This window comes from Pollicipes pollicipes, unplaced genomic scaffold, assembly GCF_011947565.3.
Source record: "Pollicipes pollicipes isolate AB1234 unplaced genomic scaffold, Ppol_2.1 Scaffold_3087;HRSCAF=3621_pilon_pilon_pilon, whole genome shotgun sequence".
NCBI lineage: Eukaryota > Metazoa > Arthropoda > Thecostraca > Pollicipedomorpha > Pollicipedidae > Pollicipes > Pollicipes pollicipes.
In genome coordinates this window covers 41,781,239-41,914,464 of record NW_023596225.1, presented here as the reverse complement: position 1 = coordinate 41,914,464, position 133,226 = coordinate 41,781,239, and the positions used below count along the sequence as shown (strand labels likewise).

At 51.8% G+C, this 133,226-nt stretch overlaps 5 protein-coding genes and 1 pseudogene across 5 annotated transcripts; 3 read left to right on the top strand and 3 right to left on the bottom strand.

The window, feature by feature from the left end:
• The first annotated feature begins 73,757 nt into the window (after window positions 1-73,757).
• boca (LDLR chaperone boca) lies at window positions 73,758-77,944 on the top strand. Its single transcript, XM_037212184.1, has 5 exons — window positions 73,758-74,154; window positions 75,006-75,080; window positions 75,594-75,754; window positions 76,545-76,683; window positions 77,399-77,944. Exons 1-5 carry the CDS (start codon window positions 73,993-73,995, stop codon window positions 77,432-77,434), a joined length of 573 nt encoding a protein of 190 aa, XP_037068079.1. The 5' UTR covers window positions 73,758-73,992; the 3' UTR covers window positions 77,435-77,944.
• A 506-nt stretch (window positions 77,945-78,450) lies between these two features.
• Window positions 78,451-79,553, bottom strand: LOC119090189 (uncharacterized). The gene is made up of 3 exons (XM_037212978.1): window positions 79,439-79,553; window positions 78,859-78,974; window positions 78,451-78,570 (listed from the first exon to the last, which is right to left on the bottom strand). Exons 1-3 carry the CDS (start codon window positions 79,551-79,553, stop codon window positions 78,451-78,453), a joined length of 351 nt encoding a protein of 116 aa, XP_037068873.1.
• Window positions 79,554-79,607: 54 nt separating this feature from the next.
• LOC119089471 (protein wntless-like) lies at window positions 79,608-83,897 on the bottom strand (annotated as a pseudogene).
• A 357-nt stretch (window positions 83,898-84,254) lies between these two features.
• LOC119090188 (uncharacterized) lies at window positions 84,255-90,442 on the top strand. Its single transcript, XM_037212977.1, has 8 exons — window positions 84,255-84,305; window positions 85,954-86,083; window positions 86,453-86,559; window positions 87,074-87,206; window positions 88,058-88,125; window positions 88,562-88,649; window positions 89,904-90,063; window positions 90,426-90,442. Exons 2-8 carry the CDS (start codon window positions 85,991-85,993, stop codon window positions 90,440-90,442), a joined length of 666 nt encoding a protein of 221 aa, XP_037068872.1. The 5' UTR covers window positions 84,255-84,305; window positions 85,954-85,990.
• A 9,763-nt stretch (window positions 90,443-100,205) lies between these two features.
• LOC119090186 (AN1-type zinc finger protein 5) lies at window positions 100,206-110,089 on the top strand. The gene is made up of 5 exons (XM_037212976.1): window positions 100,206-100,413; window positions 104,969-105,204; window positions 108,518-108,661; window positions 109,048-109,233; window positions 109,790-110,089. The coding sequence occupies exons 2-5, from the start codon at window positions 105,060-105,062 to the stop codon at window positions 109,936-109,938; spliced, it is 624 nt and encodes a 207-aa protein (XP_037068871.1). The 5' UTR covers window positions 100,206-100,413; window positions 104,969-105,059; the 3' UTR covers window positions 109,939-110,089.
• A 4,236-nt stretch (window positions 110,090-114,325) lies between these two features.
• LOC119090185 (uncharacterized) lies at window positions 114,326-125,915 on the bottom strand. The gene is made up of 12 exons (XM_037212975.1): window positions 125,820-125,915; window positions 122,632-123,199; window positions 122,270-122,488; window positions 119,954-120,175; window positions 118,991-119,150; window positions 117,520-117,545; window positions 117,181-117,273; window positions 116,810-116,923; window positions 116,199-116,311; window positions 115,305-115,965; window positions 114,712-114,803; window positions 114,326-114,350 (listed from the first exon to the last, which is right to left on the bottom strand). The coding sequence occupies exons 2-12, from the start codon at window positions 122,662-122,664 to the stop codon at window positions 114,326-114,328; spliced, it is 1,758 nt and encodes a 585-aa protein (XP_037068870.1). The 5' UTR covers window positions 122,665-123,199; window positions 125,820-125,915.
• Between the last annotated feature and the right edge of the window lie 7,311 nt (window positions 125,916-133,226).

The following is a 133,226-nucleotide window of genomic DNA, read 5'->3' as shown; positions in this document are numbered from 1 at the left end:
ATCTTAATTGAATCTGAGCTGACTATTTACTACGGCCGTTTTAATTAGGCAATTTAGCCGTTGCAGGGCTCATTGTCATGCTATTCAAGGCGCAGAAAACGGAACTACCATGCGAAAACAAGCATGTTATATTTTCGTGAGCTGGGCGGAACGTTCACGATGTTCTGCCTTCGAAGTATGGACGTAGGTCAAGGAAGGGGGTTTCAGGCTTTCAGTCGCGTCGCGTTTCAGCGTCTATGGTAGGCATGAAATCTATAACAATATTTCATATCTCTCCGTCTCCGGATACGCAGCAGTGTCGGCGTAATATTAATATGTCCGAGTTGAAAATGCAATGTTTTTGTGTTTTGTTATCCGATCAGATGCTAGCCTGCTATGACCGTTCTGTCATGCCCGAACCTTAAAAAGAACAAGTCCTGTTCCCATCAGGGTCAGGCAGCACAGAGTTGAAATAAAAGTCAGTGGGACCACTGGCGTCTGGGAACATATAAATATGCCGTGCATATATGGATCTGATTTGATCTGCCGGTCTGTCGAGGACACCTAGCAATCGAAATGTAGCGGAATACAGAACCGATCCAATTTGAAGTGCTTGGGTGTTTATGGGAGATTGTCAAAAGAAGATTGTTGTCTCATTTTTATGATAGCTCCCTGCTCCTCCGCGATGCTGCTCTCCCTGTCTTGTTGCGCGGCATCCCCCCCCCCCGTGCTGACCCGTGACCTGTGTGTGCCGGTAGTGATCAACCGCTACCGGGCTACGGCCCGCCTGCCAGCCTCGCCACCAGCCGCGGCGTCCCCCCCCCCCCCCTCCGTGCTGGTCCGTAACCTGTGTGTGCCGGCAGTGATCAACAGCTATCCGGGCTACGGTCCGCCTGCCAGCCCCGCCACCGGCCGCGACATCCCCCCTCCTCCGTGCTGACCCGTGACCTGTGTGTGCCGGCAGTGATCAACAGCTACCCGGGCTACGGCCCGCCTGCCAGCCCCGCCAACAGCCGCGGCTTCGGACCAGCCAACAGCCCCGGCCCGCTGGACCTCTACAACGGCGATGCTGGTATCAGCTACTTGCAGGCTGCCTCGCCGCAGCCCTCCTTGGGCGCTCTGAACCGGGGGCGTGCCCCCCCCCCCCCCTGCTTCCCTTCCACGTCTCCACCTTACTGTGCGGTGGGGGCTGATGGATGCTGTGGGAGGCTGAGGCGGGTCTGAAGGATGCTGTGGGAGGCTGAGGCGGGTCTGAAGGATGCCGTGGGAGGCTGAGGCGGGTCTGGAGAATGCTGTGGGAGGCTGAGCGGGGCTGGAGGATGCTGTGGGAGGCTAAGGTGGGGCTGATGGATGCTGTGGGAGGCTGAGGCGGTGCTGAAGGATGCTGTGGGAAGCTGAGGCGAGGCTGATGGATGCCGTGGGAGGCTGAGGCGGGGCTTAATGTTAAGACTCTCGTCATTGCGTTGGTGGCGGACTTGCTGCGTGACCCGAAGACGTTTTGTAACGGTTGGAATCTGCAATGTGTTTCACGATGGCCACGTTTTTCTGAGTTTAAACCTCACAATACTAGTTTGCTGCGTGATCTCCCAGGCCGTAAAACGTTGGATTCAAGCGGTGTGTTATTCTTTTAATCGCGTAACTGCTTTCGCAAGACGGATCGCCATGATATGGCCTCGCGGTGCGGCGCCTTACATACAGAACAAGCCCAAAAATTCATGAGTGGTATTTCACCGTGTCTAAATTCCACGTGAAATCTGACGTGAGAGCGCTGCTGCGCGTGCAGCGCGGCGGATGCTGTGCAGTGTCCGACGATCCGGTCTGATCAGCGGGCGGACTTGCGACACCGAGCTCCGGCTCCTGTCGGAGCTCTGAGCGCGGGGCTCTGAGCCTCCGAGCCTCTCGGGGGGGGGGGATGCCGCCGCCCGTCCCGCCCCGGGTCCCGTTCGGGGGGCGCCGGTGGTGTCGCCGCCCGTCCCGCTCCCGGTCCCGTTCGGAGGGCGCCGATGGTGCCGGGGTGCGAGTTGCGACTGCGCCCAGCAGTCGGCGTGTCCGTGCTGATGCCGCTCTCCTTGCAGGCTCCGCTGCTGGCTGCCTTCAACGGTTACCACTAGACGCGTAGACAGCTACCGGTGAGTGGGCGGCACAGGACGCCTGTGGCGGGCAAAACGTGCCGGCAGGCTCTAGCGCTCGGCCCGTGGTGCGGTGCGTCAATGATGAGTGATAAGACGCCCACCTGAAACTGGTTCTGTCAGCTTGCTGTGGCAAAAAATGCAGTAGTCGGCTTCCACGGTGTCGCAGTGCGTCAGCAGGTGTTCATGGTCGGGTAGCACAACGCGATGATGCCCTAGTTCTGGGCTGAACGTGGCCGATGATGAGTCGGGTCGCATTTTGCGTGGAAAATTATCCGTCCGCTTATGAGCTGGACTGTACTATGCGGATTGGTACCGGTGCGTGTGTCAACTCTCGCCGACCTAATTTTCTGCGTGCTGTCGCAACGGCACGGCCTTCCGAATCAGCTCATTAGCCGTGTGCTGCGATAGGGAACGGATACCAAACAGTCTACAGTCGGGTCATGTCAGGATCTCACGATTACCGTCAAAGCGAACCTCGTTCTACGCCGTTTAAATGTGCATCGCGTAGAGACCCATTTAAGCGTTCACTTCGCACGCCGTGGAACGGCCGCGCCCTCTGTCGGCGGACTGGGCAACGCACGGTCCGGTGCCGCTGGCAGGGACGCAGCTGTGTCGGACGAGCGGGCGAGACGTCACTCGCGCCCCGGTCCTCAAGTCGCCACTAACTTGTGCCGGCCGCCGCTGCTGTCTGGCGGCGGCCGATTGTCGGCCTCGGCGCCGTTAGCCGCAGGCGCTGCGCCGCCGTCACATAGTTCACGACAAGGCCCGAATTATCTGCTCGGATTCAATTACGCGGCTCTATTTTCAAGAGGTGCTCGACGCCAACTGTCGCCGCCGCCCGGCCCGGACAGGGCGGCTGTTTATGAGGTGGCGGCCGGGCCGGCGACGCCGGTGTCGCCCTCCCCGCACCGGCTCGGCGCCGGCCCGCCAAACCTCTGCGGGCGGGTCACGTCGCGGCGGCGAGCGCAGAGCGGCGACGGCGCGTTTGAGCGAGCGTGGTCGACGCCGCCCCGTCCGCCCGCGCCGCGTCCTGCTGCCTCAGCTGTCTTCTAACGGCGCCCGCTCCGTTTCAGAGTCGTCGCTAGATAGAAACGGAAGAGACCGAGAGAGCGAGAGCGCGCGCGAAGTGGAGCGAACGAGCGAGGGCGGCGGAACCCGACTCGTGCGCAGCGCGCAGCCGTCGGGGCCGCACCACCGCCCGGGCCCGCAGCAGCACCTCGCCGCCCCGTCGCCGAGGAACCTCCCCCACCTGTCCCACTCCCCACCCCCCCCACCCTCTGTTGGCCGGCGTGCGCCGGAGAGGCGACCGAGCGTGTATGTGACGTGTTGTACATACGCGCGGTCCTGTTAGACGTAGGCGGGGCCGCGGCGGGCCCCCTGGCCGCCGCTCAGCAGGCTCCGGTACCGGCTGTACATAGCGGCGCAGTGGACGAAGGCGAGCGAGCCGTGTGCGTGAGCTGCCTGCCTGTGGCTTTGCAGTAAATTATTTAGAGACGGCGCGAAGTGGAGGTGGCAAATCAGGACCGGCAATCAGGCTGTCTCGTGGATGTGGATTGTGTTTTGTGCGTTGGCCAGGCTCGCTGTAGTTTCGACTGTACTTAACTTTGTCTTTTTTACTTAACGATGTGTACTTAATTTGTGCTGCTCGGCGGGAGCCTGCCGGCGGGCCGACAACTGGAAAGTATTTTAAGTCTTTCACAAGAGTAGCCTAGGCTTTGTGTTCTCCCGTCTCGCTTCTGCCGACCGCCACAGCAGCCAGCCCGAGTCCCCTGTGCGCGTGGGTGCGCCGCAGGCCGCGCCACCCGGCCCGGCGAGAGCGAGCGAGGCCGGCCGGGCGGGCGGCTCGCCGCCGGCGTCCCGCGCCCCTGTACATAGGATCGGTGTGAGCCGCTGACGTCATGCCGGCACGACGTGACGTCACACGTCGCGCCCCGGCGTGTGTATTAAGTGTCCGGTGTACTCCTAGGCTAAGGCGGGGAGCCGGGTGCGCCTGGCACGCTGCCGCCCGCCCCGGCCCCGGCTCCGGCTCCGGCTCCGGTGTGCCGACTGAAAGACACGGTGGTGGCCATTCTGGAGGGGTGGCCCACTCCCCCTGCGTCGGGTCTCTGGTGGCGTCGGGCGGCGCCCCGACCCGCCCAATACTCCTGTTGGTGGACAGCTGGGCGCACCTCTGGGGCCGGCTCCGCACGCGCGGCGTCGGCCGGCCAAAACGATTTCCGATTGCTGCGACCCGGCAGTGGTCTTGATTTTACCTAGTTTCGACAGTCCAAATTAGAGGGCGCTCCTAGCCAGCGCTTCTAGCAAGACGATCGGACGTCAATTGTTTTAGCTCTAGCCCTCACAGACTCGACGTTATCTGTATATAACAAAGCAGAAATGTCTATTTTATCATGAGCAGGAACAACTACAGTACAGGTTGACAGTAGCAGACTAGCCAGGTTTTTTTTACGCATTTTCAGACGGCGACTAGAAGGGCGGCAATAACGATAAGGCAATAGAATGGCCTTCCCATCGATGCAATGAAGCATGCTATACATTACCAGCTCGCTGTTCACGTGCTGATAAGCTGGTGGTTCTGCGTGTTGCCCTGCCCCACTCCACCACCCCCGTTTACCTCTGTTTTGACCTGAGGGCGTTTGTCAGACTGCGCCGCCGCCGACGGCGACGGCCGAGTTGTTTTTTCCGAGCCGCCCTGTCGCGTGCGCGGCCCGCGCGGCGTTCGTGACGTCTGGGGCACGCGCTGACGCGGCGGGACCGGGCGGCGCGCACCGCTCGCCATTTTCGGCCGCCGGCGTCGCGGGTCAGCTGGGTGGCAGCGGCGCCGGCCGCCGCTGATTGGTCCCAGGCCCCCGGCGTTCGTGCGGCCAACGCGCGCGCCGCGGTCTGCCGACGGCTCCGGCGGCGAACTCATCGCCCCCTCACGTTTAGGTATTGAGCTGTTCCGATCATGCAATAAGAAGCGAGCAATAAAACGCTGTAAATCGATGGTTGTTCGGACTGGGCGCTGGGCGGCGACTTGGCCGTCGTTTGTACAGAGCCGACAGCGCGTGCGCGTCTGTGCTGCGAGCCTCTCGTTAACGAGAGGAGCGAACGACTTTGCGTGCATGTGTATGTGTGTTTGTGCTTGTGCGTTGCAAATGTTCGGAGCTAAAGACCGCGGCCGTTGTTGACTCCACATGAAACGCCCGCCGCTTGTTGGTGGGCGAAACCATTGGATGCATTTTGTATGCGGCGCATTGCGACTTCGGCGAGCAAGCCGGTGAGTGTGTGAACTGGTGCGTTGTCAGGGTATATTGTATAAATGATAAGGAAATGGTCTCGAATATACAACGGGAGTAAACGTGACGGCGCGTGTTCTTCTGCGCGCTCTGGGCGCGGGGGGGCACATTCGCAGACCGTTTGATTGGGAGCCAGGCTCGGCCGCCAGACCGGAGGTGGCATTTTCAGCCGAACCGTGACGCGGGTCGGCGGCTGCGGAGATGAGACGGCCGGCCTGGAGTGCATCTTGGACCGGACGGCCGGCCGACTGAAGAGCGCTCGTGCGGTCGGCGCTGTCAGCCGCCGCCGGCGCGAGGCTGAGGACATCTCCGCGAGGCTCCGGCGCTCCACCGGCTCCCGACGGAGACCGCCCCTGGCCTGCGATAGTGACGGGGATCCTCTGACTCCCTCTGGGGATGTCTCTTCCGACTCCCGATAGATTGATCCAGGCTCCCGACGGGAGATCGCTCCTGGCCTGCGGCAGTGACGGGGATCTCCCGACTCCCTCTGGGGATATCTCTTCTGACTCCCGATGATCGATCCCGGCTCTCGACAGTGACGGGGATCCTCTGACGCCAGTGAGGAAATCTCCGTCTCCCGATAGATTGATCCAGGCTCCCGACAGGAGATCGCTCCTGGCCTGCGACGGTGACAGGAGATCCCCTGACTCCTGGTGGGAAATCTCCGCCTCCCGACAGATCGATCCAGGATTCCGACAGGAGACAGCCCCGGTTGCAGGCCGACTCAGGGGAATTGATTCATGACGTCATAGTTAACCGCTGATCCCCGGAGCAGAGGCAGCACCATCTATGACGTCACCTGATAGTCTGCCTTCTGCGTGCCACCGAGACAGACTGGATGACACCACAGTCGATAAAAGCCCCATGAAAATGAATGCTCCATTCCAAACCACGCAGTCCGTCCCAGAGTAGAGGTGATAGAGTAGAGGTGCGCGAGGATAGATAGGGTAGGATAGATAGAGTAGAGGTGAGTAGAGGTGATACCTGGCATTGCCATGCGCCCGACGGCCGCAGCACCGGCTGAGGCTCCATCCGTCCGCAGCCGGCGTTGGGCTGTGTTGCATAGCACGACTGCGCCCTGCGTCGTCGTGTTGTAGTTGCTTACTTAACAACATACAAACTCTGGCGCTTTTCACCACAATTAACCGTGATAGGCATTCGCTTAGATAATGAAAGTCCTGCCAATCATCCACGCGCATTGTGCAGTCTTGTCGTCTTTTATATTATTATTGTTATTATATCGTATTATATATATATATATATATATATATATATTTCTTGCGCTGAACTGAAATGAAACGAATAGCGTGCAGACTACATTATGTGGCCCATCTGGACAATATTCAGATACGTTCGGACTGATTTTATTAAACATAATGCTCAACATCTCAGCCTATAAAATCATGATCGAATTATCTTGGAACAAGAAGGCGCAGCGGCCGGAATGATCGCAGCGTGTAGGTGAATCGGAAATTAAAACACTAGTGTTTTAGTTCCCAATTCACAAATAAATAAAATAGAAGAGAATAAAATAAAACACTGGTGCAAACATGTGGATAGCGTTTTTATCGTTAGTGTGGACACGTGACGTTAGCACTGTCTGATCATTCATCGCACTCCGTCAATTAAAGTCGAGTTCATCCATCCATTTGCCGCTCACCGACGCCAGGTGGCCAGAGCCTGGGGGCAGGGAAATGCAGCTATTGGCGGTTATCACGATGGTCAGCAGGGCGTCCAGACAGCCACGAAATCCGAGCAGACCTCAAACTGGACGAGTTAACAACTCTTACAAAACTCGCGGGCCTATTGCGGGCTACAGCTTAATTATGACAACATCAAACGTGTAGAATGAAGTCAATATTCAAAGGTCGCCATTTGCTTCATCATGGCATGCGTCTCCCAAACATTGGTGGAGCCAAGTGCGTAGGAACGACAGCAGTTCGGTTCTGGGGCTGGGCGCACCGAGGTCTCCCAAGGTGTCGCAAACACGACAGCCTGAGCGGGCGTCCAGGACATACCGGCAAGTCTAGAGATGACCCAACTGAAACGGTCAGGCGCCAGTACATGACCTCCCCGCCTCAGACGGGGAAGAGCAGAGGCATCTCTTCTCTTCGGCAGCTCGACCGGTGAGCGGAGCCTGTCTCTGCCCCGCCGAGATTTGGAGATGCGACCACCCTCGCGAGACGGCACATGAAATAAGGCATGGAAACGTCACCTGCGCACTTGGTGCACAGGCCCGCGCGCCGGCTCTGATTGGCTGCCGGCGAGCGCGAGGCTGCCGCGATTCGCTCCGCATGCGATGCATGAAACGAGCCGCGTGCGGACAGGCCACGTCCGTGCACGGGGGGGGGGGGGGCCGTCCGTCGATCACCGATCGACACAGTCAATGACCCCGTCGATAATCAAGTGGAAGTCGTCGCGGTTCTGCAGATGTCGCACAGAGGTGGCGGCATGCGGTCAGCAGGGTGTCCGCTGTCCGGACTACAGCGGTCGGCGGCCGAGTCGGGGCTCGAGCATTAGTTATTCATTGCCAGCGGCCATTTGCCACTCAGCGACGACAGGTGGCCAGAGTCTGGGGCCCGGGAAATAGAGCCATTGCCAGCCGTCATGACGGTCAGCAGCGCAAGCAGGCAGTCACGTGACCCGACCAGGTATTCAGCTGGACGACTTCCAGTGCTCAAAGTGGGACCAGCTAAAGCATGATTAAGCATGCTACGGGTATTTTTAATCCCGATATGGCCACAGTGACGTCGCCGAGGTTTTAGGGCCGCGGGACAAAAATATGCATTGGGCGCGGAAAGCGCGCGTCACCGTAAGCCCTCCTTATCCTGCTCCCATGTTCACATATGTCGGAGCAATCCACGGGCCTAGTGGGTTTCACTCGAGGTTAACAGAGGCCCGCCGCCAACCACGGCACCGACTGTGCGTGCACACAACGACCAAACTAAAACCCAGCGAGCTAAGAGGATCGTACGATGCCTTTGACGGGATCAGGGACCACGCGACCGAGGTCGGACACTGCTGTGGACGTGACGGCCACCTGGCTCACCGTAGCGCGTGGTGGTATCACTGGTCTCGCGGTTATTATGCCGTTCTGCCGGCTCGTGTTGCTCTACCGGACTCCATTGGCCACGCTCTAGATAACCACTCAGCCAAGTATCCAGGGCCAGGATGTGACCAAACTTCCCATTTATTCCATATATATATATATATATATATATATATATATATATATATATATATATATATATATATATATATATATATATATATATAGATGTACGTATATGTATATATAATGAACATGTATATGTATATGTATTCATATATGTATGATGTATATTTTATGTATAAATACAGATATATTCAAATACAAATGTAAATACAAATACAAATATCAGCCCTCGCAGGTCGCATGCGCTAATCCCTGACGCGTAGCACCAGCCGTCGGTGACAGGCGACAACATGCGGGCGCTCGGTCCTCGGCGCCCTAATGGTGGCCCTCGCGCAGGTGGAGCTTCTAACGCGCGTTTGTTTGTTCGTTGATGGGAGGCGGCACTCGTGGATGCAGACGGCTCCCATGGCATAGGCCTCCGCTTCCAACGCGCGTTTGTTTGTTCGTTGATGGGAGGCGGGCACTCGTGGATGCAGACGGCTCCCATGGCATAGGCCTCCGCTTCTGTGCTGGGGTGGCGAGTGGGTTGACGGTTGGTGTTTGTGTTGGGTTGGCGTGTGTGACGGGTCTGACGCACAATGATAATAATGATAATAATAATAATAATAATACAGTTTATTCCGCGCCATACACGGTAAGTGCGTCGCTAGGCGCACTGTTGGGTGGGAGCACATGGCCTCTTATGTTGCATATATCTTATTAAATGTCATATGTCTCATTAAATGAACATTAAATGTCATATTTCATCCCAAATCACTGTACATCATGTTATTATATCACATACGGTATGTGAAGTAGCCTGTTAACGTGGAGCAGAAGCACCCCTCTCTGGTGACACCCCCCGCCCCCTCCCCTCTCTGGTGACTCGAGTTCACAAGAAGCCGACGGCCAAGGACCAATGCTTACGTGGGCGGAGCGAGCGCCCGAAACTCTACCAGCGGGGTGGTGTCGGCGCAGACGTCCATCGGGCGTTGGAAACGTGGGTAATCTGGGCAGTGCACCATCAAGAGCTCACCAGAATTCATCTGCTCTACGACAACAACTATAACTGGGATCACGGAGAGGATGAAATCAACAGGATCATCAACAAACATCATCAACAGGGCTCACTCAGCCAACAGGAGAATGCCAACGGTGAAGATTTTAACTCCTTGCCAGAACTTTATGTCACCGGCTTCCAACAAAGATGAACGTGTCCTGTAGAAGATCACCGTAGGCAACTATTCACAGACCAATCCCGCAGGCCGCCTACATCGGAGCACATACTACAGGAACCCATGCATGAGTCAACTGGTGATGACCGCTGACTTATAGTGCATGCTCAGAACGTGTTGCGTCTCAGCACTGGCTGCTGAAGTCGGCCAATGCGGTGAGTGAGGGCACTCTACAATTACCTTGAGCAGAAGGATGGCCACGCAACTACAGGATAGAGTTACCTTACGGCACCGGGAGACATTCCACCATCAAGACCTCACCAGAGAGATAATAGCACAAAACACCGGGATCGTCACTAGATGTTCAAACAGCAGACGGCTTCACACCTTGGAAACTATCTGCATTTGATGTAAAGACATTGTCACCAAACGCCAGGTGCTGATGCGCAAGACTGGTGATTCTGTCGTGCATTGTACAGACTAGCGTGATAGCCAAAATTATACATCATTGACACTAAATGTTAAACGTCGCATGATACATTGCTGTATTTTAAGGTGATATAAATGCATATATATATATATATATATATATATATATATATATATATATAACCATAAGATACCGGCTGAATGCACTTATGCAATAGTGTAGCAGCGCTTGAACTTTGCCGAATCACTCTCAGTTCCAGACCTCTTTACCGATACTGTATCCCCTTTATCCGGTCGCAGCTTGCTTGTTGCAGCTTAAAATAGTTCATGTTCTATAATGTGTACCTGTATGCCATCTGTGAATACATTTGCGTCCCTATGCGATATGACATTAGTCAGAGGAATAAAACGTTTGAATGAATAGAGCACGTTAGCGATGTCTTTTCAAGAACTTCACCCTGAACAGCGAGACTTAGTACGGAAGATGAAAACCCGCGCAAAACGACAGATTAATACCTAGAACACTGTCACCTTCAATGTTATGTTTTCATTACTGTTAGCTTTGTTATACGCAGGGGCAAATGTACATTTAATCAGTTTCTTGTGTGCTTGTTTGCTTGCTCGAATCAAGTCCTTCGTTGTTTCTGGTACGCCATTAATAACTCGCCTATAGTCATATAAATTGGTTTAGTCTATCTAACGTTAGGACATTCGTTCTTAATGTTGAACGTTATGTAATACGGCGGACCAAAAACCTTCGAACATGGCAAAATCTGGGGAATGTTCTATGAGGCAATCATTGGTGAATCATCAGTTAATAGAATAGACACTTGACTATTTTGTCAAATTATTAAATACATACAAACAAACGCACATCACTTTACAAGCTAGTTAAACACCATGGAAAGGTGAAGACATCGAATCACCCTGCACTCATTGGATGACTGAAAAGGTCCGAACTAATGCATGACCTAAGCTGTTTGTTTAAGCCAGACATTCTTTCTCTTATGAGGATGGCTTCAAGAACTTCTAGACGGCGTTTGTTGGGACATTATTTTTAAATCAGCGTGTTTCAGTCAGGTCAGAGCGTGGAAATTTTTGGCTATGGTTTTGCATATATGTCGGTCTGACGTTCCCTCCTGCAGCTGCATAGTCATGCGTCGTGATGGGGATGTTGTGGTCATTCCAATACAAGTAGAGTTGCGGGGCCGGCAGTCTCCGTGCGGGCATATAGTATATATATATATATATATATATATATATATATATATATATATATATATATATATATAGATGCAGTTTATGCAGGATGAATGTTGGATGCGCAGACTGCGAACAGGTAGCAGGCAAATTTATTAGTAACCTTCCGGGTTTATGCGTTTCAGTTCTATTTTGAACAAGCGTCATCCTGGACAATGCGACCTTCACGCCCCCCCCCCCCCCCCAATAGAAAAAAAAACAGCGGCTACCGATCTCTTTGCCGCACTAAGGGACGACACCATGTGTCACCATGAATCATGTGTCAACGATAGGAAATGCATGTCTCCTTTCTTTTGCCAGCTATTTAAGACACAAAGATTACCAGAACACATTGCTCATGCAACACTGCTCTAGGAACTTGGGGCATTGAAAGGCATAATTTATTAGTGGCTCCCGTTAGCTTCGCTGCGCGGAGACTTGGCGCCATCGTCGTTGGCACAGCACCGCCCTCAGTCACGTGACATTGATTCGCATCTCGGTGACGCACAGTGTATCCTAATAACATTATCTAAGCTTGCCATGTTGACGTCAGTTGGCACTCCCTGCACACGGGGACGCTGCATAGTTTCCATCGCTGGCCCAGCTTTGTGGCATGTTTTCGAAGACTTGGCCCTGCACATCCCTTTTCCATATGTATATATATATATATATATATATATATATATATATATATATATATATATATATATGACTGTTCCCTGCTTAATGTCGAAATGCGTTTTCACTCCTCCTTTCCCCTCTCACACGTGCTGTGATTGGCAACGGTAACAGAGAAGTGTAAATATAAGTCATGGATCGCCACGCGGGTAGAACATGTTGCGTATTCAACTTGCAAGACAATTCGTGATCAGTACCCGTATGCAAGGCATCTGTGCTGTGCATCTGGCTACACAAACGCGTGCATACGGTTACTTAATATATAGGTTAGGTGAAACTGGCAACCGAGGGCGCACTCGCGTGGAACTAGCTTTGTTGCCAGATAAGGCGTCTCACCGACTAGATCGCTGGGGTTTTGCAACTTTTCCTAATAATATGCGTTCCTGCAAAAAGAGTGTCATGAAATCCAACAACTTAGCATGTGCTGTGATGTGTCGACTGACTTTTGCTATCGAAACATGTAACGAAGGTAAACAGGAGCGGAATAGTGGAAAATGCGGTTGCGTGCCGGACTTTCCAGTAAGGCTGACTTTGAAACCTGCACAAAACACATTTTGGCTGTTGTCGTTGTCATGGTTACGAGTATCCACAAACTCATGGCACGGAGCACGGTGACACGGCACGGTACAGAGCAAGTTCGCAGAATGGGATGGAGTGTAAAGCGTATCGAATAACTTGCGACGCGTCTCACAGCTAACAACGGCTGCATCGTCAGGCGACAAACACACAAGTGTTTACTGTGAAGGAATCTAAAAACACGCGTACGACATCAGCCAGGAAACATAAGAAGTGTAAGTGAATCAGCATATGTTGATATAAATACTAGTTTTGGTCGATCTACGTTGCTAAAAATTGGAGCGCTGTAACGCGTTTGGAATACATTGTGCTTTGAGAACACGGTGCAACTGCCTGGACTGCCTCAGCATTATTTACATAGAGCTCTATTAGACCGAATGAACAGTATTACATCAGGCCTGGACCGCCTGTTCAAGAGTTTAAGTGTCAAGGTTTGTTCGAAGCATTTTATTGCAAAAGGATTATCCCAAAGAGATTTGAAGTTTGAACTACTCCATACTGAGAAATACTCAGCTTCAATCCCTGCGCGCAAGCCCGACGTGAACAACGCAAAGTGAAATAGTTACACCGGCAGGTCCACCACCTGGGGCAGGTTAGGCACTGAAGTGGGACCAATCCATCCAGGCAGATGCATGGCTATGGCGTATACATGCGTTTACTGCCACATGCTTTCAAGGTAATTAAACCTCACAATACTGGGATGTCGATGTGGAATTCTGGTAAAGACGTCACCTGCTTTTAATGGGAGTGTTCTACATTTAGATGTGGTTTCGAACTGTAATAACCATCCTGAACACCTTTCGGTGCGGTTCACAGCCTTACTCTTTTTAAGACCTAAGCCCCTCTAGTTTCTCAGCCACACGACCGCGAAAATGGGGTAAGGTATATCGGAGGAGTATTTCAGTCGCCTTGGCATTCACGATGTCATTATAACGTCATCCAAATCCTGCCATTCTATAAACCATGCGCCAATCAAGGTAAAAAAATATATAATTGTCGATGCGCTCATACCTGGCGTTCGTGAGCGTGATTTCCTGATGTAACGGCTGTCAATTGACCCTCAATCAATGTTGTGCAAGATACGATGACGTGATCAAACCATGACACATTGAGGAGCATATTTGGAAGCAAAAAATTGTGCTGTCTAGCGGAGCATTTAGTTGTGCGAGGGCATATTTCATAGCAGCTGATGCTTGCTTCATTAGCTTAAAATGCGAAACGCATCCTTTAAAACCGAAAGGTTGTCGCACATCCTCGGGTAACTCGCGTCGAGAACCACTTGTGCCATTGGATTGTGTGTCCGAGCAAACTACCATTAAGAGTGGGTGATGTGATAGTATTAACCGTAGGAGAAACAACAAGGGTGATGATGTGCGTTCGATGTGTTGTTAGTTGAATGATATATAGTGTTGTTATACGATGTGTTGATAGTGTTGATAATGATAGTGTTGAATCATATATAATATGATATATAGATAAATAGATATATAATATAATATAATATGATATATAGATAAATAGAATGATAACGAATGATAGTGTTGTTAATGCGCTGTTGGTTGGATGTTCGTTGTGCTGCATTCTGATATGTCATGCTGTGTTGACAGTTCGTGTGCCGTAAATGTGTCGTGCCCACGATTCGCAGCCAAATGTGGCTGCAAAAGAATCAACGCTCGCCCTGGATCGTCCTGATTATGTATGAAAGTAACTTAATAAATGGGTTCAAAAGGAAGAATATGAAAACGATCATGGCAAATGTAAAAAAGAAAATGTTAAAAATATGATTTATTTAAGAGCTCGTTATTTGTCCGTGTGTATGAAACTAAAGTGTGTAATAAAACAAGAGTGCTATCATCCTATCTAATGTTATGAAATAATTTTGTAAGGAATTTTATGCGTACTCTGAAATTTGATCAGTTAGTACCTTAATGGAACGTCGCCAGTTCACAGTTCATGTAGACGCGTTTGGCCGGCAGTGACAATTTCGGGCCGCTCGAACTGGCTTCTCACCATCCTGGTGGTTGGACGGAGGGGGAGCATGGCCAGATTTCAAAGCCTCGCACGTTTCCTGGAGCTCCTATCCGAGATCCTGGGGCACCTGCTCCTGGTGCGTATACGGCAGGTAACACCTTCCGGAGCACACTATGGGACAAATAGTTGCCATGGACGCAAAGGTTCCGGGGCAGCTCTGTGTATTTTAATGCGAACGGTGCTTTTCTGGTGTGGCTCTTTATTACCTGTATTGTATGCGTAAATTTTGCATTGTATTATGTCCGTTGCATTGCAACATACGTGCCAAAGTTAGTTTTCTGCAAGGTTGCAATCTTTCGGCGCGCGATCTGCACCTCACATATGGACAGAACAGGCCGTGTCGGAAGCCAGAGGTATTTGGTCAAGGCTTTGATCAAGCAAAAAGTGTGATAGCGTGATATAGCGTGATAGCGATAGATAGTCTACGTCACGTGATCTGAAGCCGGCCAAATAATATCGCGATGCATGTTCTTTCGACGGATCGAATAGTCCGTCATAAGATCATATCATAAAAATAATATCCTTTTCAAATGCAAAACCAAGGTGGTGACACTCCCCGCCATTTATCTACAACCTGTAATGCCTGAAATTACTCTAAGAAGCTGGCCTAATATGCTGGCCCAGCAAGGGAAAATGACGACTATCCCTACCTCATTGTCAAAGAGATCATTTTAGCATCTGCACATGACACAAGAAAACTCAACATTCTAGACATCTTACGCATTCGTAGCACCACACGCCAGTACTAAACAAATTGTAATCATTAATCGTTAAAAAAACATCAAAATTAGACATTAAAAACATTGATGATAGGAATAAATAGCTGATACAAAATTAATCATTAAACTATTTACTTTTTATGTGGGGTGGCCTCGCCAATAAAAAACGCAGACAAAATGACAAGGGTAAAGCCATGGCGGGATTACATCATCGGCATGCAGCAATATGATTTCCTATGTTGATAAGGTAGGCCACAGTGTGCTATGTTAATGATACATTTTGCACGGTTAGGGGATGATCCGTTTTTGCCACGCCAAAACGGTATTGGGTGCTATCCCATAAGAACTCCATCGTTGCTCGCGTTTCATGTTTTAAATTTTTATGTGTGAGTTGTGGATATCAAATGGAAAGCCAGATATCGCTTTTGAGAATGATAGACGATATCTCCAAAACGTTAAACCAAAAATATATAAGAAGATGACACGTGTCACTTAATGAGCGGTTTTTTATCTAACAGACAATGCCAAAAGTAATGTTCTAAAGACAAAAAACTTCACCAGAGGCTATCCAAATCCAAAAGTTACCTTTTTCCTCTGCATGCTTTGCTTTCAAATGCTCTCTTAAAGCGGACAGAAGAAACGGGCATTGTGGCAATGGTTCCCATATGTGACGTTTTTTATAATTTGTGTCATACTTCCTTTGGTATATTCATTTCGTTTTCAATACCTTTACACACGGATTCAAATATGTTTCGCCCTTCCGTTGCATTGTAATTCAAACATGTTCAATCCACTGTGCGCTATTTATGACTATCGTGATCTATTCATTATCAGCACGGCGTACGTAACATGCTCATAGTAAGTCCGGCAGGTAATTGTTTTGTCCTCGAGGTGCCATATAACAGTCAGAAACCATGCGTCGGTAGGCTTATCAACAAATTTATTTCGTGTCATGACCACCTGCGCTTACGCGAGTTATTAGACAACCAGAGTTGTACAAGGATATAAAGATGTCTCGGTACTAATTTGGTCCATAGACACGTCAGAGGATATCATTAAATACGAATTAAGGCGTAGTATTAAAGTTACTCCGCAACATTGTCCATTTGGTTAGGAGATAAATGTCCATACGTCTAGTGCCAGGCACACCTTGACATAGCTATCCCATAACCGATGCTTCCAATCCCTTAAATACCATTTCAACTCGATGTTGTTGTTTTTTTTCTTCAGTACATTTTACCCAATGATTCCTAGCGGATAGCAGTCGATGTCGCGGTGTGCATTTGACGGTGTGCATTTTGACGGCGTGCATTTGACGGTGTGCATGTATGCGCTGAAGTCATGCTTGCTTATGCCTGCTGTAAGCATGCGCATTCAGGGTCGAAATATCGCATCTATCACACACGTATGAATTCCGTAACAGCTATTCTGAGTTAGGGCTTCTGAGTGAGTTGAACTCTTCTCAAACACGGGTTCCCATCAATTGATCTATTCGATAAGTCTGAAACGACCCAGATTACCAGCGCAGGTCGCATGGCAGCATGAGTTCAGTTTCAGGGGCGTTGCGCTTGTTTAGCTGTGCGCGCAACTAAAACTTTTCAGATTCAATTCAGATACAGATTGAGACGCGAAAGCTCAGGTAGTTAGAGAGCCTGCCTTCCGATCCACCCACCAGTGGCGAGATGGGTTCAATCTTCAATTTCATCGCATAAGGCGCTCGCCAATTGTCCTTGGCAGATGTGGCCTGCGGCCAGTGGTAGCGGCCGCGTTGAAGGTCAAGTGACGTCAGAGGGCAGGACGGACCGTGCAGAGTCTTGCGGCACGCTTAACTTTCGCCGTAAAATTCTGTCGTTGATCTGGAATCGCACGATCGGACGGCAGGCGTCAAGGCTCGCACAACAAACGCCGCCTTAGGTAATCTCTGGTCCCAGAAATCCATCCATTGAATAGCATTAGACCAAATATTTTTTTTTTAAAAACGGATTGATTCATCCTTTGAATTCATATTTGCATTCAGTTCAGTTGAGAAGTTTCCGTATGACATGAGTGCGATTACATCCTGCGCACACTTCATCCCGCGTCAGGTATTCACCCACCAGAGACGTCTGCCGGGATGCTGGTGCCACGCTTGTATCTCTCAGAGGGCGAGCCCTGTGTCCCGAGGCAGTGCCTCACTATGGTCAGGTCACATGCGCCGGCACGACCATTTCATCAGCATTCCATCAGACCTGCCAGGGCTCAGGACCGCGTCTGGAGGCGGACAGGTAAACACCACGACCGTCCCGCCGGACCCAGCCCCGCCCGGGCCGACAGCTCGCCGAGCGAAAACGCCACGCCAAAGTAGCGGAGCCGGGAGCGTGGGGGGGGGGGCGCTGGCACGCCGGACGTGAGTGACGCGTTATTTGCATCTCCGATGGCGCGCGGCGGCCGCGGCGGCGGAGATTGCCGGCGGCGGCGAGCCGGCGGCGGGACAGGTTTAATTTGGAGGGCGACCGGAGAGGGGCCGGCTGGCGGCCGTGTCGCGCCGCGCGTCCCTCCCGCGGGGTGGAGCCGGCGCGGCCGACTGTGGCCGCGCGCCAGCCGGCGACGAGGATCAATCCGCCACTGCGGCGGGGGGGGGGGGGGGCAGGATCAATCCCGGGGGTCGGGCCTGCCAAGTCGTCAGAGCCGGGGCACGGCGCCGATTGCCTGATGATGGGTAAGGAGACTGATCGCCGACCGGCCGCCGGACGCACTGATTCCTGTCGGCGGCGCCGTCGCCTGCGTCTGGGACGTGGCGACGGCGACGCGCGTGCTGCCGACCCCCGCTCGTGGCGTACCGGACTTGCATTGGTGGAGTCGTGGCTTCACTGTCCGAGGAAGAGTGCTGGCGACCTGGACAAGAATTGATGACTTAATCCTCACTTGATCTGCGAAGCGACAAGGCAAACAAAAAACTGATATCTGCTCACGACACGCATAACAAATAACACAGGACGTCTGATCCTCACGACGACTGCTGGTTGTTCGGGACTAATTCCCTGTCCTGTGATGGCCCAGGGGAGCCGTCGCAGCGCTGGTAGCCGATGGCTAACATGCACGTGGTGACGGTAAATGCCATTCACTCCGTCGTCGGTTGACCTCCCGGGTCGACCCGCTCTGCCAGCCAGAAGTCGTTCGCACTGATCGCACATCGTTCGCACTGGCACCTCGTGCCGACCGCGAACACGTGCGGCCCGCTCAGCAGTCGGGGACCAGAGGCCGGAGCCTGGCGCCGGGTTAGATCGACAGCGAGGCTGTCACGTGACACCTGGCGCCGGTTCTGCATGAGCCAATACACGTCACGTGCATCAGCGGTCGACTACAAACTCAGCCACGATGAAATAAGCGCCAATCAGGGCACTGATGACCACTGAGACTCACCCTTACACCCTTACATTACACACCCACACACCCTTACATTCGCTGGGAAAGTCCGCTGTCGTTTTTCTTCCTAGCGCGCTTACACCTGATGCGGTTCAGGAGATGAACGATCTCCAAAGCGTGACGTAACTTATGCATCGTTTCGTGATCCTCGGATAAACTTTGCTCGCGCTGCGACCCGGTAATGAAGCTGCGTCAGTCTCGGAACTATTTAAAATGCGACGGCCCGGGAGAAATTAACCAGTCCCACTTTTCCGAAATAACTTGCCCATCGAGTGAGTTGCCAAAAATGGAGAATCTGTCGAGTGATCGATCTGGCACATTCTGACAAAGACAACGCTCCACTTGTACGTCAGGCTGCAAAAGTACAACCACAACGGTGTCAGCTCACATGGCAATCTGTGTTTCCAGTTAAAGGAGCTACTCTAAACATTTCGTCTTGATTTGGATCCTTTCATGCAGCCTATCAACTGGTTTTATGGCGTGCCAGTGGGCTCAATAACTAACAATGGACGACGTATGGTCACCATTTCATGGCTATATCTACGGTGAATAACTGATTGTCGTTTTCAGATGACTCAGGATAATCTTGCATTCTGTAGTCATTTCAGCAGCAAAACTGATTGTCTGCTTTCTTCGAAGGCACGAATTTGGTGTTTCCGGAGACTAATAGGAGGTTTAAATCTTAGTCACTGAGTGTAGCTTTAAATAAAAGTGAGAGGCTTGTTTGCTTCATACATTATAGCTGAGGCATGAATAATCCATGCATCTGTTTGTTAGTGCGCATACCTCTCTGGCTGTTCTGTTGTATTGTCATTGGAGAGGGGATCAAGCATCACGCATCACTTTATGCCGGTAGTGAAAATTAGCCTTGCGTGTGTAAGTAATGTTTCAACGGACGTTATCTGCGATACGGGGAAAATATTTTACAATTTGGGATGTGAGGTTGGCGACTTTTTATCATCCCTAAGGATAATGATTTTCGCACTTGCGAGCCACCATTGCTGTTGCGACTGGAGAAATGCCTCGGGCACTGCCAGGCTACACAAATCACCAGTTTCTGTAATGGGCTAGGCCGGCATAAGTGATGGATGCAGACCTTGTTATTATAAAATGGCCATAATTTGTACAAAAGGTGTAAAGCACCCAATGAATTAAACAATGGATCACCGTACTCAGCTATTTGCGTTTCAGAACGTAAATAGCAGATTTCGTTTGGCACAACTGACAATCTTGCGTACAGCAGGCTATTCCCCACTTTGTTTTTGTTATGGCATGACACTCATTTTTAGAATTGAGCTCGGATCTTTTGATTCGGCGGATTTCTAGAAACAGCGATCTCGAAGGCTAAGCAGTGTTCGTTGTGCAAGCCCTGGCCCCATCATCCAATTGTGAAATTCCGGGTCAACCTCAGAATTTTGCGGCGAAATCTTGCTGCGCCGTATTGGTCGGCCTCGTCCGGCCGGCCCATCGATGTCACCCGACCTTTAACGCGGCCGCCGCCACCAGCCGCAGGCCACCCTAGCGAGGGCCAATGCTGGCGCCTAAGAGGATTCGAACCCACTCTGCCACGGGCGGGTGACTCGGAAGGCAGGCGCTCCAACTAACTGAGCTATCGTGACGGGGATGGTCGGGGAGTCATGCGGCAGTATAATAATACCTGCTGCGCTTATGCAATCATCGAGCGCTATATCCATTGCTCAAACTAATGAAAATTGTGTGCGACCCCTCTGCAAGTACGTGAACTACCCCGACGTGTACGGCGATCTATGTAACGCTTCATGCCAGAGTGCACCATCGGGTTAATTCTCTGAATTTGACCCTTTATCCTCCGATCTCATAAGCATGTGAGTACTCCAACACACTCTATGAGCCTTAAATACACAACTTGCGGGAGCTCTTATGCAAGTCAGTCGACCAGGTCGGCGCGCGCGGCTTGGTTTGCAGCGCTTGAGCCGTTCTCTAGCAACAGCTTCCAGATGCGGTCTCAAAAACGCATAATTTCCCCCTGATCTTGACGATGACTGTATGCGCGCAGATTTTTGTGCATTGCTCATTGACTCATTGAATTCATTTTATGCACGATTCAGACACAATTTGCATTGTGTGTTATGTGCATCAAAAGCAGATTGTGGGGTCTGCAGGCATGCTAACCACCCTGGAGTGCACCGTCTTGTCTGCATCGCCTTATCAGCTGGCAACGTCGCCGCCGGATTGCCGCCCGAAACGCCTCTTCTTTCGATCGTTTCTTGCCGTTTTTCACGATGCGCGCAAATGCAAGCATGAACTGTGCGCCGTATAAATACACAAATGGCACGCTGAAAGTGTAAACTCACCTGCGATGCCCTAGTGAGCCGTCGATAGCAGATTCTTTTAGGCCCTTCGATGCCTAAGACTGATTACGGATTACATCCTCCTGCATTTCCCGTTCGTGGAGGCATGCACGTATACAAGCAACGATTGCGCATTCTTTGGTTCAACAGAGAGCATGGTTTGTCAGCTGTTGGTGCGCCATTCAGGTTGACGTGGGCGACATCGAGCGCAGCCCCTGGGCCAGGTGGAAAAACTTGCTTAACAGCAGATCTCGGTGCAGTATCCAGTGTCAGCGAAACTGGTCCCTTGCCTCCGTCTGTGCTACAGCGACAGCGCGCACATACACAGGTACCAACAACGGTGCATCATACAAATGCGTAAAAACATGTGTTCGCAGCAAGCTATTCTTTTTCAAGATTCCTTGCTCTGGTATTTGTTAGAAGTCACGGTGTGCACGCATACTGCAATCGGTTGTGCGAATAAAGGCCCGCAAAACGTGTGTGGTCGATGATTGGGTCTGCGACGCCGAAGCCGACGCTGGTGCCTTCCGTCGACAGCTGACGCGGGCATTGCAGTGCTGCGCATGTCGACGTGATTCAAGCACTGGCCGTCAAAGACTCACGGTTTGCATTGATTTGTATGAGCCATAATGACTGCCTGAATATCTATCATTACTGCGCGATCAAACCAGTGGCAAAGAGTACGTTTCAGAGGGAGTGAAATCGGCGGTGAACTCTGCCAATGGCAAATGGTTCTGGCCATGTAAACAGGGTCTCCTACACCGCCGTGGGCAGCGGGCTGCCACTTTGAAGTTATAATCAGCGGCCAGTGAATAGATGCTTACATGTATGTATGCCAGCACAGGCAACAGGAAAAGATGGCAAAGAACCCGCTGCAGACAGTGAATTTGGTGGCGGAATTTGTCCACGATAGCATGAGCGGTCCCAATCAACTGAATACCAGGTCACTCACCTCGACGCGTTTCACGCAGTTGCATACGAAAACGCTATTTGTGTTGGTGTATACGGCGCGTAAAAGATGTTTACAAACAAGCATTCCAACACAAACGACAAAAACAAGACACGAAAACGGCCGATTCCAACTTCAAATCCCGTAGAATTTTGCTGACTTTCCTGTAATGAACGAAAGTATGATTTGTGTACATGAAGCAGCCTGCAGGCAACAGAAAGGATGCTACAATGTCTTGCCACTTCTAAGGTTGGCAGTGTTTAGTTGCCAATTATGCCGTCCTGAGAAGAAACACCACGCATCTTAAAACATGACTTTGTAGTTTCAGTGATCGGGGATTATGTGGGATCGGCTGTGATAAATCACGCCTTTAATCTGAGTGGCGCTTCAAGAAGAGTGAACTCACGCTAGTCGCTGCAAGGCATATTTCCTACCAAAAGACATATGATACAGACGTGCAACTCTGTAGACTGACATGCACCCAAATTATTTTGCACACCATGAACAGCATTATCAGGTATAGAGATGAACTGATATATGCATATAAATTAGGTGAGTTACTCAGCGCAGCTACGAGAAACAGCGTATGTACGAAAGAGCATCACGTATACAAAGAACGATACTATTAGCTTAAGTCGTGGTTGATGGAGAAGAAAAATAAATGACAGTGAGAAATCGAGATGTGGGGATATTTCAACGAAGGCACATGACCAAAAATAATCATAGGAAAAAGTAGAGATCTGTGGATATTCCGACAAAGGCTCATGACCGAAACATCAACATCACTATTTTCCACCTTCTCTTCATCCATCAACGGGGACGGGGTACAGAACTGATAGCAATGTTCTTATGATAAATGTACTATCCCTCGCGCGGCGGCCAAAAAATCACATCGCTCTAGCATTGTATGGTGGTGATGACAGCATTGTACTGTACTGTATTGTACATTGTATATTGTACACTGCATCACGTTTCGCTGACGGGCTGAAGTATCATGAAAACATTGATAGTGAGGGTGGATATCGGTAGCAGTGAACTATGTCTCACGCCTCCGCGGTTTCCACGGCCGGACCTCGCTCGCTTCGGCCACGACGATCGCATTCCAGATCATTTTTTGAGCGGCATCGTCCGCTTCCCGGTCCATTACTGACATCGCCACTGCTCGGATAGCGCTGAACTGGCTTGGTGACTCGTAAGCGGTACTTCAGTTGCGCCAGCAATTGGCTGCACGTTGTTATCTGCTCTGGCTGCCGACATATGGCAGCAATGCCTGACAATATCTCAAAACCTGGCGAATTGTTAGGTCGTGCTCCAGCGCTTGTCATTTCCAGTGCGCGTCGACTCCCAAGTTCGACAATACCCACTGCGGTGTTGGATCGATCACATCTGTATCCGGTTCGGCTAGTGTTTAACTTTTTCTGATGTAACAAACTGTATATATATATATATATACATATATATTTATATATATACATATATATATATATATATATATATATATATGTATTCCATTTTACTCGGATGGGGACACTACATTTTTATCACAGTTTGCGGTCGCAGCAAAAACACGCCTGGTTGGCAATATCGTATGAAAATGTCTTAAAGACTATAAAGCGCAACCAGGAAGCCTACCACTGTCCCTAATTATTCACATTAAGCTAACTGTTGAGAGCAAGCGTGATATTTAAAACCTACGTGGCAATTTTACTACAAGCTAGCTGACACATGCCAGTGAGATTTAATCTGCGTTTTAAAACGTGCAAGGCAAACAAAAATGTAATTGTGGTATCGGTGAAAACCAGGTAAGGTTCTATAAGACGATATCGGTGATGTTCGGCGTAACCTTGGGTGACTTTCGGCCAAAGATATGTATCTGCTAACAGCTCCACGCTTCCTGAGACGTTTTCAAATACATTAAAAACCAGTTATTCTGTGCGGCCATGTTACCAGACCGGACCTTCTCCACCGAGCCACTAGACGTTGCAGTTGGCTTTAAGTCTCTCAACACGGTCCGAGCCTGGAAGGCGGAGGTTCAGTGCTCTATGGGGTATTATAGACCCCGCATCGCATGCCGATTGAGAAGTATGGATAAGTACAACATTAAAAAATGTTGACTTTACCAGCAGATGCACACCTCTCTCAAGTAGGAGAGCATTTCGTGAAAAAGATGTGAGTTCGACTAGAAAATGTGGGGCGTTCGCTGAACACTTGATGTCAAAAGGACAACAAAATATGTGACGACTCAGCCCTGAAGCTGAAGCCAACCGAACGTTGGTCACTCTCCGAGTGCGGACACTGCTTTGGTGGGGAGGAAGCTCCGGATGTGAGCGTCAGCTGTACAAGTGATCCTGCCCCCCCCCCCCCCCCCGTCAACTAAGAGTATTTAGAATTGATCCTGCTTCTCTTCCTCACTAACAGAAGTTTCAACACGCCGGGTGTGCAATGCAAAACCTCCTGCAGGCTAGAATGGTAGCAGCAGGGGTGAAAAAAGCTTCTGATTTCCCAGATAAGATCGGTGACAAACACTGACACTTTTGCGAACCAACTGGCGACATAATTGCGAAAATGAAAACAAATTTCAACAGACCAGACCATATTATAATAGATTGTTCCAGCTACACGAAACTCAAAGCTTAGTATTGGCCTGTACGCGCTAACGCTTGCAGGGCGTGCAGAAAGAAAAATGGCTGAGCCTGCCTCCGAAACGCACTTAGAGCAGTTGTCTCCTCCGCGTTTAAATGAAAAATAAGAGATAAAAATTATAGCTTAAAATGGTTTACTTTATCCCTGGTTAGGACGCACAATTTCGTCTCGAACCCCCCCCCCCCCCCGCCCCCTTCCCCTCCTTCAAACTGAATATGAAACTGACGCCTTTAGGCTGATTTTGTTAAGTATGCTTTTATCTGATGATTTCTTATCATTATTATCATCTTATTTTTTATTAGTCTGGTCTCAACCATCATTCAGTATTTGGTGGCCAACAAATGACACTATAGTGCCAATTAACCCTCGAAAGGAAAGGGTTTGATGGTTATGTCACATGCCTTTAATGTGTCTGCTTTCCTGTGGTTTATCGCGTTCAGAGATATATCGCAACGGTTTCTGAAAAAAAAATTTAGGTGAGGATTTGGACTGTTCTAAATTTCGTCGTTGATAGAAAGGCACTTTTCCACGCTTGGTTAGCAGGTCCAAAGTGTCCACCTGAGTGTTTGGCGTTCAGCATGCATTTGGTTCATTTGGCGTTTGGCGTTCAGCATGCATGCAGCATGCGTTCAGCATGCATCATCAGTTCAGCATTCAGGTTTTGACACTTGCTCGGTAGTTTGTATTCCGCCTCTCAAGCTCTAGGGTGAACCGCAGCATCAGTTCATTAAACCGTTCACGAAAAAGTATATGTATATGCTGCAATAAAATCGCTGTGGCTCTTTACGTTCCATTTCTGTCATGAATCCGTACTCCCCCATATCTATGTCCAGAAAGCTAGCTTCCTATTTAGTTGGGGGTTCAGTCACTCCCCGCCCCCCAACCCCCCAACTTTGGCTTCCCCACTCGACGCCATCTCCACCTCGACTATTATGGCAAGAAAGTGCACCAAAATCTGGGGAGAAACCTGTTTGCTGGCATATTTTGGGGCAGGTTGAGTCATCTTTTACCGCTTAGACTCTCCTACACTTTTTTTAAGCTAATTCCCTGCTGATGCTTTCTTACACCAGCTCTCTGACACAAGCTCTTCTCAGAGCAGGACGGCGCCCTGCTATGAAGTCCAACATCAAAATATAATTTTCTCCCATACTATTTAATATTTTGTGGTGTGGATCTAGCAATTTTTCAGAAACAGGTGAGGGTTGAGGACCTGATATGACTTACCGCAAAGCGCAACCTCTCGTGCAAACACATACAAATACTTTTATTTGTGCCCTGGTCCTTTCTTATGGTGTTCTTGCGTATTTGGCATCGAATTTAAGGTATTCTCTTGTATTCCGATGCTTGATTGTGGCAACATTGTTGTTATTGTATATTGAATGTTAGTTTATTAAGTTATTCGAGCACAACTCTTGCTTCCGTAATAACTAGGACTCCTGTCAAACTTCTTATATTATTCAGCACAGATCGTGATTAGTGACTGAAATTTGCACAGCCTGCATAACACTGCTTGGGAGCCAATTCGCGTCTTCGATGATCATGCTCTTCTTGGCTTTGACTGCTGCATGACCAATAGGGTGGCAAGATTTCAATGACGTTTCATATGGCATCATGAACGCCTGGATGACCTTGATTTAGTCTACTCGAAATAGTCTGCACATCTTCGCGGGCCTATAGTTCAGAAACTAGTGAGGTTTAGGTCTTGAGAGGGGCAGGCCTATGAAATACGCCGAATGATCTTCAAAGTGGCTATCTCAGTTCAAAACCCCATATTCATGTAAAACACTGCCTTTAATGCTGACAGTTACCACGCCAGCTAGTGGAGAAGTGTAAACAAGCGCCCGCCAATATACAACGCCTGGCGCGCTCGCAACAGCTTCCAACGCGACGACTGCCAAACTGCTGTCATTATTGCTCTTCACACTTGCTTGGGCCGTGCACACCATTTACCAACAAACCCAAGGCGATGCATGACAAGCCAGGTCGAGATCGTCGCAGATGCGCGACATTCGCAATGTTTATAGCTACTGTATGGCAAAGCCGGTGGCTGCCAACGTTCAATTTCGACAGATCCAGATATGTTTTGGAAACCTCAAGGCCATTCATGGTCCTGGCGCAAAAGGACGCGGTTCCGCATGTGCAATGTTGTGGGCGCGTCTACTGTGAGGCCCGCTTTGGTCTTTTAACCCACAGCTGTATGTTTACTCCTTGCAAGGATTAGAAGCACGATATGCATATGCTTTTCGCAATTCAACACCATGGTGTTAAGTCCCCCAGGTTGTGCATAAATAAATGAATGTGAATAAATGTGTCTGAATGAAAACGATGTATTGCCTTTTATTATGAGCGTCATTGTGAAATAAAGCACCATTAGAGCATAGAGCGTAGATCTTGGTGCAGCCAGGTGTTCAAAATGACGTAAAATCTATAGCTCTAAAACTCAGCACGCATACGGGAACTATGACAAGATAAAAGGAAAGCTTGTGTAAGAGAGACACAGAACATCAGTAACTTAGTCATAAAAGACCAGTTAAACGGCCTCGGCGCACCGTGATAAGTCACTGCTCCTCGAAACGGTCGGAGCATCGATATCATTAATATTTAACATCGTACACAATTTCTATCTGCATGGAATCTACTAGCACGCGCTTGGGTGGAGGTTAATTCGCCACCCCCCCCCCCCCCCACCCCAGAAGATTTTTCTGGAATGGTTTCCGAACGGCGTGGCGCAGCCGCACCAAATTTTGCATAGCTGTAGGCAATTGAATAGCAGATCGTTTGGTACCAACACTTTACATGTATCTTGTAAGGTTGCTGTCTTACGGCAGGTCAAATTCAGACCATAGATTCAGCGAGGTCAGTTTCTAGAGAATCATTTAGTGTGGTGCAACGACGGAGTGTTGGACGCAGCTATACATGTCTGAGATGCTTTCTTAGGCAATACAACGATTGAATGAGCGAATCCCATTGTTCTAAGGTCAGGTGTACAGGTCAGACTAAGGTAAATTCAACATGTTTTATGGCTCGAGGGCTTGCTTCATGGGTTAGTTTGTGATAATCATTTCGAATTTATTGATAACAGAAACAGCATTACACATCTTCGATGGATTTCTTAAATGTCGGAAGAAATCACCGACTTAAAATGACCCAAGCCAGCATTTGTTTTAGGAACATACTGCTTAGCGTTGTCTTTTCGCTTATTCAAATGCAAAGCTCAAAGCATTCTTGTATGGTTTTGGCAATCGTGACCTTCTAAATGTCAAACAAGGTCACTGACCATAAATGAGCACGTGACTTTTTGCTTAATACAGGCATCAGAGTTCCACGGGCACTTCGGACACCGACCTGGAGTTTGACCTGGTCTGACTTTGTTTGACCAAAAGGTCATAATTAGAAACTCCAAGCTTTTAACCTAAATAAGTTCGCGTATTGACCAAAACACCCTGAGAATTTGGTGTCTTAAGCTCTCTTAGTTCCTCAGATCTCAGGGGGGTCAAATTGATCCCAACACGAGCGAAGGGTATCCAACAGGCCACCCAAGCGCGTGTCAAATGAACCCATCTTGAGCGGACAGAATCCAACGACCGTGAGAGAGCGCAGACATGCCTCCCATAGGAGCTCCGCGCCAGGGGCTGTAGATGACAACCTTAAGCTGTAAACCACACGTGTGATTAAAATTAGGGAAAATCACATAACTCCCAAGGGTTTTAAACACCGACAACCGGCGAAATTATCAGAATGCGCACTTGTGTTCAACTCAATTTTTTGAGTCAGCTCAGCAGTGGCTCACAGATTTTTGGATCCGTATCATCTCATGATGCATAGCCGTTCAAATTTTTTAGATCCGCCTCAGTTTAGACTCATTTGCTTGCATTGAATCATTTGACTATCACTACTGAAGCAGCTTGCAAAATCGAAGATCCAGTTCAGCTCTAACGTTATATATATATATATATATATATATATATATATATATATATACGTTTCTTCCGGTGGCTGAGTCGGTTAAGGCATCCGTTTTCCGATCCATCCACCCGTGGTGGGGTGGGTTCGAGTCGCTTCAGGCGCACGCTATTTGGCCTTGACAGATATAGCCTGTGGCCGGGGCAGCGGCCGCGCTAAAAGGTCCGTTGACCGTCAGAGGGCAGGACGCACCGTGCCGAACATTGCGGCACGTTAAGCTTTCGCCAACAAATTCTACTGTTGCCCTGTAATTGCGCGATCGGATGGTAGAGGTCAGGGCTCACACAGCAAGCCCTGCTTAGCGTGAGCTCTGATGCCTGAAATCCATCTATCCAAAAGATTCAGATGAAATATTTTAAATAATATGTATACATATAAATATTTTGAATATGATATACATGTTTATATACACACTAATATATATATATATATATATATATATATATATATATATATATATATAGATATAGATAGCTATAGATAGATAGATCTCTCGCTCGCTCGCTCGCTCTCTCGCTCGCTCGCTCGCTCGCTCGCTCGCTCGCTCGCTCCTTCTCTCTCCTCTCTCTCTCTCTCTCTCTCTCTCTCTCTCGCCTCTCTGTGTGTGTGTCTCTCTCGTGTGTGTGTGTGGTTTGTGTGTTGTGTGTGTGTGTGTGTGTGTGTGTGTGTGTGTGTGCATTGTGGTTTGGATTTTAGGTGCAAATAGCCCATTAGCAAGCTTGTGTTTTGAACTTAGCAGACGTAGCGCAGCAGACAGTCCAGTCAAGTTTGAGTCTACAATACCTTTCCTGTGACCTGCTACCAACCAGCTCTCTGAAGTCTCAGCTTGAGGCTGGCATATTCTATCTGACACCTACGACCCAAACCCATTGGTTGCATAACATGCAATGTGAACTAGACTGCACCAAACCTGACAGTTGACTGTCTGCACCTGCCAAGTGCCAGCCAAGTGCATTCACAAGTAGGTAATCACATTTCTACTAGCCATGCTAGCCATGCCTTCGGCGACGGCGTGTCAACAATAAAATATCCGAGTTCAATTTTTCAATAGCGATTAGAGATATAGACATATAGACATCAGGTCAGCAACTGGCTGCAAGTACCCATCTAGGTTGGCCTACCTCAGGTTCCGCACCCATCCTTGGCAAAACTGCCTTCTGTCAGATTCCGCCTATCATTACCACGGAGATCATACAGGGACTCCTTTGTAAAAACTGAAGAAAACTGCCTACTGAGAGCATTTACAATATCCCTGTTTTCTACTAATGGCCGCCCATCTCCCTCAAGGGGACCGACAGAGGATTCCTTAGATTTGAATTAGTGGTGGAAAAAATCACATCGCTAGAGCGAGTGCTTGCTAGCCCTATTTCTGATTGTTTTTTTCCTTTCCTGATTTCCTTCTTTAGCTTTTTTGTAGCGATTCTATGTGCTGCCTTGCTGTTTTCTGCGCCCGGCACTTTTTGCCTATCATATCCCGCCATCTTCACTGCCATCAAATTGCGCACTGTCTGCTTTAACCATGGACTTCGTTGAGCTATTTTCTCGCATTTTCCCAAAGGGAACGACCCTTTCTTGCCCTTCTTCTAAAATATCTTTGAAAACTTCCCACATTCGATGTGCCGTGATTTCAGTTCGAGAATCTCCCCACTGGGAGCTAGCCAGACAGTCTGTAAGTTCTCCAGATTTATTCCCAACAAAATTTTGAGTCAGAATATGATTGGATTTAGCTAAATAACCTGAATGAAGTGAAAATCTTACAATATTATGGTCACCTTTTCCCAGCGCCCTTTTCCCTACTGCCAACACATCTACCAGCCCTTCCTCATTAGTCATAACAAGATCGAAAACCTCATCTGCCCTAGTGGGTCGCACACCAGCTGCTGAAGAAAATGTTCTTCAAGGTATGCAAACATGTTTTGTGACCATTCGATAATTGGTCAAAATTTACGCTCCAGCCCGGGATGTTGAATATCACAGCACTACACATCTCCATTCACACCTCGGCCGATTTCTTCACATACATCTGTGTCCACATCCTGACAACTATTTGGAGACTTATAGAAAGTTCCAACAAGTCCCCAAAAAGGTGCTCACTGATCCAAGATTCACTGATAGCTACTAGGTCTACATTTTCTCCATCATGTTAGCATGGAGTCCTAAAAACTTGTTCCTGGGACTTCTTGCATTTGCAGGGAAGTGGCGAAGTTTTCCTACACTTCTTTTTGGTTCACTGTTTCGCAAATTTGAATTATCATTTCTATGTATTCTATGTTCACCCTCCCATCCCACAAGGTAGTTTCCCTGAAGAACATGTTCATGCACCCTACTCAGGACTTGCACACGCCTTTCTCAGAGAAACGGAGTTCATCCCTCTGATACAGGTATCTAGAGCTGAAAACCTGTCCCACTCATCTAAAAACGTGAGGCCAAGCTCGCCACAGAGTTTCTCTACTCTGGAGTTTCGGGACGCTGGCGGCCATCACTACTCAGGAGGTGCTCCGATCTTAGGCAAACACTACTCAGGATGTACTCCGATCTTAGGCAAAATGCCTCTTGCCCTTTTCCTGCCTTTGCTATGCTGTAGAGTGGCTAAAAGTCAGTGCTAAAATCCTTCATCACCTCCTCGCTCTTCTCCTGCCCTTTATCGTTTACCACTACTTGCACAATGACTACAATTGTCTGGTCCTCGCTGGTGACCTGCACTGCTACTGGCACTAAGTCCTTGACCTTGGCTGCAGACTTGACAGTTGCAGACAGTCAGTTGGCACCTTGGCCAACTCCCAGTCCTGCTGAAATCTGAACAATCCCGCCTACCTTTAAAAGTCTGGGTTTTTTCCTCCGAATCACATTCTTGACACACACTGCACCTGCTCTAGCTAATTTCACAAGCATTTATTGCACGGGGAAGTAATTTGTTACCGAGTCTGAAATGCACGAAAACCAGGCAAACTAAAAGCGAAACCCATTTGTTATCATCAGGTCTAGCGATAAAGTCGGTAAATTTTGGCATCGAAGCTTTGTTGTTCTGGCAACATGTCACTATCCGTCATTTTACGTCTGCGAATTCGGTCCCGTGGACCAAAGCAAACAGCGCCACAAGCGGGAAATGACGGTAAAACTCATGCTGAAGGAACCAAAACGCACCCGGAGTGCACCTTGCCGGCCATTTTGATAGAGCTGACAATATTTCACCGGCTTCGCTGCTCTATATGCCAGTTTTCCGGCATTTTAAATCTGGTACCAATCAAAACTCCTGTCTAATAATGCCAGCGTGGAAAGAAAGAGGGAAAGGACCTATTAATACGAATGATCGCCTGATAGTCGCTTAAACAATGTCTCTTGAATAGCGGAGCTCGGTTATTCTCAACCTAAGAACTCAAAATGTCATCATCATTTTCTTCACGCTCCTTGGAGTTACCCAAGCGCGGTTAAATTAGGCGCCCACCTTGGCCAGGTGCCTGGGATGTGTCACGTCGCCTCTGACATGAGATATGGTTCCGCGGTGTGACAAATGAGTGTGTGTAATGAACGAATGAAACGAAATAAATCTGAAAAGCTCAGCCGAAATGTTGGGCCAGTGCTGTTTTGTGAGCGCGCCAATAGAATTAAAGAAGATTATCTCCCGTCCAAGCACGGCTGTCAGGCGGAAGATTTGCAGTCAACAGCAGGGAGGAGTCCACTGGTACCCGCCGTATATTTGGAATATCTGATGTGCTGAGGTGACTCCATGCTGTACCATAAGCTGCCTTGACAAACTTGATAAAAACAAACTCTGTCAGTTTCACAGGGCCGGAACTCCAGAGAATGCACTGAAAATGTGTGCAAAAGTTTGTCTGCCTCCAAACGTGTAGCAACGGACAAATACAAGAGATCAAATTATTCAGCTGAATAAATTAGTATGAGCACAGAGAAAGGCGCTGAGATCAGATATAGGAACATATGAGCCTTCAAAACGTCAACAATTTATCTCAAACCACACGAACGGGAGCCAAAAGCGGATATGAGAAAATTGGACATGATGCACTTGTAAGACGCCTTGTGCAACGCGGGGCTGGCAAGAGATAAGATAAACGGAGTGTTGTCATCCGCATATAAATCAGACCGAAATTCAGGCGAAAGGAGACAAGTCTCCTCGAAATCACATGTAAGTATTTTGTATATTATATGTATATAATATTCTGCATATGCGACTCATTCACACAATCCGTCAAAGTGGATTATGCAGTTCCATGAACCTTTTCATGTGTCTCAGAACGATTAACGCTAGGGACAGAAAAAGCAGCATTTTTTGGTCCCCTATTTGTACCCGTATCCATTACCCAAATTTTCACAAAACACATCCCAAACTGGTCTGTCAGCCGTTTATTCCGGGTCACTGCAAACCATACCAGACCAGACCAGATCACACCACACCACACCACACCAGACCACACCAGACCAGACCCACAAGGGGCTCTGCCTGGCGTATGCATTAATGCATCAGTTGAAGTTGCGGATAGCTGCCTGGGGTGACCCATCGTGCCCACGCGGATTTTGTGAGGATAAGAACGGCAGGCTGCTGTGTTTAACGTTTCGTAAGCAACAGGCAAGCTCTCAAAAGAAATGATTTCAGTAACTTCAGCAACAAGCTCCCTTAAAGTATATTAAAGTTTCCCGCTGTCGCACCCGGCTTTCCTGATAATGGACGCCAGTGGTTCAACGGCAGGGCTGCTGTTATTTCAGTAAGAGATGTCGCACAAGCAAGGGCTCATATATATTTGAGTTGGCGGAGCGGTGGAAGAGTTACGTCACGGTGGAAGAGTTACGCCGCCATGTGTTCTACAGCCCAGCCAACAAGCTGGGTCATCCCATCCGGGATGTCCCGACCATTCCCCGTTATTCCGTTTGGGGAACGCTCAGGATCAGCTTCGAAAGTGGGACACTTTGGTTGCGATTTCCAACTAGTTCCGGACCGCATCCTAATATTCCTTAACAGGCCCGAGCATTCTCCGAACTTCTAATAGTGATTACCTGCAGAAAAGTAACGTCCCGTGGCAAATCCAAAATCTGGCGACTGGGGAGCCTCGGTGAAATCTCAAGTTTTCCCCAACCGATGATCAATGGTTGGAACTCAAACGGAGGATGAGCTTCGGAAACAAGAAAGACAAGAATCTAACTTGGTCCCAACTTTGAAATGGACAGAAAAGAGATAAGCAGGAGCGAAACCCACAGGTTGTTAGCAGAGATGTCAAAGTAGTCATAATTTGTACTCCGTAAACTTTTTTGGTTACCTCATCATGTGCATATCTATTCACCATTTGACTTTTTTATATTGTTCGATAGGACCGAATCCAAAAAATATAAATGGCACATTATTACATGATGAAACAAATCGCTTCCAGAGTGAAGTTGACAGATTTTGGCAGGCCTAATGACAGAACGGACTTTGCTCCTGTTTACATCATTTTCCGAACATTTCAGATTTCGTACCAAATACGGTCCTCCTGTAATAATCGTTGGGTAGAAAGGCTACCGTGGACTTGGAAGTTTTTTAGCTGTGTATATTGATTTTTATATCTGTATTCAGCCGCCCCAGCATTGGGGGGGGTCGGAATTTTCTGTCGGCTTCGCAACTTGGTGGTATTCTTGGCCCGATAGTGATAGTGTGGGTCGCACTATCAGGAGAAGATTATCGCCTGATTATTGAGTTGAAAAGGCGTGCAGTTGAACATCCGTAATTAACTACAATACACAGAAATAAAGAAAGCAGAACAAATAATTTTGCACACCTGATTTCGGCAAGAAAGTCCTTGCGTCGGGAGGTGTCGAAGCTTCACCACCCGGCCGCTCCTTGCCAGAGCTGCCCCCCCGCCCCCCCCCCCCCCGGCACCAATCGGCGGAAGGTGTCGGCGCGCTGTCCCCCGGCCGCCCCCTGCCTGAGTTGCACCTCATCAGTCGGGAAGCGGCCGGGCGCGGTTCCGGCCCTCTCGCGCACCCACCAGCCGCCAGCCATCCAATGGACCGGCAACGAGGGGAGACGGATGGCAGGGAGCGGCTGTAGACGGGACGGCGAGACCGGTAAACACGCTGACGAGAGGGTCCGGACCCAGGCCAGCAGCCGGGCCGGAGAGACCGGTAAACACGCTGACGAGAGGGTCCGGACCCAGGCCAGCAGACGGGCCGGTGAGACCGGTAAACACGCTGACGAGAGGGGTCCGGACCCAGGCCAGCAGACATCATTAATGCATGAGGGGTCCGGACCCGGGCCAGCAGCCGGGCCGGAGAGACCGGTTTACACGCTGACGAGAGGGGTCTGAACCCAGGCCAGCAGCCGGGCCGGTGGCCGACCAGAACCCAGCTGGCTGACGGGCCTGTAAGCTGGCGAGCCTGTAAGCTCTTGCGGTGCGAGCTTGTTACGGCTCACCCAAGACGGCGTGCCGCACGCGTGCGACTTTAAGATAGCTTTGGCGCCGCGTCACATGCATGGCACGGGTGACAGCTGCCAATCTCTTCGTACACCCCTGGTGGACAGAATGCTGCTGCATTGTCATGTATTTCTTTTTGCACAACTACCAAGAGGTGCATATCGAATTTCATGAGAGAAAAGTTCAAACACTTTCAACTTAGAAGAGATAACGCTCATGCCTTTTCGCATATTCAACTGGCAGAGCGGCCTCAGCGATTATGAGGCTTGATGTGAAAGAACCGTTACATGAAATATGCCATGAATATCTTGAAAGGAATAAGTCTCCACGAGGTGACCAAATATGGTCAGAATTTCTGAGATACATGCATTTGGGTGGAAAATGTATGGACACTCGTCCGGGTGGCAGGTTGGATGCCGTTCGCTTGAGCGGGGGTTAATTTCATCGCCCGAGATCTCAGAACTAAGACAGCTACAGACACCAAATCAACAGGGTATGTTGGTCTGTACGTAGCCTCACTTGTATCAAAGTTTGAGGCTACGAGGTCATGATCTCTGGGTCCAATAAGGTCAAGCAAGGTCAAATTCCAGGTTGGTGTTTGAAGTGCCCGCAGAACCTAGATACCTTTTCTAAGCAAAAGGCAACATACTCATTTAAGACCAGTGGCCTCTTCTGTGGTTTTATCACTGTATCAAAGTTAGTGACAAAATCATGCAAGACTGCTTTGAGTTGTGTTTGCACTTGAATAAGCAACAAAAATAACGCTAGGCAGTATGTTGCTAAAAACAAAGTATTGAACTTGGTCATTTTTGGTCAATAAACTATTCTGACCTTTAAGAAGTCCATGGAAGATGTAAAATGCGGCTCCTCTTATCAGTTAATTTGAAATGAGCACCAGAACTACCCCATACAGATAGTCCTAAAGAATTGAAACAGGATTGTTTTGACCTTGGTCTGACTTCATACCTGACTCTTGTTCCATGGAATTTATCTAATCAGTTGTTGCGCTGCCTGAGAAATTATTTCGGACATGTATGGCCTCATCTAGCACACCGTTGGTGCATTAGGCTGAACAATTCCCTAGAAATTGACTTCGCTGAATCCATGGCCTGACTTTGATTTGTTGTAGGTCAGTGACCTTGCAAGTTACATCTCAATTTTTGACACCGAACGACTCGCTATTCAATTGTCTACAGCTATGCAAAATTTGGTGAGGCTACGCCGCGTTGTCCGGAAACAATTCTGCAAACCTTCGGTGGGTCAGATTGACTCTCCACCCGAGCGCGTGTTTACTATACAGACTTATTATCTCAGCAGCAGAGCATGTTTCGAGAATCCGGAAGAAAATGTTGAATAGTTCTTCGAAAAAAACATTGTGACTTGTGATATGTCACATTAAATCACACGGCTGAAGGTGTTTGCTCCATTGGCCTGTTCGGCTATATCAAGAAATAAGCGAGCAACTTCAAGTGCGGGGGGGGGGGAAACAAGGTTAGAAAACATACCAATGCTGTTAAAGAAGCGCTAAATAATAAACGTTATTTTTCGCCTCGATAGACAGGTCACAGATCACGAACCGTTTTACAGAGTACCTTTAAAAGATTAAGTAAGCCCAACTACACAAAATTTCGGCACCGTGCTCACAACAGTTTACAGGTTATTTTGGAAAAACGTTGAGGCCCGTTTGGCCCATTCGTGGGGCAAAGGTTAATATGCTTAACGTAGCGTTAAGCATGACATCGTATAGACAGTCTGAAACTGACCTAAATTCCAGTACAATGATCGTTACCTTCGTTCTTCAACATAATCGAGGTGAACTCTCCCATTTCGTGCGTTAACATAGTTGTTTTTTAATTAAATTTGCCTCTGCATCATCATATATTTTGACTCTTACCCGTTCTGCACATCAAAAGCTCACAGCACACACAAGTGGTACAGGTCTTTTTGGCTTGCTTGTCTGTTACTCCGACAGCATCTCAGACCAGAGGAGTGTATGCTGCCAATTGAATTTGGATGCAGCATTCCTGGCGAACGAGTACATCGCTTTGATTGTTAGCAATTCGATCCGTGTTCAATGTTTTCATCACTTCTTGATGCATTAGTTGTAGTGCCTGCGAGCGTGTGGAGCATTTTCTATGATTTAGTATTCTGGCTTAGCTTTGTATTACCTCTCATGATAACATCGGTGCAAGAGTCTCACCAGCTCACCTTATGATGTCAAATATTTTAACAGATTCCTTCTGGTGTTGTCGCATACTAATCATCACTATCATGTGCCCTCATAACTATCCAAAAGACTATTTTTCATTCGTGAACGACATGGACATTATACCAATGACATTCTGAGACCAAATCTTCTGTGTGGTGGATGTAGCTTTCTACATGGGTCAAAGTTTTTAATGCACTGAACCCCTAAAATGTTTAAGCTATGATTTAACTAGCTCGCTTGTTTAGCTTAAATAAAGCTACGTTTATATAGGAATCTAGAAATGTTTGCTAACGGCAAGACATTTATTCGGACAATTTGAGTCTCACATAAAATTATTGAAATATGTTGACCTATGGCACGGTGCACACCTAACAATGCTAGCAAAAACTGACCCACCACAGCTCTGCAAGAAATGATCCCTTTCATACTGTTGATAAAACCATTGCTATGATAGCAGGGGAGAGTGCGCCGTCCCGTTGTTGATAATTATCTCAATCAGTGTTTTGTGGTTGATGTGAACTTTTAACCAGCAAGCCTTCAAGCATTCTTATGCGCGGCTTGGCATTTTCAACTAGGTACAATAAGAGTTCACTGAGACATGACCTTGTTCTGGAAAGTCTACCCCGCAAAGACGTGGGTAGTCGGTGGGCCACAGCGCATCCCCGTGACTGTACACCCGGTGACACCGCATGGTCTTGTCTAGCATCTCTGAAGCAGGAAACATATTGTCAGCGGCACCGCCGTCATAGCCTTTTCCAAGGTCACTCGGGGGTCACATCACGCAGGTCAATGGTCAAAATGTATGTAGATTATCAATAACCAGGATGAATGTCATGTGCCGGTGGTGATGTGCGGACAGGGTCCGGGAAACGCGCCCATCGGTAAGTTGGTGTACTCATGTTTAAAATGCTTACCAACCATCGCCATCATTATCACGCACGATAATTGCAATTGCGCCTCCATCTGTGGTCATGGTTATGATAAGCGACAGGATGCACGTTAACCTCCACCCAGCTTGAATCTCGTGGCATATGAAAGGCTGCGGGAAAGCGGGGTTAGCCTAGCTCTGATCATGTTGGCGGGAGCTGACAGCTTAATCGTACGTGTCCTGAAAAGCGATACAGAATGACATCTCGTGGATGGCTACCGCCCCGCTGTCCGACCAATGGTAAAGTAAGCCGCAGAGACGTCTTGCCAGAAATCAAGACAGACAGCCCTGTAGCGTCAGGTTCGTTGTTCTTGCCATCGGATCGGCTCTTGTTTGTGTTACCGCAAAGTTCACGAGTCCGCGCCGAGTACGGCGGCGCGCAAACAAAGCCACTCTTACTGCGCACCCTCCTAACAACCCAAACTTCCAACGTTGCTGCCACCAGTCTTAAGTCGGGGCTTGCGCGCCAGCCGCACTGCCCGCCCCCTAACGCGGACTCTTCGTCACGCGGCCGCAGAGAGCCGAAACCTGCGGCTCCAGCCGGTCCCGTGGGGGCTCGACCCGAACGCCCCCGAGCCGCGCCTCGCTCGCGCCGACCGCCGTCGCAGACCGCGCGGCCGGCGCTGACCTGGCGCGCCGCTCCGTCATGACCGGAGCGGGCCGGCCGCGTCCGACACCAGCGCCGGCCGCCGGAGCGAGCTCGCGCCGCGGCACTAATAAGACGCCGGCGCGGCGCGGCTATATTTGCCGGCCCCGATATTCCGCCGAGGTGGCAGTCAGCCCGGCCGTATCCGTGTCGCCGGCCGGCGGCGATCCCTCATAGCCGGCGCGCAAATACTCGGCCGATACGCTGGCAGGGCGGCGCCTGAGTCATCAGAGGGCGCGCGCTGCTGACGCGGCGACCGGCGTCAGCGGCCCGCCGCCTCATCCCGGCGCATTACAATAATCGGCCCTTCATAATCACCGGCCCGAAGCGACACCCGTCAACAGGGCGCGCGCGCGCGCTGCCAAACTGCTGACGCGCCGCCGCCGCCGCCGCCGCCGCCCGCTCGCCCGCTCGCCGGAAGCCGGATCACGCTCGGCTCCTCCGGTGGCGCCGTGCACCTCCCCCGCTGCCGAGGGCGGCCGTTCAGGTCCGCTGGGGCGATCCCGGCGGTGTCCGTGGTCATCGGACCGGCCGGCGCACCGGCGGGGCGAGAGGAGCCCCGGAACGGTGAACTGATGCGCAGCGCCGCTCTGCTTCCCCGAGGCCGTGGCCCGAGGCTTGGGGAGCCGGAAAGGGTTCTTCAGTCAAGACAGGCGACAGAGGGCTTCGCGTTCAAAGAGGGAGAGAGCCGCCGGAACCTCGGCGATCAAAGACCGCTGCCGCACCCCGCAAACGGCGTCTCTCTGGCCCGCCGATCTCATCCGTTTATCGCGCCATGTTGCAGTGGATTCGGCTGGAGGCTAAGCGATTTTCAATATCGCGCTGTCGCCGTTTTTGAGCGCGCGCCAGACGGCGGCCCCGCCTTTTTCGAGTCGCCGGCCGCGGCCGTCGGCTGCAGGCCATTTGGGGGATGATGAACGAATCGGTCCGGTCATACGGGGTGCCGCCGGCGAGCTCGGGAAATCCGGCAACGGGCCGTTAGCAGCGCCGCGATGGCCTCGCCATTCGTCAGCCGGCGCTGGCGCGGACGGCCAAGGGGGCTCCACCGAAAAACGGCGGCGGATGGGCGGCGCCGGCGGCGACGGCGCGCACCGCGCTCGTCCGCGCTCGCCCGCGGTCGCCGCGCGCTCGTCCGCGACGGGCGATCGGCGCAATTGGGTCGGAATCACGCCTGATGAGCTGCCGGCCGGGACAATCGGGCCGAGGTCGCCGCGGTCGCCGGCCGGGCGCCGTGCGCGGACTACGTGTCGGTTTTTGCGCGACGGATCGCGGCGTCACACGATCGTTCAAACGGCGCACGGCGCCTCTCCGCGCTCGCCAGCCGCCCGGACCTGATGAATAATTCACGACCATGCGGTGTATGCATTCATCAGATTGCGATCAGAACGCGGTGACAAATGGTGGGATAGATCGGGCAAGAGCAGTTGGACGGCGGAAGCCAGCAATGATGGCGGCGCGTCATCATTCGGAGATTATTGCCGACTGCCCCCCCCCCCCCCCCCCACCCTCCCGGAACAGCACCGGCCCTGGTCATGCGGTCTCGCACTGGCTGCTGACATGTCTCGGCCCGGGTCCAGCACGAGCCGCGGGCCTGCTGATGGCGCTGCTGGATGCTGGGGCGTACTTGCACGGGCCGTGGAGTCTACTGACGTCATCACAAAATGGGGATGGGGCGGACACACATTTGTGTCTTGTATCAAACTACTACGAACGTGAGATGCAAAGGTCCCATGTCGCGCCGTAAAAAGGAGAACGTTGAAGCGTACAATGAGGGCAGTCGCGTCTCAAGTTTGAGGCAAGTTATTGATGATCGGGGTGGACAAGCCGGCTTTATGTGATGTGTTTAATGTCAAAGATACAAAAAGTGCCTTTTACGGCATGTATGAAAGTCAGGAAAAGCCCGTTTCAGAAAAAAAAGCTATAGGGACATGCAACACATCCTATCTCGTGTCTTATGACATGTTACAACAGCCCCACATGTGTGAAGCAGCTCTTCCCGTATCCACGGCCAACACACGATCACAACCAATGTCACAACCTGTGACAGGCTCGCGCCGCTTTGCTAGAACAACTTGCTATTCAATAGTCTGTCAGTATGGCCTGCAACAAATAACGAGTCAAAATTAGCAAATCAGCGAGCAAATCAGTGTCCTCTGTAACCCATTGTAATGCATTGACAGTAAGACCGTTGCATCCGTCGAAATGCTTAGGCAACGCATGCTTTTTTCTGTGTCGCCTGGCGTCAAAACAGCAACCCTTAAGTGTCAGGTCTGATGCCATCTCTTAGTTGTAATTGGTGAAGCTGGAGCTGATGTCCATGTACTGTCATTCTGGTTCTGTTAACTCGCGCTGGTCAACCAGTGTTTTATGACCCGATGAAGAAAGGTTTTATGAGTTCAAAGTTTTTACGTTGAGTTCATGACCTAGAATGTACCAACAGATAATGGTTAAGCCAACTTGTAGAGCTAACTGACAACTATTTTGACGCTTGCACCTTACTGGCGTTGTTATCTAGCACTACAAAGTCGTTAACCAGCACCTCATTGCATGTTGAAGCTCGTTAACTCAACATAAGAACTTTTAAACTCAATTAATACTAATTTTAATCGCTGATAGCATGAGTTAAATATTACAGCAGCACTGGAATAGCAGAGCTCCGCAGTCGCTCACAACTCTCCAGCTCCAGAGCGCGAAACAAAAACAGAACTTTTAGCCGTAGGAAAAACACCGGCCCACAGCACAATAGCCTGAGCAATGATATTTTCTGGAAACCAATATCAAGGCTAGTAGAGCGTCAGGGGAACGATTGGCAGGCGGGCTGGGCGGCGAAGGAAAATAATATCCTTCAGTCGCAACAAATGTGTCAGACATTGAAATTTAGATATCTACTAAAGCGATTCGTCGATTGTTTTTGTTCCCTCCTTTTCTTGTAGTAAGCTGCGCTGCCCCACGTCCGTTGCGGCTTGCGTAATCAGTGGTAGTGCTGGCAGAATGATTTTAGGAATCACAGCACAGCTGAGAGAATTTTCAGAAGGGTGTAGCGAGTAAGGAGTACCGTCATGTTGTCTTCACACTTGTTGCAAAAGATCACATTATCACGCTTAAGTGAATAAAATAAGACATCAAAGTTTTCCGTCAAATAATGAGCAACGGGTGTCGTCACATAGAGGTTGCAATCAAACTGTATCTTTTCAGCAGCAGATTTAAAACAAACAACAGCACGCATGACTATTATATATATATATATATATATATATATATATATATATATATATATATATATACACATATGCCGTAGGTATGCCGTGTTGGTACACGCCAACCGATGCGCCCTGTCAAATATACGGATAATGATTTGGAAGTAATGTGCAGTGAAATAAGCTGCTCGTGCTGTTATTCACGGTAAATAAGCTCACAAGTATCTACAGCCTCTAGAAATACAGTACTTACTTATTCAGTGGTTCGGAATGTATATCATAGCGGGCAAGTTCTATGCCTTTGGGCAAATTTTAACTGACTAAGGCGAAGGCCGTTTTCATTTTGTGAACTCGATTTTTCCGTGCGCGAACGGCGAATTCATTCTATTGATTAAACAGGTTGCATAGGTAGCAAGTCTCTGTCATCCCTTTGCCCTTTTTGTATTGCAAAAATGGTGCAAATGAACGGAGACAAGGATGTTGCGATATTGTAACAATATATGCGGTAAGGCAACCTTGACATTGCCAAAGCTCCTGCTTTTCGCTTCATTAAAGAGGTTGGATTGGCCCGAACGGGCATTTACAATGTCTTAGAGACTCTGGAGACTGGATCGCATGTTTGGCATATCGGAAAAAGGTCGAAAGCCGGTGCAAATAACGCAATGACTCGGGCGTCGGCTGGTGAAGGCGGCTAAAAGCATAGTCGGCGTATCGCAGCGCCTGTCCGCAAAGCGTTTTCGCATATCGCGGCCATATGTCAAGAAAATGCTAACCGAAGACGGAATTACATACAGGACGCGAATAAACGGCACTAGACGTTTCCAGGAATCCACGAATGCGTCAGAAGGCCCTCATCCGTGACTTGTCCCTAGGATTGATGTCCAACAGAGAGGTCAAACACATCGCGATGAATGACGAGTCCCGCTCCAGCTATTCTGGTAATGAAATGCCGCGAAATTCGACGTTTATACACTCGCTGGAAGAGATGTCTTCGTCGATGCAAGCTTCAAGGGTGACACAAGTACCCGGGCAAGCTGCTGGTGCGGCTCGTCATCAACCCACGTGGATGATCGTGATCATGGATATCATGTGAACGATCACCCAGCTGGTGATTATGCTCGGCAGGAAGGAGGATAACCATGCCGTCAGAAGTGTATACATTAGACAATCTTTTTTTCTAACAGCTCAATACGGTGATGACCAGTAGATCTCCTTGCCGGACCTCGCCTGCACATACTACGCACATGACACGCTTCAACTGAGTGAAAGGACCAGCGTACCGTTTGCACCACAAGAGATGACGAACCCTCCACTCCGTCGCCAGCTCCAGCCAACAGCGGGCATATGGAGCCTGACCAAGCAGGCCATTTGTGCGAGAGGCTGGAAAGAACCATCGGACAAACCGACAAATGTCAGGACATGCAAAAGGATTCGCGAGCTTCACCCAGAGGTTCCGCGCGAAATCATGAGGAGGACGGCATCTAGTAGACTATTTCAGAAGCAAACTTTTGCACCATTCATCTCATCGCAATTTCCAATGAAATTCAGCTCATTTTTGATAACTTTGGTTTCTGTTAAGCACAAAAGCTGCCATTCAGAAAAATGTTGTCCAAAAGTATAGTACTCATCCACCGTTTGTTCAGCTCAGGTCATCGTGACTGGAGGTTGACGGGACTTTACGCAGTAGAACCTTTCTAGATCGTTTTTATGATTGATGTTTATAGGTAGACAGGTGTAAGAACAGGTAACCGGCCTTATGCCCCGGTCATGCAAATTTCAACTCATGCACCATCAAGCACATCAAAATCGGATGATGTTTGCGTTCAAACGCATCGTGATGATGGTGGACTTGTCTATGGTCAGTTCATACACAGCTACCGTTGTCAGGTGTCTTTTCAACGCAGCATCCGGAAAACTACCTTTCCTACCATTTCGGATGCGTTTGACCGTCAAATTTCACGTTGGGCTGAAGGTTGACCGAGCGGGTTAAATTCAGTCCGGCATAACGAGCCGAGTCTGTCGTCGTCAAACGGCGGAAATGTGGCCACGTACCCGGACTAATCGCAGAGTCCATTTTGGCCGTAACCTCCGTCCACAAAGCGCCTAGCGCGGACCTACGGATTTTCGCCCTTGCTGGCGACTGATTGAGGGCTTCTGCCACAAACTTCCAGCTAACAATACAGCATCAGCTTCGCGGCAGGCGTTCGAAATGATCATCATTGCGATGATCGGGCGCCGACGGCCTGCCTGAATTCAATGTGACACCATTTCCACCCGGTCGGCCGGCGCTCCATAATATGCCGTTTGATAAATCGGTCATCAGCGACAAAACCGCAAAAATCGCCAATGATAGCCGAGAGTTTGGCGGCGGCGAATGAGGTTCCAGTCCGACGGCGCGGAAGGGGCGATAAGGACTGATGACGGCGGCCGCCCGCTCGGCGCGAACGACTCGCGCCTGGCGCGACCTGAAAGGCCCGGCGGCGGCGGCTGCGGCGGCGCTTTTGTTCCTAATCCGGCGAATTACGTGCGCACCATCGCGCGGAGTCCGGCGCTGATCGGCCACGAAACTGATGCCGGGCGGCCGGGCGCTGATGCGGATCGACTCCGCTCCGGTGACTCCGCTCTGGCGGCGAATGACTCTTCCCGGACGCCCCCGGTGACCCGTTCCCGTGGCGCCGCTGACTCCGCTCTGGCGGTGAATGACTACCTTTCTGACGCCCCCGGCTGACTCCGCTCCGGTGACTCCGCTCTGGCGGCGAATGACTGCCTTTCTGACGCCCTCGGGTGACTCCGCTTCGGCGACTCCGCTCTGGCGGCGAATGACTCCTCCCGGACATCCCAGTGACTCCGCTCCGCTGCTGCGCAGCACCGTTCTGAGGATGAGCCACACGGCTCCGGTGCGAGGCTGCTTTACCCGGAGCCCGGATGTGTGCGGAGCCGTCCAAAGGAGGGCGGCTCGACTCTGACCCAGGTGACACCGATCCGCTGCGGAGTGACCGCCTCCGATAAAGGGGGGGAGGGCACTCACAATTTTTATGCCGAGCAACTTAACTTTGATGCTGCGATCGTGGCGTTCCGGTCCGTTGCGGGATAGATTCGAAGGATATACCCTTCGGCCGGCTAGCAGCCTTTTTTGTCCTCCAAAGAACTCGCAATGGAAGTTTGCATTTTGTTCCGTTTGGTTTTTAGTGACTCCGTATCTAGGTCTCCAACATTTAGCGTAGGGAGATGAACATGACTAATATCCATGCATTGATTCCAAAACTGTCGTGCAATAACGACCAGACTCACGATATCGTTGTGAACCATAGTGTATACCTTTACAGTACAGACACGTCGACGCAAGCCCAGCTCTATGTATGACTTACGGCGTTGGACTGCAAATAATATTTTCCCAAACTGAATTCCACTGGCGCGCAGCACGTCTTGCCCTGGAAAGCATGAGAGGCAACGCACTAGGGGCAACACAAAAGACCGGAGCAGCACAAAAGACCGGAGCAGCACAAAAGTCAGCATGGTGGAATCACGTAGCAGGTGCTGTCACACTCGCTGAAGTCTGTCCTTTTGGCTGCAGAGCTTGGGCAGCAGGTCCCAGTCGTTGCTTATGGCGGGGAGCGGACGACACGCGGTGCTTTGTACATCCGCTGTGGCAGCCACCGCCGCTGTCCAAAACGTCAGCAGCAGGTCTCAGTCATTGGTTATGAGGAGGAGCGGACGACACGCGGTGCTTTGTACATCCGCTGTGGCAGCCACCGCCGCTGTCCAGAATCTGACCAGCCAACCGTCAGCCCGCGATAAGGGCTCGGTTGAGATGAGCATGAACTGCTGTGCTGTCGCAACACGTGCTCCGGGTAAAGTTGGCTAAGGCCTCCGCTTTAAATAGTCGCATGTATTTACGTTCAAGCTTACATTTTAAAAGCAGATGTGCCATCGCTTCATCCCGTCTGCTGGTCAGTAATCGTGGAATTTCTGCAACAGAGAAAACGTGTACCGGTGTTATCTTACAAAAACATGAAGAGCATCTTGAGCATGAACTGGTGAATTCAAATTGAGCCGTGATTAACATTCACTGCTTTGGAGTTAACAAGAGATGCTGCAGTATTTAGAATGAGCGCGACATACGCCGTCCTCATTTATCACTTGAGCCTATGCCAAGCAAACACGTCGTGGCATGTCACAAAGCAGCGAGGATCCTGACATCGGCTCTTTCATCGAAGATCACATCTCAGATCAAAGTATTCAAACCATGAAAGAAGCCGTCCATCCGTTTCGCACCCGGCGCGAAAACTTGAGGGCTTTGCTCGGATGAGACCCACACCATCGCGCCGCTTCATTTCCGTCCGCGGCTGCTGCCGCACGCGGCCGAGAGTTCAGTTCTGCGGCGGGCTCTGCCGGACCATGTTCAACAGCCCACCACAGTCCATCAGGGTCTCAGTCAGCCATCTGACCAGCGCCGAGACGTGTGCCTGTCCTCGCTGCGCTTGTCAGCGCCGGGCCGACCCCATCTCGACCTACTCCAGCGCCGCCCAGCCGCTGTCAGGCCCGCCGCTCGCAAACCAAAGCCGTCCGCTTCAGGAGCACGGCCCCGGGCCGACCCGCCCGTCCCCGCCGTGAGGGCCGCCGCTCGCAAACCAAAGCCGTCCGCTTCAGGAGCACGGCCCCGGGCCGACCCGCCCGTCCCCGCCGTGAGGGCCGCCGCTCGCAAACCAAAGCCGTCCGCTTCAGGAGCACAGCCCCGGGCCGACCCGCCCGTCCCCGCCGTGAGGGCCGACGGTCGCCGGCCCCTGCCAGCGGCGGACACCTCTCGGCCGCGGCCGCCCCCCGCTCCGGCGCGCCAGGCTCACAAATCGCGGCGTCTGATGCGCCGCGGCGCGTCTATTTGCGGCCGCGTGTTTGCGGCACGCGGCGCACCGGTCGCGCGCCGGGAATGTCGCGCTTTGGAATCCAAGGCGTCAGAATGCTGGCGGTGTCATTAGAGATGTGTCCATATCGCTCAGCGGGGCGGCCCGCTGGCGCACGGGCTGCCGCCGGCCACGCTCGTCGGTCATAGACTCGAAGCGGTCTCCGGATGAAGCCGAGGATTGATAGGGTGTGGCTGGCCGGCCGGCGAGCGGCGCCCGGCTGCGACTGAGGGTCGCGACAGAGGCCGCACGCGCCACAGTGGCGCCCGAAATAGATGGAAGTGGGCCTGTGAATGACTCTGAATGTTCGCGGAAATTGATGGCGGCGAGAAAGAGGAGGAGCCAACAATCAAAAAGAATGCCGAGGGGTTTCAGTTCGCGAGTGACCAGCTCCGCTTCTGCATGACATTTTATGTTGTTTAATTTGATGCCTCTTGTGTCACTTGCTTGTCTTTGTCATAATAGCGAGTGAAATGAACTCATGGGCCACATTTTATAAATGGGAAGAATAGGGACACAACCGCAATAGGTAGCACCGTTGTGTTCTCCTTTACACAATTTTGGTTCCTGGGCTACTAAAAGCTTGAGATTTTGTGGTCGAAACTTCACCGCCACCTAGAGTACCGTGCGTTTAATCCAGGTCCTTCGCTGTTGCGCAGCATTTTATGGCTTCCTTTGATGCTTTCATTGTCTCCTCTGAATCTGCCTGCTCGCGGCTGGGTTGATGTGTAGGACACGTCGGGTGCCATTATACCCTATTCGTTATTTTCGCACGCTGCTGCTTCGAACATTTTTGCACTTGGAAGCATGCGTCATTTGTCCGTAAATAACTTCATGTGCCGGCATTATGTTGAACGCTGCCGCCATTGAAACAAAGCCTCCAGACAACGTCCCCCGCTGTCCGCGGTTGTAAGCCCAGCTCCGCGCTGCCGGGGCCTGCTCAGGCCAGGTAAGCGAGACTCGGCCCTGACCCGCCACCTGTCGGCCGCTGCCCGTCCACCGTCCCCGCTGGTGTCGCCGTCCAACCGGCGCCGGTGCCGCGGCCCCTAATAGAGAGACGGCCCCGTGCCCGCGACCGGAACCGCCTCGGGCACCTTATCGCAAGCCCCCGGGGCATAAATCCTACATCCAGTGGCGATTACCTTGCCGCGGGCATTTCTCACCGTGAGCGCACATAAGCCGGGCGGGTCGGCCGGCCGGCGGCGGCCGGCGCCCATATCTCAGCTCGGTAGATAGCGCAGGGCGAGCCGGGCCGCCGCCGCCGCCGTCTTGTGAGCCATTTGTCGCTGAGGTGTATCGGCGAGCGCGTGCAGTCCGCCTCCGGCTGACGCGGCCGGCCGCCGCCGCACTGCCGCCGCGTGGTGCTCGCTGCCGCACTCTGCTGTTCTTCCTCGCATGACATGAGAGTCTTCTCCTGTCGCACAAACTTGAAATAAACGGGAGTTTATGACGTCACTGACAGGAGGGGACAGGCCTGCACTGATCGCCGGGTAATTTTAGCGCCACTACAAGGTTCGTGTTCAAGGCTTACAGACGTGTCCGTCAAGTCAGCCGCGGCTCCCCGTGCCCACGCCTACGACTTTCAAGCCCTTCAGCTTCTGGTGAAAATAAATTATCAGAGTTTACTCCCAGAGCTTGTCGTAACTCTAAGACAAGAAATTCCCGAGCATTAGGAAAAATGTTGTGAGATATTGGCAGCGTTAAATCAAACCTATGAGAGAGAGAAATAAGATATTGTCAGTGATAGCGCCGTTGTCCGTCGGTTTGTTTCCCCGGGGGTGCGGTCTATAACTTTGAGTGTACATGCCCTTCAAACAGCAGCAGCAGTTTGGCAGTAAACCTCTTACGGCCCTCGTTGCCCAAGATCGCCGCCCTTGCCCGTTCCGCCGAGCACGCGTGTGTGGCGGCACAGTCTAACGAGCTGACGCGGCTGGCTTCAGGGAGCGGTCAGCGGCCGGCGAGCGAGGGTACTCTTTCCAAGCCGTCATTAACATACTTTAGCGGTATCAGTCCAAGGTAGAATCCCAAATTGCACAAGGAATATCGTTCAGGCTTGATGTGCATTTGGATGGAAATGGATCAGATTAACAAGATATCTTCCCTTACCAGCTATGGTAAAAGAAAAGTGGAAATTTATAACTGTCTTGAATGAACGCTAGTTGGCAAACAATCCAGGATCAACATCGGCTTAATTTATGTTTTGTGAGCTGTCTGTGACATAGTTTGGTGTCCTTTACTAGCCCACTATTCACACAAATTTGTTCTGTATAGTGTCTAATGGCCGATCCAGTGGAAACCGACGGCTATTTATTCCCTTCCAAAGACCGCAGCGCCTTGACTCGCCATGGCCCAGATTACATGATTTAACAGACCTCTGCTCTGCTGTGCAATCGTGATCAATACCTGGGGTCGCCGCATGGAATGTTCAATCCATCAACTGACCGGCAAGGGAATGGAGATGCCTTCATAATTCATAACGCGTAACTCGCCCTCCAAATGTGAAGGCTACCACGGTGACTCATGTTGTATTTGCACTGATATATGCATGGCTAGCTAGACATACACCAGCAGTTGGCACGTTTAGATTCTTACACCCATCTGGCCGATTCGCGCTTTGGAGTTTGGAGAAAGGCTGCAATGACTGACTGACTCTCAGTCAGTCAGATGACTCTCAATGACATGACTCTCAGAATGACTCTCCGACAGCGGTCATGGCACCTGGACGTTTAAGATCCTGGGTACATTGGAATGCGTGCTGGATCCTGCGACCCTTCTCAGACGTTTGTTGACCTTACCAGGAAGCACTCGGGCTGTTTCCGGCCTGCCCGACTGTCGGGACCCATTGGGTTCCGACCATTTCAGCAGTCGCTTGGTATGCTAGAGTCGCGAACAGCCTCTGGGACTCTTGGCGACTCCTGAGGCCCCGTTATGTACGAGGAGGGCATCACTGCTGAAAGTGAAAGCTCATCGGGCTTTCAGAGGCAATTTGATGCTCAAGAAAGTGGTGAGAAGTCCCTGTCAGTCAACTCTTCCCATGATTACCGTGCAGGATTACTGCTCAACTTTCAAAGGGGTGGAGGGCAATTATCTATCGGTGCTTTTGGATTCGTTACTTTTTGACCAGGTTCGTAGATCTAATATGCATACGCAAGTCATTTGGGACATTTTCTTGTCCACCACCCAGTTCAGTGCAGAAACATTACATGCTTGCTTGTAACCGAGCACTGAATCTATCTTTTGTCAACATTTTGTCAACCACTTTATGCTTGTTCATGCATACATTGCGCCAGCAGGTTGCTTTGGCCCCAAATTTAGACCTCTTCGGTCATTTTGTTATTGCTTCATACGCAATGATCGCGAGATACCGATGGGCTCAATTACGCTGTGTGTTTCTGACGACGGTAACATCAGGCCGCTCTGACCTCCTATCAGTTCATGATAGGACATGCAAATGTGAGCACATGTAAGCATATGTCAAGTATACCACGTGTTCTTCATATCACAGTGCTCGTAATATATGGATATAAATATGGTTTGTTGGGAATTTGGAGGCTCTTTTCGGCCCATAAAGCGCGTGCACGTATGACCTGGCACGTCAGGTCATCCCCGGATATCATGTGCTGTGATGGGGTCCAACTGGGATCAAAACTGTTCATGCAAGCTGTCTGTGTGTCTAGAAACTTAGTACATTACGTACTTGTCCAATGCACATAATCATGCATGATCACACACAAGTCATCGCATTTTAGTCGAATGCTGTATTTACATTTACAACTGGTGTTTAAATACGCCAGAGAAGATTCTTTCTCGCCCGTCTCCTCCCCTAAATGAAGACTTCGTCTTATGTGACCTGTGGGTGCGATACCACACATGCTGCGTCACATGCTTGAGTGCATGGGGTCATCATGAAGTCATCAGAGGTTAATAAGCCGCGTTTTTTTTTGACAATTGCCAATTTCTAAATCCAAGGTATCATATGCGTTCACGCTTCGGCTGAAGAGATACCATGTGGCTAAAACCTGGCTACCTGATGTGCTTTAGTCACGCTAAGCCATGTTTGACATAATTCAGATCATCGCAGGTCATCATTGTGATGTTTTATGAGTCGAGTCAACTGGTAAGTCGGCAATAGTAAAACAAATCGCAACAGTAAGCAAATCAATGCATTTGAAAACAAATCTAAGCAACAAAGTCTAGAAAGGTGTCAAGAATTTGAAGTGCGGCACAGCTGCACACGACTTTCGCGTGTCTTACTAATCGGCGTCCTGACCTTCTCCCTCTCCCCCGCCACCCGTCCTCACAGAAGCTGCGCTTCCTGAACGGAAGCTTAGGCATGGCTTCATTTATAACTCCGCTTTCAAAAAAGGCAAAACATAACCGTGCACTTCTACAATCGACCGCACGCCCGAACACTTGTTCATGCATCACAAGGCCCATGTAGGTCAGCCCCGTAAGTACAAGGCCGACCAGGGCAACATTCTGTCCAGCTATGCCGCCCCAGACATTTCGAAGGAGCACTCCGAACGAGCCTCTGAACGCGGCCGAAGTCTGCCGAGCCCGGCCACGGAGCACCAAGACAGGCGCTCGGACGATCAGCAGCCGACTCTGAGCGCCGCCGCCACAAGTGCCTCCTCCCCGCACTCCGACAGAGGGAAGCCGCAGCATGTCGCCTTTGTTCGCAGTCGCAAGTGCTCTTGAAATTCGCCGCGCGCTCGGCGACTCGGCATCTGCATTGTGCGCTGAAGTGTCCTCGGAATTGGCTTATTGAGGCGCTGCTGCTTTGTGGCGCGCGCTCCGGTGGCGCTGTCTACGTGCGCTACCGCGCCCATCTGGGGTCCTCTGCCTCCGCAGAGTGCCGAATATCGGCGGCCGGCGGGAGCCGCCTCACGAGCCGTCCCGACGAGAAGGCTGCCGCTGACGTGGCTGCCACGTTTCGCTGACTGAACGGCCCGGCTCGCACGCATCTCTGCGGATCTATCTGCATTGTCTGACGGCACAAAAGAATACGGGGCGACGTGGGCGAATGATAATGCTGACTTGCCGCCACTCGAAGAATGGGCGACCGGGTGGGACAGTAGCCTTTGCGTAGGGCTTTGTTTCATATGATGCTTCGGATGAGCTACGCTTTGTTGGCCGTACCCAGCGCCTTGTTCCATTTACAGTTTGCGTGGGCAAATTTGCCGAGCGTGCACGTCACGACATCGTCGTGGATGCCCGACGCACGAGATGATGTACATATTCGCATGATTTTTACGGGAAGGTGATCGTGGAGTGAAAGTGGTAGGCCCCTGGCTCAAACCCGAGGATTATTCCGAAACATATTAACCTTTTTGCCAAGCTGGAGTTTGATTCCAGACAGAGTTGGGAGGCTTCGAAATATTTAAGCCTCAAGATGCAATGTAGTTTAAGCTCAGTAAAGGTGGGATAGCTTTCATAAGCATGTCTTATATTCCCCAGCCCCTATTTGGATTCTTCCCGCAAACAGTTCACTCAGATCCTTCTAAATCTTGTCGCAAAAAACGAAAATCCCACTAAAGACTTGTGTTTCGTGTTTCGATCCAGATCTAGCTCTTGTGTCTGAGTCGGCCCAAATATTTTTCTGCGTCGTAGATCGGCGTCAGCTGCATTCCTGTCGCCAATCTACGGCACAGGAACTTCAGCATTCTAAAGCGATTGGCAGCATGCCTGAGTCTCCAACGCCAACAATCATGCTCTGTAGGAGGCCGAGTCGGAGTTCACTCTGCAGAGACGCGGTGAACCAGTCTTCTCCCTGAGACTGGGGCTTCCAGAAAAAATAACGTCCCATACGGAACTTCAGACGTAGTCTGCGACGGGACGCAGGCCTTCCTTTGTCCACATCTTGGACCCTCCGCCGACTCTGCTGAGTGACCCGGACGTGTGTCAGCACCTGCGACCGGCGTCCGCCCTGCGGCGTCGCCCGGTGGCCGGGCGCGACACCCGGCGGCCGGGCCAGCCGCCAGCCGCGCCGCCGCGCCGCCGCGCCGCCCGCCCGACGTCGATCGCTGATGCACTCTCAGCTTCCGGCGCGCTCATCCCTCAGCGCATCCGGCCGGCGCGCCCGCCCGGCCGCCCTGGCGCCCTTCCGGCAATAGAGCCGCGCCGCCGGCGCCCCGCCGGGGACGGAGTGCGAGGGGGCGCGGCCGCGCCGCGCCAGTGCCGCCGGGAAGGACGGAGAGCGCTCTGTGACGTCAGCGCGGTCGGCTCCGTCGCGGCGGATGACGCGCCGGGTATGCGGGCCGCGGCGGTCCGGTTCGCCGGGGTCCGGTACGGCCGTGTTCAGGGGAGGTGTTCCCCGGCGTCCGGCGGCCGGTGTCAGCCGCTGGGTGAGAGAGGAGCTCATCACGCCCGCGGGACGCAGCGCCACTGGTCCCGTTTGCCTTCCAGGTTACCAGGTCCGCTGAACGCAGTTACAAAATGTTTCACTGTGGGAGCAAAACCGTGGGTTTTGCATGAATTCACAGTGGAGAGGGCGCCATTCGTCTTTGCTCGCTAGAAAAGTGTGTGCAATGGGTTAATGAGGCGGGAGGGACTTCTCGTAGTTTGAGAATAACTGACACTGTTCGCACGTACGTACAACGCTTCCATGAGTAGAACCTTCCACACGCTGTTTCTGTATTGCATTGCATGAGGACCAAAACCATTCGAGTATTTACATAGAAAATCCAAGGCGAGTAACCATGCATTCGTAACTCTTATATCCCAACCGATTATTTCACTGTTCACAATTATCTCAGGCAAATATGATTCGTTCCAGAAATGAACACCGATTTCATCTAGGTTAATCCCTTAAAACAGCTGTGGGCCTGCTCATGACTTGTTCGGAAGTTACGGCGTCTGGTGATGAGGTGGTTCTGTTACGATTTCCCCGCTCAGACAGACGCAATGTGGTTAATAACGGTGTTGTGTGGTTATGACAATGTGGTCGGTGAGTTTCTGATGCCAAACCAGGTTTGAAATCCTTGAAATGTACGAACACTGTTTGTGTCTTTTCATTCGCTTATCACAGCGACCGTCACTGGCCAAGGTGAGAGCTTGTGTTTACTACCGCATTAATTCCAGTCTGCCCATGTTTTCTTCTACAAATGTTCTACTGGACCAGCCTAAACGAAAAGGCTGGTGTTTTGTTACTCTCCCATGCACGCCATGCGTCTTATGTACACATCTATATGAAAGAAGCTGAATAGATGAAGAATGAACCATAAACATACTTCAAACTCTACTCTTATCAGCATCATCCGATACCAAACCAAAGAACTAGACGGTCCTGCATGACAAACAGGATCGAATACATAATGTAGATTAATGCACCCTTATGAAGCACGACAATAATTGTATATTATTGCTGATGCTGTACTTAATAGCGCGGTGCGCTTATGTACTTAAAATCCTATACTTAATAACGTATGTGCACCTCAGTGGGTTACAGTGGCCACGGGGTCTGAAAACAAACTCGCATGTCGTGTATCGTATGTCCTATGTGTGTCGCTATTATGTTATGTAATCATTATGTCGTTAATATAATAACTTCTACTCACAATGAAATATTTCAATTTCAAAAACTTTGGGTATACCTATACCGGATGCATCCACATAACGTTCGCAGCTTTATTGGTGTGCTTCTCTTGATGAACAGGAATCATATTTCTACCGGTCATACTTTAGTTATAGAATGATTGCACATGTTTTTGATGAAATTTCAGAAAAATGTGGAAATAGCTATACGATTTTTCATTTCCTTTTCAAGTTTGCAGCATTAAATTGATGGTGGTTGTAAAGATTTGGCGGCAAAGCAGCGGTACGTGGGTAGAACTTCAACACTTAAGCATTTGCGGTGTTGTTTCTGGTTTACAGTTCACCAACTTACGTCTATTTGTCTGCTAAGCAGCGCAATAACCATTTCCACAAAATAAATGTGCCGCGCTATTTATACCTATTGGACCAAAAATTCTGGCGAAGAGCTCTTCTCATGGCCGCGTTTCAGAAGCGTGACTGAAAAATCATGCATCATTTTTTATCCTGCAACTTGAAGGGACCTTTTTTGATATAAGAAAGCTTGAGCGCGGACGCCCCAGGTGAGTACAGCCATGCCGGAGGACCATGTGGGCGAAATGGAGAAGATGGCCTGCTCTAGACCAGCCTGGGGCCCATCTCAGTCGGTGCAAGATGGCTATATTGCTTGAAGTCCCCAGATCGAGCAGTGGCTATGTCGCTGAAAGTCTCTAGATCGAGCGGTGGTTATATCGCTGCAAGTCCCCAGATCGAGGAATCAGTCGCACCTTCAGTTCCGAGAAGATTTAGGTGGCTTGCCCACCAACGTCTGGAGTCATGCACCAAAAACAGAAGTTTCGGCCCAGTGCTCTGTACTAAAAGAAGGGCAGCGAAGAGGTCAATGACGTGATATTCACCGATGAGAAGGATTCTGCGCTTGATGTACCGCGGGACGTTCGAAACTACGGCATCTGCGGGAACGGCAAGAGGAGCTCTGTCCCGTAGAGCGACTGTACCACGGAAGTCACGACTTCGAAGGAAGTCATGGCAAGCGCTGTTGTCTCTTACGATGGCAAAAACTGAGATCTCCTTTTCGCAAATTGAAAATGCGTAAGTCGCCTCGGCTGCGAACGTTCCCCTCCTGGAAAGTTAACTCGCCGCCGACCTGCGGGGAGATCCGGCCAGTCGGCCTCACCTTCCAGCGGTTCGGCGCCCCCCGCCCCCTCCCCCCGGCAAGATGAAACACTTAAGAGTTCCTCGCTGGACGCTGCCACCTCACCAAAAAGGACGAGGGACCACCTCACTCCCCTGGCCTGAGCACTCAGAGCAGTATCCCTCAGGGAAAGCGGAGGTAAGAGCGTCACTGGCTGGCCCCTCCAGGCTCGACCGCTTTAGCTACAAATTTCCGGTTAGTTGACGTTGAGATCTGCTCGGCCTGGGGCCTTGCTGAAAATAACCGCTCGCGGTTCTCAAATCAGAGCAGTCGCCTGCTGGACCTATTTCGGACCACGGCATAAGGTTTGAAGAGTAAAGTTGAGACCGTTAAGATGCATGTTTGTCGGAAAGACATCTGAAATGAGCGTATGAATCATTCAACATGAGACCGCTTTGAGGCTTCAATGTTCGACAGTGAAAACATTGGCATGGTCATGCTGCATCACTATCCCACTGGATTTGTATTGCTGTCTGATGCACTGAAGCCGATTGAGCGTGGAACGTCGTAGATGAGGGGACGTTATAAACACACACGAAAAGCTTATGTTTTGACCATTGAGTTTAATGCCTCCGTTTTAACGTGTTTGTCCGTACAACAGAAGCTTAAGTAGGAGGCATCTTTATGTCTTAATTTTGTGTTGCCGATATGTAATATTATATAAGCTTGTTATATTATGACATTTATATATATATATATATATATATATATATATATATATACGGATGCGCTACATCTCAAAACAAAGCCAAACATTTTCTTGTGCTATTCTCCTTTCTTATAATGCTATGCATTTCTATAATGCTGAACATTTTAAAATTTATCTAGTATGGCATATGTAGCATTGTTCTATGGTACATTGTCACCCTTTTCTGTTTAGGATGCCGCAATTCATGGCTGAGCCGACTTTCCGTTGCAAAGTGTTGACTCTTGTTAATACTTGCAACCTGTGTAACCCTCCTGTTGCGAGGGACTTAGCTGAGAAAAGTGATTTATTGAACTTTTTCCAACTGTACCCATCCCACCAGCATAGTGCTCCGGGGTGTAGTATCCTATTCAGTTCAGGGGATCTAGCCCTTCCCACGAACTTTGAGAATAAAATGGGTCAATTTCGCGCAGAAACACTGCGGTATGTTTGGGAGTAGGTTCAACCATTTTTCCTGCTCACCCCCCCCCCCCCCCCCCCAACTTACTTGACGAAACTACACCCCTGATGGTGCTCACTGTTCAGTCGTAAATCTGGCAGCAGCACTTATATCTGGCAGCAGCCGAGGCGGCGTTTTGTCGCATCCATTGACGCTCATTGATTGGTGTCATCCCACAAAAGACCCTATCTGGCCAGCGTTGATTAAGATCACCGACGGAACGGATTGGCTGGGGTTCGGTCCCTCGCTCCTCTTCCGCGACACGGGGACGCCGTGGCAGGACCAGCCTTAATCGACTTGTTTGCAGCCCGCGATGTGCGGGAGGGGATGCGATGTTCGGAGCAAATAGGCTGCGGTTATTTGAATTGTGGGTGCCGTTGGCATCTTGTATACGGGTAGTCCGTTTCGGAGCAGCGTTTCCTGCGAGCAGTCGTTATTAAAAATGACAGAAAACTCGGAGCTGATTACAAGTGTTGGTGGAATTGTGTTGGCGTACAAATGGATCGATTAATTTCAATGCTACGCTTACGTAATAGGAAAGCAGGTGAGCTGCTCGATTTTGCGTCGAATTTAGCTACATGTCCACCACTGTGTGCCGATGAAAAAGAAATGGCGTGAGCAGTTAACTTAAGCATGATCCAAAAATCCATGCGATCCCCAGAAAGGACGAGTTGTAAAATAACTTAGCATGTCCATTCTGTCATGGTAAAATCACACTGTCGTGAATCTATACCTGGGTGTATCGTGTATCTGAATCTAAATATTCGTCTCATCACAATTGGTGTGTCGTGTATTTATCAAAAGATATGGTCCAGGTGTGACGATGTCCCGAAAGCGCCAACGACATTATCATTGCCGTATGAGCTGCGCCGCATCGAACCATGCTGCTCGCCGGTTTCTCCCTACCTGCCGTGTGGAGACCTCCTGTCATCAACGCGTGTGTCAGGTGGCTATTTCATGATCATCGTGCGCGGTACTAACCTTGCCACTGTCAGCAGGGGCGCAGCTAGGATTTTTTAAGGAGAAGCTCGGTGAGAGCGCATCGCGCCGGTTTTCAGACTTCTGTCAGGAGCCGTCCACGGCGAAAAAATAGAAACTGTGGGTCTAAGAGGAGAGGGCTCCCTCCTTGGATGCGTGTATGACTATGACACTACTTGGCAGCCGGTAGTCACCTTCTTGAGCAAATCCGTTCTACTGACGCCCATGAGTCTGGCATCCAGCGGATTTGCTAGAAACGGTCTTTCAACTGCTAGCGGTGATGAAGCCAAGGGGAGCTCTGAGGCATGCCGCCCCCTCCCCCTCCCCGTGGGGGTGGCGGGGACTACTGGGACCTCCTGGGTCGAACATGAAATGTATGTTCGCGGTTTAAGACGCTTGTATGACGTTATAAAAGATAAAAACGAAGAACGGGGCCCGATGCATCAAAACATGATTCCGTGCCTAAAAAGGTCCCCAAATCAAAAAGCAGGATCCCTGTAGCGACGAAGAGGGACTCCTCAGCCGAAAGCAGTGGCGCAGACAGTGGGAACAAGGCGCACGTGGCCCGTCCTCACGGAGGTCCCGATTGGGGGGCGGGGGGGCGGGGCAAGCTCTGGCTGGGGTCGCGAGAAGGGAATCCAGCCGGCAGGACCAAGCCTCTGTCAATCTGAGGACCTTTTGCGCCGATCGGGGACCCCTGGCACAATGAGGGTCTCTATGTCGGCCAGATACCACTAATATCGAATAGTCGGCACGGTGTCCGTATGGAGCCTGCTGTCCATTTTCAAAACAAGGACAAAGCCGGAGGCTGTGGCTTGTCATCGAAGGCCCCTTGCATTGGCCGACGCCCAGAAGCAATAACGGACCACTTTGTCTTTTAGGAACACTCAGCGCTTAACGGGGTGTACTGGGCCAGCAGAGGGCCAGAGTCACGAGTGGCATATTTACTGATCAGGGGCAGAGACAAGATCACCGATGTCAGGGGGTCTCCTCCGCTGGCAGAAGCCCTCTGACAATGAAAGGAGACATGAAGATGGCACTGGGAGGCCCTATAATGAGACCATGGATGGGCCCTGTGTCAGTCAGGGGCCCCAGCACCCAACAGGGGGCTTCTGTCCTGTTTCAGTCCCGATAAACCGAACTAGAGTCGATGTGCCAATTATTGAGCCCACACTCCGGTAAGGGATCCTGTTACACCTGGGTGTACCCGGGCCTAACTGTCGCTGTCAGAGGGCCTCTTACATCGGGGGAGGGGGCCAGATAAATAGCTCTGAGGGCCTCTGCGTTGACCGATCGCCGCGTCGCCCGAGTGGCAGCTGGTAGGTACACCGGACTGAAGCGGAAGCTGGGTCACAGTCGAAACACTGTTGTTGGACGCAGAAAGTGCAGACATCAGAGCTATCATCGGTGCGTGATGGGCTAGTTTGGGCTGTAGTGACTGGCTGGTTTATCTGAGTGATCTTTTTTCGGGCAGTTCACCATGTCTTTTTGATCAGAGTCTGTTAATTACAAACATCACGCGTGAAAATGCATAATGAAAGGTAAGTTCACGGGCTACATAATACAAACAGCTATCTGGTAAACAAGACGCATTTTGGTGATGCTTAATTGTGGAAAAAAATCATGCAGATGATTGAGTATAAGTATCACGCAAAATACACCATGACGGCATTGTCTCAAATTTCGTACCCCAGCACTTGACAATGACCTCCCAAAACTCTTCATTCGAAACACGACAAATTTTGGAAACAAAATGCGGTTAAAATCAACGTTTTTATTTCATCAACCAACACTTTCTACCACACGGAAGACTTTCTAATGTAGGACTGAGCTAATCCGTTACGAGTTCCACCGTAAACATTTTCCCTGGCATTACCGCTCGCACCCTGGAGAATTCACGAGAAAGCGAGCCATTAGAGGATCCCGGGATGGTGACTGACAGCCCTAGTTAGGATGGGTCAGAGCCGGTCTCTTCACATCCGCCGCTGAGGGCTGGATGGCCGACAGGATCAGGTCAATGAAATCCAGCTAAGTTGTGCGATTACGCAGACCGTTGCGCTGTAGCTACTTCACAAAATGAATGTAAACCCAAGAACCGAACGGGAGGAGCAGAAGGCTATGGCACTCTCACCTCTCAATGGCATTCAGTTAATATTTATCGGTAGTAAACAGTTGAACGTTTATCTGTGACGATGCGTTTTAATAATTTGTTGAGGACTCTCCCAAGCTTTTGCGGATGATTCCGCGTCCCTGTTACCGCTTGTAGGCTGCATATATATATATCACCGTCCTCGCGTACCAAATCACTCAGAGCACGTTCGCACTTGCAAATATGGGCAGATTCGTGGACCATCGTTAAGTGCATAATGTGAGACATCATCCTGAAAGGTAGATTACTCTCAGCGAGACACGATCTGTGCGTTAACAAATGCCTTTGGCCCATTTTCAATGGTGCAAGGCAGGTAGTGTGCATCCAAGATTGCTATGCACCTGCCAATAAAATGCCCAGTAATAATGTATGAGGGATGTATTTTGAAATGCATTGTTATCTTCCTGACTAACCATTTACAGTCGACTGGCGTTCCGGCTGCTCCTTCATGTCATCCCGTCAAATCGCGCGGTCATGGCAAGGTCAAGCCGCCGCGCAGGGGCGCGCCCAGCCAGGAGGCGCGCGCCTCATCACACATACCACCTTCCAGCTTTGCTCCCTTCCCCTTCTCCATTCGCAATTCCTGGCTTCATACTGTCTACCCACCACATCTCTATGGAGGGTCACGTGCTCTGAAGCCGTGCCAGGGTGCTGCTTGTGACTTCCCCTGCCCCGCTTCCTCTTGTTTGATGTCTCCAAGTGGCTGGTTTTTCACTCTCGTCTTCAGAGTGGTCAGACTCCAAATCAAAGTCCTCATTGCGGGGACCATTGCATGTCATCTAGGATGGTGTGTTGAACTGGGACGGTGTGTTGGTTTTCCCTCCGCCGCCAAACCTGATGCATGTGTTACTGTCGGTGTTGGTGCTCCTTCTTCGGTGTGGATCAGCAGTTGCTGCTTCCTGTGCTCCACAGTATCCGGTTAATCAAAGTGGCGGGCATATCGCCGCCGAAAGTAATCTTCCTTTTGATGCGGCACGGAATACCTCGCCTACAGCTGATGACAACGAAAGGTTCCATCCGCCGTGCCTGCAGCCTTCCCGGCCTTCCCGGCTTCTTCGGAATCTCAGTGAACATCTCATCTTCCCCTTGGAATTGGGCTTTATGTCCACCCTGCTGCCTTCTCGACACCCTCTCCTCCCTCTTCTCGTCTTTCCTGGCACCGCCTGCTCGTGAGCTCTGGTGAGGTTTAGAGCGAAAGCCCCCCCCCCCCCAAGCTTCCTCAGTTGCGGCACGGCCTGGGACTCTGCCGTCCAATCGACCCAGCTGTGTAATGCGTGGGTGACGACCATACTGCGGATAGGACGGCGACCATCTTGTTGTGCTGCGGGTGACGCTCGTGTATTGGAGACGAGCAAAATACAAATACTTGTCCCAGCTTCCGCCAAATTGTTGTGCGTTTTTACACGGCAAAGAACTGATCGTTGAATTAGCGCCTTCAATCGCGCCCTCAATCATTTGCCGGCGACCATTGACGCCTTCAGTCATTTGACTGCGAACATTGACGCCTTCAATCATTTGACTGCGGATGAAAGGCGCTTACCCGTTTTTTGTCAATCTCCATCAACTCCGCTAATGTTGTTAGGCTCCAATTATCGAATCACAGCCCTCGATCTGTGAGGGCGACTCAGGAAGCTCATGCCTGTAGACAGCTAACTCAGCCAGTGCCCGACCTACGGTCTCAGCTGTCTTATCAGGAATTGCTGCTAGCTCTGCAAGTCCGGCAGTCAAGAAGTCCAGGGTCACAAGGACGTAACGATTTCCCCTTTCTGTTGGTGTCCCGCCGAACGGGCCCAACAATATCACGGCAACGTGTTGCCACTGAGTTGTTAGCTGAGTGATTATCTCCAACGGAGCTTTCAATCGACGCTGAGGCTTACTGAAGCGGGCACGGGCACAAACCAAACAGATTATCGCAGCTGCGGCAACAGTTCCTTACATCGTGGTCCATCCGTGGCCACAAGCCGTGGCGGCACCACGGGGGAAGGGGGAGGACGTGTCGCCCTCTATCATCGGATAGAAGGGAACCCCCCCCCCCCCCCTATCCTAACAGCCTCCTCGCAGGAAAAAACTATAATTTGCGCAGCTTTTTCGCTAAGAGATCCATTTTCCCATTTTCTGCCGCAATGACGCTTCGGTGGGATTACAATCGTTCAAAAACTAGTTTGTATACAGGCAGAGCTCCTTCAATTTCTTCCGGGCCTAGTGTGCAAAGCCGGATGAGGACGTGAGTAGAGCATCACATGCCTGCAACCTATTAATATAAGACATTTCTAAGGGACAGGTGAATTCGCATGTCGAGCTGCAGCACACGTACTATAACGTAATATCTTAATTTTCCATGTACAGGCATTTTTTCGGACGCCCCTGATTATGCCAATCATGTGTCATCACCACTTCCACCGTCGCGTTTCGCAGTAGCTTTAGGTCACAAATAAATACGCCTCCTTGAAATGTTGCGCATCTTTTCTGTTTATCGCACACCTTGAAGCATACGTATGATGATGCCTTGCATGGAAACGTCATAAAATAATACTTTTACCCATTATCGCACTGTGGTGGCGATTGGAAAGACAATTTTTGCGATTTTGTCTGTTATAGCTGCATTTTAATGCGGTGCTATTACACCTTTGAAAACTTGTCTTTTCGACAGTTTTGGTCGTTTCTAGATTAAGTTTCTATTTGAAGTGAAGGACGGGACTGGGTAGCAGGACAACCCTTGCTGGGGCCAGGGTAACCTCTGCCGAGCCCGGCTCGGCAGGGGTTACTGAATCCGTCCCTTAAATAGTTCAGTGCCTAGCAAAACAACTGCGGAGCGGAACGACGAGAAATTTTTGGTGCCCTTTTCATCCATTTCGCACCCAGAGAGGGTCCCGGTAGTGTAGCGATGAAGCTGTGCGTTTGGGAAACCAGAGGTACGGAGTTCGATGCCCTGCGGTGCTCGTCTTTCCTGCCAGGGTGAGAGATAAGTGACGCGGTACAGCATCAGCAGCTGAGTGCGTCGTAAAGCCTCAATGGTGACGCGTACCCGGGTACAATTGCCATGTTCAGAACGGGTCACTGCGCTGGCTGAGGTCAGTCTGAGGTCAAGGCCCAAATATTAGGACCTGCAAAACTCGTTTAGGGGTAGACAGACGTTGCATTTTGCAGAAGCGTCCCGATGTGAGCAGAAAGGTGCATTTACTGGTTTGGTTTAATCTTTAAGAATTGTGTGGTTTTATGATATGTAGCGGAATAGCTGTCAGCGAGCATTTCGGCAGTGACTGACCTGACTGGCAGGCACTAAGCTTAGAACGTAGCTCCTGAGTTGTTGAGCCCGTGTTATCTGGATCATTGCAATTGAATACGTACGTAAAACGGTTTACATCTTTTCGTTCCAAAACTTTTTTAGAAGACCCAGCTAGCCATATAAAATAATTTGAATAAACCACGGGTTATTAGTTTAACACAGAGCAATAAAAAGCAATAGTTCACTAAAATAATATCACTTGAATTAACCTATGCCAGTCGCCTGAAGTACAATGTCGTTTAAAGCTGACGACAATGTGCAAAACATATCCAACGACATTCTGGGACGAAGATAAAGATGAGGCAATGGGGAACACGTTCCGCTGAGCCGAGAGGTGTATGCCAGCCGCTGTGGCGATTTCGCAGAATTTGGTCTAAACTCGCAGGATAGCGACTCGAACCCACAACCCACCCCGCCAGGGCTGGGCGGATCAGAGGACGGGCGGTCTAACCAACTGAGCTATCAGGACGGACCTCACGTGCGCCTCGTTTTAACTTCATCCGCTGTAACGTGTCATTCATGTCACCTAAAGGGACATGAGAATAAATAAATGTTGCTTGCTTTCATTCATTTATACGCTCTTTTCAAGCTCGTCACGTCCTTACTCCCGGTCGCGTAGAGGCTGCGTAAACCAACGCTGCGGAGGCGCCAAGGGGCAGCGCCACCAGAGGGGCGAGGAGGCAACTACCCCCTTGTTATTTACCAAGTGGGCAGCTGGATCGCTCCACATCCTCAGTCCGTTCTCCGCAATGTGAGGCACAACGCGTGGGAACCCACCCCTGCAATCGTCAAACTTGATCGTTGTCTCATGACCCTGCCCGCCAGTCCAGCCACAGCCGAATGCAGTTTCAGCGCGGGACAGAGGCTGCAAACTTGCGTCGCTTAATGGTGGCATGGATGAGGACCACCGCAGCAGCAGTGTATTACGTGCATTGCCTTCGCATGGACCGAGTGGATTCGGCGTATGCCGCAGTCGCTGCTGCCAGTGTAAACTCATCACGTCAGAGGATATTTGGCTGCGCTTAGGGTCGCACCATGAACGGTGTTGGTGCAGACCTGAGAGGAGTATGTAAACGCTGTGATCCTCAAGCGACATGTCGTGTGGATGCTTGTGTCGCCATTGTAGTAAATAACCAGATTTACTCTGCTATTATTCTCCTAAAAGCAAACTAAAAATTGCTGAAATCGGTCGTCTAGGCCACATCATAGTTGCGAGGTAATTATGCATGAACTATTACGCTGCGAGGCTTTTGCCATTGCACATACACACGTTTATACATTGATATATGATATGGTCAGTCTGTTTCGATGATGATATGCCCTATACTGAGAGGAAGCTATAAAACTGCGATAAAAATATATCGGCATGTAGCCAACGGACGCTTTTTCGCAATGGGAGGGAATGCGGATGTCAATGCTAATTTCTCAGAAAGTTTCCATACCTTACGGTGGCGTGACGCACGGCAAGTGAGGAATTTTACAGCTATGATCATTGACGAGAACGCACGTTACGAAATGCAGGATTTCTCACCTACCCGTTGTTTTCATTCAAGTGTTGCGATAGTTTTACAACCTTTTACGACCTCCTCCACCCCTAGAAACAACCGATGGCACCGCCCCAGCCCAGGGGCATCCCGCTTGCCACACCAGAACATGGGACCTATCCGCACTGAAACGATCGGACCTGTCGTGCTTGAGATGGAGTACAGGAGCGATCAGCCGCTGTGGAACGAACAGATACGTCGTGTTTCCTTTCCTCCCAAGAGGGTAGCCGCGCTGCCGCGGCCAATCTCCGGTTCCAAGCCTTGTCGACGCCGCTGCTGGCAGGCTTTCCTCGCGTCCTGCTCGGCTCCGTGACAGCGTTCTTCGCCTGGACCAGCATCCCATCTGCCGACATTGGAACGTGAGAAGCAGGGGGAAAGAGTACCAACATACCGCTCCGCCTTGGAAATACCGGAGTAAACACGTCACGTGCATTCGCACAGAAATCCACCGCTCTGTCATCTATCAGCCGTCCCGAGAAATGCTTCCAAATGTGGTCAAATGCCAGCAGCGCGACCACCAGCCGTGCTGCTGTCCAACTGGACACAAAGTCGCCAAAGGTGTGCAGATCCCACCTTTCAAAATCGACGCTGAAAGTCCTAAACTTTCCCAGAACATCGGTGGCAAGTATACCTGGAGCAGATAAGTGTTCTACTGAACGTGACTGAACGCTGCTGCCCCGATCACAATATCCGGCGAATTCTGACGCACGCATTGCAGGTCCATATCGTGCACTCCGATAGTAGACCGTTCTGTGTGCGCCCATGGCAGTGCGTATCCCAGGCAAAGCTGCTGATACACACGGAGCTACAGCACCGGTGTTCGCTAGCCACGGGCAGTCTGGCCTGAGGATGCTACCGTTCACATGCAACAAATGAACTGCCGGCTGGTCAGCTGACTAAATGGTCGCGCTGGGACCTTTGGAGCACGCTGATTGGATCTCGGTCACCGACCGTCCCCCCGGCAGCAACCATTTTCAGTTTAAACCAATCGGGCGGTCAAACCGAACGTGGCCAAAGTCGTTGCACCCCCAGCAGACCACCAATACCGGCCGACTTTTTTCCTGGCCTCTACCGACCGACCGGTCCACGTGGCGCGCGGCTGCGCTCCCACGAACGTGCCTCCGCGCCCTGGGGGCTCAACAGTCAACCCGTGCCGCCCCACGCTGTGACGTCACAGGGCTCGGGCGGATCTGGCCGCCGTTCCATGAGAGGAGCGCGGCGGTCTACCGAACCGAATCGCGTTAGCCACGTGTGACGGTCCCTCGATGCGGCAACACCAACGTCTTGCCCCGCCGCTGAGCGAGCTCACAGTCTTCGGCTGCGACGTTTGCTCTCACATGTTGAACGGGGGGGGGGGGGGGGGGGGGAGGGGAGATCGAAATACCGACCATGAAACAGCTTCGTCAACACGTTTAGCATGGTCCGGCAGTTTTTCAACGTCCATACCTGGAAGCAAAAGGCGGATCTGAGGTGCTAGTGCCCTGCGGGACCGATGCCGTCTAAGAGACGGCTTCTAAGCCAGGCAGCTGCTACCGGAGAGGCAGGATCCGTACCCAGAAATACGCCACGAAGCAGCGAGCGTAAACTCGCCACAGACGCCGTAGACATTTGGATGCGGTCTTACGTTGCATCCGAATGTCTACGGCGCTTCCCGCAATTGCCCTGATGTCATCTCGAAGACTTGAGCGCTGCCTTCATAGGAGAGTTGAAGCGATGCCTTCAAGCTCTGCACGTCCTTGGTATCCACTTCCGATAGCGAGTCCATAATACTTATCCGTGAGCCCAGGCCTAGCGGTGCTTTGACCACCGTTTTCTCATCATCGCCTACAGAAAGGTCATTTACGCCTATGCGGCGAAGAAAATCGTCAAGCTCTTCCCCCATCCCTACCACACTAGTCTATGGTCTCCCTCACAGCACCAAAGCACTGGTAACCGTTGGGGTCGTTCTCATTCACCGGTTACGGTTCAGTAGCGTTCCGTCTGCCTTTCCGTGCCGTCCCGTCAGGTTGCGCGGTCAAGGTCGCTCAAGGTCAAGCCGCCGCACAGAGGCACGCCTCGTCACACGGTTTACACGTGCATCTTGTATATTTAAGAGCAGTCCCAACACGCGACCCCATCACCAGCTCGCTAACAGCAATATGCTAACCATGCACGGAACCAAAAGTGGCATAAACACGCGCTTGGGTGGAGGGCCAATTTGACAACCCCCCGAAGCATTTTCCAGAAAGATTCCCGGACTGAGCGGCGCAGCCGTGCTTAGTGTTACATAGCTGCAGTTAGATGAATAGCGGATATTTTGGTATGATAAAATAGATGCACTTTAGGGTTGCTGACCCAAGGCAGCGCAAACTCAGCAAAGTCAATGGCTGTCAACGAGGCCTATCTCGAGGAAATGCTCAATCTGATGTGACAACGGAGTGCTAGATGAAGCCACACATGTCTGAGATAGTTTCTTAGGCAATAAAACAAATGAATCTACAATTACAGTGAGTGTCATTGACCTGAGGTCAGGTATGAAGGTCGGACCGTGGTCAAACCTAACTTGCTATTTACTCGAGAGCCTGATTTATGGGATAGTTTCTGATGCCTTATTTTGAATTTGTTAATAACAGGGACCGTAACGGATATGCTCCATGGCCTTGAATGATAAAAGTTAGAGTAGGTTACTGGATTAAAATGGTCCTGGTCAACATGTTTTTGTTTTGTTTTTTTTTTAAATATGCCGCTTAGTGTGACCAATGACGCTTATTCAAATGGCAAAATAGTAGCAATCTCGCAGGCTTTTGGTCACCTTGACACTCTAAAAGGTAACTGCCAAACATGCTTTTATGCATGCGTACAGGTTGGAAAAGGTAACTGACCTTAACTGAAAACCAATGAACTTTTGCTTAGAACAGGTATCTAGGTTCAAGGTGGTTTCGTCAGAAGGTCTGGGGACACTTTGGACACCAACCTGGAATTTGACTTTGTTTGACCTTACTTGATCCCGAGGTCACGGCCTAGCAGCCTCAAATGTCGACGCAAGTGAGTCCACATGCACGGCAACCCACTCTGTGCATTTTGGGTCTGAAGCTCTCTTAGCTTTTTTATATTGCGATGGAGGGTCAAATTGATCTCCCCACCCAAGCAAAGAGTATTAAACCGGCGACCTGGGCACGCATTAAACGGCTTATGACTCCATTAAGGTTATATGCCTGCGGTTCACAGGAGTGGATCCAGGATTTCGTCAAGGTGGAAACGCAACACTGAGGGCCCCCAGAGTTTGGGGCCACTCCCCAAAAATCCTCGCATTCCGGACATTAAATTTTAAGATTATCATATTTGTTGTTACTAGGTGTGCTACACATGCAAATACGTGAGACTTGTGCGTTTTCGCCAAATCGTGGTGGATCCTGTCAGTTTGAGGCTAATTATTTCCGAGAAAACATGGTAAAATGCACCAAAATTGGCTGCTAAAAACCATCAAATGAGGCATGAACTTGATTCCTAGCTTATTTGCGGCTAAACGGCTTGTCGGTGTGAATAACTGATGGCTGATGACCAATGCAGATATTTTGCTGTGACGGTTACGAAGAAGTGCACAATATCCCAGCTTTCAAAATGTTTTAAGAACGTGATGCACAAGTATAATAAGTGTCACAACTTCAATAACCAGCGGGAGTGAAATGTACGACGTCGGCGGCGGGTTAATTATGCCCGACAATCACGCCTACAAATTTATTGGCGCGTATCCGACTGCTGCTCTAACGGCTAAGGCGTGAAGGAAAATCGCCCTCCTGTGATCTCGGACTTGTGTACATGAAGTAATCTGATCAGGCCGTACACACGGACAGGTGCAACGCCCTGGCGCTCGCAAGCACATGCGGGGCTTTCAGTAGCAGAATAAGATCCTTCTGACGTCATCGGAAGAGCCCACGACCAATGTGGAAGGCTCCGGGGCGATCAAGAGCGCCCTGGCCGATTAAGATTTCGGTTCGGGGTGGTGGTAAAATGGTCGGGGCGCTCGTTTCTGGACCTGTCTGTGTGGGATTTGTGGCTCAGATACGCCACCGCATCGTATATCATGCACGATAAACACATCCGTTGTGAAATGTCCGTGGCAGTCGGTGAGACATGAAGCTCCAATCATTGTTATCAAGATTTAAGCCCTCGTCAACGGCGTAGGCCTCCTATAACATGGCAAAACTATAATATGGCAAAATAGGGATGGGTCTTGAGCGACCGAGGTTGTCGCGGCAGGCCAGTAAAGACACTCCCGTCAACGGTGTAGGGTCCTCAGGGAAAACGAGAAGAGCCTAAGACCAATATGATGGGGTCCCTGGATCATCGGGACAACCCGGCAGGCTAATATACAGGGCCCGGCCAGAGCGCAGGACCCGCTGAATAAAGGGAAATAACCGAAGACTAGTGTGCATGAATGAATGTCCCCGCGCGATCAAGAGTGTCCGGGCAGTTTAACGGAAAAAAACCTGGCAAGAGTAAAGGGTCCTCCGAAAATGAGTTTAAAGCGAAACCCCTAGATCATTGTAGAGGGCCGCTGAGCATCGAGTGTCTCCGTGCTTTACCTTACATGGGCCCCAACAACAGGAAAGCAACTGTCGGAGTAAGTAGAGAGAACCCGTTTATAATATGAAGGGCACGTGAGCAACAGAGTGTACCCCGGCATATGGGGTTCCTGCAATAACGTATAGAACAGTTCGGGCGAATGTGAAGAACCCTTGGAGGACCCTTGATCAATTTAAGGGAGTGTTCCACATTAATATGAGGGTTTGAACTGCAATAGTCATTTTGGAGTCGCTTCGGTGCTGTTCACAATCCTGCTCTTCTTTAGATCTAAGCCCGTCTAGTTTCTGAGCTATACGCCCGCTGAAATGGAACACAATTTATCGGAGAGAATATTTCAAAGTCACCTTGGCATTCATGACGTCATAATAACGTCATTCAAATCCCACCATTCAAAAAGCCATGCGGCGATCAAGGCCAAACGAAATATGATTGTCGAGGCGTTCATATCTGGCATTCGTGAGCGCGATCTCCAGATACACCCAATTGGCTCTTCATCAATGTTGTGCAAGGTACGATGACATAATCAAACTATGACGGATTGAAGACCACATTGACTGAACAGAGAACTGCGCTGCGTAGAGCGGTTCTTTCCACTTAAAAAGCATGCCAGTTGTTATAAGAGAGCTTGTTTCATTATATCTGATGCTTGCTTCAATATATTTAACTGTGAAACGTTCACTTTAAGAGTGCCCGCGCATGCAAGCGTATAGTAGGACCCCACAGGATGTACGCAAGACGAAATGTACAGGGTCCCAAACAATCGAATGCCCCCGAGCAGTTCAACAGATGGGGCCCCCAACAGGAGCGTAGGGCCCTCCATTCACAAAGGAGGGCCCTCCATTCACGTACCCAAGACCAAATGTGAAGCTCTCACCCCTCCCCCCCCCGCAAGATAGAGTGCGCCCGAGCGGGTTGACAGACTGAGTCCCGTCAAAAGCGTAGGGCCCTCAAAAGTCAATAGGAAGTACCGAATACTGAGTGTGATAGGCCACAAAACGATCGTGCGTGCCCGAACAGCTTAACAGATGGGGGCCTCCGACAAGAGCGTGAGGCCATCCAAAGGGACCCCCGACCGGTCGAGCGTGCCCGAGGTGAGGTTACCAGATGGGACCCCGGCAAGAGAGAAGGGCCCTTCATCGAAATAAGAAGTGCCCAAGACCAATGCGTAACAAAAGAGCCCCCGTACGATCGAATGTGCCCGCGCAGGTTGACAGATGGAATACCTGATAAGAGCGTAGAGCTCTCCGCATGTGACAGGGACCTGGAGGGGCCCTAGATGAATGTAGAGGGCCGATGAGTATGTCACGTGTGTGTCGATAGGTTAATCTAAGCCAACGTGACAAGTCACTGAGCATCCTCGAATATTTCGGCAGTTTAACATACGGAGTCCCGACTACAGCGTTTAGAGCCTTTCGGACCAAGATAAAAATCTGTGGAACGTCTCTGATCAACAAGAGTGTCCCAACATTTCAGCTGGAAGGGTCAGGACCGCAGTACGGGCCCTCCAAGCAAATGTAAGGAAGTCAAGGGCCACGTGTAAGGCTCCTTAGAGATCGGATTCACCCTGCAATCTGACCTATAAGGCTCCCAGAAACAACGTAGTGCCTCTGGACAGCGTTACAAACCTTACAATCTGTCAATAACCACCCTCTCAGTCAGTGAATAATGATTTGTATTTGTCCGTGAGCTATTCACTTTCGCTTGCGACTGTCGCTTCGCTTGCCCCCTAGAAGCTCAAAGACGTCCAATTTTGTTGCGCTTGGTGTTAAAAACTACCTCTGTTGGGCCGGTTATGTCCCCTTCGGAGCCCATAAGCCCCTTTGGGGCCCAAGAGCGGACATGGTCTCGTGCCCCTCCCCCCCCCCCCCCGTCCTTCTGGATCTGCCCTGACAGTTAATAGCGCGACACTTCACATACTTCAGAGAACTCACGATTAAAATAAGTAAAGTCATCCTGCTATGCCAGACATGCGGTTTTTCATTGCTTTGAATGAGATTACCATACGCAATGAAGGTCTTGAACTGCTGGTTCTTCGACATCGCAAGTAGAGAGATCTTATTTGACAACTATCAACCTTCAATATGCCAGGAGGTAATGGTAAAACGACGTCATCTCAACGTTTCGAAAATGTTCTCAAGGTCACGGTTTTACTAGTACCTCCTGGTTCCTCGAAGACTGATTACTGCCAGAATAATATCGTTCAACCCATGACGCTTCAGAATACTAAAATGTGTTAAAGGTGTGCAGCACCATAAATGTGGGACACCGCTTTCAGTCGGTACAGATTACTCGCCACTAAAATTATTTCACATCAATTCCTTGATTCGCCTTCATTAGACAGCGGTCGCAGCTATGTCTAGCTGAAAATAGCTGCATGTTACCAGTTCGTTCACAAAAGTATCCATCACCATAGCAGTTGTATGCGCATGCGTGGATAGCAGCATTCGGCTGCTGCGGCAGCAGCGACATCAACTTTCATTGATATGGTCTTGGTTTTTAGTGATGTTCCCACTAAAGAAAAACGACGATTCTGACCAACTTTTTTCCCATATTTCCCATCGCTGCCTGTGTGTCTGTATATTCCGTGCGTGTGCAGAGGGGATGCGGCGGCGCGCGCCGGCCGGCCGTCGGGCCGCGCGCGCTCCGGAGCCGCTAATGGGCGATCAGCTGTCTGAGGTCAGGGACGGGTCCAGGGGCGGCACATGGTGTGGACGGCGCAGACTGACGCTCGCTGGGAACGTTGACTGGTGTGACGGGCCACGCGGCCGGGCGATCAGTGACGTGTGCTCTAAATTGCGCTCAGGTATTTCTGAAACCGGTCGAGAGCCATATGATACTAAGATAACCCTGACTTCAACCACGTTTCCGCGAAGACTTATGCGCTAGCCAGAACCAAAATTAGCAGTATACTCTAAGGATGCATCTCTAAATGCAAATTTCCAGCTCCTTCGCTAGTTGCGTTTTTAAGATCAGATTGTTCGTGATTTACTGAGCATGTAGGCTCCTTAGTACTATAAAAGAGTGCCTTCATGCACTTCTTAGCGACAGTTTGATGCATGAAACTGAATCTTGATTCAAGTCAACAATACAGGCTAATAAAAACAAAAACGTCTTTAGTGCACGCACTGTGTAATGCTTTGTGAGCACTATATGAGCCAGGACGTCTTTAACTGTCCAACAAACAACTAAGTTAGGCCTGAATATGGGCGAATGCCGACAGATGTTCTTAAAGTGCTGCAATAGACACACATATGTCAGCAAGAATGAAGCTACATTCATTATATACTGAGGGCGTAGATCACGTTTCTTTAGGGAGGAGCAGTCTTTTGCCAGTCTTCGTGAATTAGAGGCTTTTTGGATGAATTGGTTCTTGCACTGGGAGGAGGGGCGATGCACGCATTGAGGCACCAAAGCTTCAAAAGCGATGGAAAGCTCTGGCTCTGCCCATGAGACCGGTCCAGCCTGATGGCATTGCCATGGGTTCGAGGAGAATCGATGCATCGCCGTGCACTTTGCCGAACAACACACTTGCCTCCTCAAACAGATGGCGCTAGAGCAAAAATGAAATGAGACCGAGATGGCAGCACTATGCAGCAAGGCCGACACAACGCGTCCCGCGGCAACGAATCGGTCAAAAGCCCGCGCTCTCTTCTCGATCGATCAGTTTATGCAGTACGATCGTGTCAAATAATATTCTTAATTACGAATGGTTCATGACCTCCAGCAGAGCATGCGCCGCAACAAAGCAGTTATAATCAGCAGCAATTCACGTTCTGAAAGTTGGAGAGCGGGAGGCTTCGGCTGTTTTCGTCAACTTTTTCAGCCAAAGCTTTGCAGTCAAAACCGTTTTCGGAGAGCTTGAGGGCTCGGCCGCCCTCCCCCTCCCCAACCCCGGTTCCCATATTCCCGGTTACAAAACAAGAAACATCATCGAGCAGTACATGATAACATCTTTTAAGTATTGCCAAGCATTGTTGACCATTTTCAACCCTCTCTACCTGGTTAGACACCGAAAGGAAAAGGGCGCAAACCTGGCGGAATTAAGAGGGGCGCCCCCTTCCTCCCCTCCTATGTTTCAGACGTCCAGCTCCCATAGAGTTAACGTCTGTTCGGTCACATACTCGACGTCGTTAAAGTTCGTGATTGTTTAAGGTATACACGTATTACCTGTTATAGGTTAACGCTGGAAATGTTACGGCTCTTAAATATCGGCTCGCTGCTGATATGTTGGGGTTGTTCGGTGGAGGCTAGAAACCGACCACCTACGGAATATATTTCCAACCATTCACCGCACACGTTTTTCCACGTCCTACTAGCTCGCGGTAGACACTCAGTGCGTCTGTTTTGTAACACAAGCTTTGTACACGTCTCATTTCCTTACTGGTGCTCCGGGTGCTGTGGCGGAAGTGGTCGCCGTCGGGTGTCGGAGGTCCTTGCATTGTGTGATAATATCGGCGGCAGAGTATCCGGCGTGGCCCAAGAATTACAGTATCTATTGAACCCTTTTGAGTGGTATTGAGCTTCTTTGGTGATCTAGATAACTTGGTGCGCTGAAGTCCAGTTGTTTAGTCATATTTTGTAGTAACCTGTGTCAGCAGAAACGTTATTTGTATCGTTGGACTGCTTAGCTCGTGGGTATGAATCTGACAAGTACTAAGGTATTGTGTGTTATTGCATGCCTATTGGTAAATGTAGCTGTATGCAAAAAATCTGAAGAGGGCAACAAACCAAAATGGGCAAAGAAAAAGCTTCAAGACTACAATGATGTTGACTTGGAGCGGTTACTGGATCAGTGGGAGGTATGCTGTGGTTTTATATTTTTTTCTGAAGCCATTGGTTATGCAATGGACATTTTCAAACCATCTGTCTTGACAATCTAGTGTATTCTTGGCATACATTATGTTGAATTTGTCATCCAAGGCAAAAGCATACCTTTTGTTTCATTTCAATAGCATTCCTTGTATTCCCTGTATAACTGATGCAGTGTAATGACAGTGAAAACAGTATTTGTGCCCACTCACCCTGCATATCACTCCCTGTACATGCATGTATGCACATTCACATTGGTTGCTTATGCCTATACATTAAAGGCAGATGATGGTTCATGGTAGAATATATTTATGTAAAAAGTAAGGTGAGTAATGGAATTGGGCTGCTGAAAATAAATGTTGAAATACATGACAAATGGTAATGATAAAGCAACAATTGAATTTGTCAGTGAAATGTGAGCATACCCAGACATAGCACCACTGATTGTGTGTTGCAGGTGGCAGTGATAGATGGGGAGCCACATATGTAAATGGCAGTATATTGTAATGAAGGTGTGGCTGGTTCTGACCATGGGAGGCTGCTAATTGTATGACTAATACATGACACAAGGCATGAAAGTAGTTATAATAATGAAATCAAACATGGTGTTGAATGGATATTGACATAAATTTGACAAATACTGGTGCAGATTTCAGCCTATCTTGTTTGAGGTGTTTTATTAATCTGACAGCATCGGTCATTTGCATTAGCTTAGCATAGGCTAGCCCACATGTACAGCTTTGCTAACATCTGCACATGGACCTATCTGAGACAGTATGTGAAATGCTGAAGAATGTGTGCCTGCTCATCTGCTTTCATTGAACATGGTGCTCCACTTCAGGAGGATGAAGAGCCACTGCCTGATGATGAGCTGCCTGAACACCTCAGAAAGCCTGAACCCATGGATCTTTCAAATGTGAGTGTTTAAATGCATATACATGTGTATGGTTGGAGTAATACAACCAAGGTATGTAGTTGGGCTCTTTGAGGATATTCATACCTAGTATGCAACATGACATCTAAACCTTTACTTGTACTTTCATTTGCCAAAAGGTGACATCTTAGTTTTCTTGTCAGCATGGTGTTGTCCAACACAAAAACTAGCCAAAATTTGATGTGAAAAATTCAATCTGGATCTTTATTTTGAATCAAGATCCTGAAAAGGAATGGGCCACCTGAAAAGGAATCAGGTGGCCCATCATTCTGGAGGAGGCTGTTACTGAGTGATATATTTGGTTGAGCTGAGATTGTATGTCCATTTGTACACCACAATGGCACATGGGCTCAGAATCCTTGATATGTCTGTCAGATTGAGATTTTACCTGTCAATATTTTGGGGTCAGATATCAACAGAAATGGGTATAAAGATTGTAAGAATTTGTACAAGTGGTGCCAAGTATCATTCTAATAAAGTTTCCTTTTTCTTTAGTTGGACACTTCAGATCCTGAAAAGCTTTTGAAGCTCACAAAGAAGGGGAAGACACTGATGATGTTTGTGACTGTGGATGGGAAGGCAGATCGAGAGGAAACAGAACGGATCACAACCCTGTGGCAGGGAAGCCTGTTCAACAACCACATTCAGTGTGACAGGTAAGAGACAGGTGAAACCAGAAAAACATGATGAAACCAGATGTAAACAACAGTATTAATCAAACATATGGGTGAGTGTTCTGAGCACATTCATCAAAAGTAATGTTGATGCTGCATTGACTTTGCATTGTCATGCAAACTTAATTTGATCTACCCCCTACAATACTGCAGTATAGTTGCCTTACCAGACACCCATGTCTGACCTCACTACAGAAATGCACATGGGTGACATCAGTTCAAAGAGCAAGTGTTGCATGTATGGGTGAAAATTATGTTGAGTTGGTGCGTGATTAGTTGGCTGAAAACCTACATCACACCTATCAAAATCCTGTCAGCCGGGGTTCCTTTGTTATGATGCCTGGCAAACCCAGACACATGATTTGAAGTGGATGGGAAAGTAAACCACTCTGTTGCAAGCATTTGAAGTTGTGCCATCTCCTTGATGTTACTACTCCCATTGATGAGTGGATGTGTTTTGGACACACTTCATTTGTCTGTTTCATTTTATGTGTAAACCTTCATGTTTGTCTGGTGATGTCAAAACAGCAGTAGCGCCAGCTGTACCGACCGCCGCACGTTTTGTCATAGTCGTCGCGTCTCATCTTGTCCTCCGCCATTTTGTCACAGCCTCATGAATACCTTCTGATGAATGCTGCAGCCTCCCGAAAGTGTTCTACCATGCAGTCAGCGTAGTCGTGCGCAGAGTATGATGAGAGGGGTGATGGCAACCGACGCTAACGCCCATGGCATACACCGCTGGGGGTATCTAACGGGTTTGTTGGTCTTCCAGATTCCTTGTCGACGACAGCAGGGCGATCTTCATGTTCAAGGACGGCTCCCAAGCGTGGGACGCCAAGGACTTCTTGGTGGAACAAGAAGGGTGCAAAGAAGTCAGCATCGACAACAAGATCTACGAGGGCCGATACAAGGTGGGTCCAGAGCGCAGGTCGATGGGCAGAGAGGTTCGCCGCGAGCACTCGTACTCGTGGGCTTGCTGGATTTTGGCTGTTCTGTTTGTATCAGCGGATGACAGAAGTTTGCGCCATTGAAGGTAGCAGGGGTGCTGCGGCGCGGCGATGGTTTGCCTGACGCATAACTAAGGGAATGGGTGTCCGGAGCTGGCTACCTGCTACGGCACGGCTAATGTGATAGTGATGGGTGCTACCTGACGTCTACCAGCCGATACGCCCAAAAGCCCAAACTCATCACCGTCTTATTGCTGCTAGAGGCGGCGTGCCGGTTGCAACGACAGTGGCTCAAGCCGTCACCCATGCGTAATGAAGCCCACAGCCGCTATAGTGACATGCATGGCAACACCAGCCTGATGTCACAGGTGGCAGGTGATCAGGAAATACGCCGGTTTCGGCGTGAGATGTGCGGTTTAGTTCAGAATTGTGCGTTATTTCTGGCGAAGCGGGAGTTGAACATGAATCACCTAGATATTGGCATAGTTTAGGCAAAGGCGATTTCTGCGAAGAAAGCTTAGTGAATCGAGTAGGAACTGGAAGATTCTTGTTATGAGAATCTAAAAAACGCAAATATTGTTTCACACGGACGATTTTTTCGGGTTGTAACACCACGACCGTATGCCCGTAACTCTGGGTCTGATCTGTACTGACAAGTGTGTCGGGACCGTTGTTTCAGCCTGAGAAGAAGAAGAAGGCGAAGGTGGAGCTATGATGACCCGCATGCAACGGGTGATGTTGTGGGGTGACGTCACAGAGAGCGGACCCAATGGTGGATCGAGCGGACCCAATGGTGCGCTGCGCCGACAGGCGGCGCAGCGCACTCTCGCCGCCGGGACAGGCGAACGGTGCCAACGGAGGAAGGCACCATGCGCCGCGTGAAGGCTCTCGGTGCTCATGTTGAGACTCATTGCGGGGAACAATCGCGTATTTTGTAAGCGTTTTGTATGATGCAGTTGCTTGTCCCTCATCGTTGTTTGCCAGATCGGTTTGGTTGATGTTTGGAGCCGCTGTTTTTTTTCTTGTCATACCGGATGATTCAAGATAACGTACTTTAGTACTTATTCGACTGAAGAAGTCTTCAGTGATACTGGGTTGTGGAAGGAATTATAAGGCAAGAGGCCCTTCCTGGAGAGCACCCTTCTCGGAGGATGCATGGAAATGTTACGTTCGCACATGGCATAAGGATCTGACGGTAGGAAATACAGGGGTCGGGAGATGGTTCGCATGGTTGTCAATCCCCGCACGTCTCGCTCCAAGGCTCTGGGGAGACAAGTGACACAATGTTTTAATACCGCTCCCTATTTATCATCGCACAAACGCTCTTGACGGCTTGGGATCAGGACCTAGAGTACATCGCAAACACCAGGTGACTAGTAAATCAACGCATACGACGGGCCGTCGCCAACAAGTAACAACGACAGCCTTTGCATACTGCTCCGTGTTTCTCAGCGACGTCCCACGTTATTCATCCGTGCTACCGCCATGCCACACCTAAAACTGTCCTGTCATTGCACGGCGACGCAGGTCACAGGCGCCTCGGGGGCCAGCCCGGTAGTCGCCTATCCAAGCCCCGTCTTCTCTGACGGGGGCGGCGGCAACCGCTCACCCCACCTCACTCTGGCGGCGGCATCACTGCTGCCTCGCCTCATCCCCACAACCCCCAGCGGCCGGCGGCCCGGCCGGTCGCAGCGCCGGGTCACGGACTGCCGCGGGCGCTGCGGCGTGCGGTCAGTCGACGCGCGACGCACTGTCGTCAGCCGGCCGGCGCACCGCCGGGCTCAGGTACGTCGCCTTGCTCTCGGCCGCCAGCCAGCCGTTGTTGCACGCCTTGGTGCGCACGTACACGACCTGGGCGAGCGGGCGAACCGTCGTGGTGACGTCACGGAAACGACGGAGGTACACGCATGCGGAATCGCTTTTGGTGGCGTTAAAGAAGACCGATTTCCGGGTCATCCGCCCATACGCATCGTCTGACCACCTGCGCGCCGCGTCACGCACTGCATCGGGCCTTCACTATCGCGGCGTTCTTCCAGGCACAGACAGGATTTGCCAGACTCCTTAAGCATTCGTCATCGTAGCGTCTCGCTCCTGCGCTAGTCTCGGGAGCAGCGAGCGACGACCGCGCGCTTTGCTCACCTGGAATCCGACCAACGAGCCCAGGATGCCAGCCGCCATGACGTTCAGATTGCCCGGTCGCGACGACGGCAGCTTGTTCTTCAGCAGGCTGACAGCCATGTACGTGGCGGAGAAAGCTGCAGCCACCGGTCGAAGTCAGCGGCATGGTTGGAGAACGCGGCACGGCAGGTGCGGTGCGGGCCAGAGCAGCTTGGGCCGGAATCACCGGGGTTTCGCTAACTCGCCATTGAAAGGTGTTCGGCACAGCGACCTTGCCACACCGATTCCCATCAACATTCTCTGCCGGTTGCCAGATGCACGACTAAGCGAAGGGGCGGCACTCCCACTGCATTGCGCCAACATTTCGTCCTCATCCTATCTACGTACTCTTCGCAGCATCCGCCCGTGCCTCTTCAGCGAGAAGACGCTCCGCCAGGGTCCAGACCGACGCCCCATTGACGGGCACTCATTGCCAAGATGGGCCGCTTGAACAGGGCGCCTCTTAGAAAACGGCATTACAGTACAGCGGGTACGCCAGCGTTGCTGAGTACAGATGAAACGCATGATGGTCTAACGGACACACCGGAGGTGGAGTACTCACTGATGCACGTGGAAGCCAGTCCCGATATGAACGTCCTCGACATGCACTCTGTGTAGGACTTGAGGTGTGGGAATTTCTCCTTGTACTGCTCGGTCACCTCGTCCAAGTTATTCATGATCAGCGGAGGCGAGAAAGACGATGAGCTCACGTGTTCCGTGTATTTCTGAAAGCAAAACATTTATCTGCTATGAGCGGGCTCAGTTTCAAAAACGGCATGCTGAGCTAAGCACGTGAGGCCGCGGCATGCTAAGCCACAGACATCAAGAGTTCGTCGGTGTCAAAACAAAATATAGCATGCAGTTTCGAACACCTAAGTTCGAGTAATCACAACCGTTACCAAGGTACAAAAAACTAGCACCATACATTGCGACGTGCACTTAGCCACGAGTTATACAAAAGCACATTTGTGACGCGTTATAAAAAGGGCACACAGCGCTCTGCAGCATTTCACACTCGTCGTTATCGCGCCGCCTCACTTTCACTGACATTTTTACGGGACTAGCAATTCAGTGTAAATCACACCACGTGTGCCGTAAAAAAGATGAGAAATGGTGTCAACTCGGGAACTGGCTGACCCGAAAATGCTGCGGTTTGGACGCACATGGCCCAATTAAACGCTTGCACCGCACCAGGTCCTCAACACATACAGCCTTAGCAAAGCTCGACGACATGTGACAAAACAATACACAACTGCTTGGACCGGATGGCTTGACAGGTACAGAAGGGGAGATCGTCTTCCTACCGACCACGCAGCGCGAGAAAAACTACAGCCCACCACCAGCCGTACAAAAGCAGCGCATGGACCTGGCAAAACTCGCCATGCAGCCGGACAAGGCACAGTCAGTAGCGTTGGTAGCTGTCTCATCACCCACAGGACGGAAGGCGTGAGTTTCTCTAACCTACGTTGACGTCGCAGACACAAACCGAGGAATGCCATCACCTCTCCCTTCTCCATCACCGAGGACGCGCCGAAAGACCAACATACGCTGACAGTTTTAAAACACAGCGTGGCTTCCGGGTGCATGTCGATCACAACACATGAAGTGTGCTGAAGTGGCGGCCATACAAAACACAAAGCATAGCCGCCGACAACACTGCCACAGTCCCGACAGCATTGCGCGGCGCACAGCGCCCGGCTACAGGAGGCCAGTTCGCTGGCGCCGCCGCCGCGCCGCCTAGTCGGTGGCTGACTTCCGGACGAACTCCGCGAGCGCCGACATGTCGCCGGGCTCGTCGGCGGGCGACAGGCGCGTGAACTCGATCTCGTCCGTGCGGCTGTCGACCGCGCCGGCGCCGGCCGGCCAGCGCTTGTGCGACGGCGCGTACAGGCAGATGACGGCCATCGTGTAGACGTTCCACATGCCGTACACGCCCGTGAGCACGGCGGCGGTGTACTCCAGGGTGTTGTCCTCGTCCCACTTCCAGTAGCCCTCGGCCACCTGGCCCAGCACGAAGCCGACGACTGTCATGGCTGCGCACGTCAGCGTGGCCAGCATCAGGAACTTGAAGCGGTAGATGATGCCCTCGTAGTGCAGCCGGCGCACCGACGACATGGCCGGCAGCGCCTGGCGCTTGTCGCTGATGTTGCAGAACACGCGCCAGATCATCCAGCACAGAAAGCAGAAGTAGAGCCCGGCCGACACGGCCGCCATCACGATGAAGCTGAAGGCCAGGTTGGTCCCCACCTTGGTACCCCAGATCGAGTAGAACGGGTTGGTCAGCTGCACGCCGCGCTCACACATGTCGAAGATGAGGAGGGAGAGGCAGCCGCAGAACACGGCCGACAGGTGCTTCCAGTAGTCCCGCAGGCGGCTGCCGTCGGCCCGCTCAGACACCAGTAGGTGCTCGCCGGCGAACACGAGCCAGAACGAGAGCAGCACCGCGTAGAACACGCCCTGCCGGATGTCGGTGACGAGCAGCATGTACGGCATGTCGAACCGCAGCGTCAGGAACTCCAGCGGTACGTTGAGCACGCTCAGCGCCACGCCCAGCGCCATCAGCATGCACTCGAGCAGTGCCGGCTCTCGCGGGAGACGCCGCACGCGCCGCCAGAACCAGACCAGCAGCAGCACCACCAGCGGGAAGAAGGCCGTCTTCATGGCCACCCACACCTTGGTGAAGCCGCCGTTCTGGTGTATGGCCACCAGGTTGAAGTCGCCCAATTTGCCGAGCTGGGCATTGCGGCCGGTGCGCTCGTCGGTGGGCAGGCGCAGGTTGAGCAGGTAGTAGTCGTGGTGCAGCGAGCCCAGCTCGAACAGCGGCACCAGCTGGCAGCTGTAGCGGTACTTGTGCTCCGGCTCCAGCACGCAGTCGAGGTGGCGCTCCTCCACTGAGGCAGCCAGCAGGCTCCAGTCCTCAGTAGGGTCGCCCTTGTTCTTGTAGCCGAGCCGCAGGTCGAGCGAGAGCGAGGCGTTCTTGGCGAGCCGGTTCTCCGCGTCCGGCACGATGTCCAGCTGCAGCACGCCGATCAGGTTCTGCTGCCAGCGCGTGAAGTCCAGCAGCTCCCGCCTGCGCGGCGGCAGCTGAAAGGCCACCACCACCTGGTCGGAGGACAGGTCCGTGCCCACTAGCTCCTCAACGGACTCGACACTCTCGCAGTGCTTCTGCTGTGATGGGATGCCCCAGACCTGCTGCCAGCGGTGCGGCTGGCGCTCGCGGTCTACGCAGACGGTGCCCAGTACGTCCAGCGCGGCGGACGGCGGCGGCGCCAGCAGGCCGCCCAGCAGGAAGCAAGACGCCAGGAAAGTCAGCAACAGCAGGCACAAGCGCTGCCAGCTTTCTGCCACTTAGGCTCTCCACCACAGCGCCCGGCATGGTGCGCCAGCTGACCAAGCTGCCTGATCAGCTTCCCTCACAGCACCAGTAGCTGCTCTACAGCCAGGCTGCAACAGGGTCTGTCACAACTGCAGTTGCAGGTCATTGAGCCTCTGGACCGCTGAAAGTCACTTGATCTGTCCAGGTTTGACTGACATTACTTCATCTCCAGATAGTCCCCTTCCAGCTGATTAAGATGCTGCTGATGTTGGCATCTGAAATTTGGTTAGCTAATGTCTGGACACAATGCCACAATCAAACATTTTCCATGCATGCATGCATCTAACGAGATCGGTTAATATCTGTAAACAACACAAACACTGCATTGTTGTGCATATATTCCATGCACATTCAACAGCAATCTACTCTTACTATTTGCAATAGACAGCAGCTGGTTCTTGTTGGCCACACCAATCTACAATGATGCTCTGTAATCTGCATGTGACTAACGTCAATGTTGAGCTGTTCTATTTGCCGAGCGGTACATAACCATTGCAACACTTCGCTACATTGAAGCTGTATAGGTCTAAATTGAAATGCTTAATATCTGCTTCTAATACATGCACAATAGCCACTTAAATAATAGCAAAGATTGCATCATAATTTAAGCTCTTTAATAAAAAAACTGGCAGCCATGACAGGTTGAAGTAAGTGAGGCAGAAGCAGGAAGTGTGGCAGGTAATTCATATTTGACATAAGATGATCAAAAGGTCAGAACTACTTGCAAAATTGAAATGAAATTGAAAGGGCAAAATGAAGACAATTCACAAGGTTGCTGCTTGTAAATTAACAGAACTGTCAATGCTGCACTACATGTTAACATCTGAACAGGGGAGATCCAGCAGGGGGGGGGGGGGGGGCAAGAATATGTCCATGCATTCAAAATCCTGGAGAGACCCTCTTGCCTTCACTGAACATTGTGTAGCTGCCCATGTCTCAACAAATTTAAGCTTAAAGAGGCCTCCATAGCTGAGCTATCATAACTTCTGTATCAAGCGACCTGTTTCCTGGATCAGGGTACTCCATTTTGTGCTAAGGATGCTTAAGGAGCAGTCCCATGCTCTGTATAAGGAGGCATCTAGTTGTATCAGGGGGTCCCTATTCTGGATCAGGGGGCTACTCTCATGGTTCAGAAGGCCACTGCTCCCAATCAGGATGCCCTGATTGAGGAAAAATTGTCTTTTACAGATCTGGAGTTCCAGTTTGATAATCAGGTTTGTGTTTTGAACGAGGAAGTTCATTTGTGCATCAGAGGGCCATTTGGGATAGCACAGGATTCCTTGTCCTGGGATAGGGGGAATGGGTAGGTGGGTACTGTTGCCATGAGCCTCACATCTCCTAAAGCAGGCGCTAGAAGCATTCACCAATATTTTGAGCATGAGGTGATGCTAATGTCGCACGGAATTCGTACTAGATTCAGTTGATTCAGACTGCTTTCGGGAGTGCCTGCTCTCGCCCTACTTAAAATCCTTGGCACTGCCTCCGCCTCTGAACCTCCCTTCCGAGAAAAACCGACAGCCTGGGAAGCCTTCTAACGATACTTTTACTTCGACCACGTTCATAGAACATCCGCATTGTACCGTCTTACCTTCGATACAACAACCGCTATCCCGCAGTCCCCACGACGCTACCCGCCCGAGGCCACTGTGCTATGTTTTGCCACGGTTACGCAAAAAGGCTCGCGTCGGGGTGGTACGCAAGCGTGGATGAAAATAATTCCGGATCAGCTGATGTTTCGGAGATACTCGGCAGGTAGAGGACCGTCAGCTGACAGGAACAATTGATCTAACTGTCAAAATTCAAGCTCGTTACTCATTCGAATCGTAACATTTGATTATATATGAATGAACTAAAATATGTCACACACTCTGTAATTTGAACTATTTTCTGCTGGCTAGTTATACCCGAAGTCGTTGTCCAACCAACACCAGCTGAGCAGAATCATCCACGCTGGTCTGTCCTGTTGCTCCGGCGCAGTATTTATATGACGCCTTGATTATGCCTTGCCCGCCATGTGCGCGGGGGAGTGCATTCGTGGTGGGCGTGTGCAGTGGTATTGGGAACGTAATAGGCGGTGTTTCAAAGAAGAGTCGTATTCCATGCACATTTTATGTGTGGTCCATGGAGGAAAAAAGATGTCTCAGTCCGCTACGTACCTGCCCTGCAGACATGCGGCGACCTCAATTTGGGACAAATGCCTGAGTTTTCAAACGAAATTTCCGTGTTAATTTCCTTAAAATTTCCATTACCAGGTCGAACTTTTTGAACCAATGACTCGATGGATTGAAATTAGTGAGCGCTACTAATTTCAGCACATAATTATCTAATGTCCTGAGGAGTTTTGAGTTGCAATGGCAAGCTGTATCATAAATATGCTCCCAAAATTTGAAGACTTATGATGTACTTTCTCTGAAATTGTTAGTGCAATGCTTCCTCTACATTGCAGATGTTGAGCATTAAGTGTATATTTGCAGTCTGGCCTGTACCCTGAAGGCAGTGCAATTTTGATGTGTATCTTACTGTGGAATCAAATGTGTTGTAAATGTTCTAAATGAGTAAAATTTTTCATAATTGTGGAGTGTGGTAAAACATAGGGACAGGTTGGGAAATTGAGTTTTTTATGGTGGTGGAGTACAATTTTTTGTGGTTGGGGTACAAACTTGTCTGCAAGCAGAAGTCTGTCCAATGTGGAATGAGTGTCTGCACAATGGGCCCTGGTTGGAGTACATTACACACAGCCTTTAATGCATCAACATTTTCCCAGTGTTTTTCTGGCAAAAATTAGTGTCAGCATGCCATTTGCATTTCAGTGGAACAGAGCACTTCTTGTGAGTGAGGATGCTATGCTGATCCCATCCATTTATTTTCCCCTATGATCCTATGCAGGGAAAATTTTAATAGTGTCACTGCAGGACCTTATGCCTGACAGCAAGGAACATGGCAGCATTGCCATCTGTCATGTTACAGCAGTTATAACCAAGGGCTGAAAACAGGTCAGCCTTATATTTGATTCCACATGGGAAACCCAGACCTAGCATTAATGTTGTATATACATACCTTAGTACCTACCTACCTACCCACCGTGATGTAGGTAGAGCAGGTTATACCAAGGGGATTCTGCATTGGTCTGCACTAGTAAACATTTGTAGATCAGGTCCCAGGCACTTATTTACCTTTTTTGGAATGACTTAATAGCAGTCCAAAACTAAATCCCAAGCAACTTTAGAAGTGTGGATGCATGCTGTGTGAAAATTGAAAACAACCAATTCCAATTTGCCTCACTGAATAACTCAAACTCACAACCATGATGCACATTACCCCAAGCAGCTACACTCACCCTCCACCTTCCTCACTCCCACCACATCAAGACCAACAACCAAACCACGTACAGGAGTTCTGGCGCATTCCCAGACATTGTTATTGCAGTCTAGCACTCGTCAAGGGGCCAACCAAGTACAAGTGCCACAGGTTGTTCCTGAAATGACAGGCTGTGATAAATAGTCCAAGAAAAGCCATTTATCCAGTTGTGCCAACACAAATTGTTAAGTTTGCAGTAGAAAAATCATAGAGCTTTACAGCCATGCATTTCTTAGTGTATATCTTCCCACTTAATCCCTATGTTAAGATTTGTACCAGATAGGTGCTTCTATATGCTGTAGCTATTGGGATGGATAAAAATATGCCATAATTACCTTTCACAGCTGAATATTGAGCCAGCTGCAAATCTGAAGTGCCAATATGGAACATACATGGAAGCTGGGTGTCAGTGGTGGGGAAAATGATACAAACACCCTTCTTGTGGTGCATGGAATCCATCCAGCACTTTCTAAGGTAGGAATGGTGTGGGAATGTTCTCAAAATGCATCATATATGAACATTCTCTCTGTGTGACATTTGTTTATCATCATTCACTGTCAACTCACAGTTGTTAGCAAGAACCAGAGACAGAGAGATTTATTTCTTAATTGTGTTGATTAAAAGTTTGAAATTGTTTAGGTGTCATGTCTTTATGCCCTTTTTAAATGACATTTAGAAGGCATCATTTTTTTGCATCATTAACTTCTCTGCTTGTTGTGTATCAGTAAGAAACATATGATGCATCTTTTCAATTTCAATATTTCATCAATTTGTAGCATGCTCATAGAACTCAGGCAACCATAATCATGTGCCTAACTTCCTCACTTACTCTCTCCACCACAGGAAGCATTGAGGAATCAATTCATCAGGTTTGGGGACGTCGTCAGCACAAATGTGACGATAAACAGCCGAGGCAACCCTATGGGATTTGTTCAGATGCAGTCAGTGAGGTAATGTCACAGTTGTGAATGTGTTGGTGGTGGTGGATTGCATTTCTTGATGCTGTTGTGTGTGTCTCATCTTTTGTTGTTAGTTGACGTGTTTACATTATGAAGAAATGTTACTTGTTCTGATTCTCTGTTCAGCAGTTAAGATTATGAGTCTTCAGATGTACACCAAGACTTAGCATCTGCCACATGTCTGAGCTCAACTGCTACCATGGTGTCACCTAATTTTTTGTTATTTTCTCTGATTGATTCCTCTATGTGATATAATGTGTAAAGTGGTGTTTCCCTGCTCTCCTGTCCGCACATCCCTCCCCTAAGGCTTTTTGGTGGGGCTGTATTTGCCTTCTCCCAAGGTCAGCCACTCAAGCCCTGCTCTTATCCCTGCCTGGGGCTCTATCACCATGGTCAGCTCTCACTCTTGCCTTCCAAGCAATGTCCCCACCGCGCCATTTCAGTGGAGGCACTGCTGACGTCGGGCTTCGCCGATCCCTTCCCCCCCCCCCCCCCCCCCCGACAGCGACTGCGCCGCCGCCATCGCCGGTCTGAATGGGCACGCGCCACTCCACTGGACCGTGCAGCCCGGCGCGCCGCACAGCGAGCGACTCCGGCGGCGGCGCGAGCGCGACGAGGCGCGCCGCTTCGAGGAGGAGGTGGGATGGAGCGCGCGCCTAGGGGGCCGGCCCGACGCAGAGGTCAGGGCTGGTCTAGTGGCCTTCGCTATGGTTTCGAAGTCTCGGACCGATCCTGGTGCCCGCTCATGCCAGCCATGCCAGACTGTGCATGCCCGCCGTGCCTGGCTGTTCATGCCAGCCATGCAAGGCTACTCATACCAACCATACAAGGCTGCTCATGCCAGACATGCCAGGCTGCTCATGCCAGCCATGCCTGGCTGTTCATGCCAACCGCAGCTCGCCGGGCTGAAGCCCAGTTCGGGCCGAGCCGCGCTGCCTGTGTTGTGTTGTACTCGCTTGCTTGGCCTGACATGCTGTGTGGATGAACCAGCCATTGAAGTGGAAAGCATACATTCGCGAACAGATAAGCAAATAATGTGAAGGGTGGGGCCAGCCCGGCAGAGAGTGGGATTCCATAGATAGGTCGTTCTGTTTGCCTCCACCATTTTGGAGAAACCAAATCTTAGTGGCCTGCTGCGACCTCTTTATGCTGTCTCATGCAGCCCATGAATGCTTAGATAGTGGAAGATTAAGTGTGTGTGTGTGTGTGTGAGGGGGGGGGGGGGGGTGATTATCGGCTTGTTGGCTTTGATTGTGGCAACGTTTTAGTTTGTAGCGCCGCAGCCGAGGACACAGCACGAGCGGCACGGCCTCAATTACTTGAACTCAGTCGGGATTAGAAACTGGTCATTTGAGTCATAATGTTCTGTTTGCTATGAGGAATGTGTGTTGTGGGCTCAATGCTTCTGGTGGAACAGTGTTGTGCTTTCTTTTAACACACATTGTGCGTAGCATTCTTGCGTGATGAATGACGCCTGATTGTCCCTCAGATGCGGCCAATCCGCGAAGCCAAGCTTAGGGAGTTCAAACAGTATGAGGAGCGAATGATGATGCTCACGTGAGTCGACCGCGCTGCAGTAGGGCCTGTTCAATGGACACTGCTAGCTGTGCTACAGGAGCAGCAATCCATGTGGTGTGTCTGGGGTATGAAGTGATGCGGGGTCTGCGGCTTCCTGTTGGACATTATTTGTGGACCCTCGAGTCACGTGGCGTGCGTCCGTGCGTGCGAGCGAGCGGGCAAGGGAGGAGACTGGTTAAACATGTGGGAAACCTCAGGTCACGTGACGTTTGGAATCTGAGGTCAACGATCAACCAACCCAGACAGATCCTGAGTTCCCCTGACTTTCGGAGCATTGGCCACTTGATGGACTCGTTTTGATTCGAATGTCGTTTTTTCCACCCATTCGTAAGTCCGGTTTGCCTGCTCTTATAAAGGGCACATGGCCGTGTCTCTGGAACGCGAGCTGATGCGCCGCATGTGCCCGCTGCCGCAGCCGAGAGCTCGTTGCGACGCCGGATACGGATGAGAATCACGAGCGACTGGACGAGCTGGATGCGGAGGTGACAGAAGAGCCTCTCATGGTGAGGCAATGTGCAAACGTCTTGCTGGGCCGCGTGCAGCACAGAGAAAAATGGCGAAAGCGTTGGCCCACCAAGTTTTTTAAGCTGTCACTGCCTTTATTATAATATAGTTTTCCAGTTGTGGCTGACTTATCAAGCGAGCTCACTTAGTCTGCCTAAGAAAACAGTTGTGCAATTCAGTTGGCAGAGATGCTGGCTGGTGCTGCTTGAAGTTAGCAGTCAGAGCAGTGTGTGTAGCTCAACGCCACCCAGCGTCTGTCGTGCTGATTCGCTGAACCTTGGCTCACAGTAAAGCTTCACTTGACTCTCCTCAAAGCCCTTGGGTGGGTGTGGACGCACGGCCTGTCCATCTACTCATCGGACCACGCTCGGAGTCCTGCCCTGCTAGAGAGGCCGTCCTGTGTTTCGCTGAGGTGGAGCGGTCTCCGCCTCCTCGGCATTGTGACCCCCTCCTGTGGGGTCCGGACGAACCTACCGACCCGTCCGCCTCCCCGTCACCTGACCTTCCTCCTGCGGGGTCCGGACGGACCTGCCTTCCCGTCCGCCTCCCCGTCATCTGACCTCCCTCCTGCGGGGTCCGTACGAACCTACCGACCCGTACGCCCCCCCCCCCCCCCGTCATCTGACCCTCCTCCTGTGGGACCCGGACGAACTACCGACCCGTCCGCCTCCCCGTCACTCTGACTTCCTTCCTGCGGGGTCCGGACGGACCTGCCTCCCCGTCGCCTCCCCGTCATCTGCCCTCCCTCCTGCGGGGTTCCGTACGAACCTAGCCGACCCGTACGCCCCCCCCCCCCCCCCGTCATCTGACCTCCCTCCTGTGGGACCCGGACGAATCTACCGACCCGGCCGCCTCCCCCGTCATCTGACCTCCCTCCTGCGGGATCCGGACGAACCTGCCGACCCGTCCGCCTCCCCCGTCATCTGACCTCCCTCGTGTGGGGTCCGGACAAATCTGCCGACCCGTCCGCCTCCCCCGTCACCTGACCTCCCTCGTGTGGGGTCCGGACGAACCTCCCGACCCGTCCGCCTCCCCGTCATCTGACCTCCCTCGTGTGGGGTCCGGACGAACCTACCGACCCGTCCGCCTCCCCCGTCATCTGACCTCCCTCCTGCCGGGTCCGGACGAACCTCCCGACCCGGTCGCCTCCCCTGTCATCTGACCTCCCTTGTGTGGGGTCCGGACGAACCTGCCGACCCGTCCGCCTCCCGCGCTGGAGCCTGAGACCCTGACCTCGGGCCTGTTACCGTCAGGACTCGCCGGCTGACCCGTCGGCCGTGTGGCCACCCGCCGACGGGCAGCGGCCGTGCTCGGTGTGCACGGCACCCACGTCCGGCTTCTGCCAGCGCTGCAGCACGCCCTACTGCTCCAGCCGCTGCCAGAGCACCGACTGGGACCGGCACCGGCACAGCTGTGGGTGGGTGTGCCGCTGGGTCCCGGGGAGCTGCCGACTGGTGCCGGGCTTCCCTGCGGAGTTGATGGGCGAGCCCACAGCATGTCATTCCTGGCTTACCCGGTTGCCTTGTTGTGGGCTAGAAAGCCAGGCTAGGCTTGTTAGCGTCATACAGCAGTCGTTGCGTGTTCTTGTTTCGGTACAGTCAAGCATCGTTGCCATGGATAGACGGCGAGCCACGAGCACGGGCAATCATCGCGTAACGTGCTTCAAATGCCGTGTCACTGTTTAACAGAGCACCTGTGGCATAATGATCTCAGCCCGTATCATCTTGTGGGGTGTCGGGCGCGGTTGGGCCGCGCCAGACTGTGCCCTGCACCAGGTCCGGGGCCAGTCTAGTCCAATTAGAAGGCATCAGGTGACAAGCGTGGTAGGCGAGCGTCAGAAGCGCATATCGGCGCTGTTCTGTGATTTTGCGGCGGAGCGGGGGCCGTCTGATACGGCGCCGCGCTCCGGCAGCCGGCCGGACCCGCCGCTGGTGGTGTCGGTGGGCGGCGTGGCCGGGACGGAGCCGGTGCGGTCGGTGCGGCTGGGACGGGGCGAGCAGCCGCGGCCGGTGCCGCCGGCGGCCGCTGCGCCGCTCCGCCGGCCGCGCGCCGCCGCCGGCGATCCGCTGCCGCCGCCGCCGCCACCGCATCAGCAGCAGCAGCAGCACCAGCAGCAGTACCAGCACCAGCACCAGCAGCAGCCGCTGCCGACCCGGCTGGAGCGGGTCGTGTTGAAGGTCGGACACAGCTACCCGGTGAGGCCCGGGCCGCTCCTCGCGCGCTTTGGGTGAAGGTCCCGGGTGACTACGGGTGCGGCTTCACACGAGGATAAGCTGCACGTGATTTTTGCGCCTCCCTGTCCATTCTCACAGCACTGTAGCCGGCTGGAGTATCGTATCAGTGTTGTACTTTTTTTCGTACCAGCTCTGTGTAACGCAGCGAGTCGGTCCGAAAGATGTGGATAAAACGTGAGGCACGACAGCAACGCGCCCTAAAGCCCGCTCGTCGCGGCATCGTTGCTGACAAAACTGGCAGTGTATGTGCTCCAACATACCGTGTGGCACGGCTGGCTCTTCACAGCTTGATGGTGTGATGCGCGGTGTCCGTCACGACCGCGCGGTCGGAGCGTCACGCCAGCCGAGGCGTCGCACTCAGCCGCCGCGTGCCGTCGCCAGGTGCTGCTGTGCTACGCGGAGGACCCGAGCGCCGTGTACCTGCGCCTGCGGGACCAGTACGCACTGGTGGAGGCCATGGAGGCTGAGCTGCAGCGACAGCTGACGGCCTGTCAGACCCACGGCCCGCCGCCCGTCGTCGGGGAGGCGTGCGCCGCGCTCTTCGAGGGCAGCTGGTGAGCGGGCGGACGCATACGGGCGCTGCGGAGGCACTGGACAGACTGCGTATTGGCGTTTGGGAAGCCTCTCTCGTAGCTGGACTGCTGCACCTGGTAGCTAGCGTTTCCTTAGATGTATTGTGTTGATGTCATATGACATGTCACAGGCGCCGCTGTCACAAGGCAACACCTCCGGTGTTGCCTTGTGACTGGCGCCTCACTGCCAAGCGGGGGCGGCGCCGCGCCTGACGCCGTCGCCGTCCGCCAGGGCGCGCGCCCGCGTGCTGGCCGCGTCCGACGGCCAGTACCAGGTGCACTTCCTCGACTGGGGCAACGCGGCGCTGGTGGCGGCCGGCGCGGTGGCGGCGCTGCCTGCGCCGCTGGCCGCCGTGCCGCCGCAGGCGGTGCGCGCCGCGCTGCCGTGGCGGCCGGCCGGCGCCGACGGCACCTGGAGTCGCCGCCAGTGGGACGGCCTGGCCGCCCTCGACGGTCAGCCGCTCACCGCCAGCGTGGTGACCGCCGTCGGCGACGACGTCAGCGTCGCCCTCTTCAACGCCGACGGCAAGAACGTGCTCTCGGTCATCGGCGAGGGCGTGGCGCCCGTCGGCGAGGAGGCGGACGTCCGCCGGCTGCCGCCACCGGCGCGGGTCAGTACGCCGCTGGCCACGCTGTCCGCGTGGGCCGACTCCGCTGCGGCGACGGAGGGTGGGACTTGCCACAGTGCCGAAGGGCTGAAGCCTTGTTCAGTGCATTTGTATTTCAATTGGACACGGTATCGGTGGATGTTGTGTCGAGAGATTAGACATGAAATCCCTGCGCTGTGCGCGCGATGGTCCCGAAGGAGTTTCCTGTTTGGCATTATTTGCATGGTCTGAAGGCTTGCCCGTCCGACGCTGCGCCTCTGGAGCTGCCGTGCCGTTGTGTTTACATGCGGTCACTGACATTTACATGACCCGCGCCGTGTTGTCGGCCGACCGAAGACGGTCACGGGTGTCTCTGCGGACAGCTGATGCCGGACCGGAAGCACGTGGTGGTGCCCACGGCCATGGCGCACCCGCAGCACGTGACGGGCCAGCTGCGCGACGCCGCCCTCTACCGGGCGTACCGCGACACCAGCGAGCGACTGCAGGTCGCCTGCCAGGCCGGTGAGACCTGGCGCCTCCCTCAGAACCTGGCGGTCGCGGATGGGGTAAAGGACCCGCGGGTAATCGGATATCATCGGTCGGAACCAGGAATGTCGTAGCGGGGTGTCTGTCTGCGCTCCTGTGCATTTTTGTCTGATCTTGCTCTGTTCGACTGCGTCAGCACCAGGCCATGGTTCTTGTGTCAGGATCTGATCCATGTGTCAAACTCTGACCCGTGTCGAAGGCTCTGGCCTGTATATCAGGGTCCGGTGTTCCGATTATGGGCCCTATGTCAGCCTGTGAGCAGGGCTGCGGTGCTGCCGAGCCGCGCGTCGGGAGTCTGACCACGTCACGCCTCTGACCACGTCACGCCTCTGACGTGGCGTCAGGCTCCCGTGTCGTGCGAAGTGTCCGGCTCCGAGTTGCCGGCCGGGCCCTGACCGGTGACGCGCGTGCCGACAGCTGCGCCGCTCTCTGCCGCGCCGGCGGTGGGTAGCGCGGTGTCGGTGCTGAGCGCGCCCGGCGGCGGCGCGCCGGCCTGGCAGCGGGCCGTGGTGCAGGGCTGCGCCGGCGGCCTGGCCCGGCTGCGTCTGCTCGACTGGGGTCGACCTGAGGCGGCGCCGCTCTCCCGACTGCGGCCGCTCGAGCCTGCCTTCTGCCAGGTACGACCGCCAACCCTCTGCCCTCGTCACCACCGGTCCGCCACCCCCCTGCCGCCCGGGACGGGGGTCACCCGGCGCTCAGTCACGTGTTCATGTTGTGGTCGCATGCTGATACGGAGCGATTGGTAATGCTGGTTTTGTGTTGGAGGTGTGTTGCTCTGCCAATGCGGTGCCGGCGTCGGCATTATGGATCGCGGTGTGACAAGCAGTGACATTGTGATTGGTGACACCTATGCGAAATACGCGCACGAAGAGTGGATATGTAAGGGGACGTACCAGTGTGCAGCAAATGGTGGTGCTCGGCGAGTGGGCCGTGTGCGTGTTACTGTACGCTGTATGATGGACTGCCGCAGGCCACTGCGATAGGGGTGCAGTTCGGACTGCTGGATCTCGCGGAGACCGAGTGTCTGGAGGCAGATCTCGACTTCTTTAGGAAGAAACTGGTCGGCAAGGAGTTTCTGCTGGAAGAGGTGAGCATGCAGAGATGGAACGTGAAGCTAACACGCCAGTCTTACTCTCTGAGAACTCAGGGCGGCTAAGCATGCCACCTGGCATGCTTAGACCTCTTGGGTTCATGCCTGCGTTTTTGGGAGCGAGCGGCCCGTCCGCCGTTAGTCCTGTCTGCTCTGTTCTGACCAGCCTCGCGCGTCATCCGGCCGCTCAGCTGTGGTGAGTCCCCGTGCACCGTGCGGGTGACGCGGTCGACGTCGCCCGTGGCGTGTGTACGGTGGCGGTGAGCTGCTGTGGCTCGGCCGGCGTGGCGGTGGAGGTGGCCATTCGCCGGCGCGCCGGGCGTGCTTCGGGCGCGACGTCCTGCTGTTGCCTTCTGTGCGGCTGCGGCCGGCCCCTCTGATACTGGAGGCCCGCCCGTGAGCCGTGCTCGGGCAAGGGGGAGCCCGGGCCCCGTTGTGACTGTGCACATTCGGCTGGCTGAGCGCCGCTGACGTGCTGCTGCTGTAGAGCTGAGCTGACTGCTGTCCAGACCGCCTCAGCCTCAGCCGTCATGCCCGAGAGTAGCAGATTGAACGGTTCGGCGCGGGCGCATGCGCCGACCGCGTCGCTCCTTGCCTTTGCACTGCACTCCCCCACGTTGAGCTCCACGCACGGGGGGCGCCGTTGACCGCGGCTCTGCCTCGGTTCGCTTCAGAAAGGCAGCGTCGACGGCGTGACTCAGGTGCGGCTTCACCTTCTCAGCGACACAAACTCCTACTGCTTCAACGACAGGATGCTCGACCGGCTGGCGGCCGGTGAGTGGCTTCTCGAAGGCCGCCGCGGTGTGGCGACGCTCAGCTTTTGGAGCGGTATTGAAGTGTGAGCGGGCAGGGCGTGTGCGGCCCGAAACATCGGCTGGCTGCTCGTCTGTGGATGTGCCGGGTCAGGGTTGTGCTCAGCTGTGGTCAGCTCGGGCGTGGTGCGCCAGTGTGGGAGACCCGACGGCGACAGCGGGGCGGCTGCTGCGGGGGAACTCAGCTGGTAACCGCACGTGGTCCCGGTGTGAGAGCTTCGATCCGGGAGAGGGCAGTGCTGGAGTAATCCGACATGCCGCATGTTGAGTGCATTCTTGCGTGTGGTGACGCTCGCTGGGGGAGGGGGAGGGACACAGTGTCCGACGCCGCGGCCAGCTCTGGCCTCACCGGCGGGCGGGTGTCTGCCCTGACACGGCGCCGCGGCGGCTCCAGCGCGGCAGGAACGCGTCGCCGGAGACGCAGGAGCAGCCGCTGCTGGTCACTGGCCTGCCCGCGGTCGCGCTGCAGCCCGGCGACACGCATCCGGTGAGGCGGCCGACGAGGGATGAGCTGATGGAATGAAGGATGAGGGTTGGGATGAGCCGGTACGGAAGAAGGCTTCCAGTTCTGTTGTTCTCATTCGGCGGTATCAGTTTACATGGATGTTGATTGAGTTATTAGTGCGTGACCCGGTTACTTCTTCAGTCATTTTAGATGATAATTTTTTGAGTCGTTGTCATCTTATCACGGCTCACGATCGGCTTAAGGACGGTCCGCATCTGCTTGCGGTGAGTGACCCGTTTAGATACCGATGTGAAGTGCCAGGCGTAAGTATCAGGCACATTACGCTGCTTTATGCCGTCGGGCGTGATCTAGTGACAGCCACATGTCGATCCTCCGTCGCGCTCAGGCACGGCTGCGCTCCACTCGGTCGGGGCACCCCGTCCCAGTCCACACGGCCGACGGCGCGCTCCACTCAGCCGGGGCACCCCGTCCCAGTCCACACGGCCGACGGCGCGCTCCACTCAATCGAGGTACCCTGTCTCAGTCCACGCGGCCGACGGCGCGCGCCACTCAGCCGGGGCACCCCGTCCCAGCCCACACGGCCGACGGCGCGCTCCACTCAATCGAGGCACCCCGTCTCAGTCCACGCGGCCGACGGCGCGCTCCACTCAATCGAGGCACCCCGTCTCAGTCCACACGGCCGACGGCGCGCTCCACTCAGCCGGGCCACTCCGTCTCAGTCCACGCGGCCGACCTGACGTGCCGAGATGTACCCCGTGTTTGTGACGGTCGCGGTGCGCCGCCGCAGTTCGTCGTGGCGCAGGTGCTGGACGCCGGCCGCTTCTACGGCGTGCTGCTGACCGAGGAGACCACGGCGGCGCTGGAGAGGACCGAGGCCGCCCTGCATCAGCTGATGCAGCTGCGGCCGCCGCCGGCCTGCGCCGCGCCACGGCCCGGCCAGCTGGTGCTGGCCCACTCCGCGGAGGTGGCTGGTGAGGAGGCCCCGTCCCGCCGCGGAGGCGCTGACTGCGCACGCCGCGGCTTAGGGGCTGGGGACAGGGGAGGGGACCTGACGCGGCGGCGAGTGCGATCGGACGTGACGACTACTCAGCTGCCTTACAGGCGCTGCGGTGGCACATTGGCAAGGGCAGCACGTGGAGGTGCGAAATGGTTCCGCGGAACGGTCCTCTCGTGAATTATGATTTGTTCGTGCAGTCACGCGTGTTCAGTATCGCCTGCAGGCGACAGGACGCGGACAGCCTGCCGGGCAGCGCCCGTTCTAATGTCACGTGCTCCGTCTTCCCATGAAGCGAGGCCGAAGATGTCCGCGCCGCGCCTCAGAACCTCCGTACACCATCTGGTTTCCCCGAAGAGCACTCATTTGCTCGCAAAGTGCTGTGCGCCCCAAAGCATGTCGTTCGGGGCACTGGCGTCAGCTCCTGTGACGCACCATAAGTCGCCTCCGGTGGAGGCCGTAGACCATTTGTTTGGATTGAACTGTCGCTTGTGACGCAGCTGTTTTATCCAGATGGTCTATGTCTGGAGCACTGGCCCAAACCGGGCAGGAACCCCTGTTGGCCGTTGTTTACAGCTGAAGTTTGGCCCGCTGTCGACAGAGGGCTGGTGCCGGGCGGCGGTGCTGGAGGCGACTCCGCTATCGGTGCAGGTGTGGCTGCTGGACCTGGGCTACCTGGAGCGGGTGCCGCCGGACCAGCTGCGGCGGATGCCGGCCGAGCTGGCGCGGCTGCCGCCCGCCTCCCTCTGCCTCGGCCTGCTGGGTCAGTGCCGCGCGGCGCCCGCCCGCTCACGTAGACAGGCCGGGCAGGCGCGGGGTGTTTGGGGTGCCAGGGGCATCGGGGGTGGGAGGGGGAGGCTGGCGATGGTCAGCGCGCTAATCAGGGGGATGCGAGATGACGACTGGTAGTTTTAGCATGTCTGTGAGGAATGTATCCTCGAGATTTTCGATCGTCCCCACGTCCCGGCCTCGAGCTCTCGGTGTCACAACGCATCAGCTCCGAGTGGTTTTGCAACCCGTCGAGTTCAAACAGATATCCGGGGCAGTCGATCGCACGATCCTGTGGTGAACTGCTGTCATCGCTGAAACCAGACGACGAAGTTTCCCCTTTTTGATGTGTAATCGTTTTTCGTTGTTTTAAGGGGACGCGGCGCATGCCGGCGCACACCCTCACATAGCGCGCTAGCGATTGCAGAGACCATACTAGCCCTCAGGGGTCATGGCACAACCGGGAATACCACTCGACCATCATAGTTTGTGTCCGCGACGCGTGACATCATCCCAGACCGTGGCACACGGGTTCCGCCGTCGGACGGCTGCGCGCCTCGCCTGACCGGAGCCGTGTCGGCAGGCGCGGAGCGGTTCTCGCCGGCCCAGCGCCAGGTGGCCGAGAAGACGCTGACCGGCGACGGCGGCGCCGACGGCACGCTGCTCGAGCTGGCCGTGGTCAGCGTTGCGCGCGTCGGCGCCCCCACCGTCGTCACGTGCGCGGAGGTGGCCGGCCGACTGCCCGCGACGTAGCCCGGCTCGGAGTGGAACTAGGACCGTTGGCGCTTTATCGACGCCGGACGCCGTCAGACCGGGGCAGACTTGAGTTTGAGATATGCTCCGAACGTGTTCTTTTGTGCGGATCATCAGACACTTGAAGATAATATTTGTTTCATGTACTAGATTGGGTGGTTGCTGTTCTACATGTAGGCAGCCCAGCCACGTCGTAGGGTTCATCATGCATATAAGTGCATCACTGTTCCCACGTCATGGATAAATGTGATTGTTACGTTTTGGTCTGGGATTTGAAACCAGAAGATTTCGTCCAGTATACGGTCATGCCTTTCTAGCTGGTTTGTTATTGCGGTGGTGTCCGCCGCCCTCCGGAGGTCTTCAGCGGAGTCGAGGGCCGGCCACTCCTGGCGGTGCTGCCCATACCCGCACATCCCTGCGCCTCGGAGGCCCTCTGACGCAGCAGCGGCCCCCTACACCGCAGCACGGGGCGGCTGCTCACCCGGCCAAGTTCGCAGTCCCGACCCCCGGGGCGCCTGGGGCCGCCCCGGGCCGACCGTGACGTCAGCGGGCCCGGGCCGGAGTGACGCAGTGCCTGCGCTGGTCACGCTACGTCAGCAGCACCCGATAAGGAGGGGGGGGGGGGAATTGCTGCAAACAGGCTGGACTGCTCCCCAACACGCTGATCAATGTTAGGAGTGGGCGGCGCATGATTTTGAATCGTAGTTGACACCCTGCATTCATCGTGAAATACAGCACCAGCTGTTGCAAAAAAGATGTCAAGTGGCAAATTACAGCACTGCATTCAGTTTAGCAAAATGAAGGCACATGAAAGGCAGTAAATGCTTTGTTATGTTAGGAGGGACATGCCTCCTTTCCTATGACTGATGAACTGCTATCCTGAGCCTTGTACAGCAGGGGTAGGTCCTGAGTTAATCAGTGCTCTCCCTCCATGACATCTGGGATTTGACATCAGTGGGTCTGGAAACCCTGCACAATTTGAGGGGCATTTATGTTCAGCCATTTGAGAAGCCCTCCAGGGTTAAAGAATGTTAAAAGGACCCTTCATGCTCATGTGACTGCAGGGATGCTATGTAGCAGTGCCCCATAGCTTGAGGCCTTTGTAATCCATAACTTGGGCCCTTTGTACCCCATAACATGGGGCCTCTATACCCCATAACTTAGGGCCTTTGAAACCCCATAACCTGGGGCCTTGTACATCATAACTTTGGGCCTTTGTGCCTCATAACTTGGTCTTTGTACCCCATAACTTGGGTTTTTGTAGCCTATAACTTGGGGCCTTTGTGCCCTATGATTTAAGGCATGTTACTTTAACAAAGTTTGCTTTGGAGAATGTAATTTGATTATATTTACTTTTCTTGATAAGATGTAGATGCTAATGTATTGCACGCATCTTGCTGCTTGTACAAGGCAATTAAGTTTCAGAGTGTCAGGATTCAGAATGTACTCTAATTGAGCTCATACTCTGACAAGTGCACTAACTCCCTGGGTTCATTTTATGCCATATATGCATGAAAAAGACACTAAAACACCACATGCACCTGTCTGGCAACACACCACCTACTAACCATTATGGATATCCATAAATATAGAGTTACTGCATGATAACCAGTCTGTAAACCATAGCAAGCATGCAAACAAGATGCTTCAGGCAGACTGGTAGATAGAATCCTGCCCAAAATATAGAAGTTCCTCTATTTGGGACATATTTTAATAATCTTTCCCATACAAAAGATATCATATGATTCCTTCAATATACCAATTCAATAATGTCTGCCACTTTTTTGTAACCTAACCCTAATCAGACACTGTGCTCCACCTCTTCCCCAACAAGATAAAAAAGCGTTGCTTTCAGACTGGTAAAATAATGAAATGGTAAAAGCCAGTGACAAAAACTTGCACTGGCAGAGAATCGACAACAGCTTGCGCAGCATTAAAGCTGCACTCACCACGCATCATCTGTGGTCCATTTGACCATGTGCTACTCACTTACACCTGTATTATTAATTCAGTTATTCTCACTAACTTTGCTCCATTAAACTAAAACAAACTGATCTTTCACTTAAATAATTCATGCACTGTGAAAATGGACATCTGAGCACAAAAAGTGTGTCATTATGAGGATGTGTGCCTACCTTTCAGGCATGCTGCAACCTGTTTTTAATACGGTAGGGCTGTTCAATATTGCATGTGTATGCAGATGTTTCTACCTTTATATCTCTTCTCACTTTCCATCGTTTACAGCTCATACTCTCACTTTCATATATCTGGAACACACACTAGCAAGAGCACCTAAGTACTGTTGAATTCACGTCTCTGACGTTTAAATCATTCAAATAAATGATCCCTTCAAGAAAATTGGAGAAGATTCAAAATTCATCGGAATTAGCACCCCGACCCACGCCAACGCGCAACCACAGGCTCACGCAACTCCAAACACTGCTCGGGTACATAGCGATGGGCAGAAGGTTTTGGTAATTCGCCTTAGGGGTATCAGCTGTTAAGTACAAGTACCATAAATTCTTTCTTTTCTGGCTCTTCTGTTAAAAATCTTTGAAAGCTAGGAAATGGGATAAAATAAAATAACAAAAAATATTTTCTCTATCAATGCAAATTTTTAATCGTTAAGATGTACAGCATAAAAGATCAAGTGTTTGAAGAAGTCGAAAAATGTAGGTACTTATGCAAAGAGGTTACGGAACTGTTTCATCTCTAGGATCATTACGGCCCGTGGGGCAGTGAGCAGCAGGCTCGGCGATTGTGGTGGTGGTGGCGCAAGGGTGAAAGCTGCTGCGTAGAAAGCAAAATTCGTTAAATTTATCCTTGTGCGTACCTTATCATTCATGCAAAATCTTAGGGAAGTGGTTCCGGACATTGGAAGACGGTGACAGCGTCGTATTTTAACATCCTCTGTTAGCACCACCAACGTCTGCAGTGCGAGGTGAGTGACGGCCATGTTCCTGGTGTGCTGCGTTACCTGTCCACTTTTGTTTGTTATATGACCAACCATGTCTTAACGTGTGCCTGTACTTTCGTGATTCCTGGCACGTTTGGAGTGTCCTTAATGCAACGGTATTGGTTTTCGGGTTGCAATAGTTTGCGCTCAGGCTTTGTAATGGGTGTCAGTGACCTTCAACTTCAGTTTCTTTGTGTTTCGTCTTTATACGGTCCCCATGTATCTGGAAGAGATCCTCTTTTACTTCATGGTTATTTTGATTAGGCTATTAAGATGTAGCATGAATCTTGTGAATGCTGGATAGGAGTCTGCTTGCATGCACTATGTAGCATTGGTTATGTGGGAATCACACATGCACTGCATGTCCTTGGCTTAAGTCTGCACTTGAAAGGCAGGCCTGAACAAGAAAAATGAATGCAGAAGAGGACTGTGCTTAATTAGGTGGTGAAAGTCTAAAACATTTAATTATTGCAGCTTTGGATTTGCTTTAGGCAGATTTACCTGGGGTTTGGGCTTCAAATAATGTGCCAAAGCTGATCTGAGTGGCAGGGGTGGTGCAGGACCCCCCAAAGAGAGCTCTGTCCATAGGTGGAAGCTAGGCAGGCATGATCTGGGATAACACTGGTTTGTACAGGAGGCTTTGTTTAAAGTTATGGGAATGATCAGTAATCATAGACTGACTTAGATCAAATGATAGATATGCACCATGACCAAAGGTTGGAATAGTTTTCATTTGTTCTTTAGAAGTCTCCTAATTGGTCATCTAGCACTTTCCATAAAATTGGTTATGCTAAATCTCAAGTTGTTTGAAGTGATGTGTGCTGGTGGCTGGCAAATTCCACTCATATGCAGAATGGGCTTCATATGGCCAGGCAACTGGTACGCCCTTGAACCCATTTCATTGTCATAGTCACATGGTGACTTAATGGTATTATCCAGAGCTATGGCTAATGAACTAGATACACTGCATCATGTTAGCATATTACATGAAGGATCAGAATTTTGCTTTCTGGACCTTAGGTTTATGTGATGATAATGCTGTACTGTGAGCAACAATGGAGAAAAATATCAAAGACATATTTTCATTAACACATCTGCACATCTTTTGTTATTCAGTACCATTTGTAACCAATTTTTTTAGAACAATCAAACTCCTGACTAAGTTTTGGACATAAATCTGCTCTTGGCCTTTATCAATTATCAACAGCATGTTACCTCATGCTCCATGGGCACTGCTTCATGCTCCAACATACTATATACTTTGGGATCCTATTCCTTATTTGAAGGTATCTACTCTTTGTTTGATACCTTGATATTTTTTTGTTTGTTTCATCTGTACATAGGAATAGAAATATAGAAATATCTCACCAACAATTAATAATGATGAGTAAATAGGTTACTATTGAATGTTCACAGGAGATGACCTCAAGTGGACAATATAGAGTCAAGAACTGAACTGAAAGCATCCAGCTGTGCTCCATGTATGGCAAACTTTTGTTTGGGATTGAACCAAATTAGTGTCAATGTCTTAATCTTTGGATGAACAAGTGTCCCAAGGTCTCAGAACCTAAAAAGTTCCAATAATTCTGGTTTGACATCAACATGGCTTCATCCAATTTGAGCCAACTAAAGCCATGTTGTCATAAATGGTGGTTTGAGTTGTTTTGATCCTGCATTCTCATCTCACATCATTTGTTTTATCTTGTTAGTTGTATCAGGTACATACATACATTGATGATACACTGTACACATGGTGGCATTACACAATTACATCTTAGTAAAGTGAACATACAAGATTACTTCATCATTGGTCCTATTTTAAGGCATTTTTGTTTTGGGCTGAAACTAGATCCATGTTATCTTCTCAGTCTTTGGAAGAGCAAGTTTACCAAGGTTCCAAGGTTTCCCAAGTTTCCCATTTTTAGAACTTCAAAAAGTTGCAAGAATTTCAGCTTTGCTATAGGCATCTGACCGAGCTAGCTTAAGCCAACTGGTCATAAATGCTGGTTTGAATTGCTTTCCTCATGTATACATGTCTTACATCATTTGTTTTATCTTGTTAGTGATATCAGGTACATATATTAGCAATGTACTGTACACCTGGTGACATTACACAATTACTATTTTGGAAAGGGAACATACAAGATTGCCATAACAATGCTTGTATCTTTAACTGATGTGTATCTCTTCTCCCAAATGGATGTATATATATATATATATATATATATATATATATATATATATATATATAGCAGATGGTGCAAACATAGCACAACTGAGCCAGTTAAGCCTAAAGAGGCATTCTGACTGTTTTGATAAAGTTTGGACCACTATTCCCCAATGTTGGGATGTTGGTTCAATGTTAGGCCATTTCTTCAAGCTTGATATTAGAAAAAAACACTGAGGCTGCTTGCATTTTTGGTTGAATGTATGTGATATGTCTATGCTCATGAATAGTAAACCATTGCTAGTTAAAAATAATATCAGATTATGCACTGTGATAAAACTGTTTTATGATGCTATCAACCACAATTTCATGTGAACAGTTCAAAAGTTATTTCACTCATTATGTGATGCAATTGTTATTCAGGTTGCACTTACACACAAATTTCCATGTTTTTCACATGTGACATCCAGGAGAGATGAAGCCAGATGAAGTCTGTAGTCAATTGGGGGATATATATATATATATATATATATATATATATTTATATGTATATATATGCATTTGTGTATATATGTATATACATATATGTATATATGTATATATATATATATATATATATATATATATATATTTATATATATTTATATATATATATATTATATATATATTTATATATATATATATATATATGATGTGTAATTAGCATGGTTCTACCTGTATGTTTTTCTTTTCATGTTGAAAGACATGTGGTTTAACTACTACTGATACTGGATGATGTTTGTGTTTGGGTGATAAATATTGTAAGTTGGATTGGTTCTAAACAAGACATGCAGCTTTACGAATGCAACTCTGTCCCCCATGTTCATATTTGTTAGTTATACTGGGTCATATACTTGTTAGTTATATTGGGTTAAATATTTGTAGAGGATAATGGTGATGCCTTTTTCTCAATTTATGCTTTCAAATTGCCATCTTATTGTCATGAGTGTTATGTCCTTAAACTGTAATTGTGACTTAGTGTGTGAGATTATGGCCACCAGTGATTTGACTGTGATGCCATGGTGTAGAATGCCCAATGGTGTGTTTTATTTGGGAATCTGGTGTATTATATTTTTAGTTTTCAATCCATCAGGACTTGCAAAAAATATTAAAGTAGAGATTCACAGTTTTGAATGTAATATTTGTTGAGGAGTTATCACATTTGCAAGCATTTGTGTGTTGCAGTTAAGAACAATGCATGCACTAAGCTGTCTGTGCCATCTATAGTTGATGGGTGTTGCATGCTGAGACATTGCATGGGGACATCATCTGAAAGGGTGTTGATGTCATGGGCAGCATGAAATTTCACATTCCAACCTTTTGATCTGGAACAATAAGCATGCTTGTGTTTTCTTCTTTGGTAGCCTCTGAGCTAGCTGTGTGGTTTGTTCAAATGGGTGTATGAGTGAGCCAACATAAGTAAGGTGTTTTCCAAAGTGTGCTGTGTGTGAGAGAGAAGGATCTTCAGCTCCTGTCTTTTTTATGCATTATCAATTCAGATCCCTTATGCTGAGTTATCAACCTTCAGTGTACCAGTTGGTGCATGTTAAACAACATTATAATGCAAAAATTGGTTCAATTGGCAGTCTTTGACATTTCTAGCTGGATGTACAATCACAAGTGACAAGAGTCAAGGGAGGTTGAACAGAATCAAATTCCCAACAAACATTGAACTTTGTGGCTGTGCTGCCTGTTTGAGGTTGTGGGAACATCACACTTAGTCAAGTGAAGTCTCAATACCAGCTGTTAGTGCGTGCAAATGGCTTTGTGTGTCCGGCCCCACTGAGAGCAATGTAGAGCTCTTTCCATGGTTGTGTATAATTTTTGCATGCTGTTGTATCATTATTGAATTATGCCTTTCTTAATATTCTGTGGCAACTTTCAGTGAATAGATTTTCAGCATACCCATGGCATTGCTGATAGATCTTGCCCCTACAAAACCCCCACAAAAGCTGAAGTTGTTTGATGTCGGGATGAAAAGATCATGACTGCTATGTGTATGTAAGTGGCTTGTCATATGGTGGTGACTGTCATATGGCAGTTGCGATAAAACGCTGTGAGATGTGGTGACATCTCATACTTGTCAGTTATATTTTGTGTACGGTCAGCTGAGATAAAAGCCATGTATGCATATAAGGCCGAGATCAAGGCAATGTACGCAAGTAACTTGCACCTGAAAGGCAAACTGTAAATTTCGGTCGCGGCATTTGTCGTTGTGATGGCCTGACGCTCGTTTGGTGTTGAGCGTTTGGTGGCTCTCTGTTGATGATCTCGGTTGACGCTCGGTTGGCGGCTCGGTTGATGACTGACCGGCGGACCGGCCTGCTCGCGCAGCGGCGCGGCGGCGCCCGCTACAGCGGCCTCGCCTGACGCGGTGTCCGCGCGATCCCCCGAGACGCCGGTCACCGGGCCCGGCCAACCAGCCATGGACCAGGAGCAGAACCAGATGCAGTCGGCGCCGCAGCTGTGCGGCAACGGCTGCGGCTTCTACGGCAGCCCCAGCTTCGACGGCCTCTGCTCCAAGTGCCACAAGGATATCGCCAAGAGCCAGGCCGACAAGGCCGAGCAAGGTGAGTGGTCGGTGGCGGGAGAGCGACGGCAAGTTTCGGGGCGCGAGCGTGTGACCGACGCAGCGTGTCGCCGCGGACAGAAAGACGAGGAGGGAGTTGGAGTGACGCTGCGGACGGTATACCGCCGGCTGCTCCATTCTCGAACCGCGGCAACGTCCCGGGTGAACAGCTTTGGGCCGTGACGCGGCGCCGGGCCCCCAGCGCTGCGACGGGCGGCACTGTGTGATGACGTCACCCGGGCCATTCCATCCTTGAATGGTGTCCTGGTGACGTCAAACACGGATTTGCGGCGTCAGGCGGCGGGCGTCACCAAGGTACGTTTTGAGCCCGGCATAACCGCGTCGTCGCGGCGCCCACGCGCCCATAAAATCGATAAATTAATCATCGGGTGCGCAGCCGAAGACCATGGCAGCCAAACGGAGCCTTCCGAAGGCGGCGCCTCGGAAGGCTCCGTATCTCCCTTATCGGCGTCGAAGCCATCTGCCCGGCGGGGCAGCTGGAGAGGCAGAAAAAACGCCCAACTTCGCGCTGCCCTGCGGTACGGGACGGGCGGACGAACCTGAGATGCCGGGGGCCAGCCGCCGGCGGGCTGGAAGTGACCGGTCTGCCGGACAGGGCATTAGAGCGGCGGACGGGGGAGGGGAGGGACAGGGGTCCATCCCGAACGCCAGGTGACGGTGGCCGCGTGGTGGTGCTGTCCGGCCGGTTGGCTGGGCGGCGGCGGGCGATCGGTGATGCCCGCGATCAGTGAGCGCCATCCGCCTCTCCAGCCGGGGTGAGGCCTGCCGGGCGTTAGCCGTCGGTACCGAGCACGTCCAGAGACCGCCGGTTGACGGGTCAGCAACGTCACCGTAGAAACGCATGGCCCGCAACCGAGGCGCGCGCCAGGCATTGGTGACGCGCTTGTAAGAGGTGACGCAACTGGAGCAGCTGGCTGGAGAGAGGGGTCGGCAGGGCTAATAACTCCGTGGTCAGTGGCTGAGATGGCTGAAGCGGATCACGGGCTGGCTGAGGTACTCCATCGCCATCGGGGATGTGGAGTTATGATCCCCTGTCCAACTGCACTGCTTCCGAGGAAGGGGTGCGGCAGCGGGACGGTACCGCCCGGCCCCCGTTTGACAGGCCGTGACGTTGGGTGGTGATCGGACGTGAAGACAGCGTGTGGTGCGCTGGTGGCCCGGGCCGTTGCCGCCGGCCCCTGTTTGACAAGCCGTTACGTTGGGTGGTGATCGGACGTGAAGACAGCGTGTGGTGCGCTGGTGGCGCGGGCCGTCGCCGCCGGCCGGCCAGTAACCGGCAGGTGCCTGGGTCCGTCTCCAGGCGCGGCGTGGTACGCGAGCCCGTCGGGGTCGCCGGGCTCGCGCTCTTTGTCCTCCAGGGTGGGGCACGGAGGTATCCGCCGCTCCGGTCTAGTATGCATTGCGCTTGTCAGAAGGCCATCGCTCATTTGCCGCGATGGTATGATCGGAGCGCGCCGGCGACCCCTCGAGGGTGGTCTGTCGAGCGGTGCCACTGAAGTGCCGGCTCGAACGGCGACCTTGTGTCGCAATGCCCCGCCTGAGCTCGGGCACTGCGGCCGCTCCGGACCGGGTGGGCTGTTTCGGAACGCCACAGGCCGCCGGGCGGCCAGCTCCGCGGTCCGCAGTCGGCCATTTCGGAACACCTCGCAACACTCCGAGGGCGTTCCACGTCGCCAGCCCGCCGGGCGGAGCCGGCCGGACTTTGGTGCAGCCGTCCGCGGCTGCCTGGCCCGTGCTCCTGATAGCGTGGCCCCTTATCCGCCTCCCGGCGCGTCGCCTGCCGATCTCCCGGCCTGCCCCCCCCCCCCTCCCCTGCCCCGCATGGACGTCAGTGTCGGGTATGTGTGGTGTCTAGCCGCCGGTCAAGGTTGGCTGACGTTGTGGCTGCGTCAAGGCCTGGAGCACCGCCCGCCTGCTACGCTTCACAGGATATGGGTGTTTGCTTAGCGATGGGAAGGGCTCCCCTGAATACTATTACCAGCTGATTATGCCTCATTCCGCCCGGGCTGTGTCTACAAGGCTGTGCAAGGCGAGAACAGTGGAACATGCGTGGGTGGGTGTGTTGAAGGGAGGGGGGAGAGCTACCCGAGTGGGTAGGGCATCCTACGTTTGCAATTAACAAAAATGTATTTCGCTTATATGTTAGTTATCTTTCTCGTTATTCGGTCTCGCCGTTTCGCCTTCCATATGACGTGAAAGGACGCCGTGCAGGATCGGCGGCGTGCGCTCCCTACCATTTATAAACTTAGCATGATTACCTCGCGGAAAATAACAGTGGACTGGCCTCAGCGAAATCTTGTGATTGGTCTCAATTTGTGTGTTACTAGGTAAAATTGTACCCCACTAGACCAGGTCAATTGACCATCGTTTTCAGGATCGCACTACTTCACCTGCTCATGCCAATATATACGAAGCTATGGGACAAGGCAACATTAAACTTATACCGACATTTTCCTTGTATAATTTTGAATATTGTTTAGCATGTACTTTGGTGCGCTTTGAGTAAATATTGCGCATATAGGGTTTCACGAATGTAGAGGCCGCCTCGTCACCCGTGATCGGCGGAATCGGCGATTGCCGTGGCCGTAGATCGCCGTGCATTATTTTTTAATAAAACGTCTTCACTTAGAAACCAGAAACGCTGAGGTATGTCTTTGCTATCTAAACACGCGCGGGGCACACTCAAGCGGCTGGTGAAAATTTGGGTGCGATTACGCTTCATACCTGGGAGATACCGCCAGAACGCTTTCGATGGACGGTATCGCCTTGTCTCACCCTTCCACTGGATCCAGACGAGTATTTAGCTCTTGGCGTTAAGCATTAGGGTGGTTAAGGCTGGAAATAACCGAGTAAGAGTACACCAGGAGCCTCTTGGTATCACGGTTTAACCAGTCTGGTAATTGGAAAGCTAAGGTTGGCATGTAAGGTGTGACAGTTTGGGAAAGTGCTCAAATTTTCGTGGTTCTTTCCAGAAGCTCCATCCTGGTATGCCGGAGATCGGCTACCTTTTATTAAATTTACTAGTCCGCCTTTGATCTAGACATCGAAGTGTGATTCCTATCGTATGGGATCATTTATAACTCTGGTCTCAGCTGATACGCCGGCCACGGCCTGTAAACAACTATCTTTAACTCTGGTCTCAGTTGATACGGTCGTGCACGTGCGCCGCCCCCGTCGCCGGCCGGGCAGTCGAAGCGCGCTGGCCCGCTGGCCCGCCGGGCCGCCGGACCGCCGGACCGCGCCTGACCACGTGACGCCGCACCGCGCCTGACCGCGGCCGGCTGTAATTTCAGAGCAGAGCGGCGGCGCTCAGTCGGACCTGAGCCAGGTGCTGCAGGAAACCAGCGCCCTGTTGGCGGCCACCACGGCCCAGCCCACCGTGCCCGTGCTGCCGGCAGCCGCCGCCTGTCGCCGCCGCCGCCGCCGCAGCGCCAGAGGTAAGGCGCAGAAACGCCCGGGCAGATGGACGGCGCTGGTGCCCCCCCCCCCCCCCCCCCCCCCGCCTGCCTTTAAATGCCCGCCAGATTCCCGCTCGGTGTTGTTTTAGTGAAATAGCGATGGCGATTGCCCTGATGATTGATGATAATCATGACGATGATGATAACTGATGATTGTTGTTTCTGTTGCGGGTACTACCTGCTCGTGCCTGGGAGCTGTCAGCGACGTAACGTAACGTCGCACCACACGTCAGCTGGTCGACTGAAGCCCATATACGATGCAGTCCGAATGTGCACTCTGTGGTACGCAGTTCACGGGCGCGAGGGGGCTTTCGTTGTGCCACTGTGCCGGGCTGCGGGCGCGCGACCCCTCGCCCGGCCACCAGCCCCTCTGTCGAAGTCGCTCCTCATCCCCCCGTCACCCTCCACCCGGCAGAGTCTCCCCGAAACGGACCAGGAGCGGACAGCCGCCGCCGCCGACGTCGCCGCCGGCTCCGCCTCGCCGGCCGACGCCTCCGGCAAGAAGAAGAAGAGCCGATGCGAGGTGTGCCGGAAGAAGGTCGGCCTGACGGGTGAGTGGGATTTCGAGACGCGCAGGCTGCCCTGCGGGAAGGCCTCCGCGGCCGGCCGCTGCCTCACTCCCGCGGCTCGGAGAAGCGCTGCGCCGTCGGGAGACTCTGCACGGCGCACGTTGCGGGCGGCCGCGTGCCAAGGCGGAGCGAAATGAAAACAGTCGGTCACATGGGCTGTGCTGGCCCAGCGTAGTGACGCCGCGGCGACTGCGCGAGCGACCGGGGCCCCGCTCGCGCTGCGTCACTGTGACCGGGTCAGGCGGACCGATGCTCGAGACTGAAGACCGTGGGCCCGAGCCGTACCGCTCCAACCGGCGGAAACGGGCCGGCTGCGTCAGGAGGTAGTGTGCCACGCTCGTCTACGCCCGCATCGCCCCGGCGTCAGCTTCAGCGTGTCGTTGTTGATCTGAGTGTCTTGCTTTGACGTTGTGCGGTGTTTGCTGCGCATCCGCTATGGTCACACCGAGTGCTCCGCGATCGTGACCTTGTGAAGGTCGCGGTCGCCACCTGTCCCGTGACCGGCTGTCGCTGAGTCTCCGGCCCGTCTCGTCGGCAGGGTTCACGTGTCGCTGCGACGGCCTGTTCTGCTCTCTGCACCGATACAGCGACAAGCACGACTGCTCCTTCGACTACCGCGTGCTCGGCCAGCAGGAGATCCGCAAAAACAATCCGGTCATCGTCGGCGAGAAGGTGAACAAGATTTGAACGGGCGCCGGCGCGCCCGCGCGGGCCGGAAATTAGCCAGTGATAGCCGGGCGGCGTCCCGTCTCCGTTCCCCTCGCCGAACGCGGGTTGCGTTCGGCCCGTCGCCAAATCGACCCGCACGCCTGTGCGCCCTCCCCCCGGCTGCGCGTGTCCCGCCTGACCGGCCCGCGCGGGCGGCGGCGCCCGGCCGGGCCGCCCGACCACCGCCGGCGGCCGGCTGGTGATGTAGATAGACTGGGCGGCACAGCCGCGCCGGCCACCGCCGGCCACCGGAAATCCCCAGTGCTACTAACGCGATGGTATCGTTGATTTAGCTTAGCGGTGCGGTGCTTGGCTTACACGGCGTCCGGTGCCGCAGCGCGTCGCTGCGCATGCGCGCGGCGAGGACCGGCGACCGGGCGCGCGCGCACGCGCACTATATCATTGGTGTGGCTCAATGGGTTGTGTGTGCGTCGCGAGCCGGCGTCGGAGACGTCTCGCATGGACCGAGAGGTGGCCCGGCGCCGGGCGGCGCCCGCTGTCCTAGATCGTTTGGGGTGTGTTTGTGTGAGCGTGTTAAATCCTGGCCGATCCAGGCGTGTAGTATTCAGCCGAGGCGGTTTAATTTGTCCGAGGCGGTTTTTGTGTTGGATAAATCGCATGCATAATTACTGGTACGTGTGCGCAGTGGGTTCCAACTATAAATGTGCACGCTCGACGTGGACTGTTGATTTCCGCGGTCGGTTGTAGACGTGCAATGGCAGGCTACCGTGCGCCGACGGCGGACGGATGGCGGCGACGCTGCTTCCATACTCCACTAGTTACGGCACTCTTGTATAGACGGGCCGGCCGGGAGGCGCGGTGGAGCCGGCGCACATAACAGAGGCGGTCGCCAGCGCGCGGCGGCCGGCCGGCTTGCGGGGCTGACTGGATCTTCTCGTGCGTGTCACGATGCGTCAATAAAGTAACGTGTTGGTGCTGCGACTGCTTTGCGTGTGGGGCGCGGCGGCCGAGCCGGCGCGCGCGTCGCAGGCCCGGGTGGACGGCGAGCGTACCCCCTGCGGCTGCCTGTCGGCGTTCCAGAGGGCTGTGCTCTCCTGGGACGGGTGAACACGGCTGCGCTCCGGGTGGCGCGGATCAGCACGGAGACGGCACCACACCTGTCCGAGGCCACTTGGAGGTCACGGCCTCGTGTTGGCTTGTGGGAATAATACCGCCACAATCCAGCAGTCAGCGGAAAAACTGGCTCTGTTCCCGGACGCCAGACTCGTGCTGTGGTCTCAATGGAACAGGGGCGTTCCTGGCCTTCTACAGAACGTGTTCAACGGACGTTTGCTTTCTTGTTATGCGCGTTCATTGTGACGTGCCAGCTGGATACGCATTTCCGCGAGTCATCACTCGCGGGCTGCCTGGTCGCCCGTCACGTGGCCGTCGCCCCTGGTCACGTTGGTTCTAAATCTGAGGCAGCCGCAGCGATAGACAAATCGTCTTCGTTTGTTTGTCAGGCGGAGGCGACGAACGTTCGAGACCGATAGTGCCACCGACGACGGAAAAGAAGCGTCTGCTTTATGGTTTTGGGGGCGATAGTGCATACACACTAGAATCCATTTCAAAAGAAATACCTGTAGTGTCTTAGTATACAGGAACACAGCAAGCACGGACAGCTGCGCACCTGTCGAAAACGACCGTACAGCATTCATTCGGCGTGGGCGCGTGATGGATTGACTTCTCGGCGCGTGGGTATGGTTCACCGGGTGCCGGCCTACGTCAGGACCAAGTTAGTCCCTGACGTAAGGCACACTTTCTAATTGGTATGCGAGAGGCAATTCTGCGGACAGTTTAAGTTGGTTCGCTGTTCTTGGACAAGCCCCAGCAAGACATTTCCGCGCGGTTGCCGGGAGGGATAACGTGGTTTCCAGCGTTTCGTGACTGGGTGCGACATTTCGCGGCGGTGGGACTGCGAAATCGTCATTTCACGCGACATCGCCCCAGGGCGCGGTCTGTGGGCGCTGCGACCCAGCCGGAACTTCGCTAGCGATAACCCGGGCGAAACAGATCCGGCGGCGTGTGACCAGATGATGTGGCGTGGGACTGCGGTATGCGTGCGCCACCTCCCCGTAACTCGTGCAAGTGAAGCGGGCTGATGTCAGCGAAGGACATTTCACTGCGGACGTCCTTTACCAAATTTACGGTAAGTTTGGTGGTCTCCCTCGTATCTGATAACCCCTTTTCTTGTCAAGCCGTGCGTTATTTCAGCATATCTGGTGCTTCCGCGAGAAATGTTTCGAACGCCTCGTTTCTGGGGTTTTCTGGATCTCCCCATTCGTCAAAGGTTTGTTTTCGAGACGAGAACAAGCCATGCGCGCGCGTTACCTCTCAATCACGACGGCCCTTCGAGACCAGTAAGTCGTTTCGATCAGCTGTTCTGGCGTTCTCAAACATCGGCCCTGCCCGATGCATATTCAGCGCAAGGCCAGCCTCGCTCGCTGTGCAGTTTCCCCCCGCAATGAGCTCGGCTGCTGCCGCGTCAGAGGCGGGCCGGTCATTTGTCTTCATGGTGTGGTGGCGGTGAAATGCAGCGTGGCTGATTAATGTCGTGACGCGGTTTTTGCTAGGTAAGCGGCCCATTCTTTGTGGTTTTGCCAACAGTGGTGCAGTGTCTTGCTATATGGTGTCTGCTGGATGGATTAGTGATCCGATCTCATGTCGTACGCATGGGTTTCAGCTCATGACAACTGGTTTGTCTCCGGATTGGTAGCAAAATGGCCCAGATCTCGGTAGAAAATTACTCCCAGCGGCCACGATAGGCAGTCTTTCGACTGCTGCTCTGTCACAGGTCCGTGACGTCTCGCCACGAACGCATATTAGATGGGCTGGCGGCAAATAGCAGACGACTTTCTGAAATGACCAAAATTGGAATAGTTCAGGCTCGGCAACTTAGGGAATGGCTGAGCAAGCAGCCGCCTCGCCAACTCAAAAAATGTGTTAAAATAAATCAATGGCGTTGCAACGAAGAAGTTAAAAATCAGTTTTGCCCTCTCCCAAATTATAAACGATGCTCCGCCGCGACTGGAGCAGCCTTAGATCACCGCCAGCACTTTCCGTGGGGCGGATCGCATTCACAGCAGAAGTACTGCTGTCTGCTCTCATACCGCACATCATATCGATGGATCGGTCCCCAGCCTGATAAAAATTTGTTCCAAACTTTTTGATCGGGTGAATTTAGGGTGACAAGGGACCACGTTAGGCAGTCCTTGTATGAGCCCTGAGCCCACCATCCGATCGTAAAATTCCAGTCCAACGGCAAAATTCGTGGCGAAAGTCCAGCACGCTGCCACACTCGGCACGGCCCGCCTCGCCCTCTGACCTTCAATGATCGCGGTCTCGGGCTGCAGGCCGCCGACGAAAAATCGCGAGCACCAGGGGCGAGCAGCGAGCACCGAAGCGTCTCGCACCCCCACTCCGCCACGGGTGGGCGGCTCGACTTCAACGGATTGGTCAATGGGGGCGGAGGAATGTCACTGTTCTCGCCTGGACGCTTCCATTGGTTGCACCAGTCACTTACCAGCATGCAAGGAGCACTAACTGGAGTCCTGTTTAGCGATGCCTCAAGGTCCCCGGGTGCACTGGTTCGCGTGATATTTTCGATGAAGATCACTACCGTGCATTTTGAAGGGGACGTACTGATCTGAGATTACTGAAGACATTACTCTCAACGGGTTTTGCTGATGATTGTCGCAGGCTACATATTCGTGCGGTCTGCAATCAGCAGTGTCATTGTCAGCAGTGCGGTGTCTCCTCCAGACACTCGCCAGAGGTCTGGGACGTTTGCGGTGTTGGCCCACACCGCACTGAATACATTTCTGCTGTCCAAAGGCAAAAAGGCCTAGGCGCCGTTAGGTAACATAGCACTTCAGCCTTTTTGCCTTGGGATGGCAGATTTCAAAAAGGCATTTGTTGACGTCTCCGCAGGGATGACAAATGACGCCACGCATTTCTCACTTTTGATGATGTCAAAAACTATATTTAAATGGCATAAGGTTTGCGATCAATGTGTCCACGTAACTTCATTTTTCAAGGAGCCTGCGAGATTCGAATACACTTGCGCGCGCTGCATCGCTCCTTACACCATTCACCACAAAAGAACGACATGCGATTGTTTTTATGCGGCTCATCCTTACAAATACCCACGTTGCTAACCAGCATCCGCACATATCGTCGAACTGTACCAGAGCTTGCTCGCCATGCGAACACTCAACTGGTCACGCCGGTATGGACGCACACGACCGCAGCGTGGTGGGACCGTCCGAGCAGTGACCACAAGCTGTGCCGGCCGGCCACTCCTGTTGCGTCACTGCCACCGCCGGAGCTCGACCGCCTCGCGGCCGGGAGACGGCGCCGCCGCGGGTCACGACGACGAGAGGCGCGTGTCACTGGCGGGAGAGGGTCGGCGGCCTCCACCGTGGGGCAGCGCCGCCCTGCTGCCGGACGGCGCCGGCCGCCAGCAGCGGCGGCGGGCCGCGGAGGGTCGGCACGGCGCCCAGCAGACCGCGATGGCCCAGCGGCAGCAGGCCAGCGCAGGCTGGCGGGCTGGGCAGCAGCGCATTCATCAGCGGGGGCGGCCGTCGGCCTGGCGCCGTCGGACCGGCGGCCCTGGGCGGGCACGGCGGCCGCCGGCCGGTCGGCTGGCCCGGACACCGAGCCGCCACCTGCCTCTGCCCGGACAGCTGCCCCGGGTATAGGTGGCGCTGGCCGCCGCCAGGTCGGCCGAGCAGACCTGCAGCGTGAGCGTACGCCTCCTGAGCGGCGTCGTCCGGCCACTGCCCCTGCTCCAGTGCAGCGGTCTGCTGCGGCCCATACCAGCTCTTCACGGGCGTCGAGCCGTGCTGTGGCGCACAGCGGGCCGCGTGCGTCGGACGCCGCGGCGCGCAGGGGGACGCGCGCACCAGTCGCTGTGCGCCCTCCTGCCGCGCAGGACCGTGCGCCGCATGCCGCGGATCCTTCTGCGGCGTGCGTCGCGCCTCCCCGGGCGCCTTCTCCCGAGCGTCGTGTGCCGCCTCCCGCCGGCCGTCCCCAGCTGCCGCATCCAGCGGCGGTCCCTCGCGCGCTGGGTCGCGGCCGCCGTCGCGCCAGAGCTCCGCCCGGTCGCGCCCCTGCGCGGCCGCCTCGCCGGCGCGGGCCGGCCGCACCGCGGCCGCCTTCTCGTCGGCCGGGCCGCGGCGGCGCGGCTGCCGGAGGCGCGGGTCGGCGCGGCCGGCCGCCTCCGCCAGCCGCAGCCGCAGGCGGCCGTAGTCGGCGCGCTCGGCTTCCACCGGCACCAGCGCCCAGGCCAGCGGCGCGCCGGCCGCCGCCGACGCGTCGATCTCGGCGCACGGCTGCAGGTGTACCGGCTTGAAGGGCAACGGCAGCTCTTCGGCGGTTGGCCAGCGCGCCGCCTCCATCGGACCGGGGTCGGACACGCGAAAGGCATCGTCCGCGACGCGGCGGTCCCGTTCGGCCACCTGCAGACCCTTGCCGGCCACACGGAGGTCCTCATCGGCCACGCGCAGGTCTTGGTCGGACGCACCGAGGTTTCGGTGGGTCGTGTGGCGGCCCTGGTCCGTCATACGGAGGTCCTGATCTGGCACGCGCAGGTCCTGGTCGGCTATGCGCAAGTCGGTGTCGGACGAGGCCGTCCCACCATGGCCTCCTGGCATGCCGTCAGGCGCCACACCCAGCTCGATGCCCGGCAGCGACGACGATTCTGAGTCGATCTCCATGTCAACTATGGTGCCGCGCTCAACGCTTGGTCCCCGCGCTCCTTGTGCCTTCCTCCGCGCGGCGTTCGCGCTTTCTGAAGCGTTCTCACCGCACCAGTCGTCAGTCTCCATCACCATGACATCAGCCGCGTCGCCCCAGGCCGCGCCCAGGAGCTCACACTCTGCCGGCGGGTGCGTGGAGTGGGCTTGTGACCCCGTCTCGGTGCCCTCTGGCTGGCCGGAGCGGCAGCAGCTGCGCAGGTCGAGGTCGGCTCGGCTCGTGGCGGCACTCGTCGTGCAGCCGCCGGCTCTGGGGACGCGGTGCGACACGGTTCGACGAAGGACGTGAGGATCGGGACCAGGAGGACGGCACGAAGGAAAGAGACAGTGAAAACACGGAACATGTACTGGGGATGACGTGGATAATGTGCGCACTAGTGGCATAACATGGGTCCTATTCCACGTAGACGTGAAGATGCAGTACGGACTGGGGGAAGCTGGCCATCCGGGACTGGAAGTGGTAAGGCCGACGCGAGCACATACCCCCAGCGGTCGTCTTTGGTGCTGTTCTTGATCGTCATCAGCAGCTGGCTGATGGCCTCCACCGGGTCGATGTCGCCCGCGCTCCGCCGGGCTGGTCCTGCCGGCTGCGCTGGCTGGAGCACGCCAGCCATAACATGGTTTAACTCATACGCATGGCACAAGGTGAATCACGAACACGAAGCTCAGACTGCATGTGTGAAGCAGGGGCGCCGACAACCTGTGTTGAAGGTTGTGTTTAGCAGTCTTTTCCGAATCACTGATGATATATTTTGCCCTTGGTGCGGTGTGTCCGAGAAGGGAAAGATGAAGCGGCCATCCAAATGTTTCCCAACCACGATCGATCATTTGAAAGTTGTTTGCTTTTACATGCCCAAATAATCTCGACTGGCACAGGACTCCGCTTCATCACGTTACGTATGGTATTATCAGCCACACCTCAAATGCTCGCCACTGAAGAGACAGCCGTAACAGCAAAGCCACGCGGCGGCTGCGGGCGACGCCCCGAGGCCACCGGAGCGAGCGAGCTCCCGAGCTCCGGCAATTCCCGGCAGCTGTCCAGCTGCATCGCGCGACTGACGCCCGACTGAGAGCCGCCCGCCGGCGCGGCTCACCTCGGTGGAAATCTTCCTCAGCACGTCGGTGAGCGGCGGCGCGTCCTCCTCGTCGCTGGAGTACCAGTTATCCTCGGCCATCCGCGCCTCGTCATCGGTCGGCTGCGGCGTGTCCTGCCGCAGGGTCACCAGTCGCTCACCCCCGTGGTCATCAGCGCAGCAGTCCACTCACCAGCCGCCGGTAGGCGGTAGCCTGGTACCTGCAGGCTACAGCCATCATCTCACAACCATCCCGGGATAAGGCTAATGCTGTACATTAGTTTTCTTACATTTTGTGCATAATCGACCTTTACTTTCCGGCGAGCTGCCTGGGTAGTGCCACTGCACCCCTGCACACGCAGTCACCACGCCCGGGCCGGGTGCATTCTCACCTCTCTGGGCACGTTCTCCTTCTGCTGCTGCTGGATGCGCAGGTAGAGCTGCCGCTGACTGGCCGGCAGGCTGCTGACGTAGTCTCGGCCGGCCTCCACGGCCGCCGCCGGCGCCGTCGGCTCCGGCTTCGGTGCCGCTGGCGCCGGCTCTGGCTGAGGATGCCGCTCGGCGCGGCGGCGCCGGCGCCGCTCGCGGCTGTGCCGGCGCCGCTGCCGTCGCTCGGCGCCGTCCCGCCGCTCGGCGCCGTGCGGCCAGCGGCGCCGGCCGCCGCCGCTCTGGGCCCGCTCGGAGCGGGGCCGGCTGGACGCCGCGCCGCCGGGGCCGCGGCCCGACGCCACGCCGCCGCCGCTGGGCGTCTCCTTCACTGCGGCACCAGCAGCGCAGAGCCGAGTCAGCAGCGGCTGATGTCTGAGCTCGAGAGCCCGGGTCCGGGTCCGAGCGCGAGTTAGAGTTCGAGTGTGATGAGTCCACTCGTGTCACGCTGCATGCGTCCGAGTCCGATCACTGCCACAGTGCATTGGGATGAGTTCGCGTCAAAGTCAAAGTCAGTCTTCGGAGGCTTAGTCCGAGTTTCGGTCCGTTTCTAAGGCCTAATGTCTTGAGCCGGAGTCGAGTAGTTGCTTACTAAATAAAGCCAGACGAAGAGCCTGATGCAAGGCGAAATTTGCATCGGTAACCTCATGTTTTGCCGAAGCGACAGTAGAACCGTCACTGAAACGCCGGCCTGCGCTTATCGCCCTTTGCTAGCTTGGCAACGTAATCTGGCCTGTATTAGTAATGTGAGACCAAACTCAACCGAAATTGAATTAGGCAAATCTCACACACCTTCCCAACCTTACACAGCTTCATTGGTACGCATATACTTAACCGTACTATACTTTCCATCACTGTCTTTCACAAGTGGTGCTCTGCCATTTAAGCGCATCCCTCAACTGCCGTGAAAACCTGAATGATAACCATAGCTTTGTCCCCAATCCCATATTTCTAGAATATCTGAGTCGGAGTCAAACTCCTGTGTTCTTCCGGGATTCGACTCGGAGCCCTCCTTTTTAAGTAGTGCGTCTTGAATCAAATTCAGTCCAAGTCCAAATCATTGGTAAATCTGAGCGTTATGTATCCAGAAATCGATCCACTGGAGTCCGGCCATGAGTCCGAGTACGTCTCCGAGTCCGGTCGGAATCCGACCCATGTCTGGTTAGCATGCCGCAGGGTAAGAGGTGTCGTTCACGTGAATGTGGGTGTGGGCCAGAACGAATACCCAATGGTTTGGCTTTTGTGGAGCTGGGGGCCCGCACTGGGGCCCCATGTTCGGGGTCTGCGCAGATGCTCGGGCGGGAGCGGGACAGCTATATACGGCCGTGAGGTTGGTTCATGGCAGCCGGTGGCAACATGCTCGTGAGGTTGTGTTTTTGAGGCGTATTTTTTGCGTGGGCTCAGGGCAAAGTGGTGAAAGAGGAAACAAGAGCGGACGTATCAGTAGATGGTTAGCAGGGCCGCGGTCACGCAAATACAAGGCATCCGTATTTACCACCATCACACTTTCGTCTATACGCATCACAGGATATGAACGCTTAGCTGTTTGGATCAATTATTACAGGAATTGTTAGTAACGCTTGACTTTTCATGTCAGGACACTCAAAAGCTATCGCACGCATTTCATGTTGCCATTCAAAAGCTATGTGAAAGCGAGGACAAAAGAAAGCGCTTTGAGGCGCAGCTTATGACACTTATGAAGAGCTTATCGTGCCATTTCCGGAGCATAAGCTGTTTCCGGCTCCACCATGCCGAGCTGACGAATCTCGGGCTTACCTAGGTGGGTGTATCTGGTCTGCTCGATGTTGGGGAACGAGAAGTTGGGCTGGTCGCCGTTCTCGCGCTTGGCGGCGGCCAGTTCGATCATGTGCAGGGCGGTGGCGCGCCCCATGCGTGGGAAATCTCCCAGGATCTCGGGCGGCGCCGTGTCCAGGTGCTGGCGAGGCGCAGAAGGCGTGATGCACGGACAGGCAAGATGGCAGTCGGGCTGGATATGTATCCTGTACCATATACGGAAAACAGCACAGGTAGACACTTCGCCTTACCAGCATCACAGCACAGAACGAGCCGGGCCGTTCGGGAGTGTAGCTGGCACCGTTCACATGCACGCATGTACACGAGAACTGCCGCATTTTATATTTGGAGCACCCACACCCGCCTTGCACCAAAGTTCAAAACTCGCCCCGCATGGCAAGTTCCCCCCCCCCCTCCCCCCACAAGTGTGCATGAGCCCGCCAACTGTATTTTTCATTCCCGGTTCACATGCCGAACCTTATTAAATGATAAGTAGCAAACCAAGGAGCTGTAAAAACCTGCAAACATAGCAATCCATTCACTTTTTATGATAGGGCAGACACCCGATGATCCAAGAGCCGACGCGGCTCAACAAAAAGTCCGTGGGTTCCAGCATTCTGGAACCAAGGAACCTATTCGCAGTCACATCATGTCTGGCGCAGACGGCCACAGACGCAGACTTCTCCAAAGCAAACAACCTCAAGTGTGCATGACCAAGCAGACTGATTCATATTCCAAGACTAGTCAGAAATTGCGAGTAACAGACGTCACCATGTCCTGGTTAGTGATTGTCGATTGATGTCATCAATAAAATCGGAACACAAACGCACAACCGCCTCTCTGGCCACGCTGCTGTCCGCGGGTGACCTATGATCAATATTATTACGGCACGAGCGCGCTGTAAAAACGCACAATTGACGTGTACAATTTGAAGACAAGTCTTACCTTCAGCAAAATTGATTGCGTAACATCTGTCAAGGGCTTGTGGCTGAATTTGCACTTGTCATCTTCGAAACACCTGGCGCCAGTATGGAACATTTTGCAGGGGAATCCTTTGTGTAAATACAGGCAATGCGCTTCTTTCACGCAACATTCTTTGGCATAGAACTTGCACAGCTCCATCTTCCGCGGTGGAATTGCCTTGTGAGCAAAATGACACATTCTTCCCTGAAAGAATGCCAAGGAAGGTTACCCATTTCGCCGTTTGCTTGCCATTGGCAAGTGGCGACGTACACCGTACAATGATCGGCGATGGAATGTTGGACAAGTTAGAGACGGCATCTGTGAAGGCGGCTGCAACATCTGAGACCCCTGGGTCAGTTAAAGTTATGTGAAAGGATGGGGTGACACACATGCATTCGAAGTGTCTGACCTCGAGAGGTCACCGTCTGACTACGCATGACGTGATGCTGGTATCTAAGGTACCGACTTTGACACCCGGAATGCGATCTGCCAAGCACTGTGCCGGGTCATGTGTATGATCGTGATTTACTTTTTACCTGATTTCTGTGATATTCATGGAATCACTTCACAGGTGAGTTATCAAAATATGGACACCTCAACGTGTTCCGCGAAAAGTCGCATCGGTTCCATGAGAAAACTTGTCAGTAAACCGTAACGTCTAGTGTATACGGAGGTCACATTCTTCACATTCACTCGACGTAAGAGTTCGCAGAAAATAGCCACACGCTAAAAAAAACATGTGTCAACATTTCAGCCCTTTAACATGATGCATGCCTGACCGAGAGCCTCGGGAATCCGGCCAAGATGATCTACGGTTAACACGTCCTCATCATTATTATTCACGACGGTTCGGAAAATGTATACTCTGCTGGAAAAAAAATTGCACCCCAGCCCTGCATTCGGTTTGAAGGCGTCTCCCCGAGAACCCCGTGATACGCGGATGACAGGTACCCATCTTCGCCGAAAACGCGACACTGCCCGCGACACATTCCTGGCCATACGTCTGGACCCGGTGTGTGAACCGTTCTCCGTATCAATGCATGCCTCATTATGACCACGGGGCCTCGAAAAAAACCATGTAAAATAACTGCCGTATGGCAGGTTTTTATCATTTGTGGGAGTAAAGATTTTAAAAAACAAATGCTAAGGACAAGCATAATAAAGCGAGAAAATATTACCGCCAAATAATATGCATATATGTAAGCATATATCTGCAACATATTGATATACATATGTTTAATTCTGCAAAATAACGTCATAATATCGACACAAAATACACAATGCTGATGGGTACTGGGCACCATAATACCTTGAATGTTAACGGCTGAATCGTAGGCGCTGAAAATCTATTTAAGCGCATCCACGGCCGGCATACTCCCATACTAAGCCGGATTCCTGTTTGTTTATTCGCCAAGATTTGTAAAAACACGGTAAGTGGCGAAAAACTAGTACCTGCGATTTGTACCCCTTCTCAAGGTCGTGACCTGACTTCAGGATGTCAGAAATTTTGTACAAGACCACCAGAAGCTGGCGGACTCCCGTCTCAACTTAGTTCATCCCTTCGTAAAACATATTAAGGGAAAAATATCGGAAGTCCGGCCTTGGTTTTGTCAACACGCGGCGTGAGTTCGAAACCTGCGGAATCCAGTCCACGATAACATCCGGCGTGTACGCTTGCATGTGAGCTTTGTGCAATAGTTTCGAAAATACGTTTAGACGGTAACAGTCGGTACCTCATACTTCGACAAAACCTTAACATCAATCGCCGACATCGACAGGTAGCACATCCTGGAAATGCATTCGTTTCTCCCCGCATTCCACTGAAGTAAAACCAACTCTCTACAAGCTTGCTGCTGCGAATTTCGTTAACATATCGGCCGTATTGCGAGGTGGCCACACGATACCATTATGTACTAATGACACAGCAAGTCAAGTGCCTGTCCAATAAGCAAAACAACCCAAAGTTTGTTGGTTTTACGGGAGAAGCTGACCTGTGAGCTTCACACCGACGCAGGAAGCAGTTGTCATCAAGAGCTTTTCCTTCGATTTGCCCAGAGCCTAATCGTATAGGATAAGTTCCTGTACAAATGGCTCAATTCTTAATGCGCCCTGCTAGTCTAGACACGTAGGTCACAGCACAGGCTACCAGATGCAAGCTAACAACAGCCTTTCAGACACTGTATGTACACGCAGTGAAACGCCGCCTAATAAACGCTGACCCAATTGAACATCCCAGGCGATATGTTTGGCGCATGGAGACGAACCCTGCAAGAAAGGCAGATTGATACCATAACAAACCTTGTGGCATTTCCCTTGCATGAAGAAGCCACAGGTGGCCGAGGATTTACGCTTGGCCTTATCCGCTCTGCCCCTCTTCGAGCGAGGACTGGTGAACGTAGCATATTCATGCTCGTATCTTCCGTAGTGCGTCGCCACTCGCCTCGGGCGGTGGACTGGAGACGCACCACGCACGTAGACCGCGTCGTCGTCAGCCTCCTCCTCTGACCAGTACCGTCGCTGCAGACGACACATACAGATCGACATTAATAACGGCGTATTGTAGTCACGTAGGTAATCAAACTGTTTCGCAATTCGCACGCATGTGAATGTGGTGGCGGTTATGTCCAAGACCACAATATCTACCAGGTGCAGAGCAATACCTTTTCTGCCGTTTTTACGTTGGTATGTTCCATATCTCCAGACGCCTTTTCATCCTCTTGGTGGCCTCTTGGTTCAACAGATATTCCGTCCCCTGTGCTTCCGATGGTCGGATCTTCTGTGGGGGCGAAGGACTCCCCACTCGCCGCAGGCAGCGCGTCCAAAGCAGACGAAGCTGGAACTTTTTGCTCCACCGCCGGCTCAGAGATTTCTCCGTCGTCGTCTTCCAGCTCGCCTCCTCCAGCTCTCCATCTTCTAGATCACTGGCGCCATCTTTATTCATCACTCTCGCAACCTCAGCGACGCAGCATACCGGTTCAGCTGCGGCAGGGGGCTCTGCGAACAGCGGCTCCTCCGTAGCATGGGTATCCAACTCAGTCGGCTCCTCGGCCACCATAATTGCGGGCTTTGGGAGAAATGACTGTTCACTGGCCCTCCCTTGCCATGGACCGCTATCCTGTGATCTCAAACCCCAGTCGTTGGATACGGTGGAGGATCCATCCGCAATATCATCTTCCGCTGCCGTCTTCCACGATTTCCAATCGATCGTCGTCTGAATCCATAGCGATTCTGGGGGAAGCCGACGCACATAAAAAGCACGATTGCAAGAAAATCAGTCATTTGAAGGGCGTAATCGTCAGAGGCAAGCCACGATACGTTGTGACGAGAGCGTTACATGCACTTAAACAATGTCGCGGCAAATACGCGAACAAATGTACGTATCAACATCTGGGTGGCATGTTGCATTATGTATACATGCATATGTGTAGTTAGACGTCGCAAGCACGTATGCGCTTTTATATCCAGGAGCGGATTCACGGAGGTTAAGGGGTTTATGGCTCGCTTATTAACGATTGAAAAGCACTCAGATATTTTGCATACTATTTTAGTACTCAATTTCGGAGGGTTGGCGCATTACTTAAAACATGGCTGCTCAAGACATGGTGCTGGGTCCGCCCTTCATTGCACGCATGACGTCTGCACGCAATTAGGTACTAGTGACGCCATGTCACAAAATATAGGAATGTTGTAAAATCCTGAGTAAGTCATGATGCGCTACGCGACCACTGCTGAACAGCGCGATTTTCGGGGAAGTTGGATCGATCAGCAAGACCCGCGTTTCGATCAGTTTTCTGTATTACAGATCATATACTATAGATCCACAATGATAATGTCACTTAAAATATCCGCCTATTTTACTAATGGTCGGCTAAAAATATGGCACTCACACAGATGTACCGACTGGTGGAGCTAGATATGGCTCCCTACTTAATCCATACCCCCAGTTGTCAAAGCAGGTATGTGCCCGGTCTGCAGAACCCAAAGCGGTTTTAAGATACGGTATGACTTTATTCACATAAAACCTCTAATTGAGAGTGCTGTAAAACTACCGGAGTTTATTCTATTTCATAACAAAAATATGCATCGGATGTCTTGAAACACGTAAGGCACATGTAAGGCAGTGGTACTGGTGCCGTCAACAGTATAAGTTGAATTCAGCATTCTTTTGAGACATGCTTTCCGACTACACACGACGTGCCCTTGGCCACGCGTGAGCGTTAGGTTCCCACCAACTATTCAGTCATTTGGGATAAAAATAGATGACTTGCAAGGGGTAAATTGGCGTGCGTGTCGCCATTATATTCCGTGTGCCATTTCCCTCCAATGGATATTAAATGTGACCGGCAAGCGCTCGTTATATAATCCATTCACACATTCAGCTCAGCTAGTGGGGAAAGGGACGGTACGTACACGCTGCAAAAACGCAACGATACGTTATTTGCTGGCGCGGCATCACCAACCGAAGTGACCTGCACTGGTTGCTTAAACATCCCGAAAGTCACGAGCCGATGAGTCAGCACAACTCAACCGATTTGGCCAGGAGCGTAGAAACATCCCTATAAGTTCGAACGCCAAAGGTGCTTTAAATGTATTTTCATATATCTTTCTCTATCCTATGCTAATTCTATGTCAGACTGCCACCTACGCATTAGGCATGCGGATGAGATTTTCGTTCGCAGCTTGTCAACATAAGTTTCGTAAAAAGCTGAAGCTTTTCAGGCCCTGCTCCGTCGTCTATTAATGTATTTGGCTACCAAATGTAAAGAGTGCGCCTGGACCTTCACTGGGTCTTTTTAAAACACGTGGCTTTTTGCATTACGGTGCTCCGTTTTCGTAGCAGCTCTATGGCGAAACCAGCCGCTAAGCGAGGCCTCTTCCACTGAAGCCAACCTCTACGGCCAAACGACTCAAATAGTCAAAGCAACGGACTGCAGTATTGTTTTCGCCGCTTCTTAACCTCAGTAGGCTACTTTCAAGGGAGCGAACAATATGGAAGTTTGCAAGGATGGCTCTTACTAAACTGGGTCGCTGGCATATTGCAAGTAGTGAACCGCTCTTGCCACGTTTGAGGGTCCGGATGTGAAGCACGTCTTATCCGCATTTGCATCTTAGATCCGCATTTGCTTCCAGCGGCTCCGCGCAATTAATACGCATCCCCATTACAGTGGGCTCAAGATCAACTTACGTTTTGCAGAACCACGTCTGCGGTGGTCTATCACTCCCTTTTCCACTTGCAAAAAGCTGGCCCATTAAATATGTTGACTAAACGCCCAAACACATTGGATTGTCTTGTGATCTGTTCAATTGAGGTACAACCTCCACAAGCTCCTGCGAGCATGCGAGCTCCGATGGTGCGACAGCACATCACGTACCTGCATCTTCTCAATTGTCCGGTGTTTACTTTCGTGAAGTTTAAGAATTAAATACGGAAGGGTAGATATTTACATGATTATTTGTTCATCCAGTACCTTGGAATGGAACGCCAGCTGGTAACAGCTATGCATGTAATACAAATGTTAATGATGCTAGGTGCGATTAGGATCCGAACTGACGTAATAGGATCAATACGCGGGACGCATTTACCGCGCACGCCCTTGCAGTCAGGCTACTTCAATACGTAGACCGCTGTTGTTTTCGGGACAGGTGGGACGGAGACGAAATGCACCCGGAGCATGCATGGGGACAAAATCACTGGCGCCGGCGTATCCCATACTACCTCCTCTACATGACTAAATTTATCAGCATGATAATGCAACACGACTGAACAGTCTTGCAGACAGGCGTAGCGATGTAACGAACAAGATGTACGAGAGAAATGCTTAAAACAGTTGGGCAGCGACCAGATCACCTGAAGAGTTGATCACAGAGTTGGCACAGCTGATGCCGGTCGCCAATATTTCATGTCCGTTTCCTTGCAGAAATATTCTTCGCTCCCTACATAACATTTAACAACGCCAGCCGTACAGGTATCTGCTGTTCTGTTCGAATCGGTCGCCGAGTGTACAGCCAAAAAATTCACACGCGCGAGATATGAAATCTCGAGCGCAAGTTAACTGGGCACCTTCACTCTGGCGCGGGGATCAAGTCTTCCATTCATAAGTTGTTCAGTGCATTAGCGAGGATCATTATTCACATGGATAAGACAGCGGTATTAGCCTTATTCCTCGGAGAAAGAAAAAAACAGGAGAATGGAGATATGGTCCAGGTTGATATTTCGGCAATATGCCGTTATCGAAACAATAGCAGAAGTGAATCCATCACACAGAAGTGAATTCATCATCGGCAGGCAATCTTGAATTCACTTCTGCTATTGTTTTGACAAGGGCATGTTGCCGAAATATCAGTCCATGTCTCCATTCTCCTGGTTTTTCCGAGGAATAAGGCTAATATTACTGTCTTATCTACGAGTCTTCCAGGCTTCTACATGCATACGCTGATTACGGGCAGCACAAATACGTGCTGACAGTTGAGAAAAAACGGCTGCTAACTTTGATGTCTTTACACAAAAGGGATGCGGCACCTGGATTTTACGGAAGTGTTTCCTGGATTGTTCGGAACATTTTCATGAAATCTGTCCTAGGTTCGTTAGTCCTTCAATGCACCAGATCGCGCAAATAGAAATCAGATGCTTAAGGAGATACAAGGATTAAGGTCAACCAGATTCTCACCATGGGTATAGCAGCACGCCAAACACGGCCTTTGTTCGTCCACCACGCATTTTTTAGACTGTCCGATGGCAGAAATACGGACGCTGGACGATTTCACAAACTTCAAGCATTTACACCTTACAACTATATTTCCCTCCCCAATAGAGATCTACAAACATCGAAAGGCGACGCCCCTAAGCTGGCGCTTTATGGTGAGAAGCGACAAAAATGCACGCCCACCTTAGCGGCCAACAAACAGTCCTAGCATATACCTTAGTTTCACAAAATGAGTTGGGAAAGCTGAGCAGTCAAAAATGGCGCAACTTATCCCCAAAACACGACAACAAACGGGTTGCACCCGCATTTGGCCCAGTCTTTTTATGGTTGGGAGCCTGGGGCCCAATTTGGGAGGTGAGCTGGAGCGTCCGCTCTCGCAATGGAGTGAGAAACTACACCCCTAGCGCATACGAGCTCTCAAGTTTGGCTTAACAAAACCTGAACCTAAAAAGAAATAATTTGTTGACGCAAATGCGCCCTACTCCATGGCGCATTTCGATGTCAGCTTTTATAACCATATCTTTTCGAACGGTGTGGAAAATGTCGTTTAGTTGAGAACTTTCGGGTGGAGAAGGGTGGTGTCGGGTTGGGTCGGGTCGGGTCAGTTCGGTTTGGTTCGGTTCGGTTCTGTTCGGTTCTGTTCGGTTCTGTTCGGGTCGGGTCGGGTCGGGTCGGGTCGGGTCGGGTCGGGTCGGGTCGGGTCGGGTCGGGTCGGGTCGGGTCGGGTCGGGTCGGGTCGGGTCGGGTCGGGTCGGGTCGGGTCGGGTCGGGTCGGGTCAGGTCGGTCCGCGGCCGGGTCCGGGTTTGGGTTCGGGATCAGGTCGGGTCGAGTCGTGTCAAGCTGCCTTGCGTAGGGTTGGGTTGCATCGGGCCGGATCGGATCGGATCGGATCGGATCGGGTCGGGTCGGGTCGGGTTGGGTCGAGTCGAATCGAGTCGAGTCGAGTCGAGTCGAGTCGAGTCGAGTCGAGTCGAGTCGAATCGAGTCGGAGTCGGGTCGGGTCGGGAGTGCGTGAGTCTTCATTTGTCAGACATGGCAACCATCCAGGAAAAGAAAAGACCCTCCCCCAGATGTGCGCGGATGAATGGGCCCTGGAATGAGCAAACATGACTAGAAACCCGTTAAACGTCGGCAGGAAGTTAAGGGCCGAGCGTTATCTGGTACATCCTCACTACACGTCAAGTGGTTTACAAGTCCCTTCGTGAGGTGGTTTGGCGGCAATCCTACAATCGCCACTCCACTCAGCTACTAACATACTTCCCTCATGACATGTCATGTCATGACGTGTCATGACGTCATGAGGCCGCGGAAATAAAACAATGCAACGTTGAGCATGGCGAGAGCTTCCGCTAGACCCCTCATCCAGGGACGCGGGAACAAGTGGGGGGGGGGGGGCGGGAAACTAAGCCCCTTTCCCCTCCCTACCTCCCGAGAATTTAACATAGACCTCATGATGCTGACTGGAAAGAAAGAACACAACCACAATGGTCATCGGGCCGCCAACTTTGGACGGCTTCTGCTGGCCCTGCTTTCATCGGTGTGTTGCAAGCGACGCCGGGGTCGTAGCGAACAGTTTTGAACAGTCGACCGCAGTCCGTCCCCACAGTGCGCAACCGCGTTCCCAGTCAGACCTCCTCAGCAGGGGTGTAGTCTCATGTTCAGTTGGGGGGGGGGGCCTCAGTCCTCCCCCTTCAACTTTAGGAAGTGGAAGTGGGCCAAATCTAGGAAAAATTCGTTTGCTAGCTACCTTGCGTGCTTGTTTGAGTAATTTTTCATTGTTCAGATCCCCTCCCCCGCCCTCAACTCATTTTGTGAGACCTCACCAGAGCTCCTCAGTAAAAATTACTTTTAAGTAATTAATTAGTAGTTTTAAAATTAAGAAATGCGCTCTTCCCCCATATTTCAAAGACAAATGCGCTGCTGGTATCATCAACCATGCAGTCACGACTCACGGAACAACTTAAAAGTGCGCAAGCGTGTCGATCCCTCAAACGGCTCTGCTATCAGTGGCGTAGCCGGGATCTCGCCCAGAAGGTTGTTAGATCGAGGCATGGGGCCTTCCAAGTTAAGAGGCCCCATTCCGTCGTTACAGGGCCATGTCTCGGATTCATGGGACCTTTTCAGGCTCGGGATGCCATAGTGATGCCTCGGCGGGCTCAACGGTCCATTTTTTGTTTTGGAAGCCCTAGAAGCATCTTAAACTGAACAGTACTGGAGCCCTTGGTCCCAGTGGGTCCCGCCACCCCCTGGATGGAAGGAGGGTATGGCCCAAAAGGCTCCTTGACCTAGTCACTGTCATTATCCGCTAAAGATGTCTTCGCAGCGATTTATTGGATGTTCCTGAATTCATTCCACCAAACAACTTTACTCAATTATCTCAATCAATCCGCACCAGAAACGCGGCCCATTTATACACCCAAGAACCGCTGTTAGCCCGACGGGTCCACGTAAGCTTCACAAAACGCAGTCGATGCGTCCTACCCAACCAGAATGACGCGGTAGTAATATGCAACCAAGAACCATCCTGCTTTTTTCGTTGGTACAGTACCTGAGCCTGTCTGATAAGATCGCCCTCGTTACCGTTCGCGGCAGCAGGAATCCCACGTCACCGCACGCCGAGCAGGAGTCAGCGACAGAACCAATGACCTTGAAATTCCCGCCGTAATTAACGAGCTTGAGATCACATCGGATCAAGAGAGCATATTTTGCAGCGTATCATGCATATACAGGGTAACTCAGAAAATGATCGCTGGAAATTAAAAAAACTTAGCAATGTTGAACTAATAACAAGCACTTTTAGAAGAAACATTTAGTGAATTTGCTGTACTTGACATCTTAATCTCAGTAATATTGCTTTTCTCACAGTTTCCTTCACCTTGAGTTATGTAACTATTTTATGTGAGCAGAATCATGCGATTTATGCCTTTACGTGACGAGAATGAAAACAATTGAATCAGAACACGCAATAAGATCGCTCACGCCTCGCATCAAGCCTTGTAAGCATATATTTTGAACGTAGATATCATACCATTCACTATTTAAAGGAGATTCAAAACGTTTTACGTCTGCATAAAGGTTTTTCTGAAAATGCGTTTACTAGAAGGAACAGAAAAGATTTTTTTAAAAATTACATCCAACACCTATCTTAACGATCACAAATATTGTCACTGTGCATCGTCTTGAGCTGTAACGCTGTAGAGCAAAACACTGGCATTATAAAAGTATCACTATTGTGGTACTCATTTCCCTCTGGAACCCCGATAATATCGAGGCCGTGTAGAATTGCAAAGTAACAAAAATGAAAACTTGGAGAACGAACATAAAATGAACAGTATGGTGGGCTGCATTGGTGAAAGAAGCACATTTGGGTGGAGTGTTGTCTGGTCCGTCTCGATCCCCAATCATCTGTACAAATGGACATTCCTGATATATTTGTGGTGTAAAATCCGTTTGATTTGTCTTATCTCTATGAAAGTATGGGACTCATCGAACAATTTGCATTTTTCTGAGGCAAACAAACCAAAAGATAAATTCATACGCAGCTTTCCACGTATTTGAATCGTAAACACCTGCAAATTTTCCACGTCTGCAACTATTTTCAGTAGTAACGCTATAGACACCCACCCTACGGATGTTTGTGCACCTTCGCACTATGAGGATGATTCAGACGCCCCGTGACATCGCAAAAGCTGATCAAGCTAGAGTCACACGGAAACAGATATTGAAAGCTCTCGTCAACCTGCATCAGGTGTGCGAAAGTAATCAGTAACGAATGTGACTTTAAACGGGTCAAATCAGGTCATGGTAGTGAAACAACCACTTTGCAGACCGCCCCTGTTATATCCAGAACGAAAAGTGCTGTAACGGTGCAAAAGGCGGCATTAGATAGTTCTCGGAATGCTACGAGATGCAGGGGTATTGTTACGTATTCAGTTGAGGGGCTCCCACACCCCAACTTGGTCTCAAGGCCACCCACCCCCTCCCACCCTCCAGTTTTGCAGATGAAGTAGGTCAAATTAGGGAAATTAGTTTGCGTGGGTAGTTTTGGAGTAGTTTTTGTAGGCCTGAGCCGTTCAGCACTCCGAAGTTATTTGGTAAAGCTGTGCCCCTGACCAGACGGGCACTAGTGGACATCAACAGGTGTAAGCTGTGATATGTCGCGTTATGTCAGATAAATGAAGACTATTGCCGCATTGGCCCGTCCGGCTACATCTAAAACTGAACAAGTCACGTCAGTGGGGAAAACAGAGTAATAAAGACCTTTTATGTCTGTAAGATGTTTGTCATTGAAGTTCAGATTGCATGACAGTTAAAGGTTAAATCTGGTGACATCTCTTTCTCTGCATCTGCATTTCGGTGTCGACTGAGTGTTTACCAATCATGATGCGAGTAGTTGGGCCCCCCCCCCTCCCCCCCCACAAACTGCCGTACAAATACAGAAGAGGGGAGAGAGGGGGGGGGGGCTTGATGGAGTGTAGCCGATGCGTAACAAAGCGGGGGCCGTAGGGCTTTTTGCCAGAGTAACATTACGTTTAGGTGTGGTTGCAAGTCATGTTTAGAGCTTTAGAACTGCATGAAAAACTCATTGGAAAATTCCTAACCGTTTAACCTGTGCGTGATCCAAGCGGCTGATGGCAGACATACTCATACACATTGTCTCCTTAGTATGATAGCAGATATTAAACCTTACCCTCGGATCGCTTTGGTATCATCTCAGGACTGGTGACACTCTTTTTGATTCGCACCTCTCGCTCAATTGGAAGCCAAACAGACGATATATGTTTGAAGCATTACGCTCGACACAGCGTAACTAGGGGGGGGGGGGGGCGGTTTTTCCTGGCGCAAGCGGTGCATATCACAGGAATGAAAAGACGCGCGACGTATTTATAGACGACCCACTGACCCTGTCGGTGCGATTAACTATGCGAGCCATTTATCATCCCTGAGCAACGGGAATGGCACCGACAAGTCCGGGTGTGCGATTTCATCAGTCGCTGATCACTTCAGCCCTCACAATGATAGTTGCGAGGAACTTGCCGACCCATCGCAGCAATTACGTACTAGCATGGCGCAAAGTAACGCTAGCATTAGACAAATGGGATCAGTGTATACGACAACGTCTGCAATGCTGCACTTCAGTTATCACTTGCCAATATTTATGTCGTGAATTGTCAGCGTCAGTTTTTGCTGTTTAAGGCATCTGTACCAGTCAAACTACGCATTAAACAACCAAAAAGGAAAACAACGAAAATGGTAGCTACTTGAGTCAGGTTGTGCCATGTGGTTTGACTGGTCACTTTCCCTCTGCAGAAGGCGACGCGATGCACGCTCGCGCCCCTGTTATAGATCGCCTAGAGCGCCATCTATCACATTGGCCATATTGGCACCAAGGCGTCATGGCACAATCGGGATTCGAGCCCCCCCCCCCCCCCCCCCACGTGTGAGTCTATGGCACTAACCATTAGGCAATCAAGTCGCGTCAGTCATTTTTCATCACAGCTCCCACTTTCCAATATGCTCACGGACATAACCGGTTATCAATAGAGTCGACTACAATTATTGCAGCCATTAACACCCGGCAAACTAGTTTTACGTGAAATGTACCAATCGTTCCCTGAAAACAATGTTGCTCATCAACTGTGATCTGATCACCCACGTCTCGTCCCAATTGTTAAACACCTACCAATCTTGTAATGACAGGTTCCAGTCAGGGATTTTAACCATAAGAGCAATTCTGTATCAGCCAAGCTATCAGCTGTGCGGTGACAGCAACAAGCTGGGTGTATGCTGTTACGCCACCCGATATTCTCCCAACCATCATTCTAGAAAGTCTAGAAAGTCTTGCGTGGATTGCTGTCAGCAAGACAATTGATTGAGGCTCCGCGCTCGCCATTTCACCCAAAGGCTTCGTATCTGGCGCGAATAGGTTGGTATCTGACGTAAGGTAACATGCAACTGTCTGAAAACCTTCCTTATGAGCCGGGTGCAATGACCCACAAAACCAAACATTCATGGTTCGCATACCAGTGGGTGTCCCAGGATTTGCCTTAAACCCAGCGCCAAACCGCAGCCTCTAATCTGCAGTTAGCATGCATTTATCGCTCGTTGGCGGCATGTTACCCCCACTAACTAGGAGCAGCACTGAACCAAATAGTTAGAGGCGCTGTTGAGACTCGAGCTTGCATCATTTCCTTGCAATAACATGGGTTTCTTGTTTAATTTTGTCATTCAACGCTGGAGATGCTGTGATTTAATGCCGGAGATGCAGCGGTATCACAAATAACTATTTAGTTTCACCCATACTTCAAGTCAAGCGTCAAGTCAAGTCAAGTCACGTCATAAGTCAAGCGCAGAAAATACTAATATGCGCCATCACAGATGTGACAAGGGTCGTCGCAGTGTCATCCCAGGCGTTATAGTGTGTGACTGGCGTGGATGTTCGAGAAGAGCATTCACGAGACACCACATAGCATATTTTTGTCTAGAAGCGCAGTTTGCGTGCATTGCGTTGATTCGTGGTTTGATATCAATACATAGCAAATAGTCATCA

Coding starts and splice junctions, on each gene's coding strand:
- boca (XM_037212184.1), top strand. CDS start 73,993: ATGAATCTGACAAGTACTAAGGTATTGTGTGTTATTGCATGCCTATTG. Junction 75,081..75,593: donor AACCCATGGATCTTTCAAAT/GTGAGTGTTTAA, acceptor CTTTTTCTTTAG/TTGGACACTTCAGATCCTGA. Junction 76,684..77,398: donor TCTACGAGGGCCGATACAAG/GTGGGTCCAGAG, acceptor CCGTTGTTTCAG/CCTGAGAAGAAGAAGAAGGC.
- LOC119090189 (XM_037212978.1), bottom strand. CDS start 79,553: ATGAATAACTTGGACGAGGTGACCGAGCAGTACAAGGAGAAATTCCCA. Junction 78,975..79,438: donor ACTGGCTTCCACGTGCATCA/GTGAGTACTCCA, acceptor CGGTGGCTGCAG/CTTTCTCCGCCACGTACATG. Junction 78,571..78,858: donor GCTCGTTGGTCGGATTCCAG/GTGAGCAAAGCG, acceptor CCGCTCGCCCAG/GTCGTGTACGTGCGCACCAA.
- LOC119090185 (XM_037212975.1), bottom strand. CDS start 122,664: ATGGAACATACCAACGTAAAAACGGCAGAAAAG. Junction 117,546..118,990: donor GACCAGATACACCCACCTAG/GTAAGCCCGAGA, acceptor CTGGTGCCGCAG/TGAAGGAGACGCCCAGCGGC. Junction 116,312..116,809: donor TGAGGAAGATTTCCACCGAG/GTGAGCCGCGCC, acceptor GGCGTGCTCCAG/CCAGCGCAGCCGGCAGGACC.
- LOC119090188 (XM_037212977.1), top strand. CDS start 85,991: ATGGAACATACATGGAAGCTGGGTGTCAGTGGTGGGGAAAATGATACA. Junction 86,560..87,073: donor GTTCAGATGCAGTCAGTGAG/GTAATGTCACAG, acceptor CCCCCCCGACAG/CGACTGCGCCGCCGCCATCG. Junction 87,207..88,057: donor CGCGCCGCTTCGAGGAGGAG/GTGGGATGGAGC, acceptor ATTGTCCCTCAG/ATGCGGCCAATCCGCGAAGC.
- LOC119090186 (XM_037212976.1), top strand. CDS start 105,060: ATGGACCAGGAGCAGAACCAGATGCAGTCGGCGCCGCAGCTGTGCGGC. Junction 105,205..108,517: donor GGCCGACAAGGCCGAGCAAG/GTGAGTGGTCGG, acceptor CTGTAATTTCAG/AGCAGAGCGGCGGCGCTCAG. Junction 108,662..109,047: donor CCGCCGCCGCAGCGCCAGAG/GTAAGGCGCAGA, acceptor CCCGGCCACCAG/CCCCTCTGTCGAAGTCGCTC.